This window comes from Protopterus annectens, chromosome 6.part0 (assembly GCF_019279795.1).
Source record: "Protopterus annectens isolate FY-2018-M chromosome 6.part0, PAN1.0, whole genome shotgun sequence".
Taxonomy (NCBI): Eukaryota; Metazoa; Chordata; order Ceratodontiformes; family Protopteridae; genus Protopterus; species Protopterus annectens.
In genome coordinates, this window is record NC_056737.1 from 48054492 (window position 1) to 48198670 (window position 144179).

A 144179-nucleotide genomic window follows, 5' to 3' on the forward strand; every position below is an offset into this window, starting at 1 on the left:
ATACCTGACGTTGACAGCCTTCCGTTACTCCTATGTCATGTTTGGATATATGTAAACCGTTTTTTTTTGGTTTACATTGCCGTGCCCTTATGCTACGCCTGCGCCACTTCGTGGATCGCTATATGCCTTCATTTGCATGGTGCAACACCGCACATGGGGTGTTTAACATACCTACGCCGGAGGCGGCGCAACTCAGGCGCACGCCGGTAGTGCACGTGGAATTGGATCGTACCTGAATCGCTCGGCGGCCATATCTAGAGTTGTGGCGCCTACACTATGCGTGCGCCTGGCGCAAGGTTCATGAATCCCGGGGATTGTTTATGTTACTAAAGAGGTTGGAAGGTTGGGAGACAAAGCCAGAGAGGCAAGATTACATTGGTTTGGACATGTGCTGAGGAGGGATGCAGAGTATTTTGGGAAAAATATGCTAAGGATGAAGCTGCCAGGTAAAAGGAAAACAGGAAGGCCTAAGATAAGGTTTATGGATGTGGTGAGAGAGGACATGCAGGTGATTGGTGTGACAGAGCAAGATGTGGAGGACAGGAAGAAATGGAAACAGTTGATCTGCTGTGGTGACCCCTAATGGGAGCAGCCAAAAGAAAAAGAAGAAGACTAAAGAAATTACTATTAGTTCATATCAAGTTTTACCTCCACTGATGTTCAGTGATCATGCCATTATAAAGGTTAATTTGTTACTAGATATTTCTGCCAAACTGAAATCTAACCAATGCATATAAGATTAATAACAAATTATATGAAAGCAAAACAGTCACAATGTAAAACTAACTGGAGTGATGAGTTCACTGGAAAAACTGCAGAAGGAATGTGGAAAGTTTTGAAAGGAATTGTTTGAATGCAAAAAATAAAAAAAAAGTTTAACATCAGGAACTAGGCACAGGACATCAGGAGGATATATTTCCATAAGAGCAAGATACTGGATTAATGTGAGAGACAAAAAAGAACATAAGAAAGGGAAAAGAGGTCAAACTATGGCTTGAAATAAATAAGTTGGACAGACAAATTAAACATAGAGTAAGGCAAGATCAAGAAAAATTCGAAGAAAATTTATAGAGAGATATTGAGCATAATTTGGAAACCATTTTATAGATGCATAAGATATGGAAGGGGTAAAGTCATACAAATTGATAAACTGTGTGTAGATTCTAAAATTTATTCTCAGACACAACAGACCATAGACTTATTTACAAAATCTTATGCAAAACAGTTTGGCTCCACAAAGGGGGTGAACGGTTATCCTAGTGATATCCAGGTAACCTCAGATACTCAAATCAAATTAGATTATAAGATCTATGCAAACTATATCCAAAGAAAGCACAGGGAGGAGATGGAATTGCTAATAATGACCTAAGAACAATTCAGCAAGAACTTACAATACCATTATATCTCTTATTTACTAGGTCGCATGAATATGAGGAGATTCCTTGAGACAACATGTACTTATTAAACCTATATTTAAGGGAAAGGGGAGTAGGATTAACACAAGGTCATACAGTCACTTAAGTCTACTTTCATGCTGTGGAAAAATAATGAAGAAGGTAAAATTGGACTAGTTATTGTCAGAACAGGAAAGTTTGGGACTTGAAACCATATATCGGCATGCATATGCTGAAAATAGATCTATTACCACTTGTAACATGATGTTCTATAACAATATAATAACAGGTATGAATGAAAAATTGTGCTGTGATGTAATTTATATAGATTTAACTTAATCATTTGACAGGGTCATGTGCAAAACACTGATAAATAAATTAGAACATCTAGGTATTGATATACTCTTGATAAGATGGATAGCTGCATGGTTTACAAATAGGACATGGCAAGTATCATACAACAATTAGTCTGGTGAAATTCTTGGTTACAGACAGAGTCAGGGTGTCCAGCAGGGGTCTAACCTAGGCCCGTATTTCTTTAGAATGTATCCTTCAGATATTTTTTTTCATGATAAAACAAATACCGCAGCACTCTGAAGGTCCTCAAGTGAACAACAAGAAATGCAATAAAAATGACACTGTAGGACCCACCACGATGAAGTACAGGTTCAGTCAAAAAATACGCAGCATATATCCAATAAGATGATTTATTAGAAGGTAAAACAGGATAAGCGCTTTCGCGTACCTTAACGTACGCTTCTTCAGATCAATATTAGAACAAAAGGCATCCATTTAAATACTATTACAATGGAGTCAATTATCCAATTAATCTTATTAATCTGTAGTTCTAGCACTCAACCTTAAAGATACATACACACTACAACAAGTGTAAATAAGTTAAAAAGCTTCTATAAAATACTTAAACCAATACATATAAACATGTAAATCTACATAAACAAATAGATATATCTACCTTATATCTTAATTATCTTAAAAGTAACAATAAGCATTTCACTAAGTATAACATGAATAGTCTTAAATACATGAAATGAGATCAGCAATTATAAACTAATTCAAAGAAACAACTGCTGGTGTTCATGAAATACTGTAAATCTGATATGATTATTATTATGATATAAATATGTACTGTAATAGTAACAAAAAGATGAAAATATCTATATGAAGACATGTAGAGTGTATAATATAAAATATAAAATATAAAAATATATATATATGAATGTAGTCCTATCTAATTCTTTCCTGATAATTATCAGTAACTAACAAAACTTGTTGTTGAATACATAAAGCGTACACTTATTGAACAATCATAAAATACAATTATGTATTTGATTTACAACCTGAAAGTATATAACTGTGTTCTAAAAACTTCAATATGATAGACAGTGTGCATAAAAACTGTAGGTGAACAATTAAATTGATTATATAAATAACTCATATCTCAACGTCTACCTTACAACTTAACTGGATGATTCTATGGATGTATTTATAGATGTATGTTAAATATGTTAAATATAAATCACAAAGCTTTCGCGAAAATATATTCACTTTCTACTTTTCAGTACAGGTTTAAGTGAAACATATGCATTGAGACCTGGAGGGATATGTGCTCTTAGTTTAAAAATCCATTCTAATTCAACCTTCTCTAAAGTATTCACATAATCCCCTCCTCTTTCACTCTTTTTAACTATCTGAAGAACTCTAAAACAGAATGTATGATCTTGAAAGGCTATAATATGCTTAGCTAAAGCATTCTGCTCCTTTTTCTGTCGGATGTCATAAATGTGATTATATAGTCTCTTTTTAAAAGGTCTCTTCGTTAAACCTACATAGAACACTGTACAATGTTCACAAGTTGCAAGGTATATCTAGTTTTGTGTCTCACAGTTGGCATAGAACCTCGGTTTAAAAGTGAGGTTCAATGTGGGATGAACAAAATCTTGTTCTTTACTTATATATTTGCAGGTATTGCAACGCATGCATGGGTAGGTACCTAGCTTATTTACTTTGTCCAAAACTAACTATTTTCCTGGCTTAAAACTATCACAAAGCAGTCTCTTCAGATTCTTATGATTACGGTAGGCTAAACCAGGTTTATTGCCTACTAGATGTAAGGTACACTGATCAACTGTCAACATTTTCCAATTGTTATGTATGATGTTTTTAATGGCTACATGATCGTTGATGTATGTAATTTTAAGCCTGACTCTATCTTTAGATGGGCGTCCAGAGTAGATGTTACAATGTCTTCGTCTATCTAAAGGCTGAGCCTCATCTAGAGGTTGAAATATATCTTTTCTAATGTCCTTAATCATTTTACTGTCATATCCCCTCTGCTGAAGCAACTCTTCCATGAGATCTAATTGTTCCAGTCTAGTAACCTCATCCTTACACATCCTACCTACTCGAATAAATTGACTCCTAACTATACCGGGGAAGACATGCCTGGGATGCATGCTGTCGAAACTCAGGAACGTATTCTTCCAGCAGGGTTTCCTGTATAATGTGGAAACCAGCCCTCCTGCTTGGATACTCAAATTCACATCCAAGAAGTTGATGGCCATATGTGATGCTTCCTTGGTGAAGCTCAGGAAATTACTGGTGCTTTCTAAATGATTCAAAAAGCCATCAAACTCAACATTGGATCCTTCCCACACAATTAGTATATCATCTACAAACCTTTTGTAGATGATAACCTGTTTGAACTTCTCGTGAGGAAATAGATGTTCTTTCTCCCAGTTATAAACAACAAGGTTAGCATACATGTTGGCACACGAAGTGCCCATGGCTACTCCCCACTTCTGTTGATATAGCTGAGTATCAAAAGAGAACACATTATATGATAGAACCAAATCAAGTAACTGACAAACCAAAATCTGCCTGTCATTACTGAAATTGGTTTCCTGTAACATAAGCTCCCTTATTGCTTGTATGCCCTCCTCATTGGGGATAGATGTGAATAAAGTCTTCACGTCCAGGGTAATCAACATATGGATATCTCTCTCCAGGCTAACTTCCAATTGTTCAAGGGATTTGAGCAGATGATAAGTGTCTTTCAAAATGTGTGGTAGTTTATCTACTATTGGGCGTAACACTTTTTCTAAGAAGATAGAGATATTATCTGTCGCCCACCCGTCTCCAGAGACTATGGGTCTCATTGATGGTGGAGTCAAACCTTTGTGCATCTTAGGAAGCCCTTTAATCAAGGGGATCCGTACAAAGTCTTTATGGAAGAATGTATAGAGCTCTTCTGTAATTTGTTTGCACATGAGCATATCAAATATAGATTCTTCTATAACTCTATGTATTTCATTGATCTGGCTCATGGTAATGGGTGCATAAGTTTTAGTGTCATTAAGCATGGTGTACATGCCTGAAACATAATCCTCTGTATCGAAGAGCACAATCCCTCCCCCTTTGTCAGCTGGACAATTGACTCCATTGTAATAGTATTTAAATGGATGCCTTTTGTTCTAATATTGATCTGAAGAAGCGTACATTAAGGTATGCGAACGCGCTTATCCTTTTACCTTCTAATAAATCGTCTTATTTGATATATGCTGCATATTTTTTGACTGAACCTGTACTTCATTGTGGTGGGTCCTACAGTGTCATTTTTATTGCATATTTTTTTTCATCTGAGATATTCTGTAGTCTGTATGCATATGACTTGAAACAGGATAAAGTGATTACATGTGTTACAGATTGGGCATGTCTGCACAAGAACATGACTACATGATCATTTGGACACAGGAGAGTAATATGCTGACAAATACAGCAAACACTAAGCATATGAGATTTGAGAGACATAAACTGAAAGGTGAATATTTAATACAGAGCACAGTGATTGAAACTATTAATTCATTTAAGGACCTGGGTACATGAGTAGCTCCAACTTTGAGTTTTATAAACATATCAACTAATTGGTTAATTATAGTTATGGAACTATAGGTTATATAAAAAGAATTATAAAGTCTAGGAAATCAGAAATGATGAAGTCATTGTTAGTTACATTACAACCAAACTTGAGTTTGGAATAACTATATGGAAACCTTATAAGCAAACAAGCATGAGTAACTAAGAAAGAGTGCAGCAGAAACATATCAAGGGCATCCATGGCTGTGAACATTTCAGTTATTATGAAAGACTAAAATATCTTAACCTGTACAGTATCTCATATAGATATTTAAGAGGAGACCTTATTCAGGTATATAGGCCATTTAGAGAAGCTACCTCTGGGAATGTTTGGGGTTATCAAAAAGTAGTATAGAAGCATCTGACAACCTATGTAGAAGATTCTATACAATGAGAAATGTACTAATTGGTTTTCTGAGAGAGTAGCTGATGCATGAAATAGACTACCAAATTATATTACAGCAAACTTTAGCATAAATATTTTTAAGAACAGCCTGAAGACTAATTGTGGAACAACTGTTCTGGTATATTGCCAGGCCAAAAGGGTATTAATGCCCGTGCCTGAAATATTTGCATATATGTACTGTATGTATCTTTGTATGCATGCATGTTTGTATGTATGTATGCAAGTTTGTACGTATGCATGTATGTTTGTATGCATGCATGTATGTATGTTTGTATGTATGCATGCATTTATTGACTATATGCATGTATGTTTGTATATATGTATTTACTCACTATATGCATGTATGCATGTTTGTATGTATGCATGTATTTACTCACTATATGTATGCATGTATGTACACATGTATTTAGTCATTCATTTAGCCATACTACTGTATCTCTTCCCATTCCAGTAGCAGTTGCTCTCTCAGTTCTGGCTTGTCTATTCATAGTTACTCTGCAAATTAAAAATACAGTTCACTCATTAAGAGGGAATGATTATTTCAGAACTATAATATCTTACTATGTAGGCTTTTCCTACGTCAGAAATTGTACACAGACTAGACCATGGGATGTGAAAGCCAGAGAGTCAATTTCTTAAAAAAAAAAAGTAATGAAGTTTCATCCAAACCCAGCATGTTGAGAGATAAAGGGATTAGGGAACTAATTCTGCACCAATGAATAAAACTAGCTAGAGGGATAAGTTCCTAACTCAACATATTCCTTGAATAAGTTACCACTACAGAGTCAAACAGAATACTGTTTCATTGCTACTAAGGCTAGCCCTGATGACTAGATGGGTAGACACAAATTTACCCCTGGTTTATCATGTACAGTTCTGCACAGTTTGGGAAATGAACACTATTAAGTGTTTGAAAAGTGTGGCAAGAACTTCTAAGTGTGTCTACCAAAAGGCATACATGGCTAGGCATGACATGGTCCTCATCATCACCTGCCTAGTATTGTTCATATATTCTAGTGTTAAAAAATATCAGAAACATCTAAATCATATGCAGTAAAGGCATTATTTTCAAGGGAGGAAACACACACTAGATTATGGAAAAGCTATATAAAAACATATGATTATGCTTTAATACCAATCCACACCAGACATGTGACAAACTCACCTTATGCCATAACTTCACCTGATGACAGTGTCAGATGACTAAGGCACATTTGGATCTCAAGGCTGCATTTTATTGCATTGTGTCATATAGCCTAATTAAGTGTCCATTTGGAACCTTCTTTCTAAACTAAGGCTGGGTAGCTAAGTAGAGGCAGTGCTGATTAGAAGTATATTGAATGCATTACATGAAAACAGTCAGCTGCTATAGTATCATCAATGAGAGAGATAAAACATAATTTATATATTTTTTTCAATAAACATCTTTATTAAATTATTACATATGACATAGGCAATCTTACAGTTATATAAATGAAAACCAAAGAACATTGACGCCACTTCATTGCAAACATCATACATCACAGATACCACTGAAACAACTGTAGTTGCGAACATTATATATCCCTTATAATCTATCCACTCATTGTCAGTTAAGCTTTATATGGCTCATTAAAATCCTGCCTCTTAAACCTCATTCCTTCTTTGCATATATTGTTCCCACAATTCCCATTGTTTCTATGTAGTTTGCTCTGTCCCTTTTCTAAACATCCCAATTCCAGTTGTTTTATCTCTGTTACTATATTCACTACTTCTATTAGCTGCAGTGGTACAGTGGTAGCATTGTTACCTCACAGCAAGAGGTTCTCCTGTTCGATTCTTGGCTGGAGTGCCTTCTGTGTGGATTCTGCATGTCCTCCCCGTGGTTAAGTGGCCTCCAAAAGACATGTGTAAATGGGTGCGCCTTCGCTGAAGGTTGGGCATCGGGCTAGCAACTTGGCACCATAAAAATCTACTGCCAATCATTAGCAGACCAGAGTTCCGCTGTGGTGACCCCTAACTGGGAAAAGACAAACAAAACTATATTCACTACTTCTGGCAAAGTTGGTCTAGACTTTAATCTCCATTTTAGTAACTGCCTTTTTGGCAGCCACCATAATTAGATTCAGCAAGGCTTTACCATGTCTACGCAATTCCAATTCTGTATCATAGCTCAAAAAAATCATCTCCCCAGTCAATCCAATCCACTCACCTAGCATCTCCAACAGAGCAGTTTGCAGGGAATCCCTAAAGTCTGTCAGCTTATTACACTCCCAAAAAATATGTTCCCAGCTACCTCTTTTTGTCCATCACACCTTCAACATTTGCTATCCACCCAAGGAAAAATTCTTTGGAGTCTACTTGGGATATAAAAATACCTATGTAAACACTTCCAGGCAAAGATACTAAATCTTCTAGACTTTGTTGCATATTTGGGAGACATACATATATCCCCCATTGTCTCGAGAATTGCTTATCCAGTCTCTCTTCCCAATCTTTTCTAAGCTTCTCTGACTGATTCTTATAATTGTCATGCAACATTTATGTTAAGAACTGAAACTGATTAAACTGAGGCACAGAAACTCTAAAGACGTCTATGTATTCTGAATACATTGTTAGACAAAGTTCATGGAGCAATTGCTTATGAGGGCACAAAACAGAATTTTGTCAAGTGTTTGTAAGTGAAATGTTGCATGCATGATGATTTAAAAGAATGGGTATAATAACATGCCAGATTTACTGCTGGAAACTGCCTCAGTTATAAGGCTCAATTTAAGTGTGATTTTAAAGTTACTACTTCAATTGTCTGTATTTTGTTCTATGATACTATCTTGTAAAGTAAAATGGAGAAATGTTTGTATATGGTTTGCAACGTGTGATTTTGGGCCCTAAGACCAGGAGAAGAACTAAAACATGACAGAAGTTGTTGGTTAGATGTTGTGAAACTGTTGGAGTTAAAATCCAGAGGAATTTGGAGAATACCTGTGAACAGAAAGATAAACTTAGGCCAGAGCTTTGGCTCTACGATGATAGTTCACCTGAAGAAACTGAAAAAAATGCATATGAAGTCCTGGTAACAGGGACTCTGGTTTACTTAACCCAAGGCTGTTGGTAAAGACTTTAATTAATGGTTTAATTTAGAACACTCTGTGTATTTAAGACCTTTCAACACCATTGTTGTTTTATTTGTGCAGAACAAACTACTGCCACTAGTGCAGCTAAAAGCAGAGCCATAACTAGGGCTGAGTTAAGGGGACAGCTGCTAAAGGCCAAGCTGTAAGCGGGTAGAGTGCAGTAACACTTTCTTAAATGGATGCCAATATTGCACTTGCAGTCTTGGCAGAAGCACTGAAGCAATGAGTGTGCTGTGATAAAAGTAACTGTAGCAAATGGCTTTTAAAGCATGAAATGAGGACAAAAGCTGAAGAGCATCTTTTTTTTCTACTATGAGGAGGCCAAAGGTTATTTACTTGGAGAATTTTTTTAATTTGTGCTCCTCGACTTTCAGTTGAGGGAGACACCAGTTCAATTATCTGCACAGGACACCTGACAACCTACTTGTTGTTCTGGTTAATAAATTAAACTGTTTTTTTTTTTTTTTTTTTAACAGACTGAACTTTTACTTTATTTTGGGTTCCTATTACACGACTGAAAATCCCTTTAGGTGAATACGAAGACGTTGAACCATATTGCGCGAAGTACATAAACCCCGAACGTTCAAAACCACAAATTTCAAAATGTCAATTTGTTTTGGTTGGCCCGTCTGTGGTATAGCTCCGTAAGGTAAGTGTGAGATAGATAGGACTTTAGTGTTAGGATTTGGGTTAAGGTAAGTGCATAGATAGGTAATGTATGTAAGAGTTAGTGTAGTGTTAGGTGTAGGGTTTTTTTTAAGTATATGTATGTGTATTATTTATTTTGTTTAGGTGTATGTCTGTAGGGGATGTGTGTGGTAGGTACAGACCTTAGGGTTAGGGAGGGGTTAAGGAGAGTGCATAGATAGTTGTGTTTGTGGGGTTTAGTGTAGTGTTGGAGGTAGGGCTTTGGTGCTTTAGTTTAGGTTAGAAGTAGGGTTTGGTTAGTGTATGTATGTGTTTTTTTTATTTTGTTTGGGTAGGTAGTATGTAGTGAGTGGTGGGGTTGGCCGACTATGACAGTTCGATATTTTTTTTCGCAGTTTAGTGCGTTCGGGATTTTCATGGTTTGCTGTATAGGGGTCGATGTTTTGGTATTCGCGCATAGGGTTTTTCGCTGTGGTAATAAAGACCCTTTATTTTTACAGAGTAAAGTCTGTGCTTTGTCAAGATCCTTTTGATGCTTGTGATTATGAGCTTTTTCTGTGTGACCTTTTTACTTGCTGTTTTAGTCATTATTGGAAAAGTCTGCATTCAGCCTTCCATTATAGAGATAAAGCTTTGCTTAAAGCAGAGTGTTTTCTGATAATGGCCAAACTATGCACGATGCTGTACTGACAAGCCCATGCAAATAGATAAACTTCATTTCTTCAAGTAGTGGAGTTTGGTGTTATTGGCTTGTATGCCTTAATAAAGACTTACAAAAATAAAAATAATAAAATGTCAACAGCATTCAACAGCTAAGCGGCTGAAACACTTGTATGTTATTAAAGGGTGATTTGCTTATTTACCATAGGCCTCTGTAAAACGAGGTTCACAGTGAAGTCTCTGGTTTGCAAGGGTCTTTTTGATGTTTCTGCTTATGAGTTTTTTTTTGTGAGACCTTTTTAGTTACTAATTTGTGCTTTATTTTTAGATGTTCAGTTTAGTTTTTCCTGACTGTTACCCTTATTTTATGTTCAAACAATAAAACTACCTATTTGTGTGCAATTGTGGGGGGAAAAACAGACAAACTTTATTTTAATAGTGACATTATTAGGGAAAAGGTTTTTCCTAAGGTAATATGTACAGTTAGGAATAGAGGCAGGTTAGCAAACAAGTAAGATGGAATGGGGATGGGCTATCCATAACCCTAACCCTGCCTCTGTCCCTAATCACAGCCGTACATACTACTTAAAGAAAAGACCTTTCCCTAGCAGTACCACCACATAAGACACTCAGACACACTACCCATATAGTACACATACTTGCAATGCTAAATCTGTCTCCTTACCAAGCCCTTACTCTGGTCCTAACCCAGAAACATTTCCCCCCACATGCCCACACCAAATTCAGAAACGTTCAATGTATCCAAACTTTCTGGCATAGAAACACAGACCCACTTACCTTAATCAGAAGCACATCTCATACAAAAGAAAAGTAATTAGAGTCTCCTAACTTCAGCAAATCCTACACTTGATACAACCAGTATGTGATATAAAAACAGGTTAGTCTGTCAATGAAATTGCTACTATAAGATTAAATGCAATGCAACATATTGAAAAGCAATTGATCAAACACAACTGAATGATCAACAGCCTATCAAAAACCAAAGCAAAAAAAAAAAAGTAAAACATATTTTTTGCAAGAGGGCAGGATCCCCCTGCATTCCTGCACCCCTGCTAATTAAATATAATGACCCCAACAGTGTACTAGAGTGCAGAAAGGACAAATTTTCCCAAATTTCCCCTGTACTATACTCTCACATGGAAGAAGTTGGTACATTCGATAAGTTGATTTTTGATCAGCTGTACTGGTTTGTGTCTGTTCAACAAATTAAATTTTCAGTATATAAATGGGTCCCTCCTATGTTGACAATTTGACAGTAATGGTGAGGTTGTAGAATATAGGGCTAATATATTTTTTATTTTTCCCCAGTATTTTATGATTTTATTAGTATAATTAAGTTAGTGGAGTGGGGGATGCAACAAGAAAACACTTAAATGGAGGTTTTATAATTTTTTCAGTAATTCAATCTTTCACCATATTTGCATTTTTAAAACAGAAGAGAATTCAAAGAAAGTGCTTTTTGGTGGGGTATCACAAACCCATATATTGGTATATTTAAGGTGATGAGCCTCACAGTAGGTCAGCTGAAGTAATACTAACAAACTGTAATGTATTTCAAAAGTTTGATGGTGTAATGTACATCCTCCATGACAAACACTGGTGAGAACAAATTAAAAATCAATGTTTTTTGCAGGGAGCACCTATGTGGTCAGCTGTGACCCCCATACTAACAGTACTTAAATATATCAACTCTGAGACTGCACATTCCTGGGAAAGGGCATATTTTCCAACCCTGGTATTCCATCAGTCTCTCACCAATGTTGCTCAGGTGACCTCTTGACCAACAGAATAACCAGGAAAGATGATGGTCAAACCAGTGATTTTATTTATTTATTTATTTATTGTTAACCGGGTTAGTCCAGCTGGGCTTGTGGCCCTTTTTCAATGGAGACCTGAGGAGAAAAGCTCCAGTACATAGTATAAAATACAGAAATTCACAACTTTACAAAATACAGAAAGTCACCACATTACAATAGACAAAATGAGTTACATAGTACAATCTATACAGAAATAAAGGAAACATTTGATTACATTTAAGAGGATGTCGGTTTGAGAGCATGTGTAAGATAAGCCAGAGGCTTGACTGCATAAAATTTTAAGCAAGATGTACTGTGCTGAACCTATGACAATTTTGTTAATTTAGGCAAAGAAAGTTGATATAGGTGAGGAGTTAGTGGTGGGAGTGTTTTAGGTGGAAGCATGTGATCAATCTACATTACTATATATATATATATATATATATGTGTGTGTGTGTGTGTGTGCGCGCGCGCGCGCGGTGTATCGAAAATTTAACCACAAACTGGACACCTCAGCAGTGACCTAGTGCATGGAACTTGACCTGCTTGAACAAATAACTTTATGTAGTTCTGATATTCAGTTTATTGCAGTCCAGTAGCTTGCTTTGTAGTAACAGCTGTTACCATAAATGAACCCTCAGTTCTAAACAGTCCTTATCCTAAATAATACCATAAGTTCTACATATTTTTTAGTTATTTGTGGGTCTGGCTGAATAACTGACATTTTGTGGTAACAGTAAGCATTGTTCAGATTAATTATTTTCTAGGGATGCACAACTCCATATACTTACTGGTTACATCATTTCAGCATTTGTCTCCCAACTGTTAACAAGACTGATGTTTGAGTCCTGCCAATTTCATTTTGTTTGTTTGTTGTCTCTGGGCTAACTGGGTAACCAACATCCTTTTAGTTGTGAGTAGTATTTATCACATTGATAAAATCTTGTTTTTTTTTTTTAACTGATCATGTTTTTGTTGTTGTTTTTAAATTACATCTGAATTTGTGCCCTGAGTCGCTGTGGTAGTCTGATTGTCCTCCATTCCTATGATGTGGTCTGAAGGAGATGGAAACTATTCAGTAAGAAGTCCTAACCGCTGATGTTAAAATGTTTAGCTGGAAAAGGTTTATGTAATTTTTGTTCCATTTTATTATTGCAAATTGACTAGCTGTATATAAACACATACATAAAGTTGCTTCTTTTATTCTTTGTATGCTGATGTTACCATCTAGCCCCAGACCATCTCATATTTATCTCTCTCTGTCTGTTACAGACATATGTTACTGCATTTGTTACTATTCAGCTTGGACTGTTTTATAGCATGAATTACAGAAGACCAAAAAATGATCAGTTTCTGTGACTGTTTACATAAATGTATAATTATATACTGCAATCCTGTTATTTTGGTATAGTACAACATTCAGGCTGCATTAGACAACTGACATGAGTTACTTCAGTGTTTATTTTTCTTTTTAATATTTTATTAAAATGTATACATGGGAACAAACACATCTACATAGCAAAACAAATAACTATTTACACAAGTGTCTACATCGGTTTTTACTATATACATTGCTAGAATTGATTAAACAACCAAACAATATAAACTAATCACAGAACATATATTAATATTTCTCTAATAGCATGTTCAGATTTATCTAGTGTTATAATCTATGATAATTTTGTGTGATTTCACCTTAATAGTACCCTTTACGTTATGAAACGCAACATGCAAATTGAGGTGTAATATCATTCTTCCAATTCTTTATAGTTATTTTCCTGGCACAGAAGTGGGAATTGAGACCTGGGTAGACATTCAGGAACTGAAAATTTATGAGCCTACAATGCTAGCTGGAAATATTGATTTTATTTCACAAAAAGGTCATAGAATGTTGACATCATATGGTTTATGACTGCAATCTGCTTTTATTAAAGATTTACACCTCTAACAACCAATAACCTCCTTTTTTCTATACAGCTTTAATTATTTGTGGAGTGACACAAGATCTATGTAAAAATTTCCAAGAGAATAATCTCCGAAAATGGTGTATTGTTTAAGTTATTTAAACAGTATTTTTATCTATTGTAGTTCAAGTTGAGACACTCAGCTGAAGAGCATAATTGATATGAAATTTAAGGTTGTTTATAATTCTTAATTAATTTACATATGGTGGCTTAATATGATCTTTCTATCTCACTATTTGCATAATTATTTAGAAAATCAAAAATAGATGGATATACTTTTTTAACTGTATCTAGCATTACATCAACTTTAGAGATTAAATATGTGTACAGATTTGAACTATAAGCCAGTTTTCAATATCCATATCATATATACTTGTCCTATATGGACAGACTCAAAAAACTCCAACTATTCTCTGTCTCATATCGCCTACTTAGAGGCAATCTCTGCTTGACTTACAAATCCATGTCTGACCCAGCTCTGTTAGAAATGCTACAGCTAAAGAAATCCCAATCCCTCCGCACCACACGCTCCAGAGACCTCACCCTCATTAACAAATCAACAGAAGAAGCTGGAGGGACAGGTTCATAACCCAGAGACTAATCATGCTATGGAATAGACTTCCTGTACACGTCAAACAGAACACCTCACTGGCCCTTTTCAAGACAAATCTTGATATGTGGATGGGAAATAGAAAATTCACCCTGGGATCACTCCAGTGGCTCTACTTGACAGAGGCACTGGGAACTAAGGTTGAGTGGCATGATGCCAGAGAAATCCTATGGGCTAGGCTTGTAAAGGCTCCAGGGCCATTAGCCTAGTACACACCTATGAACCTATGATAAAGGTCAGTTCTTCATAATGGATAACTTGTTGAAGTCCTTCTTTGCCCCCTCCCAACTTTTGAAAGCTATAACACCAGATCTTTCTATTATACAGTGTTCATGGGAGGTGTGGGATTGTGGAGTGGGGGTGAGGGGTTAGAACCACATTAATGATCTATACTTGAAATGGCCCAAACTCCTGATGGGCCCACTATTGTTGCTTATCTACTACTGTTTTATTCAGTAAGTGAAGGAAGACTGCCACCTACAAACCTCCACAATTTTTCAGTGAAATTTGCGAATAATTAATGATGTCACAATGAGCAATTAATAAAGGAATTTTGAATGGAAACAGACTGCCTGCCTTGCTTGGATTGTTTCGAATACTTAGTAATTCTGTACAATATTTCAAATGATATATTTTTTATTTTTTTATTTTTTTACTTAATGCGAGTTTAAGTTCACTGTTTCTACTACTATTGTCTAATATACAGTGATTAACTAGAGATATATGGACTGAAAATCTTCCACACAGAGAAGTTTCTTACACTGTTTTGTACATCTCTACTGACCATAGACATCTGTTGGGAATGTCACTCATTCTGGTCAATCATCCTACCATATCCAGACTTGCAGGGAAAGGTGGAGTAATACTCATTATATTGTAACGCATCCTCTTCTTTATCTGTGAAATAACACTTCAACATATCTCCACTGAATTGTTCTTCTGTTATTTATAATCCCCTGTGAATTGTTCTTCTCTTATTTACAATCTCAAGTGAATTATCCTTCTATTATTTACAATCTCTTTATTGTTTTATTCTCATATATCATTTTCATATGGTAGCTGTCACTCCCAATCTGGCACTGATGGAGATTAAACCTCACCATTGTAACCCAAATACCAAGGTGAGAGAATTCAGTTGTCAGACAGACAGGGATTGAAGCCTACCACATCCAACAAACATAACATTGAATCTGTGAAGGACAGGGTTATAGTTATTGGATCTGCTCCACTGCTTGTATATAGGCCTGATGATCACCAATGAAGTGGTCTCATGAATCACACCACTGTCACCCAACAGGTTGAAGCAGAAAACATGCACACAGATCTGATTCACTAAACAAATCGACAACTACCTAGCCTCAAGAGCAACCATGGAATGTGTGTTGCTGCCCTGGGTATGAGCTTCCAAAAGCCAAACCCAGAATAAGACTGCACACAGAACACTTAACAACCAGAGTCATTAGTGTAGCATCCCAGGTCCATCTCTCTCTCTGTTGTCTGTGAACATTAGTATCTGCTTTGCATTTTGCCCACACTGTGTTCCAAACAATTTATTGCTTACAAACACACACATACGTACACACATAACTCTCTTAGTAGGGAAGGCTGTCAGAATTTCCTTATTTCCCAAAGACTTTGTCCTAGCAGGGTATTACTGCCATCACTCTAGGCCCACCAGCTAAGCTACTTTACCACTGTTGATTAATAGTTAAAATAATTACTGTGGCATTATCCATATTTCACACTAGACATTGCCAGCTTGCCACTGCTGCTGTGTATTAAGCTCATCTCATCTAATGGGGTTTTCCTGAAATGCCTTCTTCCTCTTTTGCTCATTGTCATATACAGATGCTTTTGCTATGGTTTCTGTGCTGTGGGGTGTGGGTCTGGTCCTAACATAGCCTTAACTTGTGGTGGTCCTGCTTGTGTGTATGGTATCATATTAAGGAGCATGGCAGAGACTATAACTAGCTTACAGTATGTCAGAGGGGACTACTACAGTCCTCCACCATATATCTATCTGTCTATCTATCTATCTATCTATCTATCTATCTATCTATCTATCTATCTATCTGTCTGTCTGTCTATCTATCTAACTATCTATCTATCTATCTATCTATCTATCTATCTATCTATCTATCTATCTATCTATCTATCTATCTATCAATCTATCTATCTATCTATCTATCTATCTATCTATCTATCTATCTATCTATCTATCTATCTATCTATCTATCCATCTATCCATCTATCAATCTATCTATCTATCTATCTATCTATCTATCTATCTATCTATCTATCTGTCTATCTATCTATCTATCTTTACATTTATGGGCAGCAGAAGCATGCATACCTATTTAATGATACTGCAAGTGTCTGTAGATACCATTTTGCCCTGGAGTTTTGCAATGCCCTCTGGATTATGACAAATGTCATTAGCTTGTGTTCAAGGAAGGTATCAAGTATCACCTGTAACACATGACAGACATGTTTGGGGAGTTGGTGCATGTGTGCACATTGTAGATGGCCTTATATATAGATTCTTTCAGCAATACCTGCACCTTCCAACTAGATTGTCCAGTAGAATGTTACACTGATAAAAGTGCAGTGATATAGCTACATATGATTCATACATGTGAGTCACTGAGCTGCATGGTTACTGCACAGGCACACTAGTAATGATACCCTGTAAATTGCATACTTTCTAGCAAATTGATGGAATGACAGTTTTTGCTGCTAATATACCATTATGGCTGTGCAGCTTGTGGGACCTTTACTGCCATATGTACCCAGTACCTTAGTGGGGACTGCAATGTTATAGGTGCCACATGTAGTAGGTGGACTGCCATGCCATAAATTTATTTATTTATTTATTTTATTTTACATTTGTTGACCGGGCTAGTCTAACTGGATATATGTCCATTTTCAGTAGAGGCCCGGGGAGAAAAGCTCCAAGCATTAGTAGTGACAAAGATTACAATATATAGTAATAGTCAAAACAAATTACAGGACATTGTTACATTGAGGTTGACATAAGTTATTTAGAGTCCTTAGTAGGTTAACATACAGATCAAATAATGTGAGCAAAATTTGAGAGAGAGCAATCAAAAAAGCAAAAACAATATTGAATTGTAAAAAAAAAATTTTACAGGTATGTGACATAGAACAGTGGAGTATAGAAGTGTAAGGAGAGCAAAAAGGGGAAGGAGACAATAGTCAGGGTATATCAGTCTGGGTTAGAGCAGGGACAAAGCCAGTGAGTTTTAAGATATTCTTTAAGATGCTTTTTAAAGAGATGAGTGGAAGCAAGAGATGAAAGTCCACTAGGAAGCTGGTTCCAGCTTTTTCCTACTGTGTTGGCGAAAAGTGAGTCCCCAGGTTTGTTTTTAGATTTAATAGTGGAGACTAGAATTTTGTTAGCTGAGCGTAGAGTTGCAAGACTTTTAAAGGGGGTAACCAGCTTAGTAAGGATTGGGGTATTATTAGGGTGATAAAGGATCTTTTGGGTGATAACAAGTTGTTGACAAAGTAGTAGGTTCTGCAGTGCTAACCATCCCAGTTGTTTGAGGTTATGACAGTGGTGAGTTCTGAAAGGGGTGCCAGTGGCAAATCTGGTTATGCTATTGTAACTAGTAGAAAGTTTGGTGAGGTTGTTTCTAGACAGGTTGGTATATATCGCAGAAGCATAGAAAAGGGTAGAGATTAGGTGAGTCTGGGCAATAGTGCTTCTGGCTGAAGGTGTAAGGAAGGGTTTGATTCTGTAAAGGGTGCCTAGTTTTTTGTTGACAGACTTTATAGTAGCATTAATATGGTCATCATAGCTAAGGTTGTTATCAATTGTTACTCCCAGTAGATGGGTTGTAGTGTCAGGGGATATGTTAGTTCCATTGCTAGAGGTGACTGTGAAGTGTGGATGAGGTGACCTATGAGTAGGAGCAAAGAGCAGTAATTTTGTTTTTTTGGGGGTTTCAAAGGAGACAGTGTTGCATAAACCAATTTTCAACACAGTTAAATACTGTTTGAGTGAGTGACTGGAGAGAGGTTATGGACTTGGCTGAACAAATTAAATGCCATGCCACATGTAGTAGGGGGGCTGCAATGCCATAGATGTCACATGTAGTACTGTCTCTCTCTCTCTCTCTCTCTCTCTCTCTTCTTCTGTCCCTAGGAAAACAGATAAGCTCATTCAGATGTAGGAAAGTGATTTCAAGGGACTGCTTAAGTATTCTGGAGGCAGCTGCCTGTGTTATACCTAATATGTCCATCGCTGGTCTCTGAAAAGTCCCTGCAGCTAAGATGGTGAATGCAATCCATGACTTTTTTTATCACAGAGATAGGTTGGCAACATATTAATCTAGATTCTACTTTTATGTTCACCAGGATCCTTCAGTGACCTGATTAACACAGACATAGTCCATTATCTCCTGGTGGGTCCAATTAGGATATACAGTCCATGCTCTATGGCACTTTTGTTGCTGCCTTTCAGCATGGTGCAGTACTGAATGGGAGTTGCCAGCACTTAGAATAAAAGATGCTAAGACAATTACGTTTCAATGTATACTACATTTTGAAAATTCTGTTTCCCTAATTGTCAAAGTTAGTTATTTGAAAAAAAAATCTGAGTTTATTTCATTTTAGTGATAAGAATCTTTTATACCTTGTTGATAATCTTTTTCAGATATATTCATTGCCTACTTTTTACTGCACAGTCATATGAACTACTAAGGAGGAAAGAAATCAATACAGACAAATTTAAAAATGTATTTATGGTACTTATGTATTATAGTAACCACAGCTGGAACCCCATGTAGTTCCTGCTATTATGACAACCGACTTTAATCTGAAGTAAAAAGGGGTGTGAGAAGTCCCAAATAGCTTTGCATCATCGTGTTTCTGAAAGAGGAACTGCAAAAACAGGCAAATTCCTCTTCCCTGGTAGTGTTGTTTATCGGCGTAACAATGCAAAATGAACTGTTCTGCCATGTGTTTTACAGAAACTGAAGTGTTGAAACTGTTTTGTTTGCAGTGTATTTCAGTAAATTATTGATTGTTTACATTGTTACCATTGTGCTTCTACCTTTATATTAATGTTTTGTCGGCCGACCTGTTTAGGAACACTATCCAAAGTTAAATGGAGGTTATCCACCTCTTTTCAGAACTGCATACTGCCAAACCACCACTTTGCAAATCATAAATTCAATGCACTCTTTACTTTTTAGGAAGTGCTATGTTATTCTGTTGTAGAAATATCTATGATTTACTTTTTACATTTAATTGTTGTTTGCATTTCATGTATTATTCAGGTATGCTAAAGTTGAATACTTAAGCAATAACCCACGCCTGGGTGTGGGTAATGCTGGATTTACCCATGGTTGGTGTGGTTTGGTCATGAGGGCAAAGCCTGAGTGGTCAAACAAAGACAACCGTGGGTAAATCCAGCATTACCCATGCCCAGAATTGGGTTACTGCTATTATACAATGACATTATTTAAGAAAAAAAATACTTACTTTTCTTAAATAAGGGCATTGTATAATGCCTCCTTGCTGCCCTTCCGCAGCTGTCTGGTATTCTGTGGCAGTTCTGATGTACTGCGCATGCATATGCTTACGCAGTATATCTGAGCTGTGGGTGGAAGCAATGGAGAAAGCAAGATCTCTGTTGCTTTTTACAAAGTGTCTCGCTATGTTAAAGGAGTTTAACATAGCGAGACAGCTTTAAAAAAAGCAATGGAGAATCTCCGTTGCTTTTTTTAAAGCTGTCCCGCTATGTTAAACCCATTTAACATAGTGAGACAGCTTTAAAAAAAGCAACAGAGAAAGGAAGATGTCCGTTAATTTTTTTTAAAGCTGTCTCACATTGTTAAACTCCTTTAAAATAGCGAGACAGTTTCTAAAAAGCAACGGAGATCTTGCATTCTCCGTTGCTGTAAAAAAAAAAAAAAAGACATATACTAATGGAAAAAGTACATTTTGAAATATTAATAGGGGGTTGTTATATAATTCTGTTTTATTCATAGTAGACTTACGTATTATCGCAACTACATAGCTGCCACTGTAACCCTTAACGAACTGTTCCATTCAGTCACGGTGCTAAACGATGGTATCCACGAAGACAAATTTCCGGGTTACTCCTAGTCCTGTATCAGAAGCAATGGGATAAAACAGTAATTTGGAGTTTACATATCCCATGTCACCATAACATGAAGTAGTTTCGCTCTGACTTTACCAGTTAGGGCAACTTCCAAATGTGGTTGCGATAATACGCAAGTGCCATATTTATTTCAGTAATTGTTAAAGCTAGTTGGGAACACAGTGTTTCATTTTTCTCTTTGTAAATGCACATTTGTAGTAAGATGGAACTATTTGTATTAATTTAGCAGTCCAGATAAAATAGGTAGAGTCAAGCATGGTATTACTAGTTGATGGAATCTCTTTATTATTTTAATTCACTGTAATCATAATATCTGAAATTGATTGCTGGAATTAGCTGGACAACTGACACAGCAGCATGGCAGGTTTATTGTTAGGCATCAAATCAGTTACCGATGGTGTAATTTGACTCCTCTGATGTACTGCAATAAGCCCATCATGGTAATTGTTTATGAGCTGTCTTGTGGCTAAAACTTCAGAGGGTTTACTGTTATCAATGGCTAAAACATCATTTATTGCTTTTGGTACTTTGGAAGAAAATGATACTACTTTTTTGTCTAGTTTAAATAAATCTCACTGTAGCCCCTAAACCTGGATGTTGCACATGACAGAATAGAAATGGAAATACGATTGCTTCTACTGGAATCATTCTCTTGGACATTCAAGTATTAATTGTAACAGAATAAACTCCTACTGGAGTGTTCTATTAACCAATATAAACATCTGATTGCTTTTAATTAACACAAGCCGTGGTATAATATAGCAATAACCCACGCCTGGGTGTGGGTAATGCTGGATTTACCCACGGTTGGCGTGGTACCAAACAAAGCCAACCGTGGGTAAATACAGCATTACCCACACCCAGAAGTGGGTTATTGCTATTATACCATGACATTATTTAAGAAAAGAAACTATTACTTTTCTTAAATAATGGCATAGTATAATGCCTGTTTACTGCCCTTCCGCAGATGTCTGGCATCCGCGACAGTTCTGATGTACTGCGCGCCTGCGCAGTACATCAGAGCTGTGGGCAAAAGCAACGGAGAAAGCAAGATCTCCGTTGCTTTTTTTTTTACTGTTTTCTCTATGTTAAATGGGTTTAACATAGCGAGACAGTTTTAAAATAAGCAACGGAGATGTCCGTTGCTTATTTTAAAACTGTCTTGCTATGTTAAACCCATTTAACACAGCGAAACAGTAAAAAAAGCAACGGAGATCTTGCTTTCTCTGTTGCTTTTTTTTTAAAACCTGTCTCGTTATGTTAAATGGGTTTAGCATAGCGAGACAGCTTTAAAATAAGCAACGGAGATCCCCCGTTGCTTATTTTAAAGCTGTCTCGCTATGTTAAACCCATTTAACATAGCGAGACAGTGTTTTAAAAGTAGAGTTATACTAATGGAAAAAAGTCCGGGCGACCGGACCTTTTTCCATTAGTATAACTCGATTTACAATGTGCACGTTGGCCAATCAGCATGCACGTTTTGGGGGGGGGGGTCATGGTATAATTCCTAATAACTAATTAATATAAGCCATGGTATAATTTATATTAATTACTACTTTTTCTCAGAACATCAGAATGAATAAATGTATTTTGAGAAAAACAGAAAACTGTCTACTAACAATAGAATAAGTAAATTAAGAAATCATACTTGGCTAGGTCAAAAAGAGTTTCCTCCTGTGTATCCCTACATTTTAAGAACACAGAATCAGTGTGTGCATACTTTACTAACAATCTGATATTCTCTGTATCTCAGTGCTTACAACTTCTGAAATATCTTAATCTTATCTCTACATCTAAACTATTGTATTCTTCGCCTAAAGTTAATCTTCCTGTAGTTACAACATGAACACTTGTACCACAAATTTAATATGACCCAGCATCTGCAGTCTTATTTCTGGGATTTTTGTTGTGCAGCTCAGGGATAAAGTGGCAGTCATTTGAGACAGCAGATGGAATGTCCTTTACCATGTTATCATAACAGGACTTGCAACTGCAGCCAGACAAATGTTACAGTTTAATTTTTTCCACCAGCCACTACAGACTTAGTGCCAGAATCATTCCCCTTTGTGCTTATGGAGAGATCAGTGATGTGCATTTGAACAAATCTGTGTAATCCCTGTCTTGTATAGAAGGTAGGAAAACAAAGATAAAATATTTTTACATACTCTGCTTGTATACAAAGGTAAAGAAGAGGTCCATGGTACAAAACAGGCTTTGTTTAAGTGGAATGCTGGTTCTGCTCAGGACACATGTGATGCTGTGATGTGAACTTCTTTTTTATGTTCACAAACTACATGTTGGCTAAGAAGCCTAAGGACAGGGTTTGGTTTGGCAAGGTACCCATGGAAAGGAGTCTGTGTCTGACTGACTACTACCCTAAATCAGTTGCACAACACCCTGCTTGGATTCTGTCTCTTTCTCAAAGGATAATAGTTTACAAGTTTGAGATACTCATCATAATAATGGATCTTCAAGGGAAAACTTCTTATAACAATACAGGTACACTTGCTTCATGACCTTTACTTTTTTGACTTTTAATAGTTGCAGGTATGGTGGACTGTTTTATGTACTAATATTTTACACTTATTGTTAGCACAACAAAGGTCAAATTTTCCTGAGTTCCAGCACTGGCCTTTTAGGTGTGACCTGATTGCACCTTGGAGTAGCTTGTTTTACTATTATTGCTTGTCTTTATTTATGTACTGTTTTATTATATGTTGTAATGTATCTGGGCTTAGGCACAAAGTTTGATTTATTCATTTTTATTTGAACTAAATTTAGGGTTTGGTAATTTCAGCTTTATACAGGAGCTCATGCTCAGTGATAAGTGATATCAATGTGTAAAAGTGCATTTGTTATGGTGGTTCATAGGTGTGTACTAGGCTAATGGCCCTGGAGCCTTTACAAGACTAGACAATAGGATTACCCTGGCATTGTGCCACCCGACCTTAGTTCCCAGTGTCTCTGTTGAGTAAAGCCACTGGAGTGATCCCTGGGGTAAATTTTCTATTTCCCATCCACTCATCAAGATTTCTCTTGAGGAGGGCCAGTGAGGTTCTCTGCTTGACATGTATGGGAAGTCTATTCCTGAGCAAGGGCAGTCTCTGTGTTATGAACTTGTCCCTCCAGCATGTTCTGTTGATTGTGGTAATGAGGTTGAGGTCTCTGGAGCATATGGTGTGGAGGGATTGGGATTTCATTAGATGTAGAATTTCTAACAGAGCTGGGTCAGACATGGCTTTGTAAGTCAAGCAGAGATCGCCTCTAAGTAGGCGATATGAGACAGAGAATTGTTGGAGTTTTTTTTTTTTGTCTGTCCATATAGGACAAATGTTTAAGGCATAGGATCCTGTTTGTGAGGTACTTTTGGTGCCTCTCCAGTTGTTGCAGGTGTTTAGTGAGATACATGCCAAATGGAGCATTGTACTCAATGACTGGCCTAATGAGGGAAGAGTTGAGGGAGACAATGACCTCTTTCTTCCTGGATGCAAAACCCTTAGTAATGAGCTGTGCCACATAGAAGGACTTTCTGACCACAGTGGCAATGTGGTGGTCAAAAGAGAAGTTGCTGTCAACCTGTGTTCCCAGATCTCCTAAAATGCCTACTGTGTTCAGTGGACTTCTATCAATGTGGTAATTCATGGGAACTGGGTTTTTCCCAAAGGGGATGACGACACATTTTTTTGGCATTGAGCTTAAGGCCATGGTTCTGACACCAGTCGTTGGTCTCAGTGCCTCCTTTCTATAGGATGTCAACATCACTTGGGGAGTTAATAATAGCTCCCAACTTGCAATCGTCTGAGAACTTTGTCAGCCAGAGTCCCTTCATGTTAGCCTGGACTTCAGAGAAGTAGATACCAAACAGGAGAGGACACAGGACTGAACCCTGTGGGACTCCACTCGTGACTGGTTGGCAGTCTGACTTGGAGTCAGCTACTTTCACACTGTGAGTTCTACCTGAGCCACTTTGCAACCTACCTAGTGATATAGGAGTTGATGCCTAGCTTAGTGAGTTTTTCTATGATTTCTGAGTGGGGAATTGTATCAAAGGCCTTGGCCAGATCAAGGTAGGCTGTATGAACCACCTTGTCTTCATCCACAACTCTGGTGACTGACTCAAAGAAATTAACCAAGTTGAGCAGGCATGATCTACCCTTCACAAAACCAGACTGTGTGGGATCCAGAGTTTGGAGATTCCCTATATCCTTGTTTATTAGGTCCATGATAATGCGTTCCATAGCTTTGTATATCAGACTCATCTGGCTAATGAGGTGATAATTCCCAGGGTCTGTAGTCGCTCCTCCTTCGTGGAGAAGGATGACTGTAGCAGTGCACCATTTGGTTGGGACAAAGTCTGAGGTGAGGCTGTGATTGAACAGGGCACACAGGTGAGGTGCCAGTTCACTCTGTAGTTCATGTAGAACATAGCCAGGGATATTATCAGGTCCCATAGAAGCTGTATTCTTGGCCTTGGACAGTACTGTTTTAACCTGTGCAGCAGTAATACTGGGTGCCTGGCAATCTACTGGTATTGTGACTGGTCTCTTGGGGGAGAGAGAGGGGTAAAGTTGGCACTGAATCTGTCAGCCAGTATATTGGCAATATCTGTTGGCTCAGTATAGGAGGTACCATTGTGCAGTAACTCAGAGCAAATCTGGGTATTGCCATGGATATTCTTTACATAACTATAAAAGGTCTTGTAGTTGTCTTTACTATCTGCTGCAATTCTGTTTTCATAGCTAGCTTTAGAGGATTTGATGAGGGATCTCAACTTTTTGTTGAGGCTGATAAGGGAGTATTTCCAGTCTTGGGACTTCACTTTATTCCACATCAGTTTCCTCCTTCTGTTGTAGAGCTTGTTTATGGCAGGGGAACACCAGATTGGCTTCCTTTTTTGGAGGAGAGCATCTTGGTTCTGTTGGGAATGGCGAGATCCATCCATTTGTGTATGTGTTTGTACAGTGCATTGGTGTATGATTCTGTGGTCATATAACTATTTTCCATTTGCATGGGTGCTGTGAAGTTAGTCCTTTTAGGAGTCCAAAGTTAGCTTTGGAGAGGTTTTTCATGGTTACCTTTGTGGGGGAGGGGGTGGTGGGTGGGATGTGGATTCCCAAGGTGATTCGTTTTTGGTTGGATCTAACTAGGGAGGAGTTGACTATTGGTGCAGAGCAATGGTCACTCATGTTAATAATGACCAGATCAAGGATGTTGCTACCTGTAGTGGGGATAAGAATGAGCTGGTCCAGGGCATTGGAATTAATGAATTCCAGAAAACACTGGACAAGTGTATTGGTACACGAGTAGTTTTCCCAGTTAATGGAGGGGTAGTTGAAGTCACGCAGTATGAGACTGTTAGCTTGGACCCTAATATTCTCCAGGGTGCTTTGGAATGTGGAGTGTGCATCTTGGGACATGGTTGGGGATCTATAGCAGGCTACAAAATGAATCGCTGTCTTACCTAATGCTAGCTGCATCTGAAGTATCTCAGATGCGTTATGTTGGGCTACCATTCTGGAGATGTGGGCATGATTTATGAATATAGAAACATCACTGCCTTTGGAGCTTCGGTCCAAGTTCTGGGGCCAAAAGTTGTGGAATGAGTTATAGCCTGGTAGTACATGGGGTGCTTTCTGTTACCTTGAATCAGGTCTCTGTTATGGCACAAATGTTGATGTTCTCCATTTTAAGGAGTGCTTCAAATGAGTGCATTTTGACATTTAGACTTCTAGCATTGAGCAGCATGACCCTCAGATTGCATTTGTTTGCAGCTGTTATGGTGGTATATTTCTCAATGAGAGAATGTCATAGCAAGCACCTCATATAAATACATCTTCTCTGTGCAACTACTGTATCCTTTCTATGCTGCAGGTATTGCTTATAAATATTTCGTTTAATCTTTTCAATTCTTATATGAACCTCTCCCATTATGTGGTCTCTGGTGTTTATTTCTGACATAAGAAGAATAAGATAACATTTAGAAACAAATATACATCCAGACTGATACATACATTAATACAAATGTGGCAGAAAACAGACAGCTTGCATAACTATTGGGATCAGATGCCGACAGTTGTAGGGCAATGAAAATATTTTCCATGCCTTTGCCCAGTAATGGATTGACAGTGTAGGACTTGGCCTAAATTACTATACAAATCTGGCACTTGGCTCATAAAATTGCAGCTAAGGACAAGAGACGCAGACATTAAGTTCTGAAAGGCACCAGTAAGGAAAAAACATCCAGAAAGTTCGCTTTTTGTAAGACCTCTCATAATCTTTTTAACTACTACAGAAATACATACCTCTAAACCTCTCAGCACAAGAAGTCTGGACAAAGCCTAAAATAATCAGGGACAAAGGCCCCAAAATAGGGAAAGATTTCAAATATTTCTCTTACAAACTTAGAAAGTTGCTAGAATAACATGTTTTATGTGAGGATGCATTGTTTGAAGGACATAAAGTCTGAAACTCAAATGTACGTCATTATCTAGTGACTCAATAATCAGTGATTTGCCAGAGAACAACACATTTCATGAAGAACAATCCAAAAATATGAGGTAAAATTCTGAACATTCTGAGAAAACCCAGAGATTTGAAAGATATGAAAAAATATCATGATTTAATTTCTTACTCACAAACTAATGTTGAAAAAATAATCATAATCATAAAATAAATTTGAAGTGATACGCTGCAAGTAACAACATTCTGATAGAATCATGTAATACAGCCCTATATTACTGGCCTTCATCTTCATCCTGGTGTGACAGTTGTTTCTTCACTACCTTCAAGTCATTTTGGTAAGAAAAGACTGCAATAAAAGAGCTGTAAGTGTCATCACTAAACTTTTTGGAATAACCAGAACAAAATATAAATTCTGAAAATGATTAAATTAGCAAAGGCAGTTCTATTCTACCTAATTCCAGCGGTAACACTTGTCTAACAATAAATGTATAAGATATATATATATATATAGGTTTACTATTATGTCACCAATCACACAACAATCCAGATAACCAAAAAAAAAAAACATCGACCAACACAAAAATTGAACACAGAAGTGGAAATGTTGAATTTGACACAATTCAAACATTCTCCATGCTTAAACTTCCACATCAGCTACTACTGTGCAACACACAGTAAACAATGATTTTGTACCACCGATGCGGGGGGTCTGCACCCCCCACATCCCCCTGCTACTTGTATATACAAACTCTGAGATCGCACTACAGTGAGGGAAAGTGTACATTTCCCGATCCTCACTATAGTGCGATCTGCATTAAAATGTTGAAATTCACAACAGTGAATGCTGTAGTGCATTTACTGTTTGCATTTCAACATTTATGTTTTCGTTCTTTTGATACTATCGAACTGGGCATTCGGACTAACATCAATTTAACAAAGTCCAGTTGCCTATTCGATAGTAAACTATATATATATATATATATATATATATATATATATATATATATATATATATATATATATTATATATATATATAGTTTACAATCAAAATTCTGAAACTCACCTTACCATCGGTCAGAAGGTCGAGGGTCAAGGTGTATAAGGGCAAAATTGCCATCAAAAATCCTGTTGACTTCAAAACATTGACACACAGCTTACATTTGTGGTTTTGATAGTTGCTGTTTTTAATTGGATCGCACTACAGTGGGGATCAGGAAAAGTGCCCTATTCCTCACTGTAGTGTGATCTCTGAGTTAAAATATTTACAGTATAAATTTGTATGGCATGTGAATACTGTTTTTACCAGATGGTGACTGGTAAAAATAATGCCGAATGTTGATACCTGCATTTTGAATGTTTCGACAGGTTTCTGATGTTGTGATCCAATTGTGGGACCATGCGTCAATAGGTTTTTCTTGATTTTGATAGTAAACACACACACACACACATATATATATATATATATATATATATATATATATATATAAATATACACACACACACGTATATATATATATATATATATATATATATATATATATATACTTGGTTTACATTCTATATTTCAAATGTTGCTTACAAATATTGAATTTAATCTTTTCCATTCTTAAATACACCTTTTCCCATTAAGTAGTCTCTGGTGTTCATGTCTGGTCTAAGCAGAATGATGTAGCACTTGGGTACAAATATACAAAGAATGAGGCCAGCCCCAGAGGATATAATGGCAAATATTTCAACAGCTACAACATACTTCCCTTGTGTGCTCAAGTACGCTGGAATAAATGACATCCAGACGCTAACAAATACCAACATACTGAAAGTGATATATTTAGCTTCATTGAAGCTGTCTGGGAGCTTTCTAGACAGAAATGCAACTACAAGGCTTACAGTAGCTAAAAGGCCCATGTAAGACAACATGCACCAAAATGCAACAGGTGAGCATTCATTACATTCTATAATAATCTTCCCTATTAAAGAAATTGTGTTTTCATCCTGAAATGGAGGAGAGTGAATTAACCAAGAAACACATATTAGAATTTGAACAACCATACTAAGCAAGACTATAGTTTTTGGCAGCCTGGGTCCTGAATATTTCCGCAGCCTGCTGTTTGGTTTGCTAGCATTAAAAGCAATGACCACCACAATGGATTTAGCTAAAACACAACAAACAGATAATGTGAAAATTATGCCAAAAGCAACTTGACGAAAAACACATGTCACATGATTGGGGCGGCCTATGAAAATTAATGAAGATAAGAAACACAGAATGAGACTGAATAAAAGCATATAGCTAAGCTCCCTGTTGTTTGCTTTGACAACAGCTGTGTGATGATATTGCAGAAAGATTGCTAGGATGGCAGCAGTAGCCGCTGACAGGAATACAGAAACTGTAGCCAACACTATGCCTAGTGGTTCTTCATAAGAAAGGAATTCAGTTACTTTCTTGATGCACTTGTCTTTTCCATCATTGGGCCAACCATCTTTAGGACACTTCATACACTCAATGGAATCTGAAAAATAATGCAAGACAATACACATATGCATCTAGTTTTATTATACTTCTTTAATATTTATTGCATTATTCAGATATAATAGTTAATGAACATGAAGAGAATAGGTCTTCACTTCTATTAAAAATGTATGCTGTGTGAAGCAGGGATGCTAACTTAGGAAATACCAGTAGATGCCATGACACCAACAAATGAAAAAAAGGAATACAGTTTTAAAATGACCAGCTAACAGTTTATGCAATGCTGTCTAGCCGCACTCGTAAGTCATTAGGTGTTATCCTGTTGCTGTAATTATGCAATAACAGCTGAAACTACATCAGTATGCTACCAGTAAGTATGCAGAAACCTCTTCTCTTTGGCATTAAAATCCTATGCCTTTATGGCCATCCTGTCATCCTACTTTACTATATTACCTTTCCTGTTTCTTCATAGTATCCCCCTGTTCAATATATATATACATATATATATATATAATATATATATACGCATACACACATACACACACGCATACACACACACACACACACACACACACACACACACACACACACACACACACACACACACACACACACACATGTATGGATATAGGGTCTATATTATCTTATAAAAAAGCCGTTTCATCGAATGGCTTTTCATAGACCCCTAAAATGCGAAGTCCCATTACAGCGAACATCCAAATCAACAATTTAGTTTCCTGGGAAAGAAATTGCTAGTCCTACTATGAACTACACATCACTTTAAAAATTACAACCCACACCCCCCCCCTTACTAAATATACCAACTCTGAGATTGCACTACAGTGGGGAAAGGGCAAACTCACAAGGATGACCAAGCAATTTCTTTCCCAGGGAAAGAAATCACTGATTTGGCCATTCACTATAATGGGACTTTGCTTATTAAGGGTCAATGAAAAGCCATTTGATGGAACGGCTTTTCGTTGACATAATATAGACCCTGGATATATACTTATTTGACCTTTTTTTATTTCCTTAACTCTGTTACCTAAGGTTTTCTTTACTAAAGTGCATATTAGTCAGTTCCCATTACATTTAACAGTCTTATACCTGTATAACAATGTATTTGGAGTTTACTTTTTATAATACTTGTAAACTATACACCTTTGTGCTGTCACTGTATTGTAATATACCATGAATCTGCATTGTACAATACTGCCATTTTTCCCTAGGATATTTACTTGTTTTACCTTATTGTAACTTTATATTGTAAAATGGTGTGAATTTGCTTTAGGGCCCCACATGTTTGAAAAGGGTCCTTGGATTAGCACTTCTACCACATTGACACATATATGTATGTGTGCATGTAGAATAAATCCATCACGGTTAATGCAGCTATATTCTATGTGCTCATGTTAAAAAATTCATTCATTCATTCATTTAGTTTGTGATTGCCTTCTTAGTCCAATTCACTGTCATGGGGGTGGGTATTCTGGCACTGTATGGGCAATCGGTACAGAGAAGCTATTCATGAACAGGGCATCAACCCATCACAGTCGCTTATTAAAGTACAACTGTATAAATTATTTGTATACTTTCATTAAGCACCCATGGCATTTATGTATCAGATTTTCCTTCCACCTACATAATTTAGGCCATAACAAATATCAGATTACTTTTTTGGTTGTCTCTGGGGGAGGGGTCTCTTAGTACCATGATATATTCCACACTGACTGTAACTGCTGGGGCATTAATACATCAGCTTGTCTCTTAATTATCCTTTTGCCAGTGGTTTTCCTGGGTTAGATCCCTGTGCTCCACAGAAAATACGTGGCAGTGACCTAAGTAATAGCTTATATGGCAGATTGTCTAAACAGGATATCACCCCTCAGTCCCACACCGTGTGGGATGTGCTATGTGACGTCAGTATCTCTCACAAGGTGACTCACTTTTAAGGCCAATATAGTAAGGGGACAGCTTACTGTAATGGGACCATTTATGCCAAGCTTGAGCACAGCCCTCCCGTGATCCTTGGAAACCTCTTACTTTTTTAAGGAAAGTGAAGTCTTCATCAGTCCTTTCACACTCATGCTGTAAGTAGGTGTGTACAGTTATTAAGTAAAATTTGGAAAGGATACATTGGGAATGTTCTCTGCTCTTAGCAGATGAAGTCCTTGCCCAAACAATGACAGGTTCTGGGTGGAAGAAGCAGCTGCACCAAGACTCTGGAAAGATGATCTTCTCATCTGAGCTCCAAATAAATGAACCTGCATGAGGGTCAATCTTTAATTTTTACATTGACTCTGAGTGGGACTTTGTTAGAGGAGCTGAGAAACAAATAGCAATGGAAATTTCAGCTGAGTATCAAACCTGTCAGTGATACAGCAGTTGATAATATAGTAAATTGCCCTGTGTTGGTCATTTTGCAAACTGGAGTCAAAAAACAATGTAATAAACCAGAGGCTGCAAAAGGTGAAGCAAAACAGCCTGAGTTTAAAGACTAAGGTATGCTGCATGTTGGGAAAAAATATTTTGCAATAAAAAAAGAGAGCCATAATGTCAGAAGCAAATGCAAAAGCATGTTAAACTGAAAATTAAGGATGTCTTTAGAACACAAATGGTATGAGAGTGGAACCGGCAGACAGTTCACCTGTCCCAACAATGATCTAGAAAATCAATCAGAAAGCCAAAAAGGCTCGGAGAGCCTGATACAAGGAAACAGTGGTAGGAGGTAGCAATATATAGTGGTAATAAGAGAAAAGGGAATATTATGAATAGTAAACCGTAGGGGAGTAAAAAGGATAAATGAAAAGTGGAGGGGATTGTAGAGAAGATACTGCATACTTATTATTGCTGAGTGGGTGTTGTGGAATGTAGAAAGGCAGGGAGGAATAGTGGGAGATAACAAGAACAGTGTTTGGCAGCTGTGGTTTGATTATGGCATGATCAGAGTACAGTAGTGTATTCACTAGAAATCAGGGTGTTTGTAGTCAAAAAAGGGAGAAAGTATGAAGACAACTGATGGTGGGAGGGCAGAGTGAGAGTAGAGCTCTGCTGTAAGAATAAAGGCTGGGTAAGAGGAGCTTGGGAATTGTCAGTCATGGCAATGCATCTTTAATATGGTGTGACACAAGACAGTATACTGAGAAGGGTAAATTGCAGAGAGGGCGTGGCTAGGGTTGCTCACACGATGAAAATAATGGTGACAGTTGGGATTGGGTAAAATGTGTTTGGGGTGTGGTTAGTGAAGCACAAATGTAGAGAATATGGATGAGTGGATGGAACTTGAGCATAGGGTACTGAAAAATGTGAAGTCTGGTATAGCAAGGCTGAGAGTAGCAGGTTAGCCAAGGTAGCTAATCTCAGAAAAGTTGTTCTCAAAAAATGCTAATTTATATTTAACCATGAGCTCCTGTCTCTGTGTGGACTGAATTATCATCAGCTTAGAAACATTTGTGGGTCTATGCAAATGGCAATGGCCTAGGTTTGTAGTCTAGAAAGGTCAAGACGCTAGCTTATTGTTTCTATCAATTCCTTCATGAAGCCTGCTAAAAGACAAGGAATGTGGGAAATGGATGACTGCCCTTAGACATAAGCAGGCAAAGCTATGACTTTGCAGAATTTTATCTTCAGTTATAGGGGATGCAGCTTTATAGTAATTCTATTGTAAATACACCCTTGAAAATAAAATGAACCTTCTACAATGCTGAATGCAATGTAGCAGTTATTCTTCTGCCATACAACTTCCTGTAAAATGTTTTACTGTCACCTATATATGGGAATGGAAGTCTTCTACAAGCTAGCATTTTTTTCTTCTCCTGGGTAAACTCCTGCATTGCAGCTTTTTGTGGGGATTGGAACCCTGTAATGGAAAATAATACATATATGTCACTGGGTAGTGAACAATGGCCAGGGCACAATAGAGCTAGTAATCTCCCAGATTAATCCATGGTAGTAACAAATGAACTGTAAGAAAGTGTGGAAAAGCACACTGGCTAATATATATTATGGAACACAATAGTGTTAAATGCTGCTAAGCACACACCAGATTATATGATCAAAACACTGTAACCTATTAATTACAGCTAGGTACAATATCAAAGAAAGAACAAAGGAAAACTGATTTGTACACTGCTGTGTGAAACTGACAGATGCAGATGTTTGTCTATACTATACAACACCTGCAATATGACAGACAAAATAGTGAAACAGTGAGGGATAAGAGTAAAACAAAAGCTACGGATGCAGCACATAAAATCTTCAAAAACACATAGTAAAACTGCAGAAACAAGTGACATATGCATTCAAAATATAAAAGCAGTTTTAAATCTGCAAAAACATGTCAGATACTTAAAACTAGAATCACATGCCATTACTGAATAAACTACCTGTATCTAGGAGCTATACTGCTGCAGTGGTGCAGCGGTAGCGTTGTTGCCTCACAGAAAGAGGTTCTCCCGTTCGATTCTTGGCTGGAGTGCGGGGAATGCCTTCTGTGTGGAGTCTGCATGTCCTCCCCGCAGTTGGGTGGGCGTTTGAAAGACATGCGTAAATGGGCGTGCCTTCATGGAAGGTTGTACATCGAGTTGGCACCTGTAAAAATCTACTGTCAATCATTAGCGGACCAGAGTTCCGCTGTGGTGATCCCTAACTGGGAAAAGCCGAAAGACAACAACAACATCTAGGTGGAGCTATTTGTGTTAAAAGTAAAACAAACAAACAAAAAAAATAGAATCATACATTCTTCAGTAATAGCTCGGTTCACTAGATGAATCCATTTGTGTTAGCACTCTAGAAGCAGGCACTTTATAGTCTACAATTAGCTATTATATTCCACAATTCTGCTAGTTGTTTAAGTTGGAAATCTTGTCACATTCTCAGCAATGATTCTCTAGTTTCAGTGTTATTTAGTGTTGAAGACATCTTACTGAATCATTTTATAAAAGCAATTCTAAATAAAAACTTGGAAAAATGAAAGTTTTAAATTCTCTCTCTCTCTGTTTCAGATCTAATGTTATTTCTATAAGAACTGTAAGGTACATTTACATGGCAGATGTCCATTCAGCAGAGATAATGGAAACAGGAGGTAGTTTCTAGCTAAAAGTCCTTCATGCATTGCTCAGCTCCTGGATTTCCACCCATTGAGTGAGCGTGTGTGTGTGTGTGTGTGTGTGTGTGTGTGTGTGTGTGTGTGTGTGTGTGTGTGTGTAAGCTGTTGTTTAGCATGTGCATACAAGACTCACAGAACTCTGAGACTGATAGGTCTTTATCTTTCATGACTGCTTGCTTGTAAACTAGGTAGGTGCAATGATTCAAAGATAATACACTTTAGCTACAACCCAGGTGATAACACAAGCAAAGTAGTGTACAAAACATTGCATCCTCATTCACACCATCAAAAAGAAGTATAACGTACAATGATCAGCAATTGTGGTGCTCTTGAATTATGTACACCTCACTTGTATAATGCATCAAAATAGAGAAGACATGCTTTATGTTTATATAAATGCATCACCAGAGTGCATTAATCAGCAGCTGCACTGACAGAATGTAAAACATAATACATTTGTGAGTGAACTCATTTGTAGAGGAGTAAGATGTCTGAAATGCCATAGGTATAAAAGAAGGGAAGTATAATATGTCATTTGACTGTACAGTCCAGTATATGTGCATTTAGGGGCAGAGGGGTGTTGTTTAAACTAAACCAAATAAGAGAAAGAGGTTAAACAGGTAATTACAACTCACAGGTACATTATCTTCAATACTGAAGTTAAAAATAAAATAGATGAATGAATAGAACTGGAGACTAGGGATAGTTATACAGTAAGTCCCAGCTATGAAGTCATATGGGCACCACTAAGAACTAAGTTTTATGCACAAAAAGAGTATGATGAAGAGATGATGAAGCTATTTGCTTGATAGATGGAGGTGCCTACTTTACCAAGTAGCTCTGTATGTAAGAATGATTATGAGGTTTTGCCTTAATAGTGTCTGAGTCTAGAGGGCGGAAAAGGAGGAATAACTTTTATTGGTATGTGTCCTTGGTCTCTGCAAGTTTGTGCTCCATCAGCTGATCTTTTCAATATGTAATATTCCTTTTTTGATCACCAACAAATTAGCAAGTGATGGACAGTGACTCATAATCTTAGGGATACAGAGCAAGATACATAGATCAAATGCCTACCTTCTTTACGTCTGGAGGTCATCAGCATTCCTTAATGTGTTACAGGGAAGCTCATGTTTGGAAGCTACAATTAAAAGTTGATGGTCTTTACTAACATTATCTGTGAAGCATATTGGTTTTGCAGCAAACAGTGTTAGAAAACTGGAAGGCTAAATTCCAACTAAGTAACTAAAACCATCATCCACAGCACTATTCTAGCTTCTACACAGAGATGTTTGGAATATTTCTCCTGTAGAAGTATACCATGTTGGTTGTTTATTAGTCGCATTTTATGTCTGTCTTGTATATTTTGCTTTGTAATTATTGACCTTATTTTACTTTTTGTTTTCATGTACTACTGGAACTTTTCTCCTCAGGTCTCCACTGAAAAACCCAGTCAGACTAACCCAGTCAACAAATGTCAAATAAATAAATAAATGCCCACCTATGATTTATGTTTACTGAAATATCTGCTTTATGAAATACACTTTGTAACTGCTCATTGGCAATGCTGAATCTAGCCAAGTAGACTGCATTATAAAATTAATGTTTCATAAAAGTTTCTTCTAGGACTCAAGACACTTTCAGATGGCAACTTCTATTTTAACTGGAGTTCTTTACCAAAAAACAAAAGAAAAAAAAAAACAGGCCCTTTATTTTGTTAATAATAAGCAAGTACGAGGCCTGGAGCCAGACAATTCAAGGTATGAAAGACATAAGCAAACTGATGTGATTTTCTCTTTTCATGCATTCCATGTAGTAAAGAAATTGTTAGTATTAAAGGCAGCTACTAAGTTAATTAATGTTTTATCAGAGCATTAATTTTCATGTCTCCATTCATCAAGATGGGGTAACAGTGGATTAAGAAAAAGTTGCACTTATCCCCCCCCACTGCACAGTTTTGGAGTTAGTATGTTTATAGAGGCAGGGGTATAGGAGTACATCTTGTCATATGTGTGCAGCATAGCTTGTCTCCCCCTCAAAAGCACTTGTTAACCATTTGTTTCATGTTTGGTGGACTGATTTATGATTTTCATGATGTAGTGAATTTCAAGATAGTTTGCATTAATAAGTCAAAACAGACCAATTTTGAAAATGTGGAAAAATACTGTGACTTCCTTAATGTGAGAGTAGAAAATGATAGTGCATAAAAAGTATGCATTCTTAGAGTGAATCATTATGAAAGACCATATGAAGATTTTATATGTCCATTCTTGCAATACTCCATGGAGAAAGATGCTTCAAAAGGTGGACGTTTCAGTTTTTGATTCAAAAGTTTAAATATCATGGAAGGGAACTAATCTTATCAGAAGACAGTTGATTCACTCCTGGTAAACACAGCAAGGGTCGTGCTTATAAACCATTATTACTGAAAACAACTTTCAGCAATCATTGAGGCTGAACTTTTTCCCACTGGTATATGACTGTGAAGCTAGCATCTAAAAGTTGGAGGGTGGACTCTTGCCCCCAGATGATGGGGGTACAGGGTGCAAAAAAATTGCTTTGTTTTCATTGAAACTGAATTTCAGTTTTTTTTATTGGCATGAACAGCACTCTCAAAGAGTACAGTTGGCACATCAACAAGAATGTGAGCTGATAGAAGATGAAAAAATGTAACTAAACACTGCCACATGCTGCCTACTAAAATGCTTGACTATGTTTTGTGCTGCCTTATAGATGATTTGAGTTGACACATGAGAATGAATGTAGCAAATGGAAATAACTGTTTTTATTGCTTTGATGGCATCTTTACCAGATTTAAAAAAGAGTAAATTACTTCTGGCAGTAGACTGGTATGTCTCTAACAGATGAAATATGAAAGAAATGTTTTGTACTGTGACAACCTTGTGGCAACCAATGGCACTACATGTGAAGAAGATGCTGTTACCCAGTCTGTTTCAATGAATAATTCACAAAACACAACCTTGGTATTAAAAGCATAGAGGGAGTGCACTACTATCCTGGGTCTGGTTCTCTAACCTCCACATCCAAATTATACTGCACACTGTTCACTTACAAATCCACACAACTCTCTCCATGAAGCAATGTCTACCAGTGCCCCTCTATCCACAGTAACTGCCTTTCACTCAAAGTATTGTTTTTCACATTCAATCACATGCACACAATTTCCAGAGAAGGCTGTTGAATCCTGTAATTCCACACATCTTTCTGCCTGGGCATGGTAGTACTGCCACCACTCTGAAGAAAGTCAGAGACTTCCAGTTACTGGTATGCTATGATTGCACCACTTGATATCTCTTTTACAGGTAGTCTGCCAAAGCAGTCTCAAAGATGTGGCTCTTACAGTGTGTTATTCCTTAGTGGGAATTCCCACTGAGGAAAGCCTGTTGGCTGAAACCGGTCTGGGATGTTTATTATACTTTAATAAAATACTTATGTATTTAATTTATTAGCCTCATTTGGTGCTTTTCACTGTATTTTCTGCTGGCGTTTTTTGTCTACTTGTATCAGTTCTTGCCTTGTACCTAGTCCTACTTGCAGAGAGTTTTTTTCTGACTTTGACTAAAATTATTCCAATTAATTAGACTTTCTTCAGAGATCCCTGGTGAAGATTTGCTGTCACTCATCTAGTCATCCTAACTGGTTTACAGGTCGCTAAGAAAGTACTTTGCTTGATGGATAAAGGCAGCCTTTTCCAGAAAATGAGGATATGTTGGGTTAGGTATCTGTTGCATCATTTGGTGGATGTGGTCTCTGAAATGGGTGTTTGCTTTGCCAGTGGCTAATGCTAAGACTTTATCCTTCAAAGAGAGAAAGGTGACTGCCTTCTCAAATCAGAATTTGACCTTCAGACCCTTAAAGAAGTATGACTTATCTTTACTACTGAAAGAGAGGCTATTATTATGAGTTGCACTTCTGCATGCATTTATTTTCTTTATTTTTCTCAGCAAACATAGATACAAAGAAAGAAGGATGCATGTAACAGACAACACGCAAACTGCAGAGACATCTGTTTACTGATTAATGTACTACCACCTTTCACATTTATTGATCATTTTCTAATGTAACATAAGAAATATGAGTTCACACGAGCTACAAAGTAAATCATATGAACTAATGACTGCATACATACGAGTTTTTTTCTTTCAGTTATTTAAATCTTAATGAATTAAAGACACTTCTTGCACCACTTACTGCTATAGTATGTAACACACTATGGGTCATATTTCTTAACAGCTACACTATAGGGTGCTATTTAGTATTCATTAGCAAACCAAAAGCAAATGGCAGAATGTGCTAATGGCACAATAAAAAGCCAAAGTACAAGCTGATTAACCAATCCAACATGGCAGAGCTATTCAGGAAGCTATAAAGTAATTGTGTACGCTCAATGTATCTATTTGCCCTGAGCACAAAAGCTCTTTGGAATTCAGGCATGATTACTGTAACAAAAGGAGATACTGCCAGCCCACCTAGTTGGAATTTTGCAAATGGTTGTGTGTCATTTGTGAATATCAACATGATTCATAGGCCTGTGTTACGAATGTATTAGAACTGTATGTCATATTGTATAGATGTGTGCTGAAAAGATATTTTTATACACTATTGTAACTGTTTAGCTGTATGTATTTTAGCAGGGAAGACTGAAACTTCAGAAGAAGGGTTGAGGTTAAGTTACTTTATAATTGTGCCATAAACAAAAAATGTTATCTCTCAGTTTCAGTACAGTACGGACACAATGTGCAGAACTATAAGTTTTTTATTGTCTTTATATGTGGAGGAATGTAAATTATTTTACAACTTCCACCACTTGCCATAGATGTAAGAGAAGTCCTTGTTTATGTGTTTTCACAGGGATGTGCTAAATGCTGGTACTTTCTAGCATTGGGAGTTTTCACCTAGGATAGTCAGATGACAAGAAGTGATATCATGCTGCAAGTATCCCAGCAGCAATATTTGAGATAATTTAAGAACACTCTGAGAGAGACGCTGTGCATTTTGCATTTGTCTTTGACCTGACAGCATCAGTTGAGAAAACCCACACACCACATCTGCCTCGCTTGCTCTGTAAGTTTATTTATTTATTTATTTTGCATTTGTTCTCTGGGATAAGCCCGACTGGGCAAGATTGCCCATTTGCAGCGGAGGCCCAGAGAGAAAAATCTCCAAACATAGTTCATACAAATTTACAATAAAATCAAACAGATCAAACAGCATAATAAACAGCATTAAATACAGTTAGAGTGGTAAACAAGCTAGGATGAATAGGGAGCATATAGATAAAATACAAAACAATTAAAGATAGAGAGTAAAAATATAACATTAAATAAGACAACATATGAAGTAAAATGGATATCTAAGTCATGGTATAGTAATAATTAGGAAACAGAAAGAACAACGACACATAACTAGGGATTTGCTGGTATAGAGCAAGAGAGTAGCAGAAAAACAGAAAGATTGAGTGGAATATTATTAGATAAAAAAGTTATCTAGGGTACAGTAGTTTATTTTACATTCAGTAAGGAATATAGTAAAGATTAGTTTAGATGTTTTCTGTATTTTTGAGACTGCTCTGCAATGTTGTTTTAAATATTTCCTGTGATTTTGAACTCTGATGTCACTGTGAATACATATTTAGTATTGTCCTGTTCTTTTAATATTTTTTATTAAATATTTTTATACCTTTCAATTGTGGCTGGTGTGTTTAGAGATATTTAAGCTCTTAGAGTACTTGCATATCTATTTGCTGACACTGTGCAGGCCACTCCTAATAGCCGTGCTCTTGGTCAAACTACCATTTGGATTAATAGCAACATCCCACAGTAAGATTGGACACCCTTTGTTATGGGTCTTAGAGTAGCTGATAAGGAGTGGCTGGTGGCAGTCAAACTACCTTATACTCTGGGCAGAAGGGGGCATAGCTAGTAAACCTGTGCCAGCCTTTCCCTGGTTTGTGTGTGTGTGTGTGTGTGTGTGTGTGTGTGTGTGTGTGTGTGTGTGTGTGTGTGTGTGTGTGTGTGTGTGTGTATATAAATCAAGACTGAAAGGATGGGTGTGTGTCAGCTACCTGGACAGAGACACGAAGCACTAGTTGGACAGAGAGGGTGCTGGAGGTCTTGGCTTGGCCACTTAGCTGAGATCTTAACTCTATAGCTGTGCCAGTGGGGAGTCTTACTGGGAATCTGGAGAAAGAGGGAGAAACCAACCCCAGACTGACTGTTGTCTCTGTGTGCTCTTAAGGGAAATTGCACTTTACTGTGTGTGTAGTTGTCATCCTCACAGTGTATACATCCCCCACTGTTGCCATTGGTTAGGATTGAGGCTCCTTGATTACTGAGCCAGTGTTCAGGGTATCACATATTAATTGGTTGCAGTGGTGGGATATCCACATATTAGGATTCAGTTTGGTGGATATTGAATTCCTGTAGCCTGTAAACAGTGGACACTGAAGAAGGTGTTTGCACTCTAAATCAGCCACACAGTGAACATTAAGAGTTTCATATCACAATAGTTTTTTTTGTTTTGTTAGCTTAGTTAGTCAGGGAGAGCAGGCAAGGATGTCAGCAGAGGAGTATGGCAAACTGACAAGGAGCCAGTTGTCTGAGATATGCCAAGACAAAGGACTGGTGCATGCCAACCTGACTAAAGCAAAGATGATTGGAGCCTTAGTCACAGCTGCATCACAGGCCAACAACTAGGAGGACAACCTGGCTGGTCTTGGCAATTTACAACACTCAGAAAATGGACAGTTCAACCTTTCCACAGAGGACTTAAAAATCCATCTGGACTTAAAGAGACTTGAACTGGAGGCCATATGTTAGGAAATCGAAGCAGCAAAGAGACTGTAGCAGAAGAAACAAATGGAATCAGAAGCAGCAGCGAGACTGATACATCTGGAAGCTGAAGGGAATTAGAGGCAGAGACAGCATGAAAAAGAAATGCTGACTCTTTGCCAGAGTCATGGAGGAAATGGGGAAACAAGTAACCAAACCCCAAAAGCAACAAAGGTCAGTAAATTTCTTCCACAACTTACAGAGGAGATAATTTTGATAGTTTCATTCACATGTTTGAAAGGGTATGTAAACAGTATAATGTTGAGCAAGGGCTCTGAGTACAGTTCCTGACCCCCTTACTCCATGGTAAAGCTGTAACTGCTATTTCTAAATTGTCTGATACTGATTGCTTAAATTATAATGCTGGACAGAGTGACTGCAAGTGCAGAGCTGAGTAGTAGTACCCAGGCTGACAGTGAGGCACCGCTGTCAAAGAATACCAGACTTCCTGTGCAAAGGGAGCTGGGAAGGGTTACAAAGAGAGAGCCAAGACAGGCTCAGCTCTCAGACCCTACATTACAAGGCCTGAGGGAGGTAGCTAGTGAGGCACCTGATTGACAAAGAAAAGAGGAATCTGTATACTGGAACAAAGGGTTACTGTACAGACAGTAGACTACTGAGGGAGGGTTAGAGTTTGAGAGAATACAGCAGTTGGCAGTGCCCAGAGCCTACCACCTGGAACTTCTAACCATAGCCTATGACATTCCTTTTGCAGGTTATATGAGCATAAAGCATACAAAGAGACATATTATGCAAAACTTTTATTGGCCTGGGATTTCCAGAGATGTAACAGGATACCACAAGACCTGTGAGCAGTGCGAAAAAGTAGGCAAGGCAGGAGACAAGGTGAAAGTTCCTTTGATGCCTTTGTCTGTGATTGAGGAGCCATTTCAGAGGGTAGCTATTGAAATTGTGGGTCCTATGAGTACCCCAAGTTCCACAGAGAAGAAGTATGTACTAGTGGTAGTAGATTATGCTGCCAGATACCCTGAAACTGTGGCTCTGTCCTCCATTGAGGCAGAAAAAGTGGCAAATGCTTTGTTAGAGATTTTCAGCAGGGTAAGTTTCCCAAAAGAAATATAGAGTGACAGAAGTGTCAATTTCATGTCAGACCTGCTGGCTTGTCTATGGAAGTACTGTGGGGTGAAACACCTAAAAACCACTCCCTACCACCCTAAACTAATGGTCTTGTTGGGTGGTTCAACTCTACACTGAAAACCATGTTGTGGACATTTGCAGATCAGTTTAAGAGAGAGTGGGACAAATATTTGCCCCATCTTTTGTTTGCTTACAGAGAGGTACCCCAGGAATCCCCAAGTGTTTCACCCTTCGAGTTGCTGTACGGTCATAGGGTGAGGGAACCTTTAGATTGGATTAGAGGTGAGTGGGAGAATGAGTGTAAATCCCACACTCAGTCTGTTCTGGCATATGTCCTAAACGTCAGGACAAGGGTCAGGGAACTCATGGGCTTGACCCAGAAAAACCTGTCAGAAGCCCAACAGGAGAAAAAGGTCTGGTATGACAGGAATTCTCAAGCCAGAGAGTATGCTGTAGGGCAGAAGGCAATGGTTCTCATTCCTGTCAGACACAACATGCTGCAGGCAGTTTTGGTGGGACCCTTCAAAGTGGTAAGGAAGGTCAGTGATTTTAACTATATGGTAGAACTGCTAGGCAGCAGGCAGGGGCACAAACTGTACTAAGTTAACATTATGAAACCTTACCATGACAGGGAGGCCCTTGTACTAAGTATTTGCAGTACAAGGCAGGAGGAGTCTGAGGGGGATCTATGCCTACAGACAGACAGACAGCCAAATCCCAAATTACTATGGTGGAGCCTAGGGTTTCAGGCATATGATGGGACCATGCAGCACTGTACTGGGGTCAGCAATGCCAAGGCAGCTGGAATCTCAAGATAGGGAATGGGGTAAGGTATTCCCAGATAGGCCCAACCCTCTCAAACAATGTTTCTCAAGGGTCACTTGAAAAACTAGTTTGCATTTTCAGGGTGGGGGGATTAATAAAAGGAGATACTGCCAGCCCAGCTAGCTGGATTTTTGTAAATAATTATATGTCATTTGTGAATATTAATATGATTTATACAGAAATGTAACAAAAGGAGATATTGCTAGCCCAGCTATTTGGAATTTTGTAAATGGTTGTGTGTCATTTGTGAATATCAGCATGATTCATATGCCTCTGTTATAAATATATTAGGACTGTATGCCATATTGTATAGACGTGTGCTGAACAGATTTTATTTATTTATTTATTTTACATTTGTTGACCAGGCTAGTCTAACTGGATATATGTCCATTTTCTGTAGTGGCCCCGGGGAGAAAAGCTCCAACACAATTCAAATAAAATGTTGATACATTACATAATGTAACACATGATTACAACTCATTCAACAAGTACATCACTAATCTAAAACACATACATTTAACAAACCATAATAGTGATAACACTACAGACAATGGTATTGTCTACAAGATAAAGTTCTCTTTGTAAACAAGGAAATTAGACATAGTGCAGAGAAGTACTGGGAAGCAGTAGCTAGTAATAGAGAGGGGAACTTAGTCAGGGTTAGTACAGGGGCATAACCAGTGTGTTGTAAGGTATAGTTTCAGTTTATGTTTAAAAGATGATAATGAGGACAATGGTGCAAGTTCACTGGGAAGTAGGTTCCAGTTTTTTCCAACAGTGTTAGAGAACAGAGAGTCTCCAGCCAGGTTGTTGGATTTACTTATACAGACAAGTAGTTTATTTGAAGAGGGTAAGGTATTAAGATTTTTGTAGGGGGCTATGCATGTAGAAAGTATTGGAGTATTAGCAGGTTGGTAAAGGGACTTGTCTGCAATGGTAAGTTGGTGAAATATTAGCTGATTTTTGAAGCTCAAGCCATCCTAGCTGCTTTAAATTGTAACAGTGGTGGGTTTGAAAAGGATTGGCAGTGGCAAATCTGTCACTGTTATTGTAGGATGTTTCAAGTTTGTTGAAGTTATGTTTTGACAGATTAGTATAAATAGGTGAGGCATAAAGAAGTGTAGAGATTAGATGGGTGTGAGCTATAGTTGTTCTGGCAGCTGAGGTAAGAAATGGTTTTATCCTATAGAGGGAACCCAGTTTTCTATTTACGGTTTTAATTGTATTGTTAATGTGAGTTTAAGAGTTAAGGCTGTTGTCTATTGTTATTCCAAGGAGTTTGGTAGTTGGAACTGAAGATATGAGAGTACCATTATTAGATATGACAGTGAAATCTACTGGAGAAGGCTTCCGGGTAGGGGTAAAGAGCAAAACTTTTGTTTTTTTGGGTGTTCAAGAGGAGTCAGCACTGTGTAAACCATTGTTCTACTGTATTAAACACCTTTTGGGTTAGATACTGTAGTTCAGATGTAGAAGTGGCCGAGCATATTAATGTGGAATCATCAGCATATTGTATACAGGTTGCTTGAGGAATTACTGAGGGAAGGTCATTAATAAAAACAGAGAATAGAAGAGGTCCTAATATGGAGCCTTGAAGGGCATCAAGGGTAATGGGGAGATTGGTAGATAGATTGTTGTCCCATACCACAGCCTGTTGTCTATCTGTCTATTATCTAAGTAGGATTGGAACCATTTTATAGCTAATGCATCTAGTGAAAGGGATTTGAGGATATTGATAGGTATCTGGTGGTTAATCATATTGAATGCTTTTGAGAGATCGATAAAGAGTGCAGAGGAAAGAATATTGTTGTTATGGTTTTTATTAATGCAGTCAGAAAAGGATAAGAGGGCAGTGGTAGTACTGTGGAAAGGCCTGAATCCATGTTGACATTTAGAAAGTAAGTTATTTTGGATTAGGTGGTCTAGTAGTTTACTGTGGATGCATTTTTCCATTATTTTTGCCAGAGGAGAAAGTAAGTGCTGAACAGATATTTTTATACACTATTGTAACTGTTTAGATGTATGTATTTTAACAGGGGAGACTGAAACTTCAGAAGAAGGGTTGAGGTTAAGTTATTTTATAACTGGGGCATAAACAAAAGATATAATTTCTCAGTTTCAGTGCAATAACAGACACAATGTGTAGAACTAGAAGTTTTTTATTGTCTTTACATATGGAGGAATGTAAATTATTTTACAACTTCCACCACTTGCCATAGATATGAGAAGTCCTTGTTTACATGTTTTCACAGGGAGATGCTAAATGCTGGTACTTTCTAGCAATGGGGGGTTTGATGTCATGCTGCAAGTATCCCAGCAGCAATAGTTGAGATATTAATTTAAGAACTCTCTGAGAGAGAAAGATTGTGCATTTTGTATTTGTCTTTGACCTGACAGCATCACCTGGGAAACCACACTTACCACATCTGCCCTCACTAGCTCTGTAAGTAAGTTAGCTAGGGTACAATAATTTATTTTAGATTCAGTAAGGAATATCATAAAGATTAGTTTAGATGTTTTCTGCATTTATTTGAGACTGTACTGCAATGTTGTTTTAAATATTTCCTGTGATTTTGAACTCTGTTGTCACTGTGAATACATATTTAGTATTGTCTTGTTCTTTTATTATTTATTATTAAATATATTTAAAACTTTCAATTGTGGTTGGTCTGTCTAAAGATATTTAAGCTCTTAGAGTACTTGCATATCTATTTGGTGACACTGTGCAGGCCACTCCTAATAGCCTTGCCCTTGGTCAAACTACCATTTGAATTAATAGTAACACATTAAGATTGGACACCTTTGTTAAGGGCCTTAGAGTAGCTGATAAGTAGTAGCGGGTGGCAGTAAAAACTAACTTATATCCAGGCAGAAGGGGGCATAGCTAGTAAACCTGTGCCAGTCTTTCCCAGGTGTGTGTGTGTGTGTGTGTGTGTGTGTGTGTGTGTGTGTGTGTGTGTGTGTGTGTGTGAGTGAGTGAGTGTGTGTGTGTGTGTGTGTGTGTGTGTGTGTGTGTGTGTGTGTGTTTGTATATAAATCAAATTTCAAAGGGTGTGTGTGTGTCAGCTACTTGGGTAGAGACACAAAGCAATGTTTGGACAGAGGGCTGTTGGAAGTCTTGGCTTGGCCACTCAGCTGAGATCTCAACTCTATAGCTGTGCCAGTGAGGAGTCTTACTGGGGATCTGGAGAAAGAGGGAGAAACCAGCCCCTGACTGACTGTGGTGTCTGTATGCTCTTAAGGGAAATTGCACTTTACTGTGTGTGTACTTGTCATCCTCACAGTGTGTACATCCCCTGCTTTTGTCAGTGGTGAAGACTGAGGCTCCTTGGTTACTGAGCCAGTGTTGGGGGTGTCACAATTACACTTAGAAAAAACATGTTAGGGGTTGCTGATATGATTATTATGCTGTATGTGTAACAGGCTTTAAATCAGAGCTGCTTCTCATGCTGCAGTCAGACCCCAGGCAAGAAAAGAAGGATGTCTAGATCCCATTTAACATATCATGAACTACATGACACAAAAATTGCTGAGGGATACAGGGTGGACAGGGAAACACTGGAGAAAATATGCAACCTCTGCTGCCCCCACCTTATACCCCAGGGGAAATCACAGAGAACCTGTCCTAGTGGAAACAAATGTATGTGTAGCATTATGTCATTATGTCTAATAGCTACTGCTGCTTTCTAGAGAACCCCATGGGATATATTAGTATTGTCATAGGCATCAGCTTCTAGAGTATTAGATAATTTTTTTTTAAATGTAATGTTGTTACATGGAAGGAATCACATCTGTTTCCCACACATCCCACAGGAGAGAGATAGAGAGAGAAGGAGATAGAGAACAAGAACCATGAAGGAATTCTATGCAATAGCTCACTTCTCTGAAGTGCTGGAGGCCATAGACACACATATATAGAAATAAAGGCCCCGCCTGCCTGGTGAACAAAGATGGAGGAACATTAACAGAAAAGGTTTCTACTCTATAAACTGTCAGGTTGTCTATAATGCCCAAGGGATCATCTGCAGTGTCTGTGCAGGTAACCCTGGCAGTTTCCACATCAAGGATACAAGGCCCACAAAAAAAATGTGAGTTTTGATTGCTCAAATCAAGGTTCCATTGTCTATACACATCAGGACATGCACTATAGTATGATCCAGGAATCTCTGCCTAAGTATTTACAGTGTACACCATGTTACACAATAGAATTCACAGGAAACAGCTTCAAAAAGGACAGCAGGGGTCATGACCACAGTTTCAAGGACCACAGGCAGGGCCAGCAGCAGCAGCAGCAGCAAATATAGATGAGGAGACTAAAAGAGAATCATGAATTGCAGATGGTGCTGGTAGATGGAATTGTGCACAGTAGCATACATAATTACTACCTAGGTGAAAGCCTAGGATCCCACACACATACATTTAGGAAAATGTTTGCCTCTCAAACTCCACAACCTTTACTTAACCATATAATGGCTGTGTTCTATTGCATTAGACAAGAACAGCTCCCAAGGATGCAATTGTTACCTGCAGTAATGACAAGTGTGAAACTTGTAACAAAATTAAGACTGTTGCATAACGGAGTACTGTCATATGGAAATATGTATGTGCCCCCCCTAAGCAAAGAATTTGTCTGATGTGTACATTTATGTCAGAAGTATCTTCTGTACTTGATTTTTACAGTATATACAATTAAGTAGTCTAACCAATACTGTGCATCAAGTATTGAACTTGAAACAGGTCAATTACACCTTCATTTGTACAACTATACCACAAATATGACAAAGCAAGACTGACATACTTTTACTTATAATACTAACTGAAATATAATGAGGTTTAACAAATATATGAGCAATCCTTCACAGATTAGTAGAGACAGAAAATCAATAAATTTTCTTCTGCATTATAATTTTATAAATGCAAGATTGTGAGTAAGAAAGCAATATCTATCTACTATGTTCATCAGACATATATGCAGCCCTAAGTCACAAAGACATGTGCAAAAGGCAGGGCACAGTCATCATCATTTGCACAGGATGGGGGGTGGTGGGCAAGACTGACACCAAAGAAGTGAGTGTGTGTGAGTAAGAAATACATGTATCCATCAGAGTACACAGTGTTCAGGGCCAGTAACAACGGATGTATAGCACTCAAGAGTACTGTATTAATAAAATGCCTATGTGTGAGTTGGAATGGGCAAGTGATTTTTTTGTTTCACTATGTTGGTGTCTGCATGAACACCGTCAAGCTCTGTGCTAGTACTACATCCTAGTATCTCAGACAGGGGTGAGCCATATATGGTACAGCAGTCAGTTTATTGTTGTTGTCCTTGACCATGAAAACCACCTTTGCCAGATGTTGCACTGCTACTATTATAGTTCCATCTTCATAGCTGTGGAGGGCAGCCAGGTAGATATCACAAACTCAATATTGCAAACGTAACACATTTCTTTTGTGCTAACACATGTAAAAATACCTGATCTTGTTCATAAGTTATACTATACTCAATAACTGTTCAAATTCCAGTAAAATAAAACTTAAAAATGTAGGTCAGGTAGCATTCTGTAGCAAACATTTTGTAATGCAAACATAACTAATACATATGGGCTATGCCAAAGGTAAAGGATAAAGAAAAAGCAGAGAGATAAATAAATGATTTGTACTGGGCATTATAATTCATCGTCATTGTTATACTAAAAGTATTATGTAATAAATAGCAGTATTCCTTGACAAGAAAGCAGTGTAGAAAGTATATAATTGTCCAAAAAGTGTGTGTATTTAGCAGTATCAAGCTCTCTGGATACAAACAGTCTCCCCACTATGATGCAAGTGCACTAGCTAAATGATTACCTTTGTGCATAAGCTACATGATTACATTTATATAGTGCAGAGGCAGACTTCTGAGCACTGTGAATATGCAAATGAGGTCTGAAATCATTGGCATTCCTGAATGCCAAAATCTGCACTAATTGCAGGGAAGATAAACATGATGTAAGGAGTTACATAATTCCACGCACATGCCCTAGCAATACAAGGATGAGCAGTGAGAAGTGTTACCTCCTAATGGCTTGCAGGTGCATATGATTAGTCTTTATTGCAGAAATAATCAGTGTTTTACAGTCTCCCATCTTTGATGTACACTGACTGAGGATGTGTCAGGGAGAAGAGATTTACCACAAAGAGTGAAAGTACATTGACTGAGTTAGGATAGCAACCTTCCTTACATTTAAATGCTGTTTTAATGATCACAGTTACTACTTCTTATTAAGAAAAATTGTGCATATTCAAAGGAGTACATTAAGCAGTGATACAGATGCCATATGCAATAAAATGAGATAGGATTCCTCTTAAGAAAGCATAGAAAAGGGAATGAGACACCATAAAGAAAGAGAGGAATAAATCTGTATTGTTTGCTCTCTATGTTTCAGATATTGTGAGCACATGGGTATTGTAACTGTTGGAAATATCCCAATCATCCAGACATTTACTGACAAATGAGAAAGGATAACTTTCATAACTTGTTTCTGTTGTACTTCTTGAGTACATCTAAGCACTTTTTCTCCTGGCTAATCTATGTCTTTGTATGAAATATGTGAAACAATCTTAAATGATTGTTCTTAATACCCTTTTTGAGAGTCAAAATATATACAAGTTCCTGTTACAAGATAACAAAGTTGATTAAACATCCAGAATGCACATTTCTAGTACTCGTTTCAAAATATGCATTTCTTTTCTTGATCTTTTGCACATCATTTAGCATTGCTCTCAATTGGCTGGCAGTTGTCAGTATCAGTGAAATGCAATTCATTCCTCAAGGTGTAAACTGACAAATTTAATTAGGAATGCCATAAAGAACACAACTGAGATTGACGATGATGGATTTTCCTCAGCACTCTAGACAGAACTAATTGGAGAAATTCAAGTTGTCATGCACTAATTTCTGCCTTGGCAAACATTTTGATATATGAATCTGCTGAGGTGGAAAACTCAAGTTTAGTCATTATTGACTAAAATGGGCAGACGGATATATAATTTTTTAATGAATATGAGTGCTGTGTGAGAAATGAAAGCATTTCTGATATCTGTCCCCTTTTTCATTCCCATGGCATTACCTAAAGTCCTGATATTGTGAGTCACACATGGTAGTAGTAATGTGACAAGGAGATGTGAGAAGGCTGAATGTGTCAGTTTAATGTAGTAGCTCTGTTCACTGTGATTCATTTCATGTTCCTTCAGACTAGTATCCAAAACAATTTTGTGAATGCTTTTGATAAATATTGCCTTTTTTCACTACTTGACATCATGAAATGAACTTCCATGGCTTAAGGAAAAAGTGAAAAAAATGTAGTTTAGGCTGTATTGTGTAGTACAAACCAGCAAGGTGACATTGTAGGGATGTTAGCACTCTGGATAGTGCTCAGTGAAGAAAATATACCAGAGAGAATAGCTGATGCATGGTTCCAATCCACTTAACTGATAATTTTGCAGATGGTGGTCTGCATACATATTTATTTATTTATTTATTTTTATTTTACATTTGTTGACCGGGCTAGTATAACTGGATATATGTCAATTTTCAGTAGAGGCCTGGGGAGATAAACTCTGTGAGAACAAAAATCAAAAACAAACAACTCATATGCACACAAGATTCATAAACAACTATTAACAGGTACAATGAACTTTGAAGGAATAGTTCAGAGATTATCATATAAGGTAGACAATCCATTTATAGTACAAGATAATGCAGGTAAAAACACAGACTACAGATTGTTACATAATAAGAAAAAAGGCAGGTTAAACAATAGTTATTATAATAAAATAGGTTGTCTCAATCATCTTGTTTCCAGAAGATGCAAATAAGAGTGTATAGTAGGATAAGGGTATGTTGTATTTAAAGAGAGTATGACTTGATTAGAGAGAAGACGAGGGTAGGCAGATGCAAGATAGAAGAGCTAGTTGCTTAGTCAGGCTTTGTACAGGGGCACAACCAGTGTGTTCTAAGGAAGAGTTTTAGTTTACTTTTGAAAAGTGATATAGAGGACAGTGAGGAAAGTTCATTGGGAAGTAGGTTCCAGAATTTTCCAACAGTAGTAGAGAAGTGAAAGTCCCCAGCTCTGTTGTTGGATTTTGTAATATCTACAAGCAGTTTGTGTGAAGATTGTAGGGTCTTTAGATTGGTATAGGGGTGATGAGGGAAGAAAGTATAGGAGTATTTGTTGGTTGGTAAAGGGTCTTATGGTCAATGGTCAGTTGGTGGAAATTAAGCTGATTTTGCAGTTCAAGCCATCCAAGCTGCTTTAGATTATAACAGTGGTGGGTTCTGAAAGGGTTTCCTGTAGCAAATCTGGCTATATTATTGTAGGAATGTTCCATTTTATTGAGGCTGTTTTTAGATAGATTTGTATATATGGGTGAGGTATAGAGGAGAGTAGAGATTAGATGGGAGTGAGCGATAGTTATTCTAGCTGAGTGAGAAAAGAAGGGCTTGACCCTATAGAGAGAGCCAGGTTTTTGTTAACAGTTTTTAGAGTATTATTTATATGGGTGTCAAAACTGAGTTTGTCATCTACGGTTACGCCTAGTAGTTTTGTTGTAGGTTCTAGGGATATGAGAGTGTCATTGTTGGATGTTACAGTAAAATCTATAGGAGAGGACCTACGTGTAGGCATAAAAAGGAGGAGTTTAGTTTTTTGGGGGTTCAGGAAGAGACAGCGCTGTGAAAACCATTGTTCCACTGTGTTAAACACTGTTTGGATAAGGCAGTGAAGTTCCGATGTAGTTGAGGATGAGCATACAAGAGTGGAGTCATCTGTGTATTGGATGGATGTAGCTTGGGGAATTGCTAGGTGAAGGTCGTTGATAAATAAAGTGAACAGTAGGGGTCCTAAGATGGACCCTGAGGGGCACCACGGTTAACTGGCAGGTGGGTACAGAATTATGCCAAAGAACAGCCTGTTGTCTGTTTTCTAAGTAGGACTTGAACCATTTTATAGCAGGTTCATCTAGTGACAGGGATCTAAGGATGTGTAAAGTATCTAGTGATTTACCATATCAAATGCTTTTGACAGATTGATAAACAATGCAGAGGAAAGAATATTTTGGTTGCATTTTTTGTTGATATGGTCTGTAAAGGAGAGGAGGGCAACAGTAGTGCTGTGGGAAGGTCTGAAACCATGTTGACAGCTGTATAGCAACTTATTTTGGATTAGGTGGTCTAGCATTTGCTTGTGGATACATTTCTCCATGATCTTTGCCAAAGGAGAAAGTAGGGCTATGGGACGGTAGTTGGAGAATTCAGTAGAGCTTCTGTCTTTATGTAGTATTTATTCACATTGTGTGACACCATTGTGTTGCTGTTTAAAAATAAAATCTTGTAACTATTGCCAACAACATGTCAGTACACTTTTACGTTATTTTAATGAACAAAGTGCCTAATAATGTATTCCACAAAGGACATTTCTGATTTTGAAATGAGGTGTGAGAAGGATGAATGTGTTGCTTGAATGGACTTCTTGTTCTGGTCATTGCTGCATTTACCCATTAAGCGAATTTAATTTGCTGTCAGCTTTTGGCTCTATCATACATTTTTTTAATGCATTTTCCATTTGCTGTCCACTCAGCAGTGGACAAACAGTGTTCACTGCTTATGTGAAAAAGTAAAACATTCAGTTGCCTTATGTATTGCAAATATGCCTGGTGTTGCTGTGTTGCCCTCAGCACCGAGGATAGTAATGAGTGCAGAGAATGCACCAGACACCTGTCCAACTCTGTGTCATAAAATGTAAATGAAGTGAATTGAGAGAAATAAGGCACATGATGCATTGTTCATATCCTGTTTAGAGATCACACTTCAGTTATGCTCAATATGTAATTTTTTTAATCTGCATTTGCTGACCATTTGGCAGCATACAAAGATGACTCTCTACCTATGGAAAAAAAGCGAAAATTTTGTTTGGGTATCCTTATGTAGGGCAAACACACCTGCTGGCATTGAGCGGTCATCAGTGGTACAAGCTGTAAATGAAATGAATTGAGAGAAATAAGGCACATGCAGCATTTCTGAATCCTGCTTAGAGATCAAATTTTCATTATTCTCAAAATTAAAATTTTTAATCTGAATTTTCTGACCATTTGGCAGCATGCAAGCATGGTTCACTACCTACAGAAAAAAATGAAAAAATTAGTTTAGCTTGCCTTATATAGTGTAAACTTGTCTGGAAATGGTGCACTTTCCTCAGCACCCTAGACAGTATTGAGTGGAGGCATTCCAGCTGTCACATACCTATTTCTGGTACACAAGGCGTAAGTGTAGTGAGTTTAAACAAAGAACACAGGTAATTAGGAATTCAACTACACCTAAAAGATACTTGTACAAAGGAATTCTGAATCACATTTCTCACAATATTTTGATTAGGACTGTAAAGACAAAGGCAAATGATAATGTTAAATGTGTTTATTGCAAGCAATGTATCAGTAACACTTGCATAAGTATCATTTTCTATTTAGCATACATCATTAATGCTTCACATATAGCATCAAGCTAATGTCTGTACAATTTCTTACACATGATAGTATTGATATTTCATTTAAAATTCACTCATATATGTCTGTGTGTGTTTAACCTATGGTTCTATATCAACTTTCCATAAGGAAATACAATTAACTTTGCACATAGCTCCCTTATTCTACCTTTTACAGAAACATTCTTTCTGCAACACACTGATGAGGTCATCTGGTCAAGGGTCACAGTTCTCTGTGTTGCTTGTGACTAATACTGTATTTTCTAGCTTTTGCAACTAAATAGGTAGGAGGTTTGATGATCAATGTGGGAAGCTTGTGTGTGTGCGGAGTACATAGTCATCAACTTCTAATCTGGAAAAAACATTTTAAACTGCTAGATGACTCCACCATTCTCTTATTCCACCCTTCATAACCACATCTTCTGTGCAACACACTGACAAGGTTATTCTTTCTAACGTTCACACTCATACTTTACAAGTCAGACTTTTCCTGTGGTGCTTCCATTTCATACACTATTTTCTCAAATGGGTAAACAGATAGGTAAGATGTTTAAATACAGCAGTGATTAACTTCTACAACTGTGTGTGTGTGTGACTGTAAATGAATTTAGGATTAGTTACCACACACATTTGCAGGTGGCAACATTTACACCCCCAGAGGTTTCCAACACACATTTCCTTAGGAATACACTGCTGATGTAATTTCTTCATAGATGCTGTGTGCCTCACTTATACTCAGGATTCTGTTGTGGAACTGTCTGTTGATAATGTGCTGTATGGATTCTTTAAGTAGATAAGTATGTGGTTCGAGTCCATCCTTGCTTAAATAATGTGACTGAGATTACTGTCATATACCATTAGCTCTCAACCAAATGGCATAGTGTTATAGTCCTAGAATCCTCTAGGAAAATAACGTTTTCGCCACACAGTGATTGCATAATGTAACCATAACTGCAGTATCTCACAGCTGTAGTATGAATTCTCCTGTGGTGCATGACTTTGATACTATGCTTTGTACATATGTGCAATGTTTCAGGCCAGCTGTGAGTGTGTCTCAATCTCATACTGTGTACACTACTTTTCAAAGACATACACAATGTAATCAAATGTCATTATATAATGTATAGCTTTGAATGCTTTGTAGCACAAACATCCAGCTAATAAACAGTGTCAATGTCATATATTCAACTGTGCACTGCCCCATTTGTACCACAACATGTCATGTGGCATTAGTGATTCTGGCACTAATCTGCAGCTTGTGATCATTAGTAATTAGTTGAAATCCAGCCATTACTGCTCAGAATATATTGCAGCAGTATTATTGTGACTTTTCATATTGCTAACACTGTTGTCAAACACATCTGCTATGTACAAGTATAGCTGCTGATTCCTCTTACAAAAAGCCATGAGAGTTTCTCATATAGCAATGGTTTTATTCAGAGTAATGATGACATGTGATTACATTATCCTTATATAACATATGTAGGAAGCATTATCCTCTGTCACAAGGGAATGAGATGACGTTCTGTATGATCTTGCCTTAGTACAGTAATTATAGGCACACGTATCACTTGCAGCAATAACAATATATAATGCCTTAACATACGAACATATCTCACAATTGTAGTGACATTTCTACTGTGTCAAATTCATGCTCTACAATATCATGTATTTTCTATTATCAAATGCTCATATATTCGACATCCACATGACTGTTAGTCTTGTGTGGCATTATACTCTAATGCATGAATGGCATCTACCAGTTACAATGTGTAGGTTTACAGTGGGACATGATCTCAAAGAGATTGTTTATGACACATACATATGATGTAATAAGTCAGCATATGTGTAGTGTCACACTTGTGTTAAGACTGCTACTGTGGTGCTTGTGGTTCATACATGTCACTAGTTGTTAGAGTCACATAGCTTGCTGTTCAGTTACTGTAAAGGGCAACATTATATGAATGTACTGACATTAGATAAACACCACTCTATCTAGTTATTATTAATAAGTTTTATGTTGGACAATGATATATCATAACAGTTTGTGACTGCATGGCATATCATGCTGTGAGTGCTTCTGTGGTACGTGCATTGAGTACTGGCTTGCATAGCATACCTACACAGATAGGATGTGGTATTCTGGGACAGTGTGTACAGTACAGGATAGAAACAGCTTTCTTGCTCAAGAAGCACTAATATTGTACTGCTCACTGTTGTGTGGATAGTAAATGTCTAGGTCCTTTTCAGCATTCTGACTAAATCAGGTTATTCATAGTATTTCCGTAACTCCTTTGTTACTGCACACGTTGATTTCAGTTATTTGTGACAGTCTCCATTGCTATCTCCTGTGGCACATACAGTCAGTACAGAGGTCTATAGAGATCTTAGTAATCACATGCAGGAGTTTGAAACTGATAACATCTGTCTGCTAGACTACTATTTCAGACAGCAGTAGCCTACACAAAGACAATAGATATGCCACCGTCAGAGGGTCACCTGTTTCAGGCTACTGTCCTACAAGGTACAGAATCCGTATCGCTTATAATAGCAAAGTACTGTATATATATATATATACAACCCATGTGCTATAACTGCAGTCTAAGCATTCATCCCATCATGTATATTCAGTCCATGCTGTTATCTCAACTCAGCATTTTATTAACATGTATATCACATATTAACTCCCCTTTATTACACTGCAGCTTTATGTCCATATCACATCCTTTGTTAGCGTGTCTGTTTTTATGTGTATAACTCAGGTATTGTTATCGACATTAATTATCATTACATCACTATGGCAGGATTTATCTTAGAAATGTTTTTTTGACAATTCAATACATTTGCCTGCAGTATATGAGTACATTTTACCCATTTCTCCTTCCTTATTAATTAATTATGCAGTACAACCATCTTTAATTGTATGCAATTCACCCATTTCACTTCCTCGCCTTCAGAATTCTTTCACTGTACTTGCCCTTAATATTTTGGTCTCCAGAGAATGCTTGTATACTATGTATGGCTGTAGGCAATGCATTTTATTTACATTCCATGCTTGTGCTCACAAGTACCTTTCCATGACCACGAACACAATTGCTGGTCATGAAATGGTGCTTGCAAATGTGTAGGCATGATGAGCAGCACACATATTCTATTTGCATTGCAGCTTATCACGCTAACGTGCTTAAATAGTGTAGGCTTAGCATGAAGCTTATGCAATTGTTAATGAATCGCAGGGTATATGTTGGCAGCCGGCCTTTGGATATTCTTTCAGAAATGTCAGTGAACATTCGAACAACAGTACTTTTAGAGTTTCAATGCTTCACAACAATATGATGATTATATGCATTTATTTAATTTTTTAAATCTTTTTATTTCATCATATGCATATATTTCATTAAAAATTAAGGTTTCATAAAACATTTCTGGATTTTATACAGTGCTGTACTATGGTATTTCAACAAGGATGTTTTTCAAGATAGATTCTGTGTATGGACAGACTGAAAAAATAGCATTCTAACAGACTTAATTGTTCATCTTATATACAGATTTCAATCAAACTGACCAGCTGGAAATCCTATTTCTTTCTATATAGATGTGCCATACTGGTTTGAGTGTTAGAGGAAAACAAAGCAAAGGGTCTATTTTATGGTGTCTAAAGGATGTTGAGTATAGAACAATATTGTTTAATCCAGAGTATAATGAGAGACAGTAATATGAGAACCAAGACACATGAGAGTATGCTGACATGATTACAAGGTAATATTGTAATGAAAACTTCCTATCTGGACTAATCATTTTGTGTATCTTAAAATACTTTTCAACTAAAGATGCAGGTATACTTTCCTGTTGTTTGAAGGAGGAAAACAAATGTATTACCTCTTATCTTGAATATGCACTTATTTTGTTTTATTGTTATCACTTGCATCAAATTTAATTTCAGTAACATTGACAATGTTTGTTAGCAAATATTTTATTCAAAAGCAAATGTTGCAATAGGTTGTCTTTCTGTAATTGTCTACTTGGTACATAGTATTATTTGTTCTTTAACCTAATATCTTGCCACTCAATAACAGAACCAAAACACTGGGTGCTGAAACAATTACATAGTACTAGGCTATTCACCCAGGGACCTATATAAGCCTAGCCAAAAAGGTACCCTGGCTTTCGCTACCCAAGAAAATAATTTTCCTGTGCTCCTGTCGAGCAGAGCCACAGAAGTGATCCCCGGGGCGAATTTCCTATTTCCCATCCAATCATCAAAATTTTTCTTGAAGAGTGCTAATGAGGAGATTTGGTTGATATAGATATGTAGTTTGTTCCAGAGTATGGGAAGTCTCTGGGACAGGAATCTATCCATCCAGCATGTTCTGTTTATTGTGGTGACAAGGTTTAGGTCCCTAGAGCATGTAGCTCGGAGTGATTGGTATTTCTTTATGTGGAGCATGTCCAACAGCTCTGGGTTTGACATAGCTTTGTATGTTAGACAGAGTTTGCCTCTGAGTAAGCAATATGCAACGGAGTGAAGCTGGAGTTTTTTGAGATGGTCTGCGTAGGGCATCTGTTTGAGGCCAGTAATCCTCTTTGTGAGGTATTTCTGCAGCCTTTCCAGTTGTTGTAGATGTCCTGTGAGGTACATACCAAAAGGGATGTTGTACTCTATAGTAATGTCTTTCAGCTTTTCCCAGTTATGGGTCGCCACAGCGGAACTCAGGTCTGCTAGTGATTGGCAGTTGATTTTTACAGTGCTGAGTTGCCAGCCCGACATCCAACCTTCAAAGAAGGCACACCAATTCACGCACACACCTACCTGCATGTTTTTAAACGTCACTCGACCTCAGGGAGGACATGCAGACTCCACACAGAAGGCGCTCCAGGTCTGGTTTAGAAACCTTATGTGATGAGGTGTGCCATGTAGAAGGATTTCCTGACTACTGTGGTGATGTGATTATCAAAGGAGAGACTACTGTCCACCTGTGTCCCAAGGTCTCTTATCATACTTTCGGTGTTAAGTAGACTACCACCTATGTGGTAGTTTATGGGTACAGGGATGCCAATGCACTTTTTGGCATTGAGCTTGAGGCCATGATTTTGACACCAGGCATCTGTCTCAGTGACGCCCTTTTGTAGGATGTCCACATCATTAGGAGTTTTGATTATGGCTCCTAGTTTGCAGTCATCTGCGAACTTCATTAGCCAATGACCTTCTGTGTTAGTATGTATTTCAGACAAGTAGATACCAAACAGGAGAGGACCCAGGACTGAACCTTGTGGTATTCCACTTGTCAATGGTCTGAAGTCAGATTTGGAGTCTGCTACTTTCACAGTGTGGGTTCTGTCAGTGAGCCAGCTGGCAACCCATCTTGTGACATAGGGATTTATACCTAGTTTATTGAGTTTATCTATAATTCCAGAGTGGGGGATGGTGTCGAAAGCCTCGGCGAGATCTAGATAGGCTGTGTGAACTACCTTTCCCTCGTCTATGGCTTTGGTGACTGCTTCAAAGAAGTGTATCAGGTTTAGGAGCCATGATCTGCCTTTTACAAACCTGAACTGGGTGGGATCCTGAGTTTGGAGATTACCAATGTCTTTGTTTATAAGTTCCATGATTATACGGTCCATGGCCTGACAGACCAGGCTCATCAGGCTAATGGGGCATTAGTTCCCAGGGTCTATGGTGGCTCCCCTTTTGTGGAGTGGGATAACCATTGCTGTGCGCCATTCAGTGGGCACAAAGCCCGAGGTGAGGCTATGACTGAACATGGCACTTAGGTGGGGTGCCAGTTTGTTCTGTAGTTCATGTAGAATGCAGCCTGGGATGTTGTCAGGTCCCATGGACGCTGTGTTCTTGGCTTTGTAGAGTGTGTTTTTTACCTGTGCAGCTGTGATTGCAGGAACTTTGCATTCTTCCGGTATAGAGATGGGCCCTTTAGGGGGTGGGGGGGGGTAAGTTTAGCACTGAACCATCTGCCAGGATGTTGGCAATATCAGTTGGTTCTGTATATTTAGTGCCATTGTGCTGTAACTCAGAGCAGATCTGAGTGCTGCCATTGAGATTATTGACATAGTTATAGAATGCTTTGTGGTTGTCTTTAGAATCAGTGGCAATTTTGTTTTCATAACTAGTTTTGGGGGATTTTATGAGGGATCTCAGCTTCTTACTGAGGCTGACCAGGGAGTTCCTCCAATCATGGGATTTTACTCTTTTTTTGCAACATTTTAATTCTTCTATTGTATAGTTTGTTTATGGCAGGGGACCACCAGATTGGCTTCCTTTTTTTGGAGGATAGCATCTTGGTTCTGTTAGGGATAGCATGATCCTTGCACTCGTGTAAGTGTTTATGAAGTGCATTTGTGTAGGATTCAAGAGACATATCTCTATTGTCCATCTGCATGGGTGTCGTGAAGTTTGTCACTTCTGTCTTAAGAAGCGTGAAGTTGGCTTTGGAGACATTTTTTTACAGTGGTTTCCCTAATGGGGTGGGGGGGGGTGTGGATGTCTAGGGTGATTAGCTTGTGGTTGGATATGACAAATGAGGAATTGACTTTTGGTATGGAACATCGGTCGCCCATGTTGGTAATGACCAGGTCTGGAATATTGCTGCCCCTGGTGGGGGTGTGGATAAGTTGATCCAAGACATTGGAATTTATGAATTCCAGAAAACGTTGAGCAAAAGAGTTGGTACATGAGTAGTTTTCCCAGTTAATGATGGGGTAGTTGAAATCACTCATTATTAGGGTGTTGGGTTGTACCCTAATATTTTCCAGTGTATCAAGAAATGAGGAGTGGGGATTCTAGGGCATGTGAGGGATCTGTAGAAAGTTACAATTTGGATTGTGGTCTTGCCCAGAGTTAGTTGCACTTGGATAATCTCGGATGCATTATGCTGAGCAATTAGCCTGGAAGTGTGGATATCCTTAATGAATATGGACACGCCTCCGCCTTTAGTGTTTCAGTCCAGGTTAGGTAGCCAAAAAGTGTGGTATGAATTATAGCCTGGTAATGCAGGGGTGCTCTCTGGAGCCTTTAACCAGGTCTCTGTCACTGCACAGATGTAGATGTTCTCCATTTTAAGGAGTGCCTCAAGTGAGTGCATTTTGAGGTTTAAACATCTAACATTGAGTAGCATTACCGCCAGATTTTGCTTGCTTGTACCTGTTACAGTGGTGAATTTGTCATTTGAACCTTGCCTAAAAAAGGCAGTATAGAGGTGGCAAGAGCCTTAGCCAGTATCCGGAATCCCAAGGGTGACAGGTGCAGGCCATCTTTGGCAAAGCATCGTGGTCTGTCAATCATGTCATCCCAGGCAGACAGATACTGGATTCCCTTAGAATGACACCAGAAGCTTAGCCAATTGTTGAAGTCAATCATTTTGTCCTTGTACTGTGGTATCATTCTGGGTGATGGCAGGATGCTACTCAGGGCTAGGGTCATACCTGCCTGGGCCACAAGATCGGAGAGCTCCTCCATATCTCTTTTTATGTAGTCCAGGGGGGTACATCTCATGTCATTCATACCAACATGGACAATGACAGAGTCATATTTGTACTTGTGGAGTGACCTGAGTGCTTGTGTTATGTGATGGATCCTGGCACCTGACAGGCAGCTGACAGTAACTTTCTCCTTGTTTAGCCTGGTGAGTGGAACATCAGTGTGCCTGACTATAGAGTCACCTATGAATAGAGTGTTGGGTATGTTGTTATGCCTTATGGGCTGTGTTTGAGTGGCACACTGAGACTGTGGGCTATGTGCCATTTGGGTTGTGTTGGGGGTGGAGGTTGCTTGCATTTATGCTTTGGAGATCTTTGTTGCTTGAGCAGATTTTTATTGAGAGCCTCCACTAATGTAGGTGTATGTTTTGTGTTTCTATGTGTGTACTTTGGTGGTGTAGGTTTTGGAGGACTATGTGATGAGTGTGGTGTGGTGCAAGTGTTTACCTTCTCCTCTTGACTCTCTAGTCCAGTCTTGGGTGAAGAGATCTTTGCTTCCAATTTGGCTATATAAGTGCATCTCTCACAGGTTGTAGTGTTGAGTGGTAGGAGGAGAGGGTGGTCTGTGTAAATGAGGCAACTGGTACATTGCCCCAAGATGCCCAGATTCATCAGGTAAACAGGAGAAAACACCGGGAGCTGTCCCTTAGACATGCCTGGATAGGTGCTTATTTATTAAGTACTAAAAACTGTTTTCCTCTAGACAAGTGAGGAAAGTTGAGTGCTGTGGTAATTTGTAGCTTATTTTGTGCTTAGAATGAGTTCTGAACAAGTGCTGAGCTCAAAGAAACAGATTTGAGTGCTAAAACTAAAAAACTGGCTAGTTCTAAGGGAAAATTTGAAGTGCAGACTCTATGGGGCAGGGAATAGTTTAATTCTAGCTAAGTAGCGATGCATAAAGTGTATTTTCTTTTTTTTAAATAACTGTACCAAATGAGCAAACTGATTTTAACCAACTAACTAATAAAAAGCTAAAAACTGAGCCCTGTTCCAGCATTCTTCGATCAGACAAGTTCTAACTGTACACTCCTGCTACTAGGGTGCAGGGGAACCTTCTTCAAAAAAAGATGGCCTGGATCAGTGCTTAAGTTATACAAACAAAGCTAGATTCAACAGGTCTGAATCTAGTATATGCTACAGCAAATAATGCATTCCAATTTCAGAAATAATATTAATATTAAAATCATAAAAAAGTATAATAGTATTCAAAAGGGCCAGTCCAAAAACCTGTCCTGTATACTCTAAAAAAACATTAAAGAATACCAGGAAGGGGGTCACAGATTTTTCAGAATTGGTACTTTCATCTTTAATAAATAAATTACTTCATCAGAATCAGAAATGCTCCCTTATCATCAGAAAATATAATTGTAAAGGTTGTAATATAAAAAATTCCATCTCTCAAAACATATTTAAGGTTAAACATGTTGTTAGTAGAATTACTGTACTAATGAAATAATTATGTTAAATGTTAAAAGAAAATATGACCTCCTCCCTGTATCTGGAAATCAGTTGGCATGCTGTTCCTTAGTAAATGGAAATTAATTAACAACTCAACAGATGCCTTGATCTGTGTACCCTGATTAACTAGCTACATGACCGATGACACTGATATGGAATAGATCACTGACCTTTGACCCAAGTTACTTAGATAGATGGAATACTTAATGAGCAGACTTGTGTTCAAACATGGAGTTCTGAAATGGTACGCCCAGCCATTACATGCATTTTTGTGTTTATACAGCAGAGGGAATATTCCAAAGACAGATGTCAATTACATACCCTCTGTAAACAGTCAAATAAAAACTGAGAATAAATGATCTGAAACCAAAAGTAGAGAGGGATGAAGACACATAGGTTACTAATAAGTAAGGACTATTATGAAGAGATTGGAAGTGGTGAGGGACAATCTCGAGATTCTACTTTCACAGACCACAACATAAGAACTAAAAGGTAATGTTCAGAAAAGAAAGGATAAATCCAAGTAAAAGGATAGGGGTTGTTTAATACAAAAATATAATTTTGTCAGCTTAAGATCCAGTACAGATATACACTCCAGTATTTAGGAAATGGAGCTTTGACGCTGCATGCTGTTCTATAACTGTATACAGGAAATCTCTGTTGGAATTTGAACAGTCATTGTTTAGCAACCTCTTCCATCAAGTCTCCCATTGTACTGGAGGGGTGAATGAAGAAAAGAGTAGCATAGTTTCACTTCAGGGCCCCCCGATTTTTATATACTTGTAAGACATCTGTTTGCTTCAGTGGGTTTATGCTAATAATACAAATAACTCATCTACCTGCAGAATGCTTTCATTCAGAGAACTACAGAGCACTTAACTTTCCATTGAATTCCCTACTTCCTGAACTACTTGGTCTAAACATGAGAAGTTACCTGATAGCATGACATCAGCCTTACACTCACCTTTTAAACTAAACCAAGTAACTGTCATCCCTGTCTGACACAGTGAAACAGTATTACATGGTTTAAGTTATAGGCAGTGCCCACACACACACACACACACACACACACACACACACACACACACACACACACACACACACACACACACACACACACACACACACACACTCACACATACACCCATCATGCTTATGGTTATATTCCCTGTACTGCCAACATAAATATTCTGATCCCCAAAGTAACTGTGTGTTACAGAAACTGAATTTCCAACCTAAAGCAGCTTTTACTGAAAAACAAAATCTCTAACATTAAGAGGTAGTGTTCTTCAATATGCAGCTGATTTAGCTGTTGATTCCAAAAGACTATCACTATAACAAGCTTGGTGGCATAAGCTTTCTCCATATGAGTGACGTACAACTACGATACCACATAAAACAGAGTATCTTAGGAGGATGATGAGATCTGGTGTTTTGTCAGGCTTCACTCATATTAGGTCTCTCTCTAAGTAGTCCATATTCAGATAATAGAACCACCTCGGTAATAGCTGTCCTATTCTAAAAGTCATTGTCCTACATATGACACCTCTTTAATCTGCTGGTAGGAAAAGCCATTCCTAAAGTGGATTGTCTTCCTTTTAGAAAACTATAAAGGAGGGTCAAATATGCTGGACTTCCTCTTCCACATGACCAGCGCCTTCCCTACCAATTTTATTACACTACCTCTGTCCCTTGTTGCCATATAAGTAAGTGAAGCTTATTCTTTCATTAGTGGCATGACCTTAATGACATCAATGTTATCCCTGTAAATAATCATATGATGTGTACTGAATCAGAAAGGTGCAAAAAAGCTATATAGTCTACAGTTAATAAAGCACTTAATTCATGACTATGTATTCAAAGAATGGAGCAGCATTTACCTTAAATTAACAAAAATTACATGAGATCAGCAATATAAGGCACAAATTTCTCAAAAATATTCCAACCAGTTTGATAACCTTTACTTGCCCAAATAGGAGAAAGAGTCCTTGCTTGCCTACCCTTACTTGCCCAAATATGTCCCTGAGTCAATTAAACAGAGATTACATTTTAATGCAACAGTGTTGCAACATCAGATTTTCATATTTTGAAAGGTTTTCTCATTATTGTTACTGTTGGCTAAGGGTACTACAGACATCTCTTAATGAAAACAAAGAAAACATACACTTATGTAAGTGCATATCATTTCACTGTGCAAAATGTCTCTAAAAAGTCCATCATTTAACCTCCTAGCAATCTAGTAGTATTCCAGACATCTGCCTGAGGTAGTGGCAGCCAGGTGGAAGAAGAAAAAAAAATCCACAACTCACAAAAAGAGTAGCATAATTTCTCTTTTTTGTCATGGCCTATTTCCCCCCAGTCGGTATGAAAACCAGTTTGCATCTCCGCTGAAAAGAGACGGCTGGCCTATTGGGACTGACTCAGTCTTCAAAGTGTAAATAAATAAATAAAAAATAAAACATTTTAATATGTTACCTGTTCCAGCATGAGCATTGCTGCAGTTGTTCATAACACAACTATTTATCAGTGTTTTTGTCAGTCTTCACGTTTTGTCATTATTTTTTGTTTTGTGGTGTCTCATGAATATATCATGTTTGCAGAGCTCCACAGAACATTTCAGTCTAATAAATTTACCATAACAGTGGATATTTGAATGATCATTTGTGGATTAGCCATAGTTAGATGGGTTATATCTTACAGAGGATATAACAGCCTGCCAGCTTTCAAAGCTTAAGGGTACCTTCCACACACTCAGACTGTTGAGAGCTTGAGCAGAGCTGAATAAAAGCAACAGTTTGGGTGTCAAGCCCTTCAAAGCTTTTATACCAACTACAATAAAATATCACAAATAGGCCAACTGTGCACCATGAAACAGTAACCGAAAACACACTATGTCACACAAAGACCCAGTCAGAAACTAGTTGGACTAGTAGACAAAATGGATGTTATTAATTCAGGTATTGTAAAGTATACCTTAGATACCTGGATGATGCTTTTATCTTCTAGATGGGTACCAAATCAAATAGAAAGAAATTTCTTGATTTTTTTTTAATTAAATTCCAGAATTTCTGAGATTCGCATGGAATTTCAGAGATAGTGAAATGAATTACCTAGATACACTGATAAGTATTGATAATGATGGATTTAAATTCAAGGGTTTTAGGAAAATGACTTTCAGTAATTTCTACTTCCAGTTTGAAAACGAACACCCTGTTTGTTTCAAGAGGAATCTTGTTAAAGGGCAATTTATCAGAATAGCATGAATGACATCAAATAAGGATGATCTGATCAGTGAATTCAATAACATGCAGGACATGTTTAGGGATAGGGGTTACTCCCTAAAATTCATTAGGGACATTGGTGGTAAGATTTTTAATGGTTGGGCTTCCAAATATAAACTGTTACTGGGTTTAGATTTGGTTCTGAAAGAGAATATCAAAGATGATGGTTTAATTGTCCCATTAGCTTCACAACTTCAATTCAGTAGACCTCTTATTGTTGAATATAATGATTGTGCATACAAAATTACGGAAATCATTCCAAAACCTGGAATATTATTAGTAGTTATTTTAATTTAGTTGACATAATGGGCTGTTTTTAAAATGGTTTCAAATTTGAAATCCATTTTTCAGAACAACAAAATGGATGCTGATACCTCTAATAAAAAAGATAGGTACCAGGAAGTGTGGTACTTTTGTTAGCAGTGTGGGGAAATATTTCAAAAACAGGGGGAGTCCCTTAAGAATGGTATTAACAGTATTGTGAAATTTAGAGGGGGAAACTATAAAACCAAAGGTGTGGTTTACCTGACAATGTGTATGGATGCCCTAGTTTTTATATCGGAAATAGTGAGCGTGCATTACGGTTAAGAATCTCTGAGTATATATATGATGTTAAGAATAAGAATGTGAACAAATCACTTTATAGACACCATCTAACTTGTAAAAGTGAATGTACATTTAGATTTTGTTATCCTAGAGAAGGTACATGCAGATCCCAGGGGAGGCGACTGGGAAACAAAGTTGGAATTTAAGGAACTTTTATGGCAATTCAGGTTGAATGCCATCAATCCACAGGACTTAATGATATGATTTCCCTTCATTCTATTTTAAGTATGCATTCTACCTTGTTATGACAGCATATATTTTTAGATTTATAATCTTATGGAAATGCATTTTGTGGAGCTGATACTTTATGAAATTTGTTTATTGATATACTTATTTTTATATTTATGGGAGTGTGGGGGTTGATGTGTATTATATGTGTTTGCACGGATTTACTTCAGAATCTCGAAATTCCGAAACATCGAATGTCATATGATCGAGACTATATGATCAATGTTTTGGAATATTGAAATTCCAAAACAAATCCCTCCGGCAAAAAAACTATTTAAATGTTTCTGCAGGGGGGCAAGCCTCCCTGCACCCCCCCATGTGGGGGGCTGCACCTCCACACTCCCGCTACTTAAATATACCAACTTCGAGATTGCACTACAGAGAGGAAAAGGGAAATCTCCCATTCCGCGCTGTATGCATATCTCCATTCAGAATTTCGAAATTCTGAAACTTCGATCATATGGTCTTGACCATATGAATTTCGAGGTTTCAGGATTTCGATATTCTGAAGGGAGCCCGTTTGTACACACACACACACACACACACACACACACAAACACATATATATATATATATATATATATATATATATATAGATATAGATATAGATATAGATATTTTTTTCCACACACTTCCCATGTTTTTACTATTTTAATAATATTTGTATGATAATTTTGATAATTTGGCAGTCCAGCAGATATATTGTAAAATGTGATGAATTATGTAGCTGTGCCTTTAAAGATGTTAGAATATAATGAAATGACATTGTATTCCATGATATTTTGATGAAGTTTCTTTTTTAGGAATGAAAGTGCTTAATACCTGTACTTTTTTACATTAAACCTTTGTATTTATGGGCTTGTCATTGAATGCCTTTGTTTTGTTGGTCGAGCTGCATCTCCCTGCATTTTGTCTTCTAGACCAACTAGTTTCTGGCTGGGTCTTTATGCGACATTGTGTGTTTTGGGTTACCTTTATACCATCTGAAAAAGGGTGCTAGAAACCTGAAAAATGTCAGTGTTATGTAAATAACAATCAACGTCCTCACCCTGCCAAGCAAAAGTCATGCAAATAGTAAGGGAGTTGGAGGGAAGGAAGGAACAGCTACTGCAGCAGTGATTATTTGAACATCTACTGTTATTGTACATTTACTTACACAGCTGTACTATGTTCATCATTTGATCAATGCTGCAGTAGCCTTACCTATATGGGTGGACTACTATAACATCTAAGTTTTGGGAGGAAAACAATTTGGGTCCAGGAGCTCATGGAGAATGATCATAACAAAGCCTGCTCTAGACCTGGAAAAATAGTATAGTTTGTACTGTTGCTGCCACTATAATATTTCTAGAATATCTTTCCAAAATGCCACTGATGAATCCAAGGCTCTAAGTAGTATGTGCCTCAATACTGGTCAGAATTGAGATGTTATGGTGGAAAAAGAAAAAGGAGATATCATGGGCCAACCTTTTGGAAATAGTCTGCATTGACAGATGTCTCTTTTCCTTACTTTCATAAGAAAAGAATAACTGATCAGAATTTCTGAAGGTTTTAGTCCTGTCAAGATAATATTTGAGCTGTCTATGTACATCCAGAGTCTGAGGAATCCTTTCTCCTTAATTTTTAGGTTCTGGAAAAAAGAACAGGAGGTGGATAGCTTGGCTTTGAAGTAAACTTGGATAATACTGTACGCATAATTATAAAATCAGTTCTCTAACAATCTCTGATTTTGTAAAAAAAAGAAAAGGTTGATCCCTATGAAAGCTTGTGACTAGGCACACTTTTTGTAGAAGTCAGAGCAATCAAAAAACACTATTTTTCATATTAAAAAACTCAAATCAAACTGATGGAGCAAGAGTTATTGTTTTTCAAAACAAAAATTAAGATTGCAACAAGATGCCTGTTTTCTAGGTGACAGAGGCATAACAGGCCACAGGATAACAACTCATTCAGATATTGCAAAACAAGAAAAATACTAGACTTAAAAGGTTCTTGGTATGGCACTAACAGGATTTTTTTTTCCATTTGTCAATATATTATTTCCTAGTAGCAGGTTTCTTTGCCTCCTTTAATACTTACTGCACCTACTCATAAAATAGATAGAAGGTATTAAAACTCTATCATTCAGATAGTTGACTGAAGTTATTTCAAGACGAGTTGTATCAAACAACCCGTCTTGTATTAGTTGGATGTGTGACAAAGCTTGTGGTGATTGCCCTTGGCCATTTCCAAAAGACTAGAGAATCATTACTGCCTGAGCAAGAATGAAGTCAAAACAATGATGTTTGGAGAGTCCTTGTGAATCTTCTGAATGATCCTGGATATCAGTGGAAATGAAGGAAATGTATAGAAGAGCATTCCCATCCAAGTAAATGTGAATATATGCTTTCAAAGCCTGCTTCTAAGGAGTCACTAGTTGGTTGTTGTGAATGGAGGTGACTAGAGCTATCTGAGGTGTTCCCCACACCTGTAGCAAATCCCAGAAAACCCCCTGATTCAATTTCTATTCATAAGGGTCGGTCCTGGTTGTGCTTAGTTTGTCTGACACAAGGTTTTGCTCTGATGGAACATCATATACCATACAGTGAGAGTATCCTAAATATGCATATCCCAGACTACCAATACTAATCTGCACAGAGGGAAAGATCTGTACCACATCACCGCATTGATTGAAATCACTTGCAGTGGTACTGGGAACCACAGAAGATTGAGAGGCTAGAATGCATTTATAACTGCTAACATCTTCTTTATGCTCATGTGTTTTGGTCTGTCTTTTTTTTCCAAAAGATCCTGCACTTTTACTCCCAAAGGCACAGCTCTTCAAGCAAATCTTAGCATCTGTTGTTACAGACTGCATTGGAGCTAGAAGAGAAAGTGAGATATCTGGATCTAAGTAAAACTGGTCTGTTTACCAAAGCAGCTGCCTTTTTACAAATCCCAAAACTGGAATTTGAAGTGTCAGGAGTTTTGATCCTGGGACCATACAAATTCTAGGTACTATTGAATCTTTGACATGTGAAGTCAAGGTAGAGGAATCATGAGAATCATAAATGCCATGAATCCTAGTATCCTGAGGAATTCCCTTCCTAAACTACTGGACCGAGTGGAAAAACTTAAATATAGATCTACTTTTTCCTGTGCAAAAAAGCTCTGAACTATCTAAGAAACACCCCAGGAATACAACCCTGGGAAGGGTGAAACAAGACTTTTTAATGTTCTGGAGACCCAGTTTGTGAAAAAGATCTCTTACTGAAGTGACAGATTCCTAACACTTTGAAAATTAATCTGCTAAGATAAGCAAGTCATCTATATAAGGAACAATGGGAATACTTTTCAGTCTACTGTACGCTATTACAGTAGCTAAACACTTTCTGAACATCCCTGGAGCAGTAGATAAGCCAATAGTAATGCAGAGAATTTAAAGGATAATCCAAACATAGAAAACATTAAAAAATATTTGAAATTTGAGGCTTTAGGAATATGATGATAAACCCAGAATTACCAGAAAACTGAAAGGGGGAAGAATTTTGGAACTTTTACAAACTAATTGAGAAAAAAAAAGAGATCTAGGACTGGTCTCTATGAAGCTTCATTCTTTAGTACCTGAAACATTCTTGAGTAAAAGCTGGTTCACTAACTCCCAACATATTCTTAACCCTAGCAAAACTACTTATTTTCAGCCCAAGTAGATCTACCCCCCCCCCCCCATTAATGATTTTAGCATCATGTCTAGAAGCAAAACCATGATCTCCCCATCCACCCACACAAAACTGTTAGGTGTAGAAATAGACAACAGACTACATTTTGATATTCACATAGCCCAAACTATCAAGAAAGTTAATAAAAAACTAATAATCCTCTATTGTAATAAGAAATGTCCCACTAAATCCACTATAGCAATAATAGCCAGGAAGCACCTCTTATCCACCCTCCTATATGCATCCCCAGTTTTAACTAACCTTTGCAAGTATGACTTAAACAAATTAGAATCCTGCTATAATAAAAGTGTTTGGTTTGCAATAGAAGTTCCATATAGTACCCATCACTGTGTATCACTCAAACAACTAAACTGGCTTGAGCTGCCTCAGCTACTGTAATTCAATCAACTGTCACTTGCACATAAGCTTTACCATCACCCTGATAAGGTCCCATCACTCCGAAATCTAATTCAACCCTATACTACACCTAGAGCATTAAGATCTAGCACCCAAAACCTCCTAGCCTATCAATAAATGCAATAACAATGCTGGGAAATCTCTCTTTGGTTACTCTATTTCTAAAGCTTGGGATACTATGCCTGGTCACCTAACATATATTAACTCTATGGCCCAGTGTAAAAAACTCTTACATACACAATATAGGAGCAACTGGTTATGCTCCTGTGACTCCCAAGGGTAAACACCCACTTAACAATCCATCTTCTATCATACAACTAACTGTCCTCATAACTAACCCTGTCACATCCACTTACCTATCCCTCACATATCTCGTACCAATCCAATAATCTCCACTTTAATCTGTCCACTCTGCTCTTCATGTCTCAGTAACAACTTATTTTCCTAATTTCCTACTCATACAGTCATGACTAGCTAATCCTTCCTTTCCTTTTACTTAATAATTATTTAACTTTCCTTCACCATCTGACACAATACTATGTCTGAAAGCTAGAAAAATTCCACTTAACCAATTGTTAAGGGTGTCATATTTATATAGATTGTTCTTTTTATCTATGATCATTATATTACTAAAAGGCACATGTAATTATGAGCTGTGTGTCTCTGCCTGGGAGTTATGTATTACCTGGAGCTGTCTACTGTCACTCTGTACTGCCTCATATTCTTAGTTTTTGATGTTGTAATCCCTCCTATCTTGCACTGAGTTTAATTAGTTTTTAATTTGTTTTTAATTGTTTACATGAATGATAAACTGTGAAATATGGAGCTTTTCTCCCTGGGCCTCTGCAGAAAATGGACCTGTGTGACTGTGTCCAGTCAGACTATCCCAGTAACTAAATGTAAAATTAATAAATAAAAAATAAATAAAAACCTTTTCCTATCAGAGAAGGAGGAACAGCTAAAAAAAAAAATCTGACTTAGGAAGTGCTGAATTACAGGACAGGAAAAAAAGAAATTTGATCTGGTGGATGAAGAGAAATCCTATAAAAAAGAGGGAGAGACTCCTACTGCCATCTCAGAACCCATCTGTCTGAGATTATCTGTTGCCAAAGACAGAAATGGAGATACAGATTTTGGGGGAGATTTGAAGGCTTACCAAGGTTGGAAGGGGGCTACCATTTGAACATAGTCATTCAGACTTGTTGAACTGTCATAGTTTCTGAGAAGTCCCCTTCTTTTTGGACCCACCCTGCCATTATATTTTTTAATGTCTACTTGCCAGAGGTTTCCTTTATCTGCTTAATTTGCTTTTTACAAAAAGATCCTGAGTTAGGAATGAAATATTTAATAACAGTTGGAGAGTGAATGCTAAAAAACCTGAGTCATCCCCTCAAATCAGTTTCCTTATGTCATCATACTTTTTCAGGACCTCAGCAGTAGACAGTACAAAAACGACCACCCTATCAAGGGGATATTTTAAAATTTCAGCTTTATTCAGCATCATCAGGCAAATTTTGAAAATGTTATCATGCAAACCTTCTCATAATAGATTCTGTAGTTGCTACTCTGGAAGATGAATCAGCTGACTCATATGCATACTTTAAAGAATGTCTGGTTACTTGAGACACAGAAACAATATGTATATTCAGATATTTTCATTCAGAAGAAGGAAAAGTTGCAGTAATGTTCCTCATACTCTTAAATGAAGCAACCAGAAACTTTAACGTGTGAGCTTAACCAATAAAAATCCTAAAAAAAATAAGTGTGTTGGAGGAACACACACTTTTCCCAAATCTATTAAATTATTTTCCAATCTTATCAGAACAGGAGGGATTATCATTTACTAAATATTTAGATTTGTAGGGATTTGCCAAGGAAATCACTGCAGGGTCCGATCTGGGACTAGAAACCAAACAAGGTTTGCAAGATGATAACATGAAATCTGACCAACACTTCCAAACTGTTCTTAACAAATGTTCAGTTTCTTTTATAGAACAAAACCATACCTAACAATCAGAACAAGAGAAACCATACCTAAAGCATACCTCTTATCTACCCAACTATATACCTCCCCACTCTTTACTAACCTGCAAACATCCATACAAGCAAAGCTACAATAAAATAGCTTGCTTTTCTGCAAATCACCCCTTTAGAGCTTGTCACTGTTCTGACCTTATACAATTAAATTGGCCTGAGCTCCCACTTCACCTTTACTACAGTCAGCTATCACTATTTCTTACTCTACATAATATATTACCCTGATAAGAATCTAGCACTAAAAAGCATGTTTCAACACTGCCAACCTACCAAAGCTCCTTGCTTTAAAGACAAGCTCATCCTGATGATGAGTCTTAAACAAAGGCCCTATCTGCTTGAGCTGGTGATATGAAAGATCCCATGGCACCTATCAAAAAGAGCAGGGATCCTTTATTTATATACAAAAAAAAACAGTTATTTACAAAATATTTACAGATATTTACAAATGTACAACTATATAGATATATACATTTCCTTTATAATCATACTAAAAATGCATACCTTATAGACCCCCACTCCTTTTTCCATATCCACCATGTAATTTTACTTAATGTTGTTGCTAAAATCCATTTACTATTAAACACAATTTCACTTACCTTCATTCCATATAACCCATATAACATAAAATAACTTTTTATCAATTCTTCTAACATTTCTTTACTTTTAGCCTTATAATATCTGTAGTTAATCATATCAATGTTTATCTTATCCACTTCTTTTATATCTTCAAAAAATTCTCCGTTACATTTTAAAAGTGCGTGCATGTAGTTTCTTCTTCTTGACAATGCAAACATACTCCACCATTCTCCAGAAAAAAATCTTGACATTCTACTTTTTGATTACGCCATTTGCTTCTTAATTTTATAGCTTTATTTTTTCATGTTAGATTTTCCCATGATTTTACAAAGTAATGTTTTGTCATTACTTTCTTATACTACGTTTCAATTTTTTTCTATATCATGAATTTTTTATTTTCCACAAAAACATTTTATTTCTTTATTCATACACTCTTTATCTATTTTACACTTTTTTATCATACCCCAAATTTATCATACTTATGTTTATACAATTGTACTACTAATCTCTCATCTTTTTCATATATCCACTTTAACACTTTAGTACATATTTAATTAAACAACATGTAAAACTGGGTTACTTAACCCTAAATCCTCTGTCCTCTTTATTTACACACAAAACTCCTCTTTTTACTGGGTTTTATCTAGAACCCCATATAAATGAAAAAAAAAAAAATCATCTGCAATAATTCCTTTTGAAATACTGTTGGCCAAGTATGCTATTTTCCCGTCGGTGCTGAATTTATCAAACAAAACTTTTTTCCCGAATGATAATATATATGTTCTTCAGAAAATACAGTTTTGTTTTATTTATTATATTGTTTCTCCCACTGAATTTTGCTTGCATCTTTATTCCCAAATGTTATGCCTAACAGAGAAGCTTCATTCATTGTAACATATATACACCCTATATTTACTACATCACCTAAACCTTTATTTTCTCCTTATTTAAAACCATCCCTTTAGCTCCAGACATTCATCTGTGTAAATTATTACTTCTTTTATACAAACGTTTTTTGAAATTATTATAATGTCATCTGTATATGTTAACAGTACTAGAATTCTTAACACTTCTGGTGTTATATAACATACCTCCATCATTTTGTAATTTATTTCACATACTATCACATTCATAACTAATGCAAAGAGTATACAACTCATTGGACATCACTGTCTTCCTTCACTCTTCATATTTACCGCTTAGCTTATCCAATCATTTACGAGTATTTTTGCTTTACTATACACTGACATGCATAATCTTCTAACTTTCTCATTTATATTATGTTCTTCCATCAGTACCCATAATATTTCATGTGCAGTTGTATTACATGCCTTATTAATGTCTCCTATCATGATTTTCACTTATTTTCTATTCATAATATCAGCTACAGTTTCTCTGTCATTAATAATTATTGAGAGTCCTTCCCCTTTACACTGTATATGCTATCTTCCATAATATATTTTCCATTTTAGTTTCAAATCTCTTTTGTATTTTGTTCATAAAGATCATATAATCATTATTATTCAATACTTGGTCTCAATTTTTAATTGTATTTTATCTTTCCTCTTCCATATGTATTTAAGTATTACTCTATATAATTCTTTACACATAAAACCTTCATTTAACCATTCATTCAAAATCTTTAAAAATATATATTTTATTCAATTCCTTAAATTGTTATACATCTCATACCCTATTCCATCTGGTCCTGCAGCAGAATTTATATTTTCTTGTCCTAATACTTTATCTAGCTCATCAAACAAAATCTCATTTTCAACTCTTTATTCTCTTTTTCTGTTAGCTTTTTTAACTTTCCATGTTTTTTTTTCATTACCTTCTTTTTTCCTTAAACATTTCTTGTACATATTGCAGTACACTATTCATAATCTTTTCATGAGTTCTTTCTATTTCTCCTTTTACATTTTTTATTTCTCTCATTCCATTACAATCTTATTATACTAATCTGCTTAAGTAATGTGATACTTCTTCTATTTTTCATTGTAAAAAATATGTTTGCTTATATAGCAATTCTTGAATTTTTATTTCTTTCATATAATTATTTTACATTGTCAGAGTACTTTCTATTATGTTCTACTTCTTCCAATGCATCATTATATGTTATTTTATATTTTTCTTTCTCTACTTTTCTCACATCAAATTACCACTGTAAAATATATGTTTTATATTGTTCCCTAAATATCATACACCATTCAAACCAAATTTTATAAAATGTTTTCATAATAATACTGTATTTCCTTAACTGTATTACTAATCTCTTTCCTTCTTCATTCCATACTTTCTGTTTTATCCTTTTTCTCTAGCCATATTGCAAGATGATCAAAATATCCTGTTTCAACTAAATCCCCTTCTTCTATAACTAAACCTTCTGATACTATAAAATAATCTATTTCAATTCTAAACATATCCATTTGTAAGTCCATGAATTTGTGTCCCAAAGTTTTAATTTACCATATGTTATAACTTCTAACATTTTTCTTATATCATTTGTTTTTTTTTCATGCTTGCCTCTTAAATCACACTCAAAGTCTCCTGTTCTTATAATATTCATATTTTAGTTACATAGTGTAAAATCTGATGAAATAATATTTCCCTTTCTTTACAATTAGTATAAGCATATAATATTATAGTTCCGTATACTTGTTCTTTCCATTTTAAATCTACTATTGTTAATCTTTCAGTTTTTGCTAAAGTTACATCTAATATCTTTACTGTATTTCTACAGAATAAGGCTATCCCAGAAGATCTCTCATTTCACAAAATCCAGATCATCTTTCCTCCACATAATTTCTCCATTTGTAATCTATCTTTATTTGTTAAAAATCTTGAGTCTTCTAATATAATTATGTCTACATCACTCCAAAATCCCTGTTCTTCTTACTATATTCTTAATACTATTCACATTTCTCAAAAGAACTCTAAATCATTTTACCTTTTCTTTAGAGTCATGGTATAATTAAGTTTGTAGCTAATTACTAAGATAGCTTTTGTAATATGACTTTCTAAGCCTAGCCAGTTTCCCTCCCAAAAGTGAGGATCAACACTGTACCTTCTATCTGTGAGTCAAACACCTTAACCATTTTACCAATAACCATACCTCTCAACCTGGAAACATTAAAAATCTGGACAAAGGCCCATGAAAAATAGGTACAAATCTGTGCACTGATTAACATAAAATTTGCATACATAATTATGTAGCCCCACCCACTCAGATAGAATTGTGGGATATCAACTTTCAAACACAAACTGAAGAGCTGACAACCAAAATATGGTCCCAGAGACCCAGACTTTGTAGTAAACAGTAACCATTTTCTTTTAAATGTGTAGCAATGATGTTCACCAGGAAAGGAGAAGATGATGAGCATTAAGATTTTGTTTTCGGTGACTTGCAGTATGTGGGTTTTATGTTAAAAGTAGGGCATTTAATGGTAGGCAATATTCTAATCTTAGCAAAAGAATATTATAGTTTGAAAGGACCTCCAAAAGTCATTCATCATGGCCTACTGATCAGTAGCATAGCTACAGTTTGTACCGCCCGGGACTGTCTTTGCCATCCTCCTCCTCACAAAATCATGGTCAAATGGGGCCTCCCCATATACAGCCCTCCCCCATGCAGCCTTTTCAATGTTCCATTACTTAGCTATTTCACCCCATTTAGTATAAACACTGTAATGTGCATATTGCTTTACTTCTACGATGATTCGGATTTCATTTAAAAGTTTTATTTTACATTTTACAGCACAAACACTAAGACATCTGCTAAACAAAGCAATGCAGTCTCACAATTAAAATAGACTTAGCATTAAAACCTCTCTGCCCTTGAAACTCACATTCATTAAAACAGCATTAAAACCCACATTCAAAGAAAATACATCTGGCCCTTGGCAGATAAAGATTAACTTTGGGCTGTTTTCAAATCATAGGCCCCTTACACACCAAACATACATGTGTTTTTTGATACACCTTCCTGATTGCATTTTTTTGTTTTGAACATTTTTTCAGGAAACAATGAAACAAAGTAAATGCAGCAATAATGACAAAACTGCCTACTTCAGAACATTTCCATTACAAGTCTACTCAGACTTCCACAATTCACCAGTATAAGTAAATATGCACAATCTCTGCAGAAGTAAAAGTCATCTAATTCCACATAAAAGAGACCTGTAACTAATGAAGAAGCTTCTGCTAGCAAACAACTTTATATTTCATGGTTTCATCTACAAATAATGTGCCTGTTGCCCTTGAGGAATAAATTGCCTATGTTACATTAAAAAAATTATAAGCTAATAATATCGCAATAGGGAATGGATGGCAAACTGAAAACATGTCATTTTCAGGACTGCAGCATCCACCCCATTTAAAAGTACAACACAGTACAGTATCAGTAATGCATCTACATAGTGGGAGTAAAACCCACAGCCTTCTGCATCAAAAGCAAGTATCCAACCCAATATGCTATTAACAATGCAAGCAGACTCAGCATCATAAGCAGCACTACACTTCTCTACCCTTGAAGCTCTCAGCTCCTTGTAAAATCCACTCGATACTCAACTGTATATCTCAACTTTGCAGCACAAGAAATCTGGAAAAAGCCAAAATTTATTGGGGGGACAAAAGCCCAAAAAACAGGGGCACATTTTAAACATTGCTTGTATAATCTTGGAAAGCTGCTAGAAATTAAAGTGTTGTGTTACCACCATGCATATCACTGACAATGTCTTGAACCCAGAATCCTGTGCACTACATTCAGAGCAACATACCATTATGCCATATCAGCTGTTTCCTGTAAGATAGGAAGAATGAAACTTAAATGACTATCCTTTAGTGAATTCAGTTCTCACCTTAGCTCTCAACCTCTTAGCACAAAACACCTTGACAAAGCCATTAATGGGGGAATACAGCCCTCACACATATTCGGTGAATTCACGTTCCATAGCTTTCAGTCTCTTAGTACAAATAACCTGGACAAAGCCAATAATGGGGAATACAGCCTTAAAATAGGGACAGATTTCAAATATTGATCTTATAAACTTAGAACATTGCTAGAATAAAACGTTTTGTGTTACTATGTATTTTCTGAAGAATACTAAGTCTGAAATTCAAATGCCTGTTATTATTTAGTGAATTCAATCCTTCACTGATTTGCCATAAAACACACACACACACACACACACACACACACACACACACACACACACACACACACTTCAGAAAACTTACAGCAGCAGTTCATTGTAGTTCATCCGTCCCTGCTCACAACTATAACCACACGTGGCTTAATAATACCCCTCTATACTTTGAAAAGCATTATCTACTACTGCCACTTCTAACTATAAAAAGACTACTTAAAGGTGAACTCCAGTCAAAAAAAGCATATTTAAATAATGAGTACACTTCAAAAAACTTACAGCAGCAGTTAGTTCGGAAAACTTACAGCAGCAGTTCATCGTAATTCTTCTGTCCCTGCTCACAAATATAACTGCACTTGTCACAAATATAACTGCACTTGTAACGGTTCTATGTCTCAGCTTGTGGCTTAACAATACCCCTCTATACTTTGAAAAATATTGCCTACTATTGCCACTTCTAACTATAAAAAGACTACTTAAAGGTGAACTCCAGTCACAAAAAGAATGTTAAATAGTGAGTTAAATCAGATGTTTATTTTTTGTGCTCTTTTATCGAGAGGTGCTCAGAAAAAATGTACTTGTTTAAGCACACCGAGTATGCCTAGCTACACCCTTGCTGTACACTGTGAGGACAGGACAGGGTACCGTAACAAACTTTTATATGCTGCTTAAAGTTACCGCTCCTCTTTCAAAGTCATTGTAGAAGGTTTGTCAAGCAGGCACTTCTCACTGCATCCCTGCGATCCCGCAAGAGTTAGATAAATGTAGTCATCGGTACTGCAAATCGGCACTGGGTCCTAGTAGCAACAGTCACTATGTAGCTGGGCATTGAAGCTCTACTAGTAGTCTCAGCTTCTCAGGTTAGGACAATCACCTTTGCAGATCCCCAAACTAAAGGTGTGCCTGAAGCCAAGACACCTAACATGCTTGTTTTGGTTCCTCTTTTTATTCCACCAAATTTTCAACAGGGACGCACTACCAAGAAGAAAGGCCACATTATTTACTAAAGAGGAGATAATTTTGGAGAACCAGACCAGCATAAAAACAGTCCACTGCTGTTATAAATATTGCAATCATTCCCGGCTGCATGTATCACTGGCTCCTGCTCTAAGGAACTCTAACAGCAAAAAAAGTTATACACTTCCTTCTAAAACAATCTATCAGAGCAATTGAGTGTGCACTTTACACTCTTAACACACACTTACTTACAGCAGAAGACAGTTCAGTTTGTAATTCATGCCTGCTCACAAATATAACCGCAACAGCTTGCAAATAAATATTCCCGGAAATGCTTGCACTTGTAACGGCTCACAATGTTTGTATTGTGAAATTTAGAGGGGGAAACTATAAAACCAAAGGTGTGGTTTACCTGACAATGTGGCCTAGTTTTTATATTGGAAATACCGAGCGTGCATTACGGTTAAGAATCTCTGAGTATATGTATGATGTTAAGAATAAGAATGTGAACAAAGCACTTTATAGACACCATCTAACTTGTAAAAGTGAATATAAATTTAGATTTTGTTATCCTAGAGAAGGTACATGCAGATCCCAGGGGAGGCAACTGGGAAACAAAGTTGGAATTTAAGGAACTTTTATGGCAATTCAGGTTGAATGTTATTAATCCACCAGGACTTAATGATATGATTTCCCTTCATTCTATTTTAAGTATGCATTGAGTCTGCATGTCCTCCCCACGGTTGGGTGGGCGTTCGAAAGACATGCGTAAATGGGCATGCCTTTGTTGAAGGTTGAACGTTGAGATGGCACCTCGGTGTTCATGAAAATCTACTGCCAATCTTTAGCGGACTGGAGTTCTGCTGTGGCGACCCCTAACTGGGAAAAGCCGAAAGACAACAACAACATTCTACCTTGTTATGACAGGATATATTTTTATAATCTTATGGAAATGCATTTTGTGGAGTTGATACTTTATGAAATGTGTTTATTGATATACTTACTTTTATATTTATGGGGGTGTGGGGGTTGATGTGTATTATATGTGTTTGTACGGATTTACTTCAGAATCTCGAAATTCCAAAACATCAAATGCCATGTGATCAAGACCGTATGATCAATGTTTTGGAATATTGAAATTCCAAAATAAATTCCACCAGCAAAAAAACTATTTAAATGTTTCTGCAGGGGGCAAGCCTCCCTGCACCCCCCCAATGTGGGGTGCTGCACCCCCACACCCCACTACTTAAATATACCAACTTCAAGATTGCACTACAAAGAGGAAAAGGGAAATCTCCCATTCCACGCTGTATGCATATCTCCATTCAGATTTTAGAAATTCTGAAACTTCGATCATATGGTCTCGACCATATGAATTTCGAGGTTTCAGGATTTCGATATTCTGAAGGGAACCCATTTGTACACATACAAAAGCACAGGAGCAGCTTTTTTTAAACAGGGATCTCCATAAATGCAGACAGACTCCTTTCAGGAAATTACAATTGGGACCATGCATCCCAGTCTAGCTAGGGAGGAAAGAATTCACCATTCCTTCCAAGGAGACTGAGAAGAGTTGTTCTCCCATGCCCTTCAAGGACACTCTAACAGCCACAGAGGATGTCTGTAACCTCTGTTCCATTGTAACTGAAGTGATTACACCATAGGAAACCAAGAAAGAAAATGAAAGGTCTGAGTTACCAGGAATAGCCACTACACGGTCGCCCATCTGTGGCTGAGGCAAAGTAGTAGCCTGCTAAAAGGGCAAAGGCTGTCTGGAAATATTTTTGTTTTTATGGGTGAAGGTAGGAAGAACCAAAGAACTGGTAAATTGTTCCATTGTATAGCTAGGTGTGTGTGTGTGTGTGTGTGTGTGTGTGTGTGTGTGTGTGTGTGTGTGTGTGTGTGTGTGTGTGTGTGTGTGTGTGTGTGTGTGTGTGTGTGTGTGTGTGTGTGTGTGTGCATGTGCCTTCTGTGGAAAGTTGGGCTGGCAACTCGACACTGTAAAACTCCCTGTCAATCATGAGCGGACAGGTGATCCGCTGTGGAAACCCCTAACCGAGAAAAGCCGAAAGAAGAAGAAGAAGATAGCTGAGAAGGAAGCCTGAAGTCTGGGTAAACCCGACAGCAGTAGTTAGTAAAAACACAGTGTTTTCACCTCAAAAATATGAGAAACACCATATAGACTTACCCCAGCCTTTGAACAAAACGTATCAGTTTATCACAAGAATTACACTAAAGGTAATATAATCATCACAGTCTTCTAAATGAGAGAAAAGTTATGTGACAGTCAAATAAAAATTAAATTCATTGTATAAAACAGTTTTACACAAAAAACATTATTTTAGTGATAAAATATTTTTGTTTCACTGAAGGGAACTTATCAGCTCAAAAATGGAGAAACAATAGCCAACCTTCAATCTTCAAAAGCATGCAAGAGGAGAGTTCTTTGCCACCAGGAAAGTTGCTGATTTTAACCAGGTCTTTTTGTGGTCTCAGCTGTCTGCGGGTTTTGGAAGTTGGCCAGTTGTTATATCCAGTGCAGGATATAAACTTTATAGGTAAGCTTATTGCAGTAGTGATCAAATGATGAACATCTATATGAATCACATTGTTTTATTTTGCTATAGTCCATGAACTATAGTCACAAACAAAATGGCAGCTGCAACAGAACAAATATTCCAAACTCTATTATACTGATTATTTAACAGAGTTACTGAGTTATTTACATATCTTCTTACCAGTTTGGTTGGAAATTTTTCCTTGGGAGCACATGATGCAGTTGAAACAGCAGATTGGCTGGCCTGGCTGAGCTGCCTTTCTGTATCCTGCAGAGCAGCTTTCACTGCACAGCGACTGAGGGATCTAAAGGAGAAAAAAGTGACCAGATATGCATGTGTTTAATCCTAATTCTGTATCTGGAGTGGAACTATAATCTGTGCCATCTGCCCCTCTTTAATAAATAATTGTTATAAAATGGTACCAATTTAATTATTTGTTATGTCTCAATCAGATCAACACCAGAGTTCAGAAGCAGGAAAGAACACTACCCAACATTAAAAATGTGTTCTGTTGTCAAAGTAATTTCAGACAGGCCAGAGGAGAAGGAATGTTTTTTCCTCCTGTCTCTTACAGTCTTCCTGTTGTACATTTTCAGTCCTACCATCCGTCTTGTGTCTCCCTCAGGTCACTGTGCATTCACTGGCTAGATCCCCAGGACCCCAAGGAAATGATCACAATCCTCAATTAGATAGATGGCCCTATGATGTAGTTAGTCAAGTGTGTGTTCATGATTGCCAAATCAGATATAGGTGATGACATCAGCAGCATCTTGTGAGGAGACTATGTTAATAGCAGTGTCCCACATACTGGGGTTAAAGGCTCTCTCTAATGTCAAGCAAGTGCACAAACACACACACACACACACACACACACACACACACACACACACACACACACACACACACACACACACACACACACACACACACACACACCTCAGTTGACTGCCTTGAGAACAGAACTCCTACCTAAGTACACTGACTACAGAACTTTGTATTTAAGGCAAGCACCACACCTCAAATCTGACTTTGAGTGACTCAGACAACACTTTATAGATGATGACATCAGCAGTGTCTGGTGAGGAAAATATGGTAACAGCAGTGTCCCACATGCTGGTGTAAAATGCTCTCTCTAATGTCAAGCAAGTGTACAAACACACACACACACATACACACACACACACACACACACACACACACACACACACACACACACACACACACGCACACACACATGCGCACACACACACACACACACACACACACACACACACACACACACACACACACACACACACACACACACACACACACACACACACACACACACACACACACACACACACATACACACACACACAACCTATATTGGATAACATCAACATTGAATGTTAGGGACAAGATGTTGGGAGGCCTGCATGAAATACCTATGCAGGCATGTTCAGCTGTGAAGATAGTTTTAGTTCTGCATCAGATTGATGTGCATGATAAATCACACAACATTTGATATTAATTTATGTAGTATAGTTGATATGTTTGTCAACAAGTACTGAGAGAACGAGGTTGCAGTGAATGGGGGGGAGGTTACACATGGCTGCATTGTAAATATGTATGTTCTTATAAAGGGGCCCTTCATTTTTATATGTTTCTACAAGTAGTTTCATGGCATTAAGACTAAATAGACAATAAACAGCACTAATACATGCTATTATGTACTTTGCATAGTGCAATGATGAGCAGCAGGTTTATATGATAGATGGAAAAGTGTTTACACATGCGAGATACACATTTCCACTACTTTCCCTGTTTGTGCATAGTTAAGCAGTATGAAAATACAGGCTCATTGCTAAAATTCAGAGAGTTAGTATTGAGTGTATGAAACACACCTGTTGCTTGGCTGACTCTGTGGCAGCAGGTGTAAATGCATTGGCACATTTATTTTTGAACCTAGACTATACTGGGTTTGAATCCAGGTGTAGCTAATACTTTTAAATAAACAGTGATGATGCAATTACATTATTCTTTATAGTACATCCAGCATGTGCTACTGTGTGTTGATATAGTGCAGTGGGGTTAAGTGGCATTGCATGGAGGTAACAGCAGCATTACAGAGTTGCTCACAATCACTTAGCATTTTTGTGAGATGCCAAATTCCACACAAACATAGTAGCCAAAAGTGAAGAGCTCCATTGCATTCTTTGGTACCTATTTGTGTGTGTGTAATGCTATTTTTGACCAGATTATAGGTCTTAAAATTGGGTAGATAAGAAAGTGGTAAAATGGGGAGTAAACAGGAGGAACATCAAAAGCAAAGTGATATTGGAATGTGCAGGAGTGAGGGAGGAAAGAACCATAGCTATCCATTTCTTCAACAGTGTAAACTGAAAATATGTGCAGAATGTTAACTGAATTTGGACTGTCACCTCCAGAAAGTGGGGTGACAACAACATAATCATATTGTATAGCCAATTTGGATCATATCAATTGTGCGTAGAAGACACATGCATGAACTGGAGGTGTCTACTTCTAAATCTCAAAAGCTCATAATCTCGAAATTCAAAATACTGAGTCCAAATTCTTGAAAGTTCAAAATACTGAAAACTCAAAATACTGAATTTCATAATATTGAAAAAAAACTACCAAAAACCAACACTTACTATACTCCACCAGAAGTGCATAGAGAAACAAATAAAAGACAAAGCATTTTAGTTTACTCCAACTATTAGCAGGGGGCAAGCCCCCTTGCACCCCCCCATGTGGGGAGCTGCACCCCAACGCCCCCTGCTACTTAAATATATCAATGCCAAGATCACACTTTACTATACTAAGATGAGTTGTGTTGTAGTATAACAAATTAAAAGGGAACATGACTAAGGTTACAACAGGCAGTCGTGAAGCACGTAATGATATGTTTCTCATTTTCTTCTGTGGAGTGCGATCTCGGAGTTGATATATTTAAGTAACAGCGGGTGTGGGGGGGGTGAAGGGGGGCTTGCCTCCCTGTTTATAGTTGGAGAAGTGTAATATGTTTCATTATGTAGTTGTGCTGGAATATTGTAAGTGTTGGTGTATTCAGTTTTTTCAATATTATGAAATTCAATATTTTGAGTTTTTGTATTTTGAACTTTTGAGATTTTGGACTCAGTATTTTGAGATTATGAGCTTTCGAGATTTAGAAGTGGACTCAAACTGGAGAGCTATGTATGGGATGATTTTTTTTTTTTTGTGGTACAAATGCCCACTTTTTTTTTAATTCAGTAAGAGAATAATGCTGGGTAATGGACATTGGTATTTCTGAGTTAATTAACTTGAAGTGAGGAAGCAAATGCAAACAAACAAGACAAATAAGACAAAATACAGGGACAATGAGGGACACAAAAGGTTGGGGGACACTATGATTGGGGTGAGGAAGGGGAAAATCCAGGCTCATGTTCATCAAACATGGAGACATTGAGAACCTAGTCCACACCCACTGGATTGTCATCACTGTCCCTTTACACCACTGGTGGCTGGAGTGCTTGAAGTCTTCTCTTCCTATGGACCATAAGGGAGAGCAGCTTCACCATCTGGCATAGGTGTACACTAATGGTGCAGTGTGCAACCCTATGCATCAAACCTGGCATCTCCTGGTGGGTATCAGGGTAGTGTCAGGCCAGTATTTCCTGATGGTGAAGGCAGTGCAGGGGCAGCAGAGGGAGTGCTGCCAAGTTGGGTCCCAGATGTGCATTGGTGCTGGAGCCTGTGAAGTGGGGGCAGGCTGATCCACTGGGACTGGCCTACCTCACTGTGCTATGAAGCATTTAGTAACTTGGTACAGATGGATGACATGAAGACATTTTTATGACACAAAATAGAAAATAAAAAAGAGATAAGGGTTGAAGTGAGAGGAGAAAAAAGGTAAAATTATTACTATCATATGTGACATACAAAAAACATTATCACAATTATACAACTATTTTATCTGAAGTATTACATTTAAGTATAAATCCAAACAACTACACACTATAACTACAGACTTACCAAAGTAATCTTAGAAATGTGCATATTGTGCACATATGCTTGGTCAAGTTATACAGATTACAGTTAACAGCAGGGTATTTATAACACTTGTATATAGTTTAATTTCTGCAATAGTATTAAAAGAATTCAGTATTTTATAGCTGTTACTCATAGTATGTGAACCCACAACCTCTGACTACAGTCTTACACTTGACTTCTACAGTTATTTTGCGCTACAGACTAATGAATGCATACTTGCTTTTACAGTTAGGATGCATGCTTATTTGCTACTAATTTATGAAAAACCCCAAAATCTATCTTTAACTTTTAAAGCTACAATAATACTTCTCTTGTACTGCATACATACCCCTTGTTTCCCTCAATCTCTCCAGTAGAGCATCATGCTATTTTATTAGCAAACTTATACAACTGTTGGATGTAACCAGTTTGAAACTCAGTCAACCACTGGTTGAGGGTATCCCTCTTGAGCCTTTATAGGTCATTGAAATGGTGCCTACACTGTTCTGCTGTGTGTGGTTGGCAGCCACACTAGATGCAGCCTGAACCAAACTATTTCAAGCCTCAAACTTATACTGGGAGCCAGAATAGTCCCCTTGCAGAAGCCTTTGGCTGTGGCAGTATACCAGGAGTCTAGTAGATATTCTGACTCCTGAACACCTCACTTCTGGGCCCTAAACTGAGCACCTTATCCTCTAACTCCAGGCATGTCTAACACCAGAACTAGAGCAATAGCAACTAATGATTTCCTGCCAGGTCCTGCTATGATGTTTACTGGTGGTGCGCAAACCCAAGCAATGATGCCAACTGTGTTTGCACAATGTTAAGCAGAGAGCAGCAGTGCCAAGCAGAAAGGAAATAACTATTTTAAATCTGAAGGTTAAACTGACACTTAATCTTAGTTTGAGGGCTGTCTGCTGCTGTAGCTTGAAAATATATTTTGAAAATTGGAAGGTAACTGTTAGGTGAGTTAGGTTTGCAGACATGCACTGAGAGTATACATTTCATGACCTGACAGATTTGTTTGCCTTTATACACTGGTAAAATTGATTTGTAAAGCAAGGATTCAAACCTATGCATAAGAGACAAAACATTTTCTTTCACAGTGGTGATTTCCATATTTGCCACAGAATAAGTTCTGCTCAGACATGGTCATGAATTATTCATAAATACACCTGACATTTGAGGTGTTAACCATGTATGCATGTATGTGACCTGACAAGGTCTTGTATATAGATTCATTTGTATATGTGTTTTATTTAAGTGTGAAGGCCTTCGAAGTCCAGATACTAGAATTATACTTATAGAAATATAGTAGACAGTATACTCTCAGTGATACATCTGAAAACACAATAAGGTTGTCTTAGCCCTCATACATATAATTTATATCAGCTCCAATATCTAAAGTGTTATAAGTAAGACTGAATGCAATGGGAAATGGAACAACAGTAGAAATATAGCAGACAGTATACTCTCTGTCATACATCTGAAAACTCAATAAGGTTGTCTTATCCCACATACATATAATTCATATCAGCTCCACTATCTAAAGTGTTATAAGTAAGACTGAACATAATGGGAAATGTAACAACAGTAAACATTTCTGGAATGTCCTGTATTAGACCCAAGGACCATGTGTATGGCAGCCCCACACTTACACCTGTTGCCACAAAAATGTTGAAACAAAACTTGTATATTTCTATGTTCATTGCTATAAACTGGACTGTCACAACAGTAAAAATAGGTTACACACTCTGAACTACAACACAGGACCATCTGTATTATAGCCTTACACTTATAGCTGCTACCACAGGAGTAGTTACATGATAATTGCATAATTTCCTAGTTTTTCTTAAGTTCTGTGCATTCACTGCCACACAACACCACTTAGTGTGATTGCATGATGCCCAACAGAATTAACTGAATGCATCCATTTTAAATTATTGTCTGTCTGCATCTTGTCTGCAGGTGTTCGATGGCTGCAGAACCTTGCTAACTGCCACACAGTGGAAAGCAAAAATTGCAACAATGTATCCTTTTTGACCTTTACACTTCTACAGATGTTCTGTTTGCAGGTGTTTTGTCTGCTTTCTGTGTGGGCCATTAGTCCAGGTTTGTGCACTGCTAAGCACCATGCAAAAGATATAAGCAAAGCCACACATGACATTCTTTGTGTTTTTCATTTCCCTTCTTTGCATTAAGTCATGCACCTTGCAAACACTGGCATTAAAAAAAAGGGAAAAGTAGTTGAAATGAAAAAAAGCAATCAATTAAATAAACACTGCAAAATATATGCTGGTACACATGAAATATTTTTACACAGGTCTGGATTTGAACAGTCACTCCAATAAACCTTCAAAACATAGTAAGGATTGTCTTAATCCCTTTGTGCCACACAAACAGTTTTGCAGCAGGGAACTGAAATCATTCTGCATACAACTGCAACCTCATTCACAGTACTAACAAACCATACTACAGTTATTTCTACTTGTATTAATTTCAGATGTAGTGCACTAAGTGATCACACAACAATTTATGACTATTGCTTGCAAAAATGCAGCTGTGCCTTATATCTCTGTGTTTGTTGCACATTCTTGTCTTATCTGAGTAATCTAAGACATGCAGTCTGTAAGGCGTTTTGTATCATTGTCCTTAAAATGTAAGAGGATATTAAATAACAATAATATACAGATTTCAACAAATTAAGGGAAGGTTGAACTGTGAATTTTGTGCTGCTTACTGACATTTCAAACTTTGATAAAATTGCTTCTATACATTGTAAGTCTAACCTGGATGACACACTCACTGGAGGTAGTCTGCATTGTTGTGTTTTCTGTCTCCCTACCAGTAACCAGTTGTTCTGATGAAGTCACATTACTAGTGTGCGGTGGGACGAAAACGCTTGACATTTTTTTCTGTGGATTTTATGGATGTATAATAAATGACAACAGATCTATTCTTTAAGTTTTGGTGCTTGTTTTTTTTGAGCTCTGGCATGAGCGGGTCAATTTAACAGGCTTAATTTTGTTTTTGGTTGCGTTTATCTCTTTTAATTGCTGATTTCTTTATTTATTTGCATTGTTGTTGTGTTTTCCTTCTCCCTACCAGTAATCATTCACAGTTGCAATCCATTAGCAAAAACACTGAGAGAGTGCCTGCACTATGTTTACATCTGCAACAAGGAGCCAAGTATATGGGATTCATCAATTCTAATGAGTTCACACTTGATTTGCACCTTCACCATGATCACAGCCCTGGATCTACACCATAAAAAGGCAATCATGTAACTAGGGAACCTGAACGTGAGGAGACTTGTTTATACGAAGAACAAAGAAGAAGATATTACTTTGGGATATATCTGCACAGAAGATTACTGATCTTGAAAAGGTATGCTTGCATTTTTTAGCCATATATTGCATATGCTGAAATGTTATTAAGAAAAATATGTATGTGCATTAGAGAAGGCTACCTTTATCTGTATGCATTTCTTAGAAGTGTACTGATGGCCTGGGCACATTTGTCAGGCCAATTCACTTTCTCAAATGTACAGACTTTTTAATTCTTTCAACTGTTTTTCTGTGTACACTATTTTATAGTTATTCCTGTGAAATGGTAAATGTCCTGTATTGTCAATGACACAAGGGTGTTAGCCTTTTAGGATGAACCATACAAACCTCTATAGGAGAGCTGCCCACAGGTAGACATGATTGGCAATAGCTTAAATGTTATGTTCTGTGTTAAATCTTGGACATGTTTCAGGGACAGGTCATTTTATAACATTTGGATTGATGGTTTATCAGAAAAATGTGACATTTGTCTGTTCTTGTGGGGCTGGGCAAGCAGAGTTGCATTTCTCTTTTGCAAACAAGGATATGTTGCTGTAGTTACTCTCCTTGTTTTGCATCCAGCCTTGCTTTGTGTGTGACTGCAATATGTTACAACCATGCAATTCCTGATTTTAATATTTCACTGTCTTGACTGTTTTATGTTTCTCTAGTGAGCAATAGTGAAATGCTACATTTTATGTTTTATCCGGAAACAGGACATCTAGTTATGTGATAGTTATGTGTATTATCCTTCTGTTGTGTTATAGGTCACCTAGGACTATGGCATCCAGGAAACCCAATGCCTGAACCCCCCCCCCCCCATTCAGTGACCCTGATAATCAGGTCATTGTGGAAGCTTTTAGGCAACATGATGCTTTCTCCTAGAGATGGGATATGGAGATGTGTCAGGCAGAAGGCAAATTTGGCAGCAGATAGTTGCTGGTGTGAATGCAGTAGGTAGCCACAACAGGACATATGGTAAAGTGTGTCACAGGGCTACTGACATGACCTCTTCTGCATGGAGGAAAGCAGCTGCAGTGGCCTGTGATCTGATGGGTACCAAGGGGCCTACTACACAACCACCATTAATAGCAAATGAAGAGTTCCTGTCCACTGTCAGGGATCCAAACAGCTCCCAGGAAAGTGCAGAACACTATGCCCTTGACATTGGTGCTGCTGTTTCAGGGACAATAAGTATGTTCCAGGTGGAGCTTCCAAGTAGACTTGGGTATCTCAATTGTTAAATACTCTTGCATAGTAAAATATTGACAGCAATACATTAATTCTGTTTAACAATAAATTTCTTTGTGGGGGAGTTATAGATTGATACAGTTAGCAACACATTCTGATTGATTACACATGGGCTTAGGTTGGACTTGTCATCCAAGTTCTTGTTAAAAGTATAGTTAATTGACATATAAAGGGCAACAAGTTTTAACCACCTGTGTTACTGTTAGTTGTGATTATGTTGTCCTTAACATTTGCTTAACTTTTTACAGGACCATCATCCATGGGAAGCATAGCATCAACTGCTCATGGTAAGCCAAATATCTTCTTTGTCAGTGGTGATGAGTAGTTCAAAGAAATACATAATTATATCCATATGTGTGATGTGGGTGTCAGGACTATTGTTTGTAATGCTATACTGTCTGTAGTAGTGGCATCACTGTTAGTTTGGTAGCATACATTTGACTATAGTAGTGTAGCTATTAATTTCATTCCTGTGTTTGTTGCTTATTATCACAGGTGATCCTGTCAGTGGAAGTGTAGGACTCTTACCACCTGATGTCAGAGTATTTGCAGACTTTGATGATGATGGTGGCTAAACAAAGGCACAGTGAAGGGGTGCAGATGTTGAATCTGACAATAAGTTTTGAGATTCAACCATCTCTAATTCTATCGAACACAGCCAGTAGGCCTACACCAACTCATTCCAGTGAGCCCTCAGATACTGGACAGGTGCAGGGTGAGACACGCAATCAGGGAAGTGTGGTTATTGTGGCTTCAGTGGCTGTTGACTCTGGCCATAGACAAAGTGTGAGCAAGTGCCATGCAGGAGGGTTGCTAGTAGTGCTTGTAGGAGGCCTGCTGTCTATCCTTCACTGGATCTACGTTTGTCTTCCTATGCCACTTGTATGTTAAGGGCCATCATGGATGCACAGGTTTGTTCCTATAGTTCATCCAGAGAAATGCTTAGGGTTGTAGATGTGACACAGGCTGACATGCATGATTACCTACACTGTGTTGCTGATTCAACGGATTGTATGAATGACACATTTGAACAGGCAGTGTCTGTGATGGAACATCTGTTGGGAGAGGGATGGTATCCTTCTGGGCTTAGGTCAACCACATCATCTGCTGTTAGCTGATATGGCCTTGGCTGATCATGCTCACAAAGTGGCACTACTTCCAGTCAAGCATCAGAGTTGAGGTGTCCACACCCAGACATGGCAGGCTATGGAGTCATGGTCCTGAACATCGTAACGAGGGGACCTCGTCCAGAAGATATCCATTATGATCAGGTAGCAGTAGTGCATCTGATCATGGGTGTGTACATGCCAGTGCAACTCCTAGCAGAGCCAGTTCTTGGGGTCAGGTACAACAACGATGAACTGTCACCTCTGTCATGCATGGCTCACATCTGTCCAACATACATAGATGTAGAGCTAGTGAAGAGTTTGGCTGTGTTCCCACAGACACTCACACACCAATTTCATTTGGAGGACCTATACAGACACACACCCAATAGTTACATGGTTCAGCCATAAAGCTTAAAGCTCATTTTGTCTCACTGGCTATTTGTTACTTTATCCAAATGTCCGCCTGATTTTCTCTTTCTTACTCAAACACACTCACCGACCTTTTATGTCTGCCTAGGCTTCCTGACCCCCCACAACACTCTGTGCAAGTTATAAGTGTACCATATCTCTGTTTTCTATCTTTCAAATTCAGGGATACATGACATTTGTGTCTGATGCTCAGGGTGCATAGCTGACTTAGTGCTTAGTATATATGCATTTGTGATATTGTTTTGGTAATTGTACCTTTGACATATTTTGGTCTTAGAAAGTTAGACACTTTGATAGAATCAAACATTTTTTGCATCAGTATTGTTAAAAGTCTTGTGAGGGTTGTGAAGTCTGAAACTGAAATATGTCTCATTACTTTCTAATTTCTATCTTTAATTATTTTCCAGTACAAAATATGGTGATAAGATGAGGACATCCGGTGACCATCAGTACTTTTGAGAGGTATGGCTGTGTGCTGAGACCTTCTACTTTATAATGAACACGTATAAGTCACATAGGTCTCTGCTGTTGAATGTTAAATAAATTTCTGTACAAATCACCCACCTTTTACTTGCTTCCATTACCAAGTAATCAGATGCAGGGATATGCCATTCATTCGTATTATTACAGAATGCACTCCAGATTCAAAACTTACCTTGTAAATACAGCAGCTGCAACAGTTTTAGTTCAAGGCTGACTCTGTCTGATGCTAGGAGTACACAGACATTACATGGGTAGGTAAAGGTTGTGAGCATTGCCTGGCATCAGTATTGCTACATGTATGTGCATAGGAGGAAGGTTTTTGCCCCTTAGGTGGTGAGTGAGTGTGCTATGCCTTGCATCTTAGCAAATGTGAGAGCATATTAAACACACATACATCTGCCTACACCTATAGCAGCTGCTGGTTCCCCCTCTGACTTCTCACTTGCATGTCACTGTGATGACCTTGCCATTGCTCATGCACCCCTTCCCCTTGTCGATCCTGCTGAAGCTGCTTTCTCATAATGATGTTGTCTAGCATGGTACAGGCAGTGAAGATTTCAGTGCATGTGCATGGATTGTACTGCAGGGCTCCCTCAGATGTGTCTAGACACCAGAACTGAGACTTCAGCAACGCAGACACATGCTCTGTGATATTTCTGGTTTGAGCATGTGCCTCATTACACTGTTCCTTAGGGGGGGGGATGTGGGCATTTCTGATAGGCATCATCAGCCAAGGTTCCAGTGTATAACTTGCATTCCCCAGTAAATGACCATGTGGGAGATCCCTCCTAATGAACATGTGACACATTTGTGAGGTGTGCCAGATATGTGAGTCATAGTAACTGCCTGGGTTGCCAGCACACACACATTCCAGATGATTCCCTTAGCATTATACATGACTTGGCAGTTAATAGAGTGGACACCCTTTCTATTTATGTAAAGTCTACCCTGTTCCCTGGGTGGTGCCTTAATTTCTGTATGTGTGCAATCTATGCACCAAGTACTTCAGGGTACTGTGCTACAGGGTAGAACACCTGCATATTTGTGGCCTCACCTCGGGAGTATTGGAAAATATATGTGGTCACTGGCATGTTGAAGCATAGCATTCAGGAAATGATGGAGGATCCTGGATACTGATGCCTGTGACACCTCCATCATGTCCCCTGTTGATCTCTGAAAGGTTCCTGCAGCTTAAATTCTAAGTGCTACACAAGCCTTTGTCTCAATGGATTTCCCTCAGTTTTCTCCGGGTCTGATTTGAGGATGACAGAGGTTGCAGAGTTCCTGTAGTGTGTTTCTATCGACCCTGTAGTGCTGTACAATTTCCATGTCATGCAGATTGTGATAAGTTAATGGGGTCTGAAAACTCTTCTTGGTCATTGTCTATTGGCAGCAGTAGCAGCATAGATTTCAGCCTGTTGCACATGCACATGAATTAAAGCAACTGCAGCCTATAACATTCTTTCTGTGTAAACTCCTTTCCCTGGCTGCATTCCAAGAGGTTCTGGAATTTGCAGGGAAAAACAGCACTGAGTCTACATGCAAAATTATAGTTTGTTGAATAGCTCCTCCATCTTGTATTGGTTGATTTACATACATTTCAGCTGTTTATGTTTTAATTAGCATGCCACAGTGTTTACCTTGTTTGTGCAGCTCTACACACTGTGTAGAATCACTTACTGAATCCAAAACAGTGTGCATCACAGCACACTCCGCACATAGTATAAACAGACCATGTAGGGTTTATTGAATCTGGCCTAATGACAGCACTCCATCTTGAATGTGGTTATAACTGGCAGGTAACAGGGGTCTCTCACTGCTCTGAAAGACTAAAGGGTCAGGTGGTGGGGAATACATATTATAGCCCTTATTTGTTAGGCGGAATTTTCTGAGATAGGTGACACTTAAGAGACTGAAAGATATGGAAGGGAATCTGAACAAAATGTATAGTATATGTTTAGCCTATGAGTTGCAAGGTTGGTACTGTAACTCTTATTTAAAATAAAATTTACTTTTAAACACTACCATGGAAACAGTCCCTGTTATTTTACTGTGAAAAACTATAGTCTTTTTAAGTTTCACTGAAATAAGTTAATATTGTGCAAACTACTGGAAACTTCTGGATTTGCCTAAGTTCTGACAGATGCAATTCGGACACAGGTTGAAATGGAATGGCTGATATGCTCAATTTACCTCTGCAAGAAGGTAAAGAGTTTGATTAAATTCTAAGACCAAAATGAGTTATGTAATAACCTGTCTTCACATGCTCTGAACTGTGAAACCTTTTCTGGTTGGTGCTTCTCTAACTAAGTGACTTATAATCTTACGACTTCAAGCAAGAAGACAAAACCTCAGAAAAAAAACTGCTTTCATAAATAAAGACTATATGATTTCCTGGTTTCTGTATATTTCAGGAGTGAAGTAACTTTGTGTTTAATTTATGATTGACTTAGCTCCAATAAAGATGTATTTATTGCTTCCAAAGTCTTGCTTGATAAAGAAAGAAAAATTTGTCACATTTCCACCGTAAATGTTTTTTGTCCAGCGGATACATTGAGCATATACAGGCCTTTGAAACTGGTAGCAAATCAAACTAACTATTCTATGGCTAACACAACAGTGGCCATTTTCAAAGTAGGCCATGCAACAGAGCATGGAGGGAAATGCCTCTGCTCAGCAAAGTTTCCTTTAAATACCTTTAGTATATTAACACTGAAAACATAGCCAAACATACATTAATAGAAAAAAGAAACAAGCCATATTTTTTTCCATGCATTAGGCATTGCTGATATATATTTCTTTCTTTGTAACAACTGTCATTCCTCAACAAACAAAATGTTGTCTCTAAACTTTTGTTTGTTGAGGAATGACAGTGTTAATGTTGTCTCTAAACTTAACACTAAGTATTGCTGAGCAACAAGAAACAAACACCAGTAACAAATAAACAGGAAACAAAAGGGGACTAACATTTCCTTGCAAAGTTTACCCATTTCAAACAAGGTGTGCCTTGAGTCCCTGACAGAGCCCAACAAATGAACAAAGAATTACTAAGAAAGAATGATTAAGAGTAACAGATGGCCATTTTAGTCCTGCAAGCAGAAGTCAGAGCACTGCATGAAAGAAAGACCATTTCAACCCCCCACAAGCAGAAGTCTGGGCACTGCATGAAGAAAGGGTCATTTGAACGGGTCTATACCAGTTCCGCGAAAATCCATTTCAGCGAATACCAAAAGAGTGACACATATTAATTGAACTGCAAATAGACCGAACGCACTAAACCGTGAAATTTAAAACATCGAACAGTCATAGTCGCCCAACCCCACCACCCGCTACATACTACATACCCAAACAAAATAAATAAACAACATACATACACTAACCAAACCCTACTCCTAACCCTAAAGTAAAGCACCAAAACCCAACTTCTAACCCTACACTAAACCCCACATACACAACTGTCTATGCACTATCCTTAACCCCTCCCTAACCCTAAGGTCTGTAACTACTGCACAATTCCCCTACGGAGATATACCCTAACAAAATAAATAATACACATAAATACATTTAACAAAACCCTACTTCTAACACTACACTAAACCTCACATGCACAACTATCTATGCACTATCCTTAACCCCTCCCTAACCCTAAGGTCCGTAACTACCACACACTTCCCCTACGGAGATATACCCTAACAACATAAATAATACACATAAGTACATTTAACAAAATCCTACTTCTAACACTACACTCAATCTTACATACATTACCTAGCTATACACTTATCTTAACCACACCCAACCCTAAGGTCCATACCTATTGCACACTTACCTTACGGAGCTATACCACAGGTGGGCCAACCAAAACACTTCGACGTTTTGGGATGTTCGGCGTTTATGTAGTTTGTGCAATACATGTCAATCATTTTGTATTCGCGGAAATGGCATTTCGATTATCTGATAGAGAGCCCATTTCAATCCCCCAAAAGAATTCTGGATACTGCATAAAGGAAAGATCCCCACTCAGGAAGGCTCTGTCCAGACTGACTCACCAATTATAACAGCTATTTTTTTTTTTTTTTTTTTGCAGAAGAAATCTATCAGTGATACAGAAGGATTCCTACCTCCTTTGAGCAGATGGCTGAGTATAAAAGCCGGTTGACCAGTGAATTGGCAAGGTTATTTGTAGTCTTTCTGAGCTGTAAGGCACAGAATGCCTATTCTGCTTAGAATTAGCAGAAGTAAACAGCTATACTATACTGAAGTCTGATCTTTAGTCCATATTGGATGCACTCTGACAGGTCAAACTCACTGGTTCCATTGATACATCTACACACCAGAGAAGACATTGGCGTCACAAATGTTTGACTTTATATAGTTTACCTGCAAATGATTATAGCCAGAAAAAACACTTCCTCAGAATCATAAAGCAGATTATTATGAATCACTTTTTGAGATTTCTACCTTCCTCCCCTCAACTGTGAGTCTGTCATGGGAAGCCAACAAGACTCAAGCAATTGACTGACTTCGTCAAGTGGTAGCTGTCAGTGCCAGAATTACCACAAAGTATATCTGAGGGATCTAAACAGATGACTACATTAAGAGCATCCAGTAAAACTTTTCTGAGGGATAAAGATGGGGAGGAAAACTACCTGTTCAAAAAGACATTTTAGAAAACCCAATATGACTCTTCTAGGGGGTAAAGATGAGGAGAAAAGTCCTATTCACAGAGACAATTTACAAAATCACTTAAGACTCTTTTGGGGGATAAGGGTGAAGATAAAAAGCTACCAGTATATAGGGACAGTCTAAAGAAACAAGCAAATGGAAATGGGGTGCAATATAGACCAGACAGACAGAATGAAGTGTTATAAAAGTTGTGTCTTGGGCATAAAGCTACAAATTGTCCTGTGGCAATTTTACCAGTACAGTCTGATTTGTGTATAAAGCATAAATGTTATAGAATTTACTTTTGTTGGCCACAGTCCTATAAAAGTGTTGTATAGGTGGAAAATAAGGCTTCATAAGCCTTGCTTAACACAGGGGCATGGTAACTCTGGAAAATTGATTCTTAACACAAAGGTGAACTGCATTTTTCACAGGTGGATGTAAAAGATCCATTGGCACTTACTAAAAGTGTAGAGGAATAACCCTGGTGTCTTGACCAAATTTTCCCTAGTCAGCATGAATATCTCCTCAGGTCACAGGCCTAGTAGGACAAACAAGGTCATTATTTGGAAACTCATATCCTAGTAGGTATCTGGAGAATCTTTCACATGCCCACACATTTGTAAAGCAAGTATCTCTGCTCTGCATCTGTCATGGAATAACACAGAGCAGACACAACTTGTGGTAATTCGTCTGGATTAATTCTGCACCTAGCAGTGGACACAACATTTGGTGATTCATTTGGATTAATGGTGCACCTAGTAGTGGACATACCATTTGGTGATTCATTTGGATTAATGTTGCACCTAGTAGTGGATACAACATTTGGTGATTCATTTGGATTAATGCTGCACCTAGTAGTGGACACAACATTTCTTAATTCATTTGGATTAATGCTGCACCTAGTAGTGGACACAATAGTTGGTGATTCATTTGGATTAATGCTGCACCTAGTAGTGGATATGACATTTGTGATTCATTTGGATTAATGCTGCACCTAGCAGTGGATATGACATTTGGTGATTCATTTAGATTAATATTGCACCTAGTAGTTTACATATCATTTGGTAATTTATTTGGATTAATGTTGTACCTAGTAGTTTACATAATATTTGGTAATTCATTTGAATTAATATTGCACCTAGTAGTTTACATAGCATTTAGTATTTCATTTGGATTAATGCTGCACCTAGTAGTTTACATGGCATTTGGTAATTCATTTGGATTAATGCTGTACCTAGTAGTTTACATAACATTTGGTAAGTCATTTGGATTAATGTTGTACCTAGTAGTTTATATAACATTTGGTAATCCATTTGTATTAATGCTGCACCTAGTAGTTTACTTAGCATTTGGTAATTCATTTGGATTAATGCTGCACCTAGTAGTTTACATATCATTTGGTAATTTATTTGGATTAATGTTGTACCTAGTAGTTTACATAATATTTGGTAATTCATTTGGATTAATGTTGCACCTAGTAGTTTACATAGCATTTAGTATTTCATTTGGATTAATGCTGCACCTAGTAGTTTACATAACATTTGGTAATTCATTTGGATTAATGCTGTACCTAGTAGTTTACATAACATTTGGTAAGTCATTTGGATTAATGTTGTACCTAGTAGTTTATATAACATTTGGTAATTCATTTGTATTAATGCTGCACCTAGTAGTTTACTTAGCATTTGGTAATTCATTGGGATTAATGCTGCACCTAGTAGTTTACAAAATATTTGGTAATTTATTTGTATTAATGCTGCACCTAGTAGTTTACACAACATTTGGTAATTAATTTGCATTAATGCTGCACCTAGTAGTTTACTTACAATTTGGCAATTTATTTGGATTAATGCTGCACCTGGTAGTTTACATAATATTTGGTAATTCATTTGGATTAATGCTGAACCTAGCAGTTTACATAACATTTGGTAATGCATTTGGATTAATGCTCTACCTAGTCCATAAATACTACAATCAGTACTCATTATTGGCAGTCTAGTGATATCATAGTATTCTAACCCTGGAGCTATTGTGTAGAATTTCTTTCACTCTGCTAAAAGCTATGGCTTGTGTATTTCCCAAGGCCAGGGTATGTCTTTCCTTAGCTGGTTTGCTAATGGATGTAGCACAGCTGTGAGAGAAGGCATAAAACTACCCAGGAAGTTAATCATGTGTAGATGTTACCTTAACTCAGCCACAGATGATGTATTTTATTATGTGGATTTTGCTGTGATCTTGCTTGCATTTTCTCTGATTTCACTGGCACTTATACTGTAACCAAAAGACTAAAGCTCAGTCTTTCCAGAACAGCCTTTATCTTTGTTTATCTATAACCAAGAATTTGTAATAGTTTGGAGTACTGCCTCTAACCTCAAAATCATGAGTTTCTTTATCTGGAACAAATACCAGGATAATACCTGAAGAAACGAATAATTGGACGGTACTCCGTCCAAGCTACTGAAAGAAGGCTGTGAGTAATACCGGACTCGAATAGGATGGGAAAAACAAATTTAATGCACAAAAATGCTCGAAAAGCTCATACACTTCAATAAAATCACGTAGTTTTTAAACAACAGTGGTAAGCGCTTTCATCTGCTACATGCAGACTTCATGATGACTCAGCATGATAATGGTTATACCTTGTATATCTGCAACTCTGACTCAGTCTGTATCGAGTGCATGTGATTACTTTGACCAGAATTGGGTCCCTTTTCTAAATTTGCCATTCTCTCTTCATTCTACCATACAGTCACTATTTGCCACAGTTAGATTAATAATTTGATTTTTAACTAATTCTACCAATCTGGTAATTTGCATGGCATTTTCTAAAGTTGAATTTACTTCAGATTATAACTTTTCAGACACTTCTACTTCATCTAGCCCAATAACAATTCTGTCTCTGAGTTATTCAGCTTTTGTCCCTTTAAACCTACAATTTTCAGCCAGTTCATACAAGTGCCTTACAAAAGTTCCTAACTATTCACCCTTAACACAAGAAACTCGATAATAAACCAAAAAATAAACAAAAACAGAGAAAAGAACACACTGGAAGCAAAAATAATCTTTGCAAGCGCTTTCGTTTACTAGAGATTCGTAAACTTCTTCAGACAAACCTAACTATTCACCCTTGGTTTGTAAACATTTATAGAGGCATGCCCTTTTATGTAGAATATTTATTTTGACACAACATGTTCATTATGATATATATGTCAATAAATAAATAAACAATAAATAATTAAGCTTACTAATCACAACTCTAGCAATTAAAGAATGAACTAGACCTACATATTGTGTCTTCCCACTTTTCCCCTCGAATATCACAAAGTATTTGCTTGGATATCTTCTGATTCTTTATTTGACTTGGTCACTAATTTAAATCATACACACCACTACCACTAGGCAGACCAGACAAATAATTCTGAGACATCAGATAGCGCAGGTGGGTTAAACTTTGGCATTTTTTGTCAAAACTGTGGTTTTCTTGAGCTGAACGGCTGAAAATCAGTAAAACAATGGCTTTGTGAGGCAAAACAATCAGCCAGATTCATAAATAGCTATACAACAGCATGCAGTTTGGTAGTCATTAAACAGCACAACATGATGATTAGAGCTGCAAAACAAAGGAAAATGGCAGAATAAGCTAATGACAAAATGAAGAGCAGAAGCGCATGCTAATTAACCAATCAACATGGTGGAGCTATTCAGGAAGTTGTAAAGCACCCATGTGCACTCAGTATGGCTATTTGCTCTGAACATCAAAACTTTTTGGAATGCAGGCATGATTGCACTTAGAAAAAAACATGTTAGGGTGTGCTGCTACCATTATTAAACTGTGTACACAACAAGCTTTAAATCAGCATGCTGTTGCTGCTGCCAGACACCAGGCAAGATGAAGGAGGGTGTTTAGAACCCATTTGACTTATCATCGATTGCATGACATGGAAATTGCTAATCAATACAAGATGGACAGGGAAACACTGGAGGAAATATGCAACCTGTGTTGTGCCCACCTTAGGCCAAATCATAGTGGAAACAAAGGTATGTGTAGCATTATGTATACTAGCTATTGATACCTTCCAGAGACCCTCAGGGGATATATTTGGGGTGTCACAGGCATCAGCCACTAGAATATTACATCCGTTTTTAAATGAAATGTTACTACATGTGAGGAATCACATCTGTTTCCCATGATTCCCACAGGAGAGAGAGCAAGAACCATGCAGGAATTCTATTCAGTAGCACACTTCCTTGAAATGTTGGGCATCATAGATTGCAGACATGTAGAAATAAAAGCCCCACTTGGTGAACAGGGAAGGATGTACATCAACAGAAAAGGTTTCTGCTTTATAAACCATCAGGTTCTCTGTAATGCCCAAGGAATCATCTATGATGTCTGTGTAGGTAATCCAGGCAGTTTCCACGAGTCACACATATGGCACACCTGTGTGGTTTCATCAGGTTTGCTAAGGGTGACATTCCTCATAGGCATCTAGTAGGGGATTTAAGTTATGCATTTGAACACGTTCATGACACCCACGAGAAACTCACACAGCCCTACTGAGCAAAGAGACAATGAAGCCCATGCTCAGACTTGATGAAATATCACAGAACATGTATTTGGATTACTCAAATCAAGGTTCTAGTGTCAAAACTGTACACCAAGGATGTGCAATGCAATATGACCCAGCACTTCTGCTGAATATAGTATAATTCTCAGGAAACAGTTTGAACAAGGACAGCAAGGGGCAAGACCACAGTTTCAAGGACCACAAGCAGGGTCACCAGCAGCAACAGCAGCAGATACAGATGTGGTGTCTAAAGGAGAACCACCAGCTGCAGATAGTGCTGGGAAATGGAGGTGGGCACAGTATGCCCTGGCTCTGATTAAAAGGCAAAAGATAACACACACAGTCAGTACCTAGGTCAAAGCCTAGGATCCCACACACATACATATAGGAAATCTGTTGCTTGTCAAGCTCCACAATCTTTATTAACCATGTAATGGCTGTGTTCTGATAACATCAGACAAGGGCAACCCCCAAGAACACAATTGTTACCTAAGTAATGGCAAGGTAAGTGTGGAACCTGTAACAAAAATAAGAATGTTGCATAATAGGGTATTGTCATATAGAAATATGTACATGCCTCCCTAAGCAGAGTATTTGTTTGTGGTGTACATTTATGTCATTAATATCTCCTGTGTCTGATTTTTGCAATATGCAGTTTTGTATTCATAGATTCATTGGTTCATAGGTGTGTACTAGGCTAATAGCCCTGAGGCCTTTACAAGCCTAGCCCTAGGATTACCCTGGCATAGTGCCACCCAACCTTAGTTCCTAGTGCCTCTGTTGAGTAGAGCCACTGGAGTGATCCCCGGGGTGAATTTTCTGTTTACCATCCACTCATCAAGATTTCTCTTTAAGAGGGTCAGCAAGGTGCACTGCTTGACATGTATGGAAAGTCTGTTCCATAGCATGGGCAGTCTCTGGGTTATGAACCTGTCCCTCCAGCATGTTTTGTTAATTGTGATAATGAGTTGAGGCCTCTGGTTCATGTGGTGTGGAGGGATTGGGATTTCTTTAGTTGTAGGATTTCTAACAGAGCTGGGTCAGACATGGCTTTGTACGTCAAGCAGAGATTGCCTCTAAGTAGGTGATACAAGACAGAGAATAGTTGGAGTTTTTGAGTCTCTCCATATAGGACATGTGTTTAAGGCCTAGGATCCTCTTTGTGAGGTACTTTTGTGGCCTCTCCAGTTGTTGCAGGTGTCTAGTGAGGTACATGCCAAATGGGGCATTGTACTTGATGATTGGCCTAATGAGGGAAGAGTAGAGGGAGACAATGACCTCTTTCTTCCTGGATGCAAAACTCTTGCTAATGAGACTTGCCACGTAGAAGGACTTTCTGACCACAGTGGCAATGTGGTGATCAAAAGAGAGGTTGCTGTCAACCTGTGTTCCCAGATCTCTTATAAAGCCTTCTGTGTTCAGTGGACTACCATTGATGTGGTAATTCATGGGAACCAGGTTTTTTTCCAAAGGGGATGACGACACATTTTTTGACATTGAGTTTAAGGCCATGGTTCTGACACCAGTCGTTGGTCTCAGTGAGGCCATTCTGTAGGATGTCAACATCACTTGGGGAGTTAATAATAGCTCCCAGCTTGCAATCTTCTGCAGACTTTGTCAGCTAGAGTCCCATCATTTTGGCCTGGACTTCAGAGAAGTAGATACCAAACAGGAGAGGACCCAAGACCAAACCCTGTGGGACTTCACTCATGACTGGTCGGCAGTCTGACTTGGAGTCAGCTACTTTCACGCTGTGAGTTCTATCTGTGAGCCAGTTTGCAACCCACCTAGTGATATAGGGGTTGATGCCAAGCTTAGTGAGTTTTTTATGATTCCTGAGAGGGGAATGGTATCAAAAGACTTGGCCAGATCAGGGTAGGCTGTATGAGCCACCTTGCCTTCATCTCCAGCTCTGGTGACTGACACAAAGAAGTTGATCAAGTTGAGCAGGCATGATCTGCCCTTCACAAAACCAAACTGTGTGGGATCCAGAGTTTGGAGATTCCCTATATCCTTGTTTATTAGGTCCATGATGATGTGTTCCATAGCTTTGGATATCAGACTCATCAGGCTAATGGAGCGATAGTTCCCAGGGTCTGTAGTCACTCCCCCTTTGTGGAGAGGGATGACTGTAGCAGTGCGCCATTCAGTAGGGACAAGGCCTGAGGTGAGGCTGTGATTGAACAGGGACACAGGTGAGGTACCAGTTCACTCTGTAGTTCATTTAGAACACAACCCGGGATATTGTCAGGTCCCACAGAAGCTGTATTCTTGGCCTTGGACAGTGCTTTTTTAACCTGTGCAGCAGTAACGCTGGATGTCTGACAATCTACTGGTATTGCGATTGATCCTTTGAGGGGGTAAAGTTGGCACTGAATCTGTCGGCCAGTATACTGGCAATATCTGTTGGCTCAGTATAGGATGGGGGTTGGGAGGGTGGCCTAATGGTTAAGGTGTTTGCCTTACAAACACAAGGTGCAGGGTTTGAGTCTCACAAGGGATAATTGGCTAGGCTTCAAATGGCTTGCAAGGGCAGTTAGCCTAGTACTAACCTATGAACCTATGAACCTGTGGGAGGTCCCATTGTGCAGTAGCTCAGAGCAAATCTGGGTATTGCCATGGAGATTCTTTACATAACTATAGAAGGCCTTTTGGTTGTCTTTACTATCTGCTGCAATTCCGTTTTCATAACTAGCTTTAGAGGTGCAATTCTAACCAATACTGTGCATCAAACATTTCACTTGACCACTGTCTGTGAAATGTGGAACAGGTTAATTATGCCCTCATTTGCACAATTATATCAAGAAGTAAGACTGAATTATCTACTACTTCCACTGCTTTACTTACAATACTAACTGAAGCACATTGATATTCAACAATTATATAAGCAATCATTCACAAATGAGTAGGAACAAGAAATCAATAAATTTCACTCTGCAATACATATTGATAAATGCTAGGCTGTCAGTAAGTAAGCATCAGCTACCCACTGTGTACAGAGTCATTATGCAACCCTGATTCACAAAGACATGTGCAAAAGGCAGGGCATAGTCTTCATCATTTGTATGGGGCGGTATTGGTTGCAGGATGTTGACTCTAAAGAAGTGAGTGTGTGCGAGTAAGAAATGTGTATCTATCAGAGTATACAGTGGTTAGGGCCAGTAATAACAGATATAGTGCTTTCAACAGTACCATTTAGATAGCTTGCATGTGTGTGTGTAAGGTGATATGGGTAAGTGATATTTTTATCAGTGTGTGGTGTGTGTATGTGTGTGTGTGTGTGTGTGTGTGTGTGTGTGTGTGTGTGTGTGTGTGTGTGTGTGTGTGTGTGTGCGTGTGTGTCTGCATGGGTAAAATCAAGCACTGTGTTAACATGACATCCTGGCATCTCGGACAGGTTTGAGCCATGCATGGCAGAGTAGTCAGTTTAGTGTCATTGTTATTCCCAACCATGAGAATCACTTATGCCAGGAGATGCACTGCTCCAACCACAGCCCTTGCTAGAAGTCAGGGTGCTGTCTTAATGTAGGTGATGTCAGTTGGATAACCTCTCGTCACAACTTTGACAAGGACCATGATCCCATGGCCTACCATATACAGATGTGGACATGTAATCACTGATGGAGTAGTGAAACTAGTGTCACTATGGGAGAATGAACTTGCACAGCTATGTCTGCTAACACTGGAAGAAGTAGCAACTTCCAGCCATATGGACGCCCACACTCTCCCTGCAGATGTTCCACTACAAACATTGTCTACCCCAGTGTGCCATTCATCCTATCCCAAGAAGTCAACCACATAGTTTAGGGAGTTATTCATCTCAGAATGCATGACATTTAGTAGTCAAATGATCACTTGAGAGGCCCTGGTGCCTGTACCGCCACTAAAACCCTAGACATATAATCTGGTGGCACCTAATGATGCACCAGCATCAGGAGGAGGATGGACAGCGGGCCTCCTCCGAGCACTTCTATCAACCCTCCTGTGTAGCACCTTGCCCTCACAATGGCTACAAGGAGAAGCTACCAGCTTTGCAAACAGCTTAACCACACTACCTTGATCAAATGTGTCACCCTCAACCTGTCCTATATTGGAGGTATCAGTGTCATGGATATGTGTAGGCATACTAATTCTGATATATGGGCAGGGGATGTGGGTGCCACAACTCATTGTCAGACTGACCCTCTGCACCCCCCAGACAGTGCCTCTTCATTGTCATCACCATAAAGTCTACCGATACTCTGACATCAGGTGGTAGGAGTTACATAGTACCACTATCAGGATGACCTATGATAACAAAAAATAAACACAACAAACATAAGAACAGATAATAAAATTGATCAAAACTTTGTTTTATAGAAAAAGTATGTGAGACAGTAATGGATGCTAAAGCAACACAAATTTTACTGTCAGACTTGAATATACCTTATATGCAATAATAACAATAACCAAATGTATCTTTACCATGTGCAAGTGGTCTTGCAGCTAGCAACCCAGATGTTCCTGTATATAAGGAAAGGAAAAAAGGTTGATAAGTATCACAATGCAAATGAAACAAGAAGCAGAGAACAACCCCTTTTACATGTGCAGCTTAAGAATATTCTTATACAGAAATCTACTGACCAGTTAAATCCCCACCCCCACCCAACACCCACCTCTCTCTCTCTATTATTGTGTCATCTGACTCACACTTATCACTAGCACTACTTATAAGATATACACATATAAGGATATAACAATGACACTTACAGTTGGCATACCTGGAAGTTCTGCTTGGGGCACTCTGGGTCTGTCGTCCACATTAGCACTAACATCAAGGATTCTGTTTGTACTCTCTGCTAAGTTATCTGGATCTCTGACAGTCAACAGAAACTCCTCAGCTTCAGTTAGTGGTGGTTCGCTAGCAAGACTATCTGCAGTAGCCACCTGCTCTTGGGCAACTGCAGCCATACTACAGTGGGAAGAGGTTATCATTTCACTTGTCCTGTGTTGTATCTGGGAGTAGCTTCTCCCATGCCTTCTGACAGTATTTATGTCATTGGCCACCTGCTGCTATATCCTCCCACAAGCAGACTGGTCACCTCTACCTTTCCTTAAAATAAAATGTCCATGGCACTATATGGCCTAGATAATGGCCTCATTTTCTATGTCAGTGAATGGTAATGGTGATCTGTAGGATTCTTCTTGGGTGGCATCTCCCTATAGGAGATGTAACAGAAAACAGAAACAAAATTAAATATATAATACACAGACAGGATGGCTGTGGATTTAGTTATGTATGAATGTATGCATCTATCATGCACATAATTTAAAAGATAAAGCTCCCTATGAGTACACACAAGTTAGGACAGCCAACCCCCCCCCCCAAAAAAATAATAAAATAACAACAATATATAACAGCTCTGTAATGCAGAGAACAGGTTTGTGTAACTGTGTAATACATCACAGCCTTAACAATAATAATTCAAAATGCACAAGTAGAAATGTAGAACACTATTATAGTGCCATCTCCATTATTGTGGAAGGCAGCTGGGTAGCATCACTAAATTAACACATTACTTTGTGCTAACACATATAAACTACCTGAACTTGTTACAAAGTTATACTACACTTATCAGCAATAACTGTTCAAATTCCAATAAAATAAAGCCTACAAAATATAGGTCAGGTAGCATTCTGTAGCAAACTTTTTGTAATGCAGACACAACTGACATACATGGACTATGTAGATAAATGGTTTGTACTGGGCATTTCAGTTCAGCCTTAATGTTACACTAAAAGCATTATATAAGAAATAGCAACATACTTTGACATTTAAGCTCTGTAGAAAGTAGATAATTATCCAAATGTTGTATGTATTTAGCAGTATCGTGCTCTCTAGTTCAAAACAGTATCCCCAGTAGGATACAAGTATATTTAGCTACATGATTACCTTTTATCTAGTGGAGAGTCAGCCATGTGAGTACTATGAGTATGCAAATGTGTATGCAAATGAGATATTGAATCATTAGCATTCCTGAATACCATAATCTGCACTAACTTCAGGGAAGTTAAACATGGTATAAGGAACTGCACAATTGCATGCAGATACCCTAGCAATACATGGATGAGCACTGAGAATTGTTATCAGCTAATGGCTTGCAGGAGTCTGTCAGCAGGAAGAATCATTGCTTCACAGATCTGCACTTGCTAAGGATATGTCAGAGAGAAGAAACTTACTAAAAAGTCTAAAAGTACATTGACCAAGTTAGGAGAACAACATTCCTATGATTCAAATGTTATTTTAATGACCACAGTTATTGCCTCTTACTAAAAATGTTGTGCATATTCAAGGGAGTATATTATGCATTGATACAGATAACATATGCTGGCTGGTGCAGTGGTGCAGTGGTAGCATTGTCACCTCACAGCAAGAGGTTCTCCAGTTTGATTCTCAGCTGGGGTTTCTTCTGTGGAGAGTCTGCATGTTCTCTCTGCATTCATGCGGGTTTCCTCTGGGTGCTCTGATTTTCTCCCATGTTACAATGACATGCATCTGGAGCATTTCTCCCTGGGCCTCCACTGAAAATTGGCTTTGTTCCAAGTTGGATGTTCCCGGAAAACAAATGTTAAATCAATATGCTAAAAAAATGAGATAGCATTGCTCTTAAGAAAGCATAGATAAAGGAATGAAGCACCATAAATAAAGACAGGAAAGGAACTGCAATGTTTGCACTTTTTGCTTAATATTGTGTGAGTACATGGGTATTATAACTGTTGGCAATATCCCAATCATCCAAGCATTTACTTGGAAATATGAAAGGGTAACTTTTATAACCTGGTTTTCTTGCACTTTCAATGCGACTTGATACAATGTCACATTCTGGGTACATAATCTAAACACTTTTTTCTTCTTGAAATTTTGTTTCAGGCAAATATGGGAAATAATTTGAAATAATTGTTCTTACTCTGAGTTAATGGTTAAAATTCATGCAAGTTCCTATTACAAGATAAAAAGGATGATTAAGCATCAGAAATGCACACTTAAAAAGTACTTGTTTCAATTTTTTTTCATCATTTGTGCCCTGTTTGGCTTTGCTTTCTTTTGACTGGCAGTGGACAGTAGCATATCAGGGTTAAAAACTGATAATTTTAATTTGGAATGCCAGCAATACCATAATTTAGACTGGCATTAGTGCTCTTTCCTCAGCACTCTGGACTGTACTGAGTGAAGAAATTCAAATTGTTGCACACCTATCTCTGTGGAATAATATGTAAGTGTATTAAGCTTAGAGAAACAGTACAGGTGACACAGGGTTCAAAACCTGTACACAGATCATTTTACTGCAGGAGATAATAATAAATCTTGACATAACTTTCTCTATGGCACAAGGTCTAAGTGCAGTGAGCTCATGAAAAAAGGACAGCAGGTGTGTGGTTAGATTTCACCTAACTGATAATTTTACAGAGCATGGTCTGAATATATATTTAAGCACATGTCATTTTACCCATGTGTTGTTTAAAAATTAACTAATGTCAGTATTGCTAACAGCTGTTGTCTGTCCACTATTACATTATTTGTTATTAACTGCAAGTCTGATAATGTATTCTACAAAATACATTTCGGGTGTTGCAATGAGATGTGAATGGGTCACTTGAATACATTTCTTGCTCTGGTCATTGCTACATATACTTATTGACTGACTTGAATTTACTGTAAGCTTTTTTATCTCTGATATATATTTTTCTAATGCCTTTTCCATTTGCTCTTCACTCAGCAACACACAAACATGGTCCACTGCCTAAGGAAAAAGTGAAATATTTAGTTTATGCTGCCTTATGTAGCAGAAATATGCCATTGTAGTTATGCGGCCCTCAGCACCCGGGATAGTAGTAACTGCAGAGAATGCACATGACAGATGTCCAGCTCTGTGGCACAAGGTATAAATGAAGTACATTGAGAGAAATAAGGTATATGATTCCTTGTTCAAATCCTTTCAAGAGATCACATTTCAAGTATTCACAGTATGTATTTTTTTAAATCTACATTTATGCGCTGCTTGGCATCATGCAAACACGGTTCACTACCTGAGGAAAAAATACAAAATTTAGTTTAGGCTGCCTTATGTAGTATAAACATGCCCATCAATGGTCCACTTTTATTAGACCACTGGACAGTACTGACTGACTAAATTCCTCATCTCAGATAACTATTCTGGTGGCACAATGTGTAATGGAAGTGAACTAAGACAAATATGAGAAGTGATGCAGGATTTAAATACAGTTACTTATTAATTGTATAGAGGGTGGTATGAATAGATATTTATACACATTGTTTTGAATTATTGTCTTGTTGTGTAACACTCCACTATTATTAGGTTACTAACAGCAGGTGAGCTGTTGTCTGTCCACTTTCACATCATTTGTCATTAACTACAAGTGTGATAATGTGTTCTACAAACTACATGTCTAATGCTACAAGGAAACTTGAGAAAGATGACTGTGTCACCTGAATGCTCTTCTTGCTCTGGTTGTTTTTACATATAGCCATTGAGTGAATTCCTTTCACTGTCAACTCTATTCTCTCTCATATATTTATTTCTAATACCTTTTGCATTTGATCTCTGCTTAGCAGTGTGCAAACATGGTTCACTGCCTAAAGGAAAAAGTTAAAAATTTAGTTTAGGCTGCTTTATGTAACACAAATCAGTCTAGTGGCATTAGATGTCCATCAGCACTCTGAATAGTACTCAGTGAAAAAAATGCACATGTCAAGTAACTTTCTTTGTGGCACAAGGTGTAAGAGCAGTGAATTTAAATAAAAAGCCCAAGTGACTAATGGCTTAACTCCAGGTAAAATATCCATTTACAAAGGGTGTCAGAATTCCATATCTCAAAAATTTTGATTTGGGCTGTAAAAATAAAGACAATGTTAAACATGTTTATTGCAAGCAGTGTATCAACAATGCTTGCATAACTAAAATTTTCTATTCAGCATAAATCATTTTTGATTCACTTATAACATCAAGCTAATGTGTGAGCAATTTCTTAAACATGACAATGATGATATTTGATTTAAAATTCACTTGCATATGTATAATGGGCACAATGCCTGTGTTATAAACATCACATATCCTATGTGTTCAGGACAGTTATGTCTTGTGATGTATGTATGTAATATACCACAACCTGTATTACTCAGCTCATTCAACTGCACCCATCTGAAATGTATTTACCAACATAAATACTGCCTTTTACATAGGAATACATTTCCAGGAGTAATTAAAGTCACACACATACAGATTTTTTTGAAGTATATCTCCATGCATTCTGAAATTAGTATATCTCTAATTACCTCACTTAAAAGGTAGTTCTCCCATGGCAAAGTCAATTAAAAAGGTAAATTTCAATTTTTGCATGCTTAATCCCATGGATTTAATTCCCATCTGGTACAAAAACATTTTAACATTGTATAAGCCCCAACATCACAATATGTCACAATTCATCCTCTTTCGCCTTCCAGCTGCAATGATTAAAAGCCACTTCATTAAGCATTTCATTGTTAAACATTGAGTCCTGTGTCAGTAGGTTGAACATCATGTCTGGCAAAGCTCAATTCCATGTTTCACACCTTTATTGCTATATGATGTAAATAGTGCCAATGTGTCTGCCAAGGAATCCATCTGTTTTACATTATACAAATGCAGTTGACAGGGCTGTTTGTCTTTGAGCCAACCAGTTACACGTGAGGTCTGAATTGGGTGCCAGTTCAGACATATCTTGTTTGCTTGGCTTTGCAGACATGACTGGTGATGGAAAGAATGGTGTTAAATTTAGAGCATAAAGGTGGGTTGGTGAGGAGTCCAGGATATCTGTGGAACTCCTTGTGAAGCACTATAGCCATAGGCCACTGCAGGGTGATTATGCCATGTGTCAATATAAGGCTGAGGCTTAGAATAGCCTAGCCAAGGCTATTTATTTATTTATTTATTTATTTATTTGCATTTGTTTAACCAGGATAGTCCATTGGGCTCAAGAACCCGTTTTCAATGGAGTCCTGGGGAGAAAAGCTCCACATACATATTTAACAGAGAATGAGGATATACATAGACATTACATGGGGTTCAACATGAGAAAAGTACCAAATACAGAGGATATACATATACATTTGATGGGGTAAAACATAGTACAATTTATGTAATTAAACATGCAGAGACAGCTGAAACAAGGCAATAAGAGTTACACCAAATTTATAAAAACACAAATTTATATATATATATATATATAGAGTTAGTGTAGTATACAGGTAGGCCAAGGGTAATGCTGCCTGGTGTTCATACAGTCAGAACTGAAAGAGTTACTAGATGAAATAGTAGGTTACGAAGGGTGAGAGCAGGAGCATTGCCATGTGGAGGATAAATAAGAGTGGAGTGATTTTTTGAAGGATGGGAGGCTTGTGATGGTACGAATAGAGGGAGGAAGAGAGTTCCATGAGCGTGCTAGAGAGAAGGACAGGAGGTTTTGTCCAGGAGGGTGGTGGGGTCTATGTATTTCTATGAGGTTTTGATTGTTTGATCTTAGCTGTCTTTGTGTGTGGTGCATTTTAAAGGTAGAAGAGAGTGAGGGGCAGAGGGATGGCTGGAAAATCGGTTTGTGAGCATATGTGAGTTGAGTATATGAAAGGTAATTAGGTAGTTCTAACCATTTTAGTTTGTGGAGTGGTTCAAAGTGGTGTGTAGATGATTTGTTAGAAGTGGCAAATTTGGCAATTTTATTGTAACAAGAGGATAGTTTGGTTTTGAGGGAAGATTGAAGGTTAGTAAGAAGGGGTGCTCCATAGAGAAGGGAGGGTAAGAGAAATGTAGTTGAGAGTGTAATCTTGGTAGCTGAGCTGAGAAAGCAATTATGACGGTAGAGCATGCCAAGTTTTTGGTGTGGTTTTTTTTATGTTTTTTAGCAGATGGGAGTGGAATTTAAACTGGTCATCGATTTGGACTCCTAATAGTTTGGTTTCTGATACAAGCTCAAGGGGAATGTTATTATGACTGTAGATGGAGAATGATTTAAGATCGGTGTTAGTGTTTTTTGAGGGAGTAAATATCATGAGTTTGGTTTTAGTAGCATTAAGAGCTAGATGGTTGTCTTTCATCCAATTTTCAGTGGTAGAGAAGGCATCCTGGGTAAGCTTTAGTAGAGTTGGTATGGATGAGGCAGTGCAGATGATTGTGGAATCATCTGCATATTGAATAATATTAGCCTGAGGGATAGCATGGTAAAAGTCATTAATGAAAATATTAAAGAGAAGGGGGCCCAGGATGGAGCCTTGTGGGACACCTGTAGGGGTATTTAGAAAGGAGGAAGTGGCTTTTTTCCATTTGACTGCTTGTTGTCTGTTGGAGAGATAGCTGTTAAACCAGTGGAGTGAAGTGAGAGAAAGGTTTAGATTAGATAGTTTAGTAAGAAGTAGGTTATGGGAGATGGTATCAAAAGCCTTAGAAAGATCAAGAAGAGTTGTAGATACAATGAGTCCAGAATCCCTAGCTTTGTTCACAGTTTCAAGGAAAGATAGAAGGGCTGTCATAGTACTATGATGGGGTCTGAATCCGTGTTGTGTGGGGGTTAGTTGATTGTTGTCCAAGAGGTGGGGAAGGAGTTGAAGGTGGATACATTTCTCCAGGACTTTAGAAATGGGAGAGAGGATGGCTATAGGACGGAAATTGGAGATGTTAGTATTATTTCCACCTTTGTGTAGAGGGATAATATAGGCTTTCTTCCAGGATTCGGGAACAAGACCTTCTTGGATAGAGCGATTGATGAGGATGCTGATAGGGAGGGCAATGGCATCAGCAGCTATACTGAGATAGTATGAGGGAATGTTGTCAGGGGCATTGGTGCATGGTTTTAATTTCTGTAGGAGTTTTCTTATGGTAGAAGTAGGAGTAGGTTTAATTGAAAAAGGGTGTGATTGAGGTGGGGATGAATGGGACAAAGGAGTAGGAGGGGGAGATTGAGGTGAGGGTGAATGAGACAAAGGAGTAGGAGGGGGATGTTGGTTGTCAGAAGAGGAGGTATTAGGTGAATTGTTGTGTGTAAAAGAGGAAGTAAGTTTAGAAATAGAGTATATGAAGAAACAATTGAATTGGGTAGCAAGATCTATGTCTTGTGAGTCTGGGCTGGGGTTTGGGTTTTCTATAGTACCAGGTTTTAAGAGTGAATTTATACTTGCCCAGAATTTTCGTGGGTTAGTTTCATGATTGTTTTGAAGGTGGATAAAGTAATTTTGCCGGTCTATTCAGATAAGTTTTTTTACTGAGTTACGTATAGTTTTGTATTAATTGAGGTTTGATGTAGATTTGTTTTTCTTGTATTGTGTTCATGTTTTGTCTCTGAGTCGCATGGAAGTAATTGTATTTTTTGTTAGCCAGGGGGCTGCTTTCCTTTTTATTCTTTTGGTTATTAGGGGAGCATGATTATTTAGGATGTTTAGGAAGGTAGTGTTAAAGTGGGATACTGCATTTTCGAGTGGTAGGGTTTTTAAGGGAGTCCAATTAATAGATTTAAGGTTACTGGAAAAAGCTTCAGGGTTGAAGTTTTTATGGAATCTGGTAGTTATGTAATTGTGAGTAACTTGTAGGGGAGTTGGAAGACGTGTAGTGAAGATGGGAAGATGATCACTGAGGGGGTCAGGAAGGGTTCCACTGTCAGGGTAGTTATGGGGATGGGAGACTAGAATCCAGTCTAAGATGTTGCCCCTTGAGAAGTCCTTGGATGGCCTAGTTATTGTGTTGATTATGCGAAAAGCAGAAACCTGATCTCACCGCAATGTAGTTGAAGTAATGAACGGTTGCTGTTTAAAATACACTTCCCAACTGCACAGTTCAAAGAAATTGTCGGCAGCCGTAGCAAAAGTAAAACTCTTCTTTATTATGAATATAATTGAGAGGTAAGCGCTTTCGCGTGGTCACAGCCACGCTTCATCAGACAAATGAAGATTCTGCAATGAAGTGCTTATATACTACATAATTTACATAAATTAATTAAAACCAAGCCCTATGTAATTAGGTACTTCATTAAATATTTAAAGCAGCAATGCTTAGCTTCCAAGATCAACTGACAAACTGTCAGAAGCAATGCTTTCATTAATAGTGATTACAAATTCTAAAATAATAAATCTTAAACATAACTCATGATGCAGTTTGTGAATTAAAAGTGTAAATATATGTATATATAATAAGTTAGACAAACAAACAATTATAGAACTTGATGTAATTCAACTATAACTCTGTGCTTAAATGAAATAAGTAAAAGCAATGAAAACACTGCGCAACTGAATGCTAACAGGTATAGCCCTAGAAAGACTTGTTTACGGTTGCCAATGCAACTAAACAAACAAGTAGACATTTAAAGAACTTAGTGCAGTTCAACAGTTAGTCCATGTTTATACAAAAGGCAATAAAAACCTTGCGCATCAAAATGCTAATAGATATAATACTGGGTGAACGTTTATGCGGTTACCATCGTAACCGGAGCTTACATTCATTTGACATGAATTATTTAGAAATGTTCACCAGATTTCTATTAAAGCATTTCTAAAGTTATTGCACTTAAAACACCATTATAGATACATAGTTATTGTGAGTTCTATCGATATCTTTTAAAAACAAATAAATTCATTTAAATAGTTTTACACACTTGATTAAATCTTGCTATAAAAACATTATTAAAACATCAAAAAATACAATACGGAACTCAAACCAAGTGACATATAACTTTTAAAAAGTATATCACAGACCAAATAGAACCTGGAGCGAAGTCTATTGAAATGTGCTAGTGACTTGAAGCATGAACGTATCCAGTGGGGCGCAAATAACAATGAGGTTGAAAAATATATAGCAATGCTGAGTAAAAATGAAATCAGACAGATAAGAGTACATAAATAAACAAATCCATATTAAAATTAATCAATTGTTAGAGTTTATATATCAGAATACTTCCTTTACCTTAAAGCTAATAGACAAAATCTATTTAGGTAAAAATAGTTTAATTTAATTTAATATAGCATAGACCCAGGAATATAACTATATATTAGAGCATATAAGTATTAAATTTAAACTTAGCTAAATATACTAGTTGCCCATAAGGTACAAAACATATGAAATATAAAGAATAAATTTAAAAATCATAAAAAATGACAAGTAAAGAATGCCTAGTTTTGAACCAATATTATTATAAAAATATTATTATAAAAATATTATTATAAAAATATATTAGATTATATAACTTATATCATAATTTTAAAGACATTTTAGCAATGAGAGACGTACATCTAAAAAATATATATATAATAATTGTACATAAATGTTAGCATTTCCTATTATTTAAAATGGGTTTAATAGAAACTGAGGTATTCAGTCCTGGGTAACTATGAGCATTAAATTTTAAAATTTTAAAATCCACTTTAATTCTGCCAGGGCTAGATTATTTATATTATCTCCGCCCCTGGGATTTAAGTTTATTTTTTCAAGTACCCTGAATAGAAAAGTATGTTCTTTATGTTCTATTATATGTTGTGCTAGTGCATTAGTGTCTATTTCTTTCTTTATTTCGTACAAATGATCATAAATGCGATCAGTTAACCTTCTTTTAGTCAATCCAATGTAGAATGCTGTGCATTTTGTACAAGTTGCTAAATAAACCAGGTTTTTTGTCTGACAAGTAGCTGCAACATTGATATGGTAGGTGAAACCTAGAGTGGAATGAGTAAAGGTTGAATCTAGACAAATCATTTTACACCTGGTACAAGAACCACAAGAAACTGTTCCCATTACTTGGGTAGATTTCTTAGTATTTAGTACAAAATCTTTACATAGAATTTGCTTCAAGTTGGAACAGTTTTTGTACAAAAAGGAAGGAAAGTTACCCACCAAATTAGATACTAAATAATCTGTCTGTAATATGTTCCAGTTATTCCGTATAACAGTCTCCAAACAATATTGTGTTGATTAATTGAGAGTATTTGAAAAGGTTGATGTTGAGGGGGTGTGTAGGTGACTGTATGGAGGACCAATTTATGTTGGTATCTCCCATGATTATAGTTTCATTATTAATGTTACTTGATAGCCAGGAGAGGATGTTTTCAAGTATTGGGATATTATCTCCAGGGGGAATGTAGAGAGAGGCTATAGAAATGGATTTGTGTGTATTTAGTTGGAGATGAGCTAGTAGTAGTTCTGCATTAGAAAACTGGGGAATGGTTTTGTTGTAGGGTGTTAGGCATAGGGAGGATGCATAGAGTAGAGCTACTCCACCACCCTTTTTGTAGGATCTGTCTGATCTAATGATTGAGTAGTTTGGTGGTAATATCTCGGCATCCTTAATGTGGGGTTTTAGCCAGGTTTCAGAAATGGCTAAGATGTCAGGTTTGTTATGGAATACCCATGCATGAAGGTTAGGGATTTTGTTTGCTAAGCTTTGTGCATTAAGTGATGTGAATAGGATGGATTTATAATTTGAGGAGTGGTTTGGACCTGGGTTAGGGTGTATATCACCAGATAAAAGTATTGAAGTTAGAAGTTTGGTTAGTAAGAAGAGGTATTTGGGTTGTTTAGTTTGAATGGAGTGGGTGGAAGGATTAGAGGGGGATATGGAGAATAGGGAGGGTGTGATGGCTTTATGAGGAAGGATAAGTTTATAGTGAAAACATAGGTTGTTGCAGAGGAGGTAAAGGTTAGGAGAGATGTGGTTATTGTAGTGAGATTCTGATGTATGGAGATGAAAGGTGGTATGTAAGTGGGTAGAATGGTTGATGAGAGAGGGTTGTGTAAGAGAGTAAAAATAAGTGAGGCTGAAAAGGAGTAATAGTTGAATTGGGTAGGTTGAATAACTTAGAGACATGTTGTTGTGTTGGTGAGATATAAAATTATTACGAGAAGGATGAGGGGAAGTTGTCATGAGAGTATAGAGAGGGGTGGGAGGGGATGGGAAGAGGAAGGGGAGGAGTTTGATAGTTTGGGAGGAAGTAGGTGTGGTTTACAGGCTATAAAAGTAGAGGTTGTGGGGGTGGGTGTAATTTGGGGGTAGGGTAGGGGAGCGGAGTGAGCCTGCAGGGCGAACGGAGCAGGAAGAGACAAGGGAGTAAAATGTGGAGGGAGACAATCAGTAAAGAGAGAGCTAACCAACAGGTAAGTCTGATGGTGGGAGAAAGGTTGATTCAGAGGTGTGGGGGAGGAGAGGCTGGATGTAAGGGTAGAGGGCACTGAAGGCAGGATTCCTTGGGGAGAGAAGAAAAGGTGATAAGTGTATCAGGGGACTAAGAGCAGCGTGACTAGGGGTGAGGTTACAGAAAGCTTACAGAAAAGATGTGGGGAATACAGGGCAGAAGCTAGTAATTTAGAACGGTTACAATATGGGGTAGACAATTGCAAATCAGAAAGCTTTCTTTATAGAAAGTTAGTTCACGAGGTGCCACCTGGTGGCCAGTTATAGTATAGCAATGGTCTTGTCTAGGTGGGTATGGGGGACTAAAGCGCGAAAGAGAAGGAACAGTTAATGTAAGGGGGTTAGAATAATATGGGAAAAGGTTGAATCTGTGAAGGGAGGGTAGGCTGATGGCTAGCCTGCCTGAATAGTATGCTAAGACTAGTAAACTTACAATCCTGGTTAGAAGCAGTTGCTTAATATGTAACCCTTCAGAGTTGCTGTCAATACATACTGTTCAATGCCTTTACAGAGGTCAAAGTTTTCAGGGAGATGCTAGGTGGTTTCTCTTAGTCGCCCTAATGTTCAGAGACTTCCTGAAAGGGACAATGCAGATAGCTGTTGCAGGGACAAACTGGAGCACAATGCTGGTGATATAAGGAGAGAGAAAGAGAAGATAGGAGGCTTAGAAATTCAATATTGAGTGTAGAGAAGAGAGTTGTTTAAACACAGTTTAAGTTCAAGAACACCTTAAGCAACAGTACTTTATGGATATAACAGACTAATATAAATCAGTCTACAACAGGAGAAAATGTATGTTGCAAGCATAATTAACAATTCACACTCAGCATTAAACACTTTAAGCAACAGTAATTTATGGTTCTAACAGAATAATATAAAGCAGTCTACAACAGGAGGTAAATGTATATAACAAGCATAATTAACAATCTATACTCAGCAGTTCTCTTTGAAAAATGGTTACATATGTTAACAAAAGAACTGTTACAAGAAAAATAGCTAGACTATAATATTGAATTATACTAGGTAGACTTTGAAAAAAGGAATATTGGTACACAGGGGAGAGCTGTTCCAGACAGCTGTGCGCTACAGAGTAGCGCTCAGTAAAGCAAAGCCTGATTACTGGCTATGGGATTACTGTCGTAATATTCGTTGAGGGCTAAGAGCCTAGGTAAACCAGGTTAGGTAATGCTGTTAGCCATTGTATACTTAGCGACTACGCTAGTAGGTCTCAGTTGCAGGGTATAATAGATACAGGTGAGAGCTGTTCTATGCAACTGAGCGATACAATGTAGAGTTTCGTGAAACAAGATGTATACTAGCTAAGGGATTAAATCCACAGTATACATGCAGTGGTATTAGATTAAACAAACAAGGTTAATATATAGTGTAGGTAGTATAGTATGCCATAAGCATTGGAATAGGAGCCCTTAAAAAGCAAAGCATTGGGGACTAGTTAGGGTAGAGCAGGTAGCAGACTCCGTTGCACGTGGACCACGCTAATTATGCAGCATGGATTATTAGAGAAGGCTCAGTCGTCCGAACTACATGGGAGTCAATATTTATCTACCAACAATGATCTTTAAGAGCCTTGTCTTGATGTTATTAATGTTCGCTGCTCATGAGATATTGGCAGGTGCTATGAGACACAACAACATATCACAAGGTGAGAGCGTATGGAAACAAATCAAGTTAGATACGTGCTGTAAGTAGACATAAATACCTAGAAATATGCGTTGCAGATACATGAAATATAAAATAAAAATGCAACGCAATTCGCGATAAAACGCAATTCCAGTGCAGCTGCCATTCATTGCAGTGGGAAATATTGTTGCCACCACTACAATGACCTTAAGAAGCAGAAGAAGGACCTCCTAAGCTCTTGGCAGACTGAATTTAGGACTGCAAACATCCCTCAGTTGTGTAGGTCTACTGATCCATAACCAGTCTATGATATGTTATTAATTATCTAGCCAGACAGCATAGTTACTCATTATACTTTCATATACATTTTTTTTCTTTCTTGTACTGTACAGTTGCAGAGGAAATAGCTGCAAGCTGTGAGGTGTACCAGGAGAGACTGACTCGCCTCAGAGACGCATTGGGTAAGTATGACTCAGGTCCAATTTTAAGCCAGATATTTATTTATTTTCAGTCCCTCAATTGCTAGCATCTTAAGTGGACATACCTCAACCTTGATATCAGGTATGCATAGTTTCCCCAATAACTCTTGCTCCTTGCATTAGGCAATGAAAACACCAGCTTAACTGTATGGGGTCAATGCTCAGAAGCAGCAATTAGTTTTTATTACAGGATAGCATTTCTAAAATATTAACAGCAATAACATGTCAGGGACAATTCAGATATATGGTAACTGCAGTTATTATATTTCAATGCATATATCCTATCTGTCATACAGAAATAAAGGTTGCTCTTTTTTTATATCCTAGCAGTAAAATGTCTCTGTTTTAGGATATATTCAAAACGTAATATCATATATGGAAGTGGCAAATTTGTACAATACTAAATTATCATAATTGTTTATGTATTGCCCCCAAAATTGTATTGAATAAGTAAATTAATGCAACATGCCATGGAGCTAATTATTTATTTGTCTTTTGTCTCCCTTCACCCTATATCTCTCTTTTTTGGGGGGAGGGTTATAATTTATTAACATTCTTCTGTTTGCATACCTTGTTGTTGAAAAGATAGGTAGACTGACCACTGTGGCTCAGCCCACCATATCTACACAGATGGCAGCACATGCACCTAGCACTTTGGGTTCACAACCTGTTAGTTTTGCCTCCACAACTCCTACTCTACTTACAACATATGTGTCAGGTAGTTCTGCCCTGGCTGCTGGTGTAGTGGTAATCACTAGCTGGAGTACCAGTGCAGGCTGTGATTTTGACACCTGGCAGGAGTTGACATGGCTGGTGGAGGATAGACACTCCAAATTCATGAAATTGTGTGTACAATTTTACATTTAGGTTGTGAAGAAATGGATAGCTGTGATGCTCTGCATTCACCCTCATGCAAATTCTTGAATTACTTCCCCTACATCTTAACCTCTGCTTGCCAATCCCATTTTCACCACTGACCTATTCAGCACTTTTTCACATGTTTAATCTGGTCAAAAAATAAATTAACACACAACACATATAGCCAGAAATGCTCCATGGAAAAGGCTTCAGTTTATGTCCTTGATATTTCTGTGGAATTGGGCATAGCTCAACAATGCTGAGTGATGGTGAATGCTGTTTAACTTCTTCTTGTAAAAGCTGATAATTTCAATTTAATCTGCAGTAATCTGATTACTTTTGTGTAGGTTTGCTTAAATCTGTTGTGCTATGGAAATACAAAGGAAAGATACTGTGAAACACTTAATGTAACAGTACTTAGGTTGCTAAATGTAATAAAGTAGAAGTGACTATGTGGTGTATTTAGATAATTACCCTGTTTGTAGAGTGATGTTTTTGAATAGTGTCATGGGTTCGATTGCAGCTGCAGGTCAAGTTATCATTTCATGGGATTTCATATTCCTGTCATATATTTAACTGCAAAAATTGGTATTTCTCTCCATATACAATATTTCATTAACATACCATTTGAATAGTGCAGCAAATCATCATTTGCAAATACATTGCAGCTCGAGCAGGGAGACTTCTTAAGCCAATCTTATCCTGTTTATACTTTCAGGTTTGTTGCACTCTTCTACCCCTTATTTCACAACATACAATTTGAATAGTACAGTATATATTTGCAAAACCGTTGTAGCTTCAAAAGGGAGACTTGTTTAGCCGGCCTTAACTTGCTTATATCTTCATGTTCATTGCACTCTCCTTCCCCTGAGTTCTCCCTATAGCAAGCACTTCATTGTACAGATTATGACAAATTAATGATGATTTAATAAGTAAGAGCAGCATACCATGCAGAGATATTCCTATATGTTCTACAAAACATATTGTTGTTATTCCTGTCTGTATCTGTCTCTCTCTTTGTTCCTTCTGCATCAGTTGTGTTATTTAAATGTTATGAAGTTGTAATTCCTTTGTGGTAAGGTGAATTAATGCTCACATGTATAGATAGATTTTTGAATACTTTAAAGGGTTCTAATCCAGCTGTTAGGTAAGCATTTCTGACTCTTCGTGGTGAATTATTTTATGTTTAATAGACTACATATTGTTACAAGCCACCATTATCCTTCATCTGTCACAATCTACTTTATCCTTGCCTCCATCTCACCTTGCCAATGTATCTTCTCCCTTCTGTATCATTATTCTTCCATCTCTGCATTTGCACAATGTCTGGCATTGGGCAACAAATGCTTATGGTAGCATCTTCTGATTTTATTGCCTTTGGCCACATCAACAAATGCTTATGGCAGCATCTTCTGATTTTATTGCCTTTGGTCGCATTACTCTGTTGCATTTTACCTCACTGTGCTAAGATATGTTTAGAAGGGTTGGATGTTCAGCTTACAGTGGTCAATAGGGTAATAAAGATGAATAGATACATTCACATTTGTTGAAATCTGCTGTCAAATGGTACCTATCAGAAGCATGATTTGTTAAATGATCAGCTTAGATAATACTCTGGTATAAATGTTTTTCTTGGAACGCTGTAAAAGTTTAAATCCAGATGTATGAAAAAATGTTTTAGAATGTTTTGTGTGGCTAAAAATGTTGGCTACACCTTTCCTTAACACATCATTTTCCTGTTGCTATATTAATGTGCTTCTCCCTATTGTGAATCCTGTCTTGTACAGATCGTTGCATGAAAGTCAACACATAGCAATGTACAGTACAGCCAATTTCCACTCTTAGTTCAATACTTCAAGATATGATTATTCATGCACTAATACTTTGCTATCAGCTGAACAATTCAGCTTGGCAATGCTGAGCTTTTGATAGAGAGTAAAATAAAAAAAAGAAAATCAAATAATTATTGATTTTGGTTGCACAGCATTCTTATGTATGTATTCATTTTTCTCAACAGGTTATCTAGATTTCAGAGTGATGCTGACTCAGTTAATTCTGTAGGTTAATCTATGTCCTATATTACTATGTACTAGCATGGGCTTAAGTGAAATCTAGAACATATTTTTGTAATCTTCAAAGAAACTCACAAATATATATGACCCTCTTGAATGTTAGGCTGGGAACTTGGAAAATGACCTACAACTCTATTGTATAACCTTTGTCTTGAAAATTTTCTTATAGTGCAATGGTGTCATTATGTAAATATGTAAACATTTCTCTGGATTGTATTTCTCTATTGTATTTTACAGTGCATTATGTTGTCTGTCTTATGTCTACTGTATGGAGCTTTTCTCCCTCGGCCTCCATTGAAAATGGACATATATCCAGTCTGACCTTCCCGGTTAACAAATGTAAAATAAATAAATAAATAAATGTTGGCTCTCAAATGGTTACACTTGTAACTACGTTACAATTTTGCTAAACCTATTCACACGTAATCTATTAATCCATCACTGTTATTCTGCAGTGCACTGTCCTGTGTAGGAGTTGTCTGTTTGTCCTGCCAATGCACATTTTTCAAGCATGAGACAAGACAAGGGTGCAATTGTCCCAGAATGAAGTGGCAGTAAAGTTTGACTGATAATCCAATGGTTTACACCAGTGAATTTCTTTGGCATCCTATTCTGTGTAGCAGGTACATGTCCCTCACAGTAACACAATATACATGAAGGACAGTATCTAAATCTTAGTGGAAAAGTATGTAATTGTATGGGACCATCATAGTGTTTTTATGTTGTCATGTGCACACAGATGCATTTGTTTTCAAACCTGTGATGCATACCATCATCTGTTAAAAAGTGGATTTTCAATAAGCACAAATGTGATTTTTCACATCTTTGCATTTAGACTTCTCCTGTGGTACTTGTGACTAATACTATGCTCTCTAGATTGTGCAACTAGATAGGTAGGAGGTTCTATACGAAACCTAAGAAGTGTGTGTGTGTGTGTGTGTGTGTGTGTGTGTGTGTGTGTGTGTGTGTGTGTGTGTGTGTGTGTGTGTTGTGTGTAAAACACTTGGTGTTGTATCTGCTTCTCATGAAGAGAATACATTTAAGTTTGCACACAGCCTCTAATCCTACTTTTAACTAAAACATCCTCTTAGCAAAACACTGATGAGGTCATCCTGTCAAAAATGCACTCTCTTCCCTTAAAAGTCAGATTTCTCCTGTGGTGCTTGTGATTAATACTTTGCTCTCTATATTGTGTAACTAAATAGGTAGAAGGCCCTATTCTCCCCATGGGAAATTTGTATGTGTGCAATACTTGGTTCTGTGTCCACTTTCCATGAAAGGAATGCATTTAACTTTGCACACAACTCCCTTATCCCACTTTTTACAGATACACCCTCTCTGCAGCACACTGATGAGGTCATCCTGTCAAAAGTGTACTCTCTCTCTCTCTCTCTCTCTCTCTCTCCCCTTTAAGAGCCAGACTTCTTCTGTGGTGCCTGTAACTAATAGTGTGCTCTCTATATTGTGTAACTAGGTAGGCAGGAGGATTGATGCTTAATGTGGGAACTTGTGTTTGTGTTTATGTAATATTTTGTACTTTATCCAATTCCCCTGAGCAGACTTCATTTCACTTTACACACAGGTCCCTAATCTCACTTTCCACAGAAACAGCCTGTCTACAACACAATGATGAGGTAATTCTGACAGAAGTGCACTCTGTCCCTTAATATTCAGACTTCTCCTGTGACACCTGCAACTAATATTGTGCTCTTGAGATTGTCTAACTAGATTAGTAGGAGGTTAAAGGCTCAATGTGGGAACTTGTATTTGTGTCTGTATAATGCTTAATGTTGTGTCCACTTCCCTGAGAGGAATTCAATTCACTTTATACACAGCTTTTTTATCACATATTTTATAGAAACATCTTCTCTGCAATACATTGATGAGGTCCTCATAAAAAGTGCACTGTAGTGTGCTCTATAGATTGAGGAACTAGATAGGGAGGAGGTTCAATCCTCAATATGGGGAATTTTGTGTGTGTGTGTGTGTGTGTGTGTGTGTGTGTGTGTGTGTGTGTGTGTGTGTGTGTGTGTGTGTGTGTGTGTGTGTGTGTGTGTGTGTGTGTGTGTGTGCGTGTGTGTGTTTGTATATGTTTTTGTGTGGGGGGTATAAAAGTCAGCTGAGCAACACAGCTGTGCTGAATGAATGTCTACTATGGATAAATGTTTTAAGCTGCTGGATGACCCCACCATCCCCTATTCCACCTTTCACAACCACATTTCTGTGCAGCACACTGATGAGCTCATTCCTTCTAAAGTGCACTCTCACACATTAAAAGTTAGACATTTCTGTGGCACTTAGATGGGTAGGAGGTTTGAACACAACAGTGGTTAATTATTATGACTGTGTCTGTGACTGCAAATGAATTCAGGAATGATTTACACACATTTGCAGTGGCAACATTTACAACCACAGACTGCTGTAAAAGTCATTTTGCCACACACATCTCCTTTCTCCTTAGCAATACACTGCTGATGTCATCCCTTCAAAGATGTTGTATGCTTCACTTGTCATCAGGATTCTCTTGTGGCATTGGCTAATGATAATGTGCTGTATTGATTGTTTAACTAGACAAGTAGATAGTTTGAGTTTGCTCCTTGCTTTAAATAGTATGACTGTGATTACTGTCATATACAGTTGGCCACCTCACAACCACCTTTATGTACACTTCTACTTATAAGATGAATTTATGGTGGCACAGTGTTACACTACAAAAAATTCCTAGCAGCCCCAGGGTAAATAGCTTTTTGGCAGCACAATGATTACATAATGCTACCATAACTACAGTATCTCACATTTGTAGTGAAACTTCTTCTTCTTTGGTGCATTACTTTGATAATGTGCTTTATACATATGTAGGATGTTTTAAGCTAGCTGTGAGTATGTATTTCACCCTTATACTGTGTATACTATTCTTTAAAGATATATATGATGTGTACCTGTACAGTGTTACTGTGCCCTTTGACCACTTTTTTAGCATAAAAATCCATATAAACATATATGGTGATGTCATACATTTAACTGGGCACTGTCCCATTTGTTCCACAGCATGTCACGTGGTCCTTGCAAGCACCACAGCATGTCATGTGGTGCTTGCAACTCAGGCACTTATTTTTAGCTTGTGATCTAAGGTAGTTACTTTAAATCCAGCCATTACTACTCAGACTGCATTGTGTCAGTCTTATTGTGACTTTACATGTCACTAACACTGTTGTCAAACACATTTGCTGTGAACACTTATAGATATTGATTCCTCTTACAAAAAGCTATGATATTCCTTTTACAAAAAGCTATGATAATTTGTCACATGGCAATGATTTTATTCAGAGTAATGATGACATGTAATTACATTTTCCTTTTTGTAACAAATGTAGGAAGTATTATCCTCTGTCATGAGGGAATAAGACAACATTCTGTATATTGTTGCCTTAGAACAGCAATTTCAGGCACATATATATCTTGCAGCAATGAAGCAATGCTTTGATATATCAATATATCCCACAACTGCAGAGACACTTCTACTGTGGCACTTTCATTGTCCACAATATTGTGTATTTTCTGTTGTCAAATGCTTGGGTGTTCAACATCCACATTCAGTGACTGTTAGCATTGTGTGGCCTTTTACTGCAATGCATGAATGGCATCTATCAGTTATAATGTGTAGATTTACAGTGGGGCAGGCCTCCCCCATCCTTTTTCTCTCAAAGAGATTGTTTGCAATACATGCATATGATGTAATAAGTTAGCACAGGTGGAGTGTAACACTTGTGTTAAGACTTCCACTGTGGAGCTTGCAGTTTATCCACATGTCATTAGTCAGTAGAATCTCATAGCTTGCTGCTCAATTCCTGAAAAGGGCAACATTATATGAATGTACTGACATTACACAAACACCATTGTATCTAGTAACTACTATCCATTTTTATGATGGAGAATGATATATCAGCACAGGTTGTGATTGCATGGCAGAGAAGTGGTTATTTGAGGCATATCATGTTGTGAGTGCTCCTGTGGCACGTGCATTGAGTACTGGCTTGTATAGCATACCTACACAGATAGACTGTGATTCAATTATGGGACAGAGTGTGTACTACAGAATGGAAATAACTTGCTTGGTAAAGAAACATTTATATTGTACAGCTCACTTTTGTGCATACAGTAATGTGTAGCTCCTTTTCACCATTCTGACTAAATCAGATTGTTCATATTATATTCATAACACCTTTCTTACTGTGCATATTGATTTCAGTTATTTGTGACATTCATTGCTATCTCCTGTGGCACATTCAGTCAATACAGAGATCTATACAGAACTTAGCATCATCCACAGGGGTTTGAATCTGATAACATCTGTTTGTCAGACAACTGCATTAGAGAGTAGTGGCTTGCACACAGACAATAGTTATGGCAGAGTCAGAGGGATACTTTTTTCAGGCTATTGTCATTTAAGGTAGGGCATCCATAACCCTTATGATAAGAAGTGTTGTAAGTTCTTCAAGGCTATTCTTCGTGACATGACACAATATGCATGTTTCTGTGGTGTCCATAATAGGTATGGATCTCTCTGATATCTGTCCTCCATGTGTTTGAAAATGATATGATGTGAATGTTTATCATTCATTCATTGCTCACAGGCATTACCTATTTCCAAAATAATTATGGTCTGTATTACAAGTCTTCACCCAGACATTTCCTTACTACTGCGATTGTTTTCATCACACTAGTACAGCTTAATGGCAGATGAGGGCTTCCATAAAACATTGGTTACTGCACGGCATGCTGCCAGATCATCATAGTGATTCACCGGACCTTTGTTACAGCACTTTCTTATGTGTTGGTGCTGTTGAATTGCTGTTATGATTCAGTTACTTGTAATTCCTTGAGAGCATGCCAGTATAACCATGTCTGAGTTGTTTGCAAATTACCAGTACAAAACCTGAAATCATGAAATGCCATCTGATATGTGTTGTCATTTGTCAGTTATGCATGAGTGTTATTATTTTTCCATTCAGCATTTACATGGCAATAAAAGACCTGCTTGTATACATGTTTATAGGTGATAAACCCATTTCCTATGGGTGCCACTAACATTTGTTTGCAAAAAATCATCATTTTCTGATGTGCATGACATGACAGCTGTAAGGGTAATCTGGTCTTGTGTATACATGTAGAGGTGAAAAATACAGCAGTGGTGTCAGCTTTCATACCTAAATTCCCTGTATATACATTTCATATGCAATAACTGCAGTATATCCATTCATCCCATAATGTATCTTCTGTCCTTTACTACTATCTCGTCAGCATATTACTAACATGTACATCACATTTTAACTCACCATTGTTGCACTGCAGCTTTATATCCCTATCACATCCTTTGTTATCATGTCTGTTTTTATTTAAGTGCATAACTCCATTATTGTCATTGACAGTAGTTATCATTACATGAATATTGCAGGATTTATGTTAGAAATGGTTCTTTGAAATGTCAGCACGTTTGCCTACAGTATACAAGTACTCTTTACCCATTTCCCTTTTTCTCTTAATTACTTCTGGAGTGCAACCAATGTTATTTGTGTACAGTTCCTCCAGTTCACTTCCCCTCCTTCAGCATTCTTTCACTACACTTCCCCTTAATATTTCTGGGCTACACTGCTTGCTCATATACTATTTTTTCCTATAGGCAAGTTGCTTTGTTTATATTCTGTGCTTGTGCTTGCAAATAGCCTTCCATGGCCACTGACACTACTGCTGGCCACAGAAAGATGCTTGCAAATGTGTAGGTGTGATGATCAGCATGCATATTCGATTAGCGCTGCTGCTCATCATGCTAACACACTTAAATTGTGTAGGCTTAGCATGAAGTCTACACGATTGCTAATGAATCCCAACAGAATTCTTTGCTATAACATGTGTTATTTTGAGCTAGGCAGACACTACTTGGCTCACGGGTGGAGTTTTCTGATAGGAGTGGTGATGTTAGTTTATGGTGAAGATCATGATTCTGTCACCATGTCATGATGCATATGTTCTGATATCCAGTAATGACAATTAGTAGTATCCTTAATGTCAGGATACATTGGCCTTTTAATCTAACAGGTAACCTTTATTCTCTGCAAATGGCAGCTCAGTACAAACTATGTTAACAGGTCAGTCAAAGCAAACTCACAAGCACAAAATGCTGGATACAATGCATTATGAGATACGTGCATTCTTTAAATATTTTGTCAAACTTCCATGACTTGCCTTTTGCACCACCATATGTGGTGCATAAAGCAACAATTAGGATCTTGATTCTGATTACAAATGTTTTTAATCTGCATTAAAAGGGGAAACCTTTGCAAAAATAATTTTCCCTGCACTGATGCCACTGAGAGTATATGGTGATCGTTAATCTCAATGACATCAGCTTAGGAAAAATATGCTTCATTTCCATAGGCTCTAATGGATGCATATTGCCCATGTGCAGATACAGTCAATTAAAGTCTATGGACCCATACCTAAGATGACATCACTATGGAAAACACTCAATTTATTTGTGACATAGTTTCAATAAAAGCATCCCAAATAAATATAAGTATACCATAGGAAAATGCACCATGGTGCTTAGCTCTTCACATGCTGCAATGCAGTGCTTCACCATGACAAAACACTTTAAAACAGCAATACTAGCCTTAAAGTGGCAAAGGTTACTTTACATATTCACAACATATACTGACTCAAGCAGCTTTGTTTATCTGCTTATCATTATACATGGAAACAAAGTCAAAATATGTTTTAGACAGTATATGATAGGTTTTGGCAACTCACTATTAACACAAAAGATATACTTTTAATCAATCTTCAAACGTGTTTACATTAATTCTCAACTGGCCCCATCTAAGCACTAAAAACATAGAACCCAAAACAGTAGACATGCAAAGATCAGCAGGGAGTGCGGTGTTGTCCTTTCCCGATGAAGTTGCAATCTCAAAATTAGTATTTATAATTAACAAGAAGTGTGGGGGTGCAGCCTGCCTGCAAAAATATGTTTTAGACTTCTTTTGTTGTTTCAATATTTTGGATGTTTGTTGTTTCAAGTTTGATGTTATGAGACTCAATGACATGGCCGATTGCCGATATAATATAGATCCCTTTAACCATAGCTACATTTGAAAATATATGTAGTGAAGAAATCATTGCATTTTATCTTACCCAACAATAAAAATTTTAACAATTTAACCAGGTGAAGATAAGCAAGTTCTCATGGGACTACACAATAATAAGCCTTACAAATATTGAAAGAAGATGAAGGTGAAGGACTGGTAGTCATAAATGCTGCAGACTATATGTCAGCTATGAATAATTTAATAAATAATGATGCTAGTTACAAATTAGTTACCATCATTAAAATTAACATTACTTAAAAGAAAATTGCAGTGTTTTGCTTAGCCTAATGGTAGATGGGATTATTTCCCTTATAAATTTTTAAATGTGAAACATTGAAGACTTAGAAAGCTTTTTGATATACTCATATAACATAAGGAGATTACCACCCCTCCAATCAGGCTGACAGTGACTGTTCATGTCCTGGAAACTGAGACTTTGGCTGCTTGCTGCTAAAAATTGTGTCCTCTTTAATAAGAAGCTTATGCCATTTTCTTGGAAAAAGACATCTCTTATTTTGATTTAGATGACGAATATATTTTGTTTATAAATACGTATGTGACCTTGTATATTACAAAAATTGGTTGTTGAATGGATGAGAGATTATTTGGCTAAGCAGTGAACTAAATGTTACATTCACTTGTGCTGAATTAACTTTGAAATACAATTTATATTGTAAGATACATATGAGCAGCAGATTCAGGTTACTGCTATGGGGGCAGTATTAGCATCAGTTTTCAATAATTTAGTAATGGCAACCAGGGTGGTAAACGTTTTCTACAAATTAAATGTTTTTTTTTTAGAATGTACTTTTTATGTTAGGTACATTGCTGACTTATTTATTTATTTTTTTGTTTAGAAAGGAGAAGATAACACATTTCCATCATTCATAAATGGACTGTGACAGTCCACTGTATTTTTGATTTCACTCAGTGTACAGCTAACAGACATATAAATTATTTAGATGTGCAAACTCAATTTTATGTCAGAAGACTGACTGCTATTTACAGAAAACTGGTTTTTATTAACAGTTATTGGCAAACAGCTGTCATCCTCTTATAGTGAAAAGTAAAGTAGTGAAAGTTCAAGCTTTTCAGATTAACTAGACTGGCTAGTTCTGGTGTTAATGATCTAAAATGCATTTTTTTTAGAAAAAATGCTATCCAGAAGGAATTTTTTTAAATAAAGTACCCAAAGAAGTTAAAAAACATCCTTCTTGTGTTCCAGTTCTAAACAGAATGGACTACAAGTAAAATTTTCCTCATTGAAAATATATACAAGACAGAGTGTGACAATTTTAGATCAAACATGGTTATTTCTGTCCTACCCATCCTTACTAATGTGTGCTGCTAAACCCTAACCCTACCCCTGCACCTAACCTCAATCTAACACTTTCCCTTAGCAAAACCCTTGGTGTAACACTACCATTATTTTGACAAAGTGTATCTGATGTTAGAGGTTGAGTTTTGGTTAACTGATCACAAAAGGAAAAAGTAATGTCTTTCGGCTTTTCCCGGTTAGAGGTCACCACAGTGGAACTGCAGTCCACTAATGATTGGCAGTGGATTTTTATGGTGCCAAGTTGCCAACACCCAACCTTCAAAGAAGGCACACCCATTCATCCACGCACCTACCTGCATGTCTTTAATGCCACTCGACCACGGGGAGGACATGCAGACTCCTCACAGAAGGGGCTCCAGCCGAGAATTGAATGGAAGAACCTCTTGCTGTGAGGTGACAACGCTAACCGCTGCACCAACTGATCACAAAAGGAAATGGTTTTTATTTTGTTGTTTTGATATGTTGCATTTTTCAGAAAATACATTTTGAAAATGTCAGTATTAATTTCCAGCATTTCAAACCTTGTGCATTTTGCTACTTCAGCATGCCATCTATGGTGATAGAAGTTGTCAAATGCAGGATTTGTCGAGTGTAGAAAGAGTTGAGTGGTGCAATACCAATTGTCAGTAAGTGGGAGTGGGTACGAATACCAAAACTTGAATTTATAATGAAAGTTGCTTAACTTTCATTCAAGTCATGAGTAAAAAGAGACCTTGTGATTTAGTTTACGTATCAAATTATGATGCAAACAAGTAATAGAAGTTTGCTTTATGACTCCACTAACTATACTCTTTCATGTCCTTCCTAACTTATATTCCTCATTAACAGTATTTTCAATATTGGTAAGCACTTCTTGAAGCATTGCTTAGATATTTTCTAAACATTAGATCCTTCTATATATATGCTGTATTTATGAAAAATGTAGTATTACAAATGACATAATAACTGGTATTGGGTCTAACCTTGCCATAGCCTGTGTTCCATAGAATAGCAGGTACATCCACTATTAGCTTTTTGCTATCTGTAGCAGTGGAATCAAACTGACCAACATCTACATAACGGAAAGAAGTTTCTGATTTTGCTTGCCAGTTCAGAATGCTGTAGAGTGCTGGAGGATTGCCGTATATATCAAAAAATACATCCTCATTATTTCTGTTCCTGAAGTGAACACTCTTTAGATAGTGCAAAAGCTGTAGAGAAAATCAACAATTTCAGATAGCAAAATTAATCTGATATATCCTTAAAATGATGCCTTGCATTGCAGTTTTAATCTATAAACAAAGTCCCTAGACCTTCTCCATGCCTAGGTATTGCACAAAAATAAATGTATATAACTAAAAGCATTTGTCTGATCTACAAATGTGACTTTCATTTCTGCTGTATTAACATCATGATCATTTTCCTATCAAATTTTACAAGCTAAGCAACATTTCTACTTCTGTGAAATCTGATGGAAAACTATTTCCTGAAAAAAATATGATGGCAGAATTTTCAAAAATCATTATATACTTTTTTGCATCTCCATGATTTCTTGTACAAGCTAGTTTCCCCAGTAGATGAGAGTTTACATGGTGAGGTTTCATGATATAGTGGAGAAATGAACTTACACTTTCTTTACCCACTGATACTAATCCCTCAACAGTTGTCTGTAGTACCTCCTTGCCTTTTGTTAGTTCTTGTGGTCTTCGTTCTGCAGGAGACCTAAAGAAATTGGGAACCTGCCTTTCTTAGATCCACAATAAAGTTTCTTTAGCCTTCTACAAGAGTTGTAAGAGAGAAAGTTTATACAGCATTCCCATCCAAAAGGGTAGGTTGGCTTGTAGTGCTTTTTTACTCCTTTACCCTGGCTGCATCTGGTAGATAAGATCACCTCACCGATGGAATGCCTCCCTCACTTCAGGTTTGCACAGGGTAGGTTAGAAGTTGGAACATTTAGAACTTCTGCCCCAGCAGAGTGGGACAGTTCTGCAGTTTGCAAACAATTTGCTTACAGTGATGTAGTTTGCAACACATTTGCACCACTGACTTCTTTTCCTGGTGAAATGTATCTGGCTTTTAGTCCAAGTCACTGATTATTGACACATAGCTGTGTTATGAAATCCTGAAACATTCCAAGAGTAAGGAGCTGTGATGCCCACCACTGCTACCAGTATGTGATAGCCACCAATATGTGTCGTCCCCACACTGGGTCAGTAATCAAGGGGCCTGAATCATCACCACTGACACTGGAGAGGGACATGCACTTGGAATACAAATGGATACACTCAGTATTTCCTGTTGCAGACCTCTCTGCATCAAGTACAATTTCCTTTAAGAGCACACAGGGAACAGACTCTGCCTGGGGTCTGGATGTCTCTATATCTGTCTCTCTCAAGGTCCCCAATAAGACTTCCCACTGGTACAGCTGTAGGGTTAGGTCCTCAGCCAAGTGTCCAAGCCAAGTCCACCAGCACCCTCTCTGTAAACCCAGTGCTTCATGTCCCTCCCCCAAATAGTTTACACACTCTCTCGTTAAGATTTAATTTTCACACACACACACACACACACACACACACACACACACACACACACACACACACCTGGGAAAGAATGGCAAAGATTATCCGCTGTACCAATCTTGACCAGACTATAAGGTAGTTATCACTGCCACCAGTCAGTTACCATCTTCTTCTTCTTCTTTCGGCTTTATCCCGGTTAGGGGTCGCCACAGCGGATCACCTGTCCGCACATTGAATGGCAGTGGAGTTTTACGGTGTCGAGTTGCCAGCCCGGCGCCCAACCTTCCACAGAAGGCACACTCACACGCACACCTAGGGCCAATTTTAGAGTGTCCAATCCACCTGCAGCATGTCTTTGGGATGTGGGAGGAAACCGGAGCACCCGGAGGAAACCCACGCGACCACAGGGAGGACATGCAGACTCCGCACAGAAGGCACCCCAACTGAGGATCGAACCGGAGAACCTCTTGCTGTGAGGCGGCAATGCTAACCACTGCACCACCGTGGCCGCCCTACCAGTCAGTTACCATAAAGGGTATCTAATTATACTGAGTGATATTAGTACTAATACAAATGGTAGTAGTTCACCAAGATGGCTAGGCCTTCTGGAGTGGCCCACGCAGTTTCACCAAATAAATATAAACGCCTCAAAGGTTAAGTAATTTCCACAAGGATCAGCCACAATAAGAGTTTTAAATATATTTAATAATAAATTATAAAAATACATGAAAATACTGGATATATATATCCATAGTAAAGCACAGAGTTCAAATCACAAGAAATATTGAAAAGAACATTAATGGACAGACTCAGACAAATAAAGAATAGCAATATCTAAACTAAGCTTCACTATATTCCTGACTTAATATAAAAGAATTACTGTTCCCTAGTTAAGTTGCTACCACAAGGCAAGATGCTGTGGGTGAGGATCTTTCTAATTAGGCTTCCCAAACAGAATATGCAATACTTTGAGATTTCCATTTGTAATATCTAAAATATCATTTCCAAGAAGGTTGGAAGAATGACCGCATCTGTTCGCCTGACTCTAGGTTCTCACAGTATCCCCCCTTGATGCTGAGACAGGAAATTAGCACAGACGGTGACAATACACATCCAAATATTTATGGCAGTGCCTGGGGCCTCCCTCTTTTCACTGAACTAATGGACAAAGGCTCTTCCCCAGACCCAGCGACTTCTGTCCTATTCAGCACTGTGAGGTGACTTTTAATGGCTTAACAGCTCATTTATATTTCCCTTATTTTTCTTAAAGTTAACCTGTGCTGTGCTAGTATCCTCTATTAAAACATATATATTTAATTTGGCTAAAAAAATGCATGGACTTTTCTCTTCATTTCAGCAGGGAGCAGTGTTGATATATTTCAACACAAGCAAAGCTCACAAATACATTTTCAACACAAGCATCTGTACAAAATCAGTTTGATATACAAATGACATATATTTATTTACAAAATTCCAGGTAGCTGAGCTGGCACAAGTCATACATTACTGCACTACTTTACCTGGCATGGCTGGCAATACCTACCATCATTACATCTCTCCTCCCCTTTGAAGACTCAACCTAGTTTTTCAAGTGGCCCTTGAGAAACATGGCTTGAGAGAAATAAGCCTGTCTGGGAATATGTTACCCCAGTCCCTGTCTTGACAGCCCATCTGCATTGACATTGCTGACCCCACTACAGAATTGCACTGTCATATCGTACACCTGCAACCCTAGGCTCCACCATAGTAACTTGGGATTTTGCTGGCTGGCTCCGTGTAGCCATAGATCCCCCTCAGACTCCTCTTTTCTCCTACTGCAAATACACAGCACAAGGGCCTCCCTGTAATGGTAAGGTTTCATCATGTTAACATGGTACAGTTTATGCCCCTGCCTTCTGCCCTGCAGTGCTACCATGTAGTTAACATCACTGACATTCCATACCACTTTGAAGGACCTTCCCAAGCTGCCTGAAGTTTATTGTGTCTGACAGGAATGAGAACCATGCTAGGTGAAGTAGGGCAGTGGATGTATGACTTGCGCCAGCACAGCTAGCTGAAATTTTGTAAAAAATTACTGATTCTGTACAAATGTTTGTGCTGAAATTGTATTTGTGAGCTTTGCTTGTGTTGAAATTATCAACAGTGTATCCCACTGAAATGAAGAGAAACACATGTATTTTTGTAACTGAATTAAATATATATGTTTTAATAGAGAATACTGGCACAGCAGAGGTTAATTTTAAGAAAAATAAGGGAAATGTAAATGAGCTGTTAAGCCATTAAAAGGCATGCCATAGTGCTAAATAGGACTGGAGTGGCTGAATCTGGAGAAGAGCCTTTGTCCATCAGGTCAGTGAAAAGAGGGGAGGCTCCAGGCACTGCCATAAACATTTTGATGTGTATTGTGGCCATCTGTGCTAACTCCTGTCATACCAGACTATTTCTGTTGTTGAGCTCCTGCCAGGTTCTCCTGGGCCAAGCCCATGAGCTTCTTAAGCCTTGTCCTGAATTTTAGGACATATATCACAACACACTCCTTGTGGGATTCACACTCACCATCCCACTCATCATGAATCAAATCTAAAGGTCCCATCACTCTATGCACATACAGCAACTCAAAGGGTGAAAAACTTGTGGATTCCTGGGGGTATCTCTCTGTAAGCAAACAACAAATATGGCAAACAGTTTTCCCACTCTCTCTTAACTCATTCCTTCCAGTACAGCTCGTTTGAGTGTGTACCTTTAACTCCCAGTGGGCGTGGCTTGAGCCTTTAAAAAATGAAGTTCTCACCTTACAGTTCTAACAATACTCATTGACATAGGTCAAATATCAATACAGCTGTGTTTGCCATCATGTATGATTCAAGATAAAATATCCGGATACCTTGTATGTAGCATGGTTTTGGAAGTAGTAATGCAAATATGAACAAGGAATATTTGTCACCTACAGGTGCAGTAGGAGGTAACTGCAGATGCACCTGGAGATGTCACTCAGATGTAATGAATTAAACTGGTCTACAAATGCTGTAGTATGGTCTTTAGTGTAGAGTTTAACCTCTCCACAAGACCATTAGTCTGGGGGTGGCAGGTGGTAGTTTTTAGGTGCTTCACCCCCACAGTGTACCCACAGACAAGCCAGCAGGTCTGACATAAAATTGGCACCTCTGTCAGTCAGTATTTCTCTTGGGAATCCTACCCTGCTGAAAATCTCTAGCAAAGCATTTGCTACCTTCCCTACTTCAATGGAGGACAGAGCCACTGCCTCAGAGTATCTTGTAGAAAAATCTACTACCACTAGGATATATATCTTCCCTGTGGAACTTGGGGTACTTAGAGGTCCCACAATATCCATAGCTACCCTCTGAAATGGCTTCTCAATCACAGGCAAAGGCATCAAAGGAGCTTTGACCTTATCTCCTGCCTTGCCTAATTTTTGGCACTGCTCACACATCCTGCAGTACCCTGTTACATCTATGGCAATCCCAGGCCAATAAAAGTTCTGCATAGTATGTATTTTGGTATGCTTTATGCTCATATGACCTGCAAAGGGAATGTCATGGGCTATGGCTAAAAGTGCCAGATGTTAGGCTCAAGGCACTACTAACTGTTGTATTACCTCACCTTCTAGCCCTCCCTCAGGGGTCTCTCTCTGTACTGTAACCCTTTGTTCCAGTATACAGATTTCCCTTTTCCTTGAGAATCAGTCACCTCCCTAGCTGCCTTCCTCAAGAGTCTTAGTGTATGGTCTGACAGCTGAGCCAGTCTCAACTCTCTGTAACTCTTCCCAGCTTCCCTTCCACAGGAGGCCCGGTATCCTCTGACAGCGGTGCTTCACTGTCAGCCTGGGTATTGTTACTCACCTCTGCCCTTGCAGTCACTCTCTCCAAGGGAACATCAGTACCCACCAGCAGCTGTGGTTCATCTTCAGTCTCACAGCTACAGGGTAACTCCCTCCCTGAAGTAGCCACATCACCAGTCCTGGCTTCAGGTGCGTGGTCTGTCTGGGTCTCCCTCAGGTTACCACACCCACATGCCTGTCTCCAAGCCTGACTGTGTGTCACTGCATGCACACAAGGTACTGCATTATCAAAATCATTCCCTGTCAAGACATCTGCAGGGATATCCTCAAATTCACCTACATGCTTGCTTCCTTTTCCACCCTCCCCAGTGAAAGTAAACCCTGGCTAAAGGCATTTGGAATGAGATTCCTCCTAAAGCTCTGACTGGAGTGGACTGCCCAACAAGTACTGCTCCTCTTTAAACACTGCAGGCTTCACAATAATTATATCAGAGGCTGTGTCTCTCTCTTGGCAGATGCCTGTTGTTCATCCCCCTATATATGATATAAACTCTGCTGATAGTTTGGTAGCCCTGTTGTCTCCAGGCAACTTACCACTGGCATTCTGTTATTTCCACTTGCTGGCTCCCCTACTTTTGTTCCCCACCTTGCCGCCATGGATATCTATATGTTACATGGCCCCACTGGTTACATTTAAAACATTTAACCCTTGATCCTGGCCGTGTACCTGAACTAGTGGCTTCCCCTGTTACTGGCAGACTTTGTTGGGGCAGTTTAGGCTGCCCACCATGGCTTGCCCTTTATCTAAGTGCAGCACGTGGCATCCCTTTCCTGTGCAGTGATGCCCTGCTTGCTAGGTATAGGTCTCTTTTTTCCACAACTCATGTGCAGAGTTACATTCCCTGTTTGCCAACCAGGTTCTCATGTCCTCAGGCAAAGTGCTAAGGGTGTGTTCCCTCATCCAAAAGGTCTTCCAGCCCTTGAAAAGTGGTGACCTGACACCCACTCACCAACCTATGAAAATAAATGCTTAGTTCAGCGATATACTTACATACACTTTTATCTGCCCTGCATCTATGCTCAAGAAACTTTTTTCTGTAAGCTTCAGGTGTTAACTTAAAACATTGTAATAAACAGGGCTTCACTTTTTCATAATCTAAACAATCAGTATCAGACAATTTAGAAACAACAGTTACAGCTTTACCCTGGAGTACAGGAGTGAGAAACTGTACCCAGAGCCCTCGGTCAACATTATACTGTTTGCATACTCTCACCCATATGAATAAAACTATCAAAATTATCACCTTTTTGGTATTGAGAAAGAAGTTTACTGACCTTTATTGCTTTTGCGGTACTGTTACTCCCTTCCCCATTACTTCCATGACCCTGGTGAAGTGTCAGCATTTCCTTTTCATGTTGCCTCTGCCTCTCATTTTCTTCAGCTTCCAGACATCTCAGTCTCTCTTTTTATTCAGCCTCCAAATGCTACATTCACATAGCAGTCATTATTGTCTGTGATTGTGCTGGGTATAAAATTTGTTATACCATCGCTTAGTAGGCTGTAGTTTGTTTAGGAAAATATTTTTAGTATTTTTGCTCCTGTGATGGTGTTAGGTTCAATAATTATTTTGAATGAGACTGATTTATGATACAACCTTACCAGGGAGGGCATCACACAGGGGGGAAGTGCAGTGACCTCCCATGTTGATGAGTACTATCTCTAGGACTTTTGAGACCCTTGTGAGGGTGCAGACTATCTGTTCCAGAGCATTTGTATTAACAAAGTCCAGAAACCTCTCGGCGAGCATGTTTGTGCTAATGTATGCCACCCCTTCAATGGAATGATAGTTGAAATCTCCCATGACTAAGGTGTTGGGTTGTATAGTGAATGACTCCAGTAAGTACAGGCAGGTGGTGTGCTTTTCTTGGTTCGTGGTGGGGGACCTAAGCTAGCAATGATGTTGTAGGGCATTTTTGTCTATATTTAATTAGACATAGAGCAGTTCAAGACAGTCGTACTGTTTGACCAGTCTCAAGGTGTGTTTGGCTTTAATGAAAATGGATGCACCTCCAACTTTGGTTCTTTCATTCTCAATTTGAGGTTTGAACATGTGGAAGGCATTGTAGCCTTGCGTGGTTGGGGTGTCTTTTGCGGCCTTGAACCACGTCACAGTAACTGCACAGACATCAGCATCTTCCAAGGTGAGGAGTGCTTCCAGAGAGTGCAGGTTCATGTTCAGACTCCTAACATTAAGCAGCAGAACCTTGAGTTTGTCTTGAGTATATTTTGTTAAATCAGAAATGTTGTTGTTTTGACATTGCCTAAAAAAGGCCCTATGGGGGAGGCAGGCTCCTTTGCCAGCATCCAAAAGCAAAGGAGAGACAGGTGCAGACAATCTCTGGCAAAGCAGCATGACCTATCAACCATGTCTTCCCAGGTTGACAGATACTGGATCCCCTGGAGTGATAACACAAGCTGAGCCAATTACTGAAGTAGATCACTTTTTGTTTATATTGTGGCATCATCCTGGGTGAAAGTAGAATGCTGCTTAGGGCTAGGGTTATACCTGTCTGGAACACATGATCACATAAGTTCAGTCATGTCTCTCTTCATACAGTCCAGAGAGGTATGTCTCAAGTCATTCACCCCCACATGGACTATGACAGGGTCATAATTGCACTTTTTGTTGAGTGACTTGAGTGCATGTGTGATTTGATGGATCCTGGCAACTGACAGGCAGCTGACCATGACCTTCTCCCTGTCCAGCCTGGTGAGGGGGGCACGTGTGTGTCTCACTATGGAGTAACCTATGACCAAAACATTAGGCTGTGAGGTGTTTTGCATTATGGGCTTATTTGCTGAGACACTGGCATATGTGTTATTATGTGTAGTGTTGTCTATTTGCATAGCAGTGTGTGCAAGTAGTTTAGGTTTGGGAGGTCTCTAATATTTTGTTAGGCTTCCAGTGAGTAACTCCGCATATGTGGGTTTATGTGTTATGACCTCATTTTGTGTGACAGGTGAAGTGTGTGTGGTAACAACCTTTTTGATGTCCAGTCTGTTGTTATATGAGAGAATTCATTCCACTTTCATAATGTAATTACATCGCTCACATAGGTATTTGTTTTATTAGGAGTAAGTGGTTGTCAGTATACATGAGGCAATAACTGGATTGCCTCAGGATGCCCATGTCAATCAGACTGGCTATTGAAATGATGGGAAACTGCCTATCAATTATAGCAGATTTTTACCATATGTACAATTAGGAAAGGAAGTAGGCTAGTTTGACCAGTTTTTGTGCTAGAACTAACATGCTTGTTCTACTGAAGGCTGTGGATGATAGGTGTGGCAACGTTGCTCACTGTGCCAGCAATACAGTAGGAGGGTTCCACTGACAGACATCAAGGGCAAAATTGAGTTTCAAGGCATTTGCATCTATGCAAGGCATCACTAAAGCCTGTTGCACTGGGTGTTGCAATACACAAATGCAAGGCTTAAATACAGGTGAAATTAGAACACTTTTAAGCTATTCTACCAATAGGAAAGCACACCATGAACTTTCCTCCAGAAATTCTCAGATCAGACAAGACTGGATTCACATACTTCTGTCATAAGGGTGCAGGGGAGTCCTTCTCACTGTAAGATGGTTGTTTAAGTGCTCATGTTTATCAATAATCAACTAGATTCAGTAGGTCTGAATCTAGTCTATTCTATCTAGGTATCAGAACAGTACAAAATAAAGTGCAGAGACTGAAGCAGTCACAAATAGTAAAAAAGTAAGAAAAACATAAATGATATTGCAATTCAATAAAATACAGTTCAAAAACTGCAGAACAATAACAAAATGTGCTTATTTTCTTGTTTTTTTGGGTTTTTTTTTACTTTGTATGCCTTGGATTAAACAGAGGCACTCTAGACCGGTGGCAAAGAATGCCAAACGTAGAGCAGCTCCAGTTAATTGAGCAAAAACCCATGCAAACATAAAGCTTAAATGCAGGCAAAATTAAACACTTATAAACTAATCTACCAATAGGAAAGCACACACTGAACCTTACTCCAGCAAGCCTCAGCTCAGATAAGGCTGGATCCATACTCTTCTGCCACAAGTGTGCAGGTTTGGCTTAGTGCTCAAGTACATCAATTTTGGCTTAGATTCAGAAGGTCTGAATCTAGTCCATGTTATATAGGTATCAGAACAGTGCAAATCAAGTGATGAAAAGTACAAAAAAATACTTGAGACTTTTTATTTGTATCCCACCTCAGATAGACCAGGTAAACACCTACGGCCACTAGATGAATAATCCCAGTACTCTCATTGTCAAAGCAAATTAAAGCAGCATTCAGATTGAAATGCTACCACAAACAAACTTAAACAGTACGAGTTTTTTCAGTTTCGGTGCCTCGCAATGGAAAGCAGCTCATCATTTTGTAATCACGAAGAAGTGGGACAGTCAAGAAAACTTATCAGGCAGCTCACGGAGCTGATTGAACTCCTAACCCCACTGTGTACCACGTTAGTAAGCAGGAAACCTACCGACATAGGAAGCATTCCGGAAGGGACCGAAAGGTTTGGAGGTGCAAAACAGAAGAGAAAAAGGCACAACCGGTATCCTAGCTCCTCGTCGTCCGAAGAGGCTGAACCAAATGGTGGCACCTTCAATCCTGCCATCACTCCGATGCTATTTGGATCTGCAACAGCATCGGACAGGATTTTACACACAGGAGTTACCAACAACGCTAGTGTTCCCAACGTGAACACGGCGGGCAAGAATGCCACAGGTGCTGTTTCCACTTCTATTAACTGTAATAACATTACAGACTGGTTGAAATGTCCTCATTTGCTTAATTTTGAATCTAAAGAGGACGAGTCACCACAGGATGGTGATTCTTATGGTCTAAAAATAGAAAAACTGTCTAAACTAATGCACAAGTACAAAATACTGGGTATTGAAAACTGTTACTTAACAGAATGTATTAAACGCAAAATCGTACCAAAAGGGCTTAGGGTATGGAAGTACCCCAACAATGTAGAATCCGGTACTGTGTTTCACAAGGAATTAATTGACATTTTTAATAAATGTGGGCTTGAAATTCTTGGGCTTATTATCAAAGAGAATAACAAGATGTTGGAGGTATTAGAAGAAGAAATTTTGCTGTTAGATAATTTTATTAAACATGACTTGTTTTTTGAGATTAAACAAGAAAGGGACAAATATTACAGTGTAAGTTCTGACATTGATATGAAATGCAAAATGTTAGAACAAAGAAAAATAAATAAACTCAAGAGGGATATAGAGGACTATCAGAACAATGTCAGTTACCCACAACCACCCTCTAAGAAAAACAAACACAATGCCAGAACCAGGCTGGACAAAGTGAGAGGAAATAACTATCAAACAGATACTTGGAGGGAGGAACAAGATAGGGGTAATTATGATACTGACTTTCCACCTTTAGTGAATGAAGATTCACAATACTATCAAAACAGAAACCGACAGGGTTTCCAGAATTTTCGGAGGGGGGGGGAGAGAGAAGGGGGAGAGGGAGGTATTAATTAATACTACCCACACCCCCACCCCCACTGACACCCCCATATCAGTTCATCTTGACTTTCTTGTTATAGACAAAGAGGATGAGATTCTACAAACAGGCACCACACATTCCCTCAAGAATTTTTCAATATACAACTTCAGTAATATTGCTATTAACAGAGCACATTTTGACCTACTTAGTAAAGGGTTTAAATACATTCCCAGCACCCGAGGGGATTTGGTACAAACCATTATAGACATGAAGCTGTTTCTTAGAAAGGTCAATTTAC

At 38.0% G+C, this 144179-nt stretch overlaps 1 protein-coding gene across 1 annotated transcript; it reads right to left on the reverse strand.

The window, feature by feature from the left end:
- Positions 1–28749: 28749 nt before the first annotated feature.
- LOC122803764 (vomeronasal type-2 receptor 26-like) lies at positions 28750–107279 on the reverse strand. The gene is made up of 4 exons (XM_044073455.1): positions 107079–107279; positions 82659–82782; positions 77589–77593; positions 28750–29658 (listed from the first exon to the last, which is right to left on the reverse strand). The coding sequence occupies exons 1-4, from the start codon at positions 107277–107279 to the stop codon at positions 28750–28752; spliced, it is 1239 nt and encodes a 412-aa protein (XP_043929390.1).
- Positions 107280–144179: the final 36900 nt, after the last annotated feature.

Bases quoted from the DNA above. Each gene is read 5' to 3' on its own strand.
- LOC122803764 (XM_044073455.1), bottom strand. From the start codon at position 107,279: ATGGCTGCAGTTGCCCAAGAGCAGGTGGCTACTGCAGATAGTCTTGCT. The intron at 82,783-107,078 runs GTAAGTGTCATT...TTTCTCCTTTAG, and splicing joins AACTTCCAGGTATGCCAACT to ATCCCTCAGTCGCTGTGCAG.